This window comes from Typopeltis vanoorti, chromosome 15 (genome assembly GCF_054136105.1).
Source record: "Typopeltis vanoorti isolate ZY-2024b chromosome 15, IOZ_Tvanoo_1.0, whole genome shotgun sequence".
In the NCBI taxonomy this organism is placed as follows: Eukaryota; Metazoa; Arthropoda; class Arachnida; order Uropygi; family Thelyphonidae; genus Typopeltis; species Typopeltis vanoorti.
In genome coordinates this window covers 39,647,776-39,767,237 of record NC_143563.1, presented here as the reverse complement: position 1 = coordinate 39,767,237, position 119,462 = coordinate 39,647,776, and the positions used below count along the sequence as shown (strand labels likewise).

At 35.3% G+C, this 119,462-nt stretch overlaps 1 protein-coding gene and 1 long non-coding RNA gene across 2 annotated transcripts; one reads left to right on the top strand and one right to left on the bottom strand.

The window, feature by feature from the left end:
* The first annotated feature begins 18,075 nt into the window (after positions 1–18,075).
* LOC150098669 (ectonucleotide pyrophosphatase/phosphodiesterase family member 5-like) lies at positions 18,076–49,318 on the top strand. The gene is made up of 3 exons (XM_090405836.1): positions 18,076–18,549; positions 30,917–31,641; positions 45,744–49,318. Exons 1-3 carry the CDS (start codon positions 18,303–18,305, stop codon positions 46,050–46,052), a joined length of 1,281 nt encoding a protein of 426 aa, XP_090261962.1. The 5' UTR covers positions 18,076–18,302; the 3' UTR covers positions 46,053–49,318.
* On the bottom strand, positions 46,388–74,578 carry LOC150098668 (uncharacterized). The gene is made up of 2 exons (XR_016549547.1): positions 74,180–74,578; positions 46,388–56,615 (listed from the first exon to the last, which is right to left on the bottom strand). It is a non-coding gene; the product is annotated as an uncharacterized LOC150098668 (long non-coding RNA).
* Between the last annotated feature and the right edge of the window lie 44,884 nt (positions 74,579–119,462).

The window sequence follows — 119,462 nt, the reverse complement described above, 5'->3', positions numbered from 1 at the left end:
TTTAATGTAGCTTATATATATATATATGTTGTAACGTAAATTTTATTATTGTTATTTGTAAACGAAATGAAAGAGTTGATTAAGTAACTCTAATATTTTATTTATTGTTTTTCATTAACTCAATGTAGTGGTATAGTATTATGTAACGTTAATGCAAATGTTTATAGGACAGTAGTGAAGCCAGCTATGACATATGCTATAGAAACTGTGGCCCTGAGGAAAAATAACATTAGCAGGATGGAAGTAGCAGAGATGAGAATGCTTAGGTGGATGTGCGGTGTGACCAGAAAGGATCATCTGAGAAATGACTATGTCAGGGGAACAGTGAAAGTTACGAACTTAGGAGCGAAAATACAGGAGGCAAGGTTGAGATGGTTTGGTCATGTGATGAGGAGGGAGGACGAATATGTGGGAAGAAGGGTCATGCAGATGGATGTGCAAGGAAGGCGGAAGCGTGGGCGGCCAAAGAAGAGGTGGAGGGAGCTGGTAGAAGAGGACTTGAAGATGAAGAACTTGGATGTGGTGACAGCCCAAGACAGGAAAGTGTGGAGGAGACTCATAATAAACAGTGACCCCACTTAAGTGGGAGAAGCTGCAGAAGAAGAAGAAGAACAAGAATAAGAATGCAAATGTTTACGTTTATTGGTTGTCATGGAAACGCATGAAGTAAGCGAGTGCGAGTGGAACAGAGCGTGAGCTTCGATAACTGAGGGAGAAAGAAAAACGATATAAAATAAAAAAAAGAGAGAGTTTTTTTTTTTTTTTTTGATTTTGAAGCGGGAAGAAGGAAGGGTACAAGCAAGAGAGGTGAAGGTAAATAAAAGTTCTCAAGGGCAGAAATTCAAGGGAATAGTATTTAGAAGTGAGCAAAGATGAAGTGAATCTTATAGTTAGCGGAAAGCAAAGTCAGCAGTGGTAATAAAAGGAAATTAATGCCGTAATCAGATAATTAAAGAACTGGACGTTCAATGAAGAATTCTGAATAAATCCAGTTAGTCTAGAATTACGACTTATTTCTAAGTTGCCATAAAAGGAATTGTACGGAGTTTAACTAGTTGAAGAGTGATAAACAAGAATAATTATTGTACCCTATAGTTGTGGTCTAAAGTTATGAAGCGCAATTAATAATGTTTTAGTTATAACCTTGGAGAATTCTTATAAATGTGTTTCGCAAGTGTAATAAATATAATTTGAAAGTGTGCTCACAATATGTTGGATGTACTGAAGATTATTTCTGGTAAGGACAGTCATATTAGTTTATTTCAGTGTATGAAATTTTGAGTATTAGTTCCGTTGCGCTATTTCTAACATTAACTGTAGCATATCATCGAGGCTGAAAGTTGAAAATATAGTTACCTTGAAATGATATCTACCATGATTAGTGTCTGTTACGAGTTAAGCATAGAGCATAGCTGAGAGATACGTTGAAACTGATTAAATAAGAAATACTGTTGCAGTAAAAGTTGAGTAAAGAAACTTTGTGATTCTGAAACTGTGGATTTGTATGTGAAGGTTTGAAAGATTGAATTAATATGAATGACTTGACTTGATGTATTAACTTGATTGTATTATCATATTTAGAAGTGGAATTCATGTATTTGTTATATAACCATATATTAAATGTTTTGTTTTGTTAATCTAAATATTGTGTTTGCCTGAGTTCCTTTTTATTGCACCGTTCATAAATATTCGAATCTTGCGGGAGCCCCATGTGAAAATTAAATAATTCGGCCTAAATAAATGAGGAGACTGCTAACTTAATTAAGAATTGATCCTACTATTTTATATAGACTAATCTAAAAATAGGGTAGCGCAGTATAAATATCAATTTCCCTACTTTTGGATCGGTGATCAATTGGCAATTAGTTGTTTTATTGATAAGAGTGATTTATAACAAGATGGCGGATTATAAGAGAAGAAGAACGCCACAACAATTCTCAGCTATCATGGTGTAACATGAAGAATAAATATCATAAATTAAAACCCCTGCATAAAAAAATGAATTATTTAAGAGAAAGATTCTTGCATCCAATAAAATGTAAGGGTTGTTGTTAAAGTAGCTGACAAAGAAAGGAATGTATTAATATTGTAATATGACTTAAAATAAGGAATTTAACTAAATATGTAGCTAACAAAGGAAAGTATAGATTAATATTGTAATGCGATTAAGAATGAGAGAGTTAAGTAAATAAGTAAAAAGGGGGATGAGTCATAAAATTCGCTATGTGAGAGGCTACAGATTAAGTATTAAGTAGAATTCATAGAAAAGGTTTGAAAGGGGATTAAGTTAGAGGCTAACAAGAAAAACAACAGAAAATCGCTTAGGGCCGATCCCCGGATTGAGACATCGCATGGGCTTGCCGATCAAATGAGATTTGGCAGAAAAAACGCCACCCTAATTGGTCGATGACGAAAAACAAGTAGGAGGGGGCGAAAAGAAGTAAGAAAGGGTGTCGTTAGGGAAGCAGCTATAAAAGGGTTGGTAACCCCTCCCCCACGGGACTTTTTTTGGATAGTCACAACTTTTTGATAGTCGCTTTGGTTGGAGTTTGGTTTTGGTTCCGGCGGAGTTCACGGGGATTTTCCTGAGGGGTGAGATAGAGGTTATGCCTTCTCGCCACAATAAGGAAACGAAAGTGAGCGGGACTTCGATTCCCGTTTTTCCCAAGTAGGAAGCAAAAAAAAATGCCATAGAGTCTTAGAAAAGGAGGGATCTTCTTCGTCTCGACGTTAGTGATAACCACGTAAGGCAGAAAGCTGTAAAGAGATCGATGTCCTCGTTGTTAATAGTAGAGCAAAGATATGTGTGTTAAAGTATTCCAGAGTTATGAGAAGTTTTACCAGAGGTTCGTTAAGAAAAGGATAAAGGCCCATACGAAGAGCTCAAGAAAGGTACTGTAGATCATAATCTATGTTAGCTGGAAATTTGTTTGTGAAAGGTATCGTGATTCCAATACGGAACTGTTGAAGTTATACTAGGACTTTAGCTTATGATAGAATGTATTATGAGTAGATTGACTAGTGTTAAAGATTTGTGAATGATTAAGTGTCCTAAGGTATTTTTGCATGTCTATTATATTGCTCAAGATATTTGAAATGGCAAGTTGTGTCTTGAGTGCAATTAACGGTATAACGAAATAGTGTGAATTAAGTAATTAATTGTCCTAAGAATCTTGAATGCCTACTATATTGTATAAGAAAGCTTAAATGACATAGCTGTGTGTGTTAGTGCAGAAAACGGTACAGTTAAACTACTTGAGTTTGATTAGTGTGAATTAAGTAATTACGTATCCTGAGAAATTTGAATGCCTAATGTAATGTGTAGGAAAGTGGAAATGTCATAAGTATCTGTTAGAGCAGTAAATGATTTGTTAATCTACTTAAGTTGAATAATCAAATAGTGAGCATTAATCTAATTTGTCCATGTCAAGTGATTTTGTGTTTTGAATTGTTATGGCGGCATGATCGTAGTAACCATTATAGGATCATAGCCTAACTACTTGTATTAAGCCAAAGTTAATCTGTAAGTTTTTAGTTTAGTATTTGAAATGTACCATGTTTAGAAATTTAATAAACCTTTTGTTCAATGATAAAACAGTTGTCTGAAATTGCTGTCCAATGCACCACTTAAAAAAAATTACGAATCTAATATCACGCGGGAAATTAATGTTAAGAAAAGAGATAAAGTGTCACGACTGCAATAATATTTGTATATAAGAGATATATTCGAGATTGACTTTCTCCCTATTTATGACAACATAAATGGCGCAGTTGATAACCTCTTGAAAATATTGTACTTAGTCACGCGGAAAAGTTAAGTTGAGAATCGAGTTAAGTGTCACGACTGCAATAGTTACACTTTCAGATATATTTGAGTTCTTTCTCCTTGTTTATGTATGTAATACCCTAAACTAAATATCCCAAAAGTCGCAGTATAAATACAAATATTAGGGATATTACGGGGAGCAATAACTTAGATATTGGTATAAGTTTTGGCGAAACCTTGTGCATAGAAGTTAGAAGAACATAGATAAAAGGAATTTGTAAGATTAGAGTAGAAATCGTAGAATGGGACACAACAATATTATCTTTTAATTATACAGAAGAAAAAGACTAAGACATTCACATTTATGCAAAATTTCTCAGTTCTCTACAAAAACTCAAGAATGTTGATTTTATTGAATATTTCAAATGCATGAAAGAAAATATCAAGAGGATTAATTCACCTCTTGAAAATTATTTAAAAAGTCAACCTTCCCATCACAAATGCAGTTTAAAGAATTTATTTATACCTGGACGGAGTAGAAAGCACTTTTTAAATAGCTCATTTGCAGGTGGATGGAAACCCACTCCGCAATCCAGCTGTCAGGGTTGTCTTTCCCCATCACTCTCAATAATGTCCTAAAGATTAAAAGTCAAACATGATGCTGTCTCTAAACTCCACTAAACATCTAAACCTAAAGTGAGAAGAACAGTAAAAATAAATAAGACAATATCAAAAGGAACCCAGCTTCTGGGTGAAACTACAGTCTTCGCTGCCTGTTAAAAAAAAGCTACTGCAATTGCATTATACATTTGAAAAGTTTTCTACTTCCACTAATGCTTAATCATTGGCAAGTATCTATAGCAATAGCTATATTAAAATCTAACAAATGAAACTAATAATCCAAGTAGTTAGAGGCAATTATCTCTCTATGAAAACTCAAGTATACATAGAGGAGAGATATTTCAATTCGCAAATTTATATATAATGTAATCCACTAACAGCAGTAATCCGTTATCATCTGAATGTCAATCTCTTCCATAAAGTCGAATATTATTAACGTCTGGGGGTGAACTTGAATTCTTCCCACAGAATGATCACTTCATCATATCCTTTCGCATAATATAAATGCAAACTTGCTTCAAGAATATCAACAATATCCAATTACTTCTGCTGTATATATTACGATCAGTATATACAAACTTGCTTCAAGAATATCAACAATATCCAATTACTTCTGCTGTATATATTACGATCAGTATATACAAACTTGCTTCAAGAATATCAACAATATCCAATTACTTCTGCTGTATATATTACGATCAGTATAAATATGCTAGAAGATATAATACTACATACTAGTATGGCTAACATAGGTGTATATACTGGCTACCAGAGTGTGTTGTCTATCTGGAATTACCAGAAAGCTTTAGTTTAGAATCTTCTAGGACAGGAATCTTAAGGATTTCAACTGAAGTTGAGTTAGGCATCTCATATGAAGACAGCGTCCACCCCTTTTGGAAACTTGGGTGTTTAATCCAGCAAAATGGATAGACATACCGGCCAGAAGAATACACGCATCAACGGATATAGTTTACGGGCCTCATAGCTCTAACTACTGCAAACAGTCCAACACAATTCCGTTTCTTTTGAATGATTAAAAATCCGATCTTTTCCAGAACGCAAAAACTTGCTATCTTCATATGAGAGACCCAGAAACAAAGCTTGAGTTGAATATACAAACTTCACTTGTGATTATAATAAAAAAAAAGACATGATTTTTTTCTGAATTCAGAGGTGGTGTCTCATGGATAGATTCTCCTGGCTGGAAATTCTGATAATTGTTCTACGAAAATAACGCTTGCATCCACAGCTCTAGAAGAAACGTTCTGAATTCAATTGTAGTCGCCGACTAGAACTTTTTCTACAACCAGTTTCCAAAAGTTAGATAAGGCTAATACAATATCGCCTACTCCAAATACAAGGCCATTGAAATGTGTTATTTATGATTTATTTATGATATAGTAGGTAAATAAATAATAAATGATTTATTTACCTACTTAAAACGCTGGAAATGATGGGAAGTTATTATTTCATCGATATGTAATGTGTGTGTGTGTGTGTAAAACCAAGCACAAACAATGTCTCATATCATTTATAAATAATCTTTTCCTCCCCTGGTAATATTCAAAAATTAAATGAATAATCTGAATGCTCACTTGTATTGCTGAAGACATATTTTTCTCCTTTGATCTTAAATATTCGGTATTTTCTTAAACTACTTAATACAGTCAGATATGAATATATTAAGATATACTTAGTTTTTATTTTATGAAAATTTAATAATAAATTTGTAATTTCATAAATAGTAAGTAAAAACTAAATTAGTTTTTATTTACTATTTCTGTACTTGTTCTATGCAACAAGTGAAATAGACACGAAACAACCTTTTCGAATGGATTAAATAACTTGTGAAAGCCTTGTGCAAATTGTATTTATTCGTATTTTACTCAAATAGAGCAATAAGTGTGGAACATTTGTTGATAATTAACAATACAAAATGTTTCAAAAATGTTGATAAAGAATTTAAACTAACACAAAAACAAGAATTCAAAACTATCAATAGTGGTATATTTTATAGTGCTTCAAATGTATAGAAACATTATTTTAGAGAGATTCATAAAATGCTTCATCTTGGCGGTTAAACTGTACACTTGAATTAACTATAAGCGATGCAAACAATTACACCATTGAACAATGCTGTAATTTTTAGTGTTTGAGGTCCATGAACACCCGCTGATTAAGGAAGATGTGTGTTTTCCATCAATGATTCTACATCAAGTAGACATTGCTGAAATGAAACAGGCAATATAAAAAGGTAAGCAGAGAACTGAAAAGCCATCACACACACAGAGAAAGAGGGAGAGAGACCTGTAGTGCGAATTTGTCAGTGAATCGGTTGGCATATCATTTGGAAGATAACTCGCAAATGATTCATCAATACAAAAACATCTCCCCATAAGAGCTCAATATTCAGAGCGAGAGAGTTGAAACCCTAATAAACAGCATCTATAAAAAGGGAAGACTTTTAACATTTTATGTAATAGGATTACAGCATTTTTGTTGTAATCTTATTGCACATTTAATATTAATTAGGATGAAAAGTAGATAATCTGGGACTCCTATTTTATATCTCCAATTTGATTTTCAGTTGTCTAATATAGGACATATTAGACCAGTGGCGGCTTGTACATAAGCACTGCGACACTGCAGCATCCCCAAGGAAAAAATGAAAAAAATTAATTTTGTTTGTGTTTATAAATAATAACAATGCATACAACATTATATATAAATGCAATACATCATGTTTAAGGTTACAGCTCATGTTTTGATATTTATTGAATAGTTAATAATTGGAATTGTTCGATTAACGCTTTAGATTACGAAACAAATCCACTGCGATCTAACGCGAAATTATTACGTGCGGTCAGTTCCGGCTAGACTCGCCGATATTCGTTTGCAGTTATCACTGCACGTAACAAGTGAATCTGACATTGTTACGTGCAGTGTAATTGTATGCTTGCGCGCGTTATTTCTGTGAGATATGAAACTTTTATTATTGGTGTGTGTGTGTGTGTGTGTGTGTGTATTCGTGGTGAGGGTGAAATATTTTTGGAATATCTTATTTTATTCTGATAAAATAACATATAATTATTTATTATAAATACAAGGATGAATTATGGTGAGTGTCACTATTTAAAATATAAAAAGAATTATATTTTCTCAATTACCGTTACACGAAACAAATGCACTGCGATCTAACGCGGTGTCGGAATGTGGAAACCGACACTGCTCGTTGAACAGTGTCGCTACAAATATACATCGTATGCTTGTGCGCGTTATTTCTGTGTACGAAACTTTTATTATTGGTGTGTGTTCATAATGAGGGTGAAATATTTTTAATAAAGCAATTTTTGTAATATGTAAATTTACTTATTAATAAATTGGTTACTGATTAGGAAAAAATGAATTATTTTTCTTATTTTCTGTATGCAGCACCCCAAAATGATAAATTTTCACCGGCCGCCGGTGAAAAGTTGTCTTTGGGTGAAAATAATCACCTAAAGGAAGTCTTTAGGTGAAAATTATCGCCTAAAGACTTCAAAAGACATCTGTGTCACACTATGAAAGCAAATCAAGACTGCAGAGCAATAATAGTTTTATGTTATTTGATTGGTGACACTTTTCGAAATCTGCGATGATTATTAAATTCAGTGAACGTGAAGGTGGCGAATCTGATAATAGTCTATATCAGGGGTTCTCAACCTTTTCCAGTGGCGTACCACTATATTTAATTCAAGATATTAGATGTACCAGTAAGGCAGTGGCTCACGTACCACCAGTGGTACGCGTACCATAGGTTGAGAATCCGTGGTCTATATCATTTGTGAGCATCGGCAGCACGTCTACTGAGGGCTCTAGTCTCTCCTACAGTGAGCTGTATTGTCATTGTATTTGGTTTATCTATGTCTTTAAAAAGAAAATAACCTCATATACTATAGGTTTAAACCTTTCGTGGGATAAGTATTATGGTAATAAAAAATAAAAAAATAATAATAAAAAAACTATTCAAGTCGATAGCAACGCAGATAATTATGTTCCAGACGCCAGCTTTCAGAAGCGAAAAAACATGCCGAACACCTGGTTTTGTTTGTCTTTTTATTTTCTCTCTCCAACGGAGTATTTTTACTTTATCGCATGTGAGATCAATTTTGATTAGTTATTACGTAAGGAAGAAAATTAATCAAATGTGGTTTTATTCAACAAAATAAGCTGGTGTGTGTGTGTGTGTGTGTGTGTGTGTGTGTGTGTGTGTGTGTGTGTGTGTGTGTGTGTGTGTGTGTGTGTGTGTGTGTGTGTGTGTGTGTGTGTGTGTGTGTGTGTGTGTGTGTGTGTGTCCTACAAAAATAATCAGGTCTAATAGTTTACACACGACGAAATAATATCTATTGATTATGCACATCTGACTATTTACTCATATTTCCAATTTATAAAATAAAAATATAAATATAAATAATTAACAATTACGAAGTAGGATAAATTCATCTCCTGGGAAATCACACCTCTGTATCTGAATATATTTTTGCTAGTGTCACAAAAATATTTGTGAGATGAAAACTTCAAATTAAATAATAGCAATCGGCGACCTTTATAGATATGGACTTAACTGGAAACCAGGAAAAAAAAAAAAAATCGTGGTGTGCGAGAAGGCTGTTCCTTGTCACCACCAATCTTCAATATGTATATCAGTTCCATTGTTAGACATTGGACACTGGCACTTCATGGAAATATCTTATTATTACGTGATGGTTACCTTGACACTCTACAACATGCAGATGATATAAGTTATTCCCTGGCCAATAATGAAGATGAGTTACAATACTCTGTACACCATCTAAGCTTCGTTGAAAAAGAAACAAAAAAAAAAAAAAAAATTCGTGGTGCGAGAAGGCTGTCTCTTGTCACCACCAATCTTCAATATGTATATCAGTTCAAAAAAAAAAAAAAAAAAAAGAAATATTAACTGTGGAAATCAAACCTATGATCTTTCAAAGAAAAAATTTCACTGTAAATAATGTCGTATTAGACTGGCAATTAATTTCTGAGAATATAAAGGTAAAAGTGCTTGTAATTTTTGATTCTCGCTCTTTTCTTCATCTCACAATCAGAATATCATCTTTCCTAAATCCTGACAACTTAACGTATTTCATTATGCAGCTGCATTGATATCATCTACGCCGTGTTCAATAAGCATCAGACTTACGTGATGTCCAGAGTTGAAATAAACATATTTCAGAAAACGTTGAAATGAAATCTCAACGTCTAAATATTTTGATATAACATAGTACTTAATAATGAAGAGTTCATTTTATTAAAAAATTAAAAAACAAAAATGAAAATGAGAAATTTAGAATAAAATTCGAAACTACAATTTCCTTCTTTTCTTTTTTTTAATATAGCATATGACGATATAACGACCGCGAGGCCCCTTTTACGGGGAAGTATGGCACCATCTCAATCTCCCCCAAATTTTATCTCGGCTCGGGACCGGCATAGATGACGAATCAGATCAGGCCTATGACTGGGACTCAAGTATTCCTGACTGTAATCAGTGTGTTCACGGGGCCGGTTTGCCTGCTTGCGGGAGGAAAAACCCCAGATAGACTGGGGAGAAAAACCCTGCTGTCCACGTCCAAGACCGACAAACTTGGCTATGCCTGAGAAAGATCCTTAAGTTCCTCACGTCGGCGACGGGAATCGAACCCAGGACACTCCTTTTCCAGGCATATGGTTGCGAAGCGCATAGCCACTCGGCTACCCGCGTGGACACAATTTCCATTAAGGAAGACTGAAAATTTTTCTCTCGCCATTTTGTCCTTGTCACGTAATAATAAAATAAATTTGTCCTTTTGAACCTGCTTACCCTATTCATTCACTACAGGATGAGTTAGTCTATTAGCTAGTTGCAAGCATCACCAGAACAAGTCATTGTAACAATATGTTAATTATGATTATGAACTTACTATATAAAAAAGGAAAATGCTCTCCTTTTGATGGAGTGCAGAAACTCTACTTATTAATATTATTACTTGACACCTTCAAGGACTCATCTTCAGTGGGCACCCTACACAACTCACCATCTCCCAATGCTTAATCTTTCAACTACACAACGAAACCATTACCCTCAATATACACAACGTCATGTACTGCTTACCACCACGATAGTATTATAGTATTACTCTCGTGTCTTCCGCTCATATTTTCTGACCATAAATTGGATGTGTTCTTATAGCCGATTTGCATGTATGCGGGATGAAAAATCCCAATTTCCTAGAGAAAAAGTCCTGGTACCGACAGGGCCGGCCATCTCGGGAGTACAGGGGATGCAAGGCACCCGGGCCCCACGATCGAGTGGGCACAGTCGGTACACATTTGCGGAAACGTATTTTATTTCGAATATGTTTTTTTTTCCCTGTGCCAAAATCATTTGCAGGTAAGAGGTTTTACAATATGTTTATTTCGAATCCTTTAATTTTTACCTTTGAAAAATATTTTAGGGCCCTAAAAGGTTTCTTGCACCCGGGCCCCTTTATAGAGAAGGCCAGTCCTGGATACCGATTGAGATCAACTAACTCACCTTGTATTGAAGAAGCAAAAAGTGCATATAAAGATGCCTTTCATCAAGACAAAAATCGAACCCAATGTCTTTTCTAAGTGAATGGCGCATCCCCTCGTTCTTCCAATTGCGCTACGGAGGTACCTTTTGAAGGATAAACATATCGAATGGATGGAACCTTCTTCATTAATAACATGAATATCCTGTAGCACAAATACTGTATAAGGTGAGAATATCTGAAGAAACTGTTGAAAAACAGTGGGTAGCATATTTTTCTTTCTCTCTCTCTCTCTCTTCCCCCCTCTTTTCCCCCTCCCAATATCTTTCTTAAAATGAGGTGTTCAGAACTTCAAAAAAATTGTTGGGTGAAATTAAAGAGCTTGTGTAGCTCAGTGGATGTGGCGTTTGCATACCACGGCGCTTGGCCACACGAAGGAAGACTTAATTTCGAGTCTAGTCGGCGACTAGAGGAAATTTTTCTAAGCCTTTTTTCGACCGGTTCCTGAGTTAATCGATCTCTGACACGGGCAAGCGTGTTTTTTCTCCCGGAAACTCGGGTTTTTCGTCCCATAAATTCAAGAAAATCGACCGTAGAACCCACATTATTTCAGACATTAAATACGAATGTTAGGGTTAGGGTCCACGAGATGGCGGCACTTGTTGAGTCGTCACTCTTCACTGCCTACCGCTTAATTAGTGATAGCCTTGGGCCAGCTATCTCTGATTGGGTACCAGTGGAGATTGAACTTCCCACTCAGTCTCCAAAAAGTTAGATAGGGCTAAAAACGGCCTCACCTACTCCCTTTATATACGGGAATAAAAAGGCGTTAGCTGATTCTGATTTTTTTAAAAATTATTTGCATAGTAGAAATCATTCCCTGTATAATTCAGTAAATAGACATGCCAGTCTTATAAAAGTGAGTGCAGTCGTTGATGCGGATTTACTTTATGTATGGCCGTTGATTATGGGAAAAGGAGATATTAGGAGAGAGATCGAGAAACAAAAAATATAAGTTATTTCAACATTCCTTGTTTTATTCAATAATTGTCTCAGTTCTTCACTTCAAAACATTTATTTTGAAGTGAAAACTACTTCTATAATTCAACACTTCTATAATTCAAAAATATTCATAAAAGGCTATTATTATGAATAATATTATCATTATTAAAGTATTCATGTTATTATTATTATTATAAGGGCGCTGTGTAGGCATATGAACGGTTGCATGGTGGTATCGCTGCTCCCGTGTTTTATAGTTTCAAAGTGGTTTTAACTCCTGTTTTAATTTAAAAGTTCCATGAAGTAATTCTACTTGTCACGCTGAAGACAGAGATATATAATTTACCGAGATCGGTCAAGTGGAATCTAAATTTTGAGTGTGCTGAAAATTGAACAGAGTTCACCAAGGTCACTAACGAACATAGAACAAAGGACGTCGCCATCTTTACAGTTGGTCAAGGGAAGAAAGGTGAGTCATGAAGTGCAACAAGTGTCTGAAGGATTTATCGTCCGACGGAAGTCATACAACCTGCAGGAAATTCCTTAGGAATCTTCACTTTACATGTTCCAGAAATTCAGAAACAACATGGCAACGCAAATCCAAGGCAGAGAGAACAAAGAAACGCCGCCACCCACGGCCCAACCGATTACACCGGAGGCAGAATCGGACGATGAACTGAACAGACAAAAAAATACAGGTGAGTCTTATAATTTGAATTCTGTAAATTTATTACTAGAAAAAGGTTTAGAGGATATAAAAGCCAGCTTAGTAGATCTTGTCCAAGAACTCTTTGATAAACAGAATAAACAAATAACAACAAAAAAATTAGCTAATATGAAGAGTTTGTTAAATATAATAATTCAACAGTCGAAGAAGTCTTACAAACGGTAAAAGACATTAAAATCAGCACTAACGTACTAACTGACAGACAACACAAATTGATGAAAGCTCATCCGAACTTCGTCAAAAACTTAATTCCCTAAAACTGCAATACGAACTTTTAAATTAACAACAACATAAAGAAGATCTTGTCATGAACGGTCTTCCAGAAACTGCATCCACAGAAAATCTCAGAGACGTAGTTTTAAACTTAGGCCATGAAATTGACATCCCCCTATAGCATAATGATATTCAGACCATCAATCGGATTCCCAGGAAGAACAAAAAACAAGGCTTGCCACGACCTGCACCAGTTATAGTTCGTCTGACAAGCAAGTTCACAAGAGACATAAAATCTCATAGAAGCCAGAAGACTGAAAAAACCAGTTACCAAGGACTTAAACGCATCGCAAGCCAATACACCAATCTTTCTATCTGAGTATTTAACACCATTCAATCAGAATCTGTTGTACTAAGCAAGAAAAGCCAAAACAGAAACAAATTATCAATTTTTGTAGATCAAAGACGGCAAGATATTCTTGAGAAAGTCACAAACTTCAAAGTCGAAATAAAAGACTTTAAATTAGTTCAAAAAGAAGACCTTAACACACCAAAAATGAATGTGAACCATCAGGTGGATGTAATTACACCAGAATACATCAGTAATTGTACTTTTGACTCGCTTGATACATGAAAACAATACACAGTATAAGTGAAAGGACTTCTCCATCTTGCATATTAACATCAGAAGCATCCGAAAACATTGGCTATGGTTACAGGCTTATCTGAGAAATTACACTGGTGTTATTGATATATATTGGTCCTGATAGAAGCATCCATAACGACGAAGCGACTGCTTTCCAAATTCCAGGCTTCCTAAAATATGTCGCAAACAAAAAGAGTGGATGGAATATTAATATTTATCGAACATAAATTAATAGCAAAAGAAACTGTCTATCAGTTTGAGCATGCTGAAACCCTTTGCATCGAAATCACTAATACCACCAATACACAGCATCCCATGATACTAAATGCTATTTAGGCCACCAAACTTAAACATGATAAAATTCTTGCACGAACTCAAATGCTGACTTTCACGCCAAGAAATATGCACAACCGAATGCCTAATGATAATCGGCGACATAAGCATAAATATTGCAAACGAAAACCAGAACAACACTATACAATACCTAAACACGCTATCTATGTATAATCTAATACCAACAATAACATCATGTACTAGAGAAAAAATATTCGGAAATACTATCACTGCTTCCTGCCTAGATCATATAAACATCCGAGCATCACCAAAAGTTACACTGCATCAGTCATAAAGTGCAAAGTAACAGATCATTACTTCACTGCTCTAAACTAGCAAACTAAGAAAATAACCATGCAATGCCCCACAGATGAAAAGCAACACAAAACAATAATAGACGAAGAAATAGTCAACCACGAAATAAGGAAAATCGACTGGGAACACATGGCATCAGATTCAACAGATATCGTATACAACAACATTAAACTCACATTGGAGGAAATATATAAGAAAGCTTCAAAGAAAGTCAGAATTTGTTCAAGAACCACCCAAAATCCATGGATAACACAAAACTTAATCCTAGAAATACACAGAAAGGACGCTCTATGCAAGGAATTAAAGCGATATCCAAATAACGCAGCTTTAAAAACTGAATATAAGATAACAAGGAAAATCGCCTTACAACACAAATAAGAAATGCAAAAAGAAACTACTACAGAGACAAACTAACCTCTGCACAAAACAACATGAAACAAACCTGGCATCTGATCAATGAGATGCTAGATTGTGTTCCCAACACCACTGCCTCCGAAACCATAAAACACAACTTCATGAAAGAAACGAAACCATAAAACCTATCCAACAAACTAGCAAATGACTTTAACCAATACTTTGCAGACTAGATCCAAGAACTGTACAGAAATATTCCCCCAATCAGAAAACGTGACCCTCCACTTGGACCACAATCAAAACAGACATTATGGTTCCCAACCATAAAAGAAGCAGAACTTCTCTCTTCAATACATCAAATCAAACCAAACAAAGGCCAAGGAATTGATGGTATAAGACCTAAGGATATCAAGCAACACGAAACTAGCTTAAGTCCTATCCTACTAAAATTAATAAATAAAATATTTAAAACAGGACAGATACCAAGTATGCTAAAGACCGCCATAATCACACCCATATACAAACATGGAAAAAGAAATTTAATCAACAATTACAGACCATAGCAACATTACCAATTATCAATCAAATTATGGAGCGGATCGTACTAAAGAAACTCATCACAGCATATACAGAGAACTTTCATATTATACCCAAAACACAATATGGTTTTCAGAAAAATAAGGGAACAACATCTCTCTTGGAAGACTTTACAGATGTTATTAATACCGCCTTAGACAAAACAAAATTGCCATGGTAGTCTTTATTGATCTAACTAAAGCATTCGATACACTTACACATCAATCCTTGTTAGAAAAGCTGAGGCATATTGGAATAGACGGGATTCTTCACAGGTGGTTTACAAATTACCTTCAAAATAGAAAGCATATCACACGTAAGGTTCAAATCGAAGTAGAGAGCTACCAGTAACCTGTGGGGTGCCACAGGGAGCTGTACTCTCCAGTGGCGAATTCTCTATGCTTGCTACGCAAGCATATTAATTGAGAAAGAAGGTAATATTTATTTGTTAATGAATGGATGCATTTATAAGCATTCCATTTAGGCTTTTTTTTTTTTTTTTTTTTGTAGACAGAAGACGTCTTAAGCTTGCGCAGCAATAATTGAGCTTTGTGTTGTGTATTGAAGGCCGATGCTTGCTCGTCTATTCAAAGCTACCTTGGCTTGCTCAGTTGTAGGCGCTTCCAGTTCCTCGCTGCAGCACTGTGATTTCATGCGCTCACATAACCATTTCCGCTCCCTTCACGTCGTCTTAAACACAAGGCCATACACAGTCAAAGTAGCTCTAACCAGTGAGCTTCTGCCAGCTTTTACAGGTAGGTGTGCGTGTTGCATATGAAAATTACTACCAATTTTTTATGACGATGTTATTGACCAGTTTATAAAGAAGAATCGTAGGGTCGAATTTGTATTCAAGTAGCTAAATTGAAAAAGATAGAATATCATTTGTAAAATAAATGTTGTATTTGTATAATTAAATGTACATAAATTATCGTGTGTGAATGTGCGTGTGCAAATTTCTCAATCAATGGCTGCAGTAGAAATCAAACCTTTTAAACATCAGTCAACTTCTCAACACAGCAAACAAACCAATAAATAATAACTAACTGGTATAATCCTCACATAAGCTTAACATTAACAAATGAGCTTCGAGGATGAAAGTTGAGAAATTACATCTCATCCAAGATCAATAAAAAAAAAGAGAAAAAAAATCCAAATCCATATCTCACATTTAAGTGCTGTAGTTACAGTGCTTATACATACTAAAAAATCAAAATTGTAAATATATATAACTCATTGTTAAATGAATAAATGTTGTATTATTATTCTTAATACATTATACAGGAAAAATTTCCTATGTCACGAATTTCATTGTTACAAAAAAAAAAAATAAATAAATAAATAAAACCTGTTGTAAATATGTAATCATAATTTAAACAATAAAAAAAGGATTGAATTTTTTTTAAAGAAAAATATATAATCAAGTATGTATCATATATAATCAAATGCATGTAATGTATGTATCATATGTAATAATAATAAAATAGTATTATTATTTTATTATTATTATTTTTTTTTATTATATGTATGTGTAATTTATCTGAGAGATAATAAAATGTTTAAAAAAATTGCGTTTTTGTTTTTGATTTCTTGAAGTTAGTGGCGATCTCTAGATCTACTACTGGTTCGATGGTGTGTGTGTGTGCGTGTGTGTGCGTGCGTGTGTGCGTGTGTGGGTGGGTGCGTGCGTGCGTGCGTGAGTGCGTGCGCGAGCACGCTCATGCAGGATGATAATGATCAAGACAGCAATTGGCGTTAATGTAATGGATCGAGTATCCATCAAAGTATCCACTGGAAACTGTTCATTTAGAGTACTAAAACAATGAGAAAGACCTACCTAACGATATTCCTGTACCAGAGGCAGTTTGCTGGTGCTAGATGTCTGGGGGGGGGGGGGGGAATATTGTAGTGGGACAGGTGTGTGATGATCAGTCAAATGACAGCAAAAGACTGCTCTTCAAAGTATCCATCAAGAATGGTGGTATATAAGTTTTATATAAAACACATATATACAATATATAAATATATTTAAACAGAGGGGCTCATGCATAAGGACTGCGGAACCGCAGCACTCCCAAATTTTCTCGATATATAAATATATTTATGAATTTATTTATATTTGCTTGTAATATTTAATTTTATCATCAACAATCCTATACAATTCTCTTATTTTGTATAAAAAAATAATAAAAATCCATCTCGTAGAGCTTGGGAGGGCGAAGGACGCTAGCAGCACTGCGTTTACCACAGTGTCATATTGCTTGTATTTGCTTCTCGCGCAAGCATATGCACGTCATAGTGAGATGCGAGCTATTAGCGTAATGCGACACTGTCCGTCGCGCAGTTCCACTGTTGTTTATATGCAGTTTGCGCCAGTAGTAGAGTGTTCGTAGTGCTTATCGTGTTTATTCCATCTCTTTAAATATTTGGACATTACAATTAAAGACATAACATTTGTTATCGTTTTTATTTTAGAACATTATTGGGGTATGATAATGGATTTTATTTTTAAGTAATTTTTAATTATACTCAACTGTTATAATTTTATCGATAATAAACAATATTTTTTCATGTGTAATTTTTTTTTTTAATTTTTACCATAATTTTGATATTTTATCCAAACACGTATACACTGTACTTACAGTGTGTATGTATATTTCGAAAGTTGCAGCACCCCCACGATTTCAAGCCACGAGCCGCCACTGTATATAAGTAAATAATTATCAAAATCCAAGCCTAAAAATTATTGCTTTAAAATATTAGCGAAGGAGCGTTGTAAGCGGAACAGGGAAAGAAAACACAACTAGTTTCAAATATATAAGCGAGTCTTATTTCGAAATATTCCTGGCAGGAAAACTGATACCTGACGAATGGCCATGCTTCAGTGATATTACATCAGCATTTTTTCTAGTGCTGATGCAATATCAGTTTGTTTTCATATCAAAACACAAAACAAGTACAGTATCTAACCGTCAACAGTTATTGTTGTTCGTGTGCAATTAAAAGTGTAACGAAACACTTTGTGATCGTTTGGCTACCTGCGCGTGTAGTGACGTCCTTGGAGTTTTGGTGGTATATAATTTATTTCTCATACTAGTACCTTGCTTTTGAAAGTTGTTTGCTAAAAATAGTTATTCATCCCACGCCGCCTCCTACAGAACTCAGTTCTTTAGTCGACAAACATAACCTCTGATTGAAATGCAGCGTTCGTGTCTCCCGTTCATATTCGCAATCCTTTTAGTCGGGCCTTTGCTTCCGTATTCTGTAACGGAAGGTCGTCGGCAAGTTCTTGTACTTTCGTTTGACGGATTTCGATGGGATTACATAGAAAAATTCCCGACTCCGAATTTCGATCTTTTGTCGTCGACAGGTGTACATGCACCAAAAGGAGTGAAACCGGCTTTCGTTACGAAAACACATCCTGATCACTATACTATAGCCACAGGTAATGCTATTCCTCATTACTAGGTACTATTTTACTTCCCTTTGCTTTATTTATTAACAACTTTTGGTGTCTTCTTTTAAACGTGCTAATGTAACATAAAATGGGAAAATGAATAAATATATTATTACGATTATTATTACGTGACACCTCGATGGAGTTTAAAGACCAATCGAGGAAGGGCACCTACTCTACAACTCTCCGTGTCCACCACTCTAGAATAGAAAAATAATAGAAAAGGTGTCTCAGAAAACGAAGGTGACTAGTGGCGTACCTCACGGCTCTGTTCTTGGGGACCCTGCTGTTTAACTTGCTTGTTAATGATATTTCATGTGGAGGGACAGGGATCTTCAAATGTTTGCAGATGATGCAAAGTTAAGTAGAATTATCAGGAATATTGCTGATGTTAATTCTCTACAGGAAGATTGGAATAGTCTTTTAGCTTGGATGGATGAGTAGGATTGCGGTTTTATTGTTAATAAATGCACGGTTTTACACTTTGGGTTACAGAGATATAAGGCTACGTATTGTATTGGTGGAGCTGTACTTATGATGTGCCCTCGGAACTTCAATCCATTATCCACCATCACTCCAAAATCATTAATCTCATTTACTTCCTGAAGTTCCAAGGGTACGTCGCACATGCCACAAAGACTGCACATCGTATAGCTACTAAAAGTGCATTGACATGTAAGGGTAAGGAAGTGGTGGTGATGCCTCTATATAAGGCCCAGACCACACATGGACGATGCTCAGATGTAATCACCTAGTTTTCATTGTGATGTGAAAACACTAGAGAGGGTCCAAAGACAAATAACCCAAGTGATATCAGGACTCTGGAGCAGGGCTGGCTCGTGCATAGGCGCTGCAAAACTGCAGCACCCCAAATTTTTCTCGATATACTACTACTACTATCTTCACTGGCCATCTATAGATGCCGTATGGTCACTCCGATGCTCGGTGATGTGCTTTACCTTCTATTACTGTTCTGAGAAGTCCCCCTTCCATCCTTTCTATGTGTCCAAAATATTTTAACTTTCTTCTGTCAATATCCTTAAGAAGCCTTAAAGTTCTGCTGATCTTTTCTAACACCCATTCATTTGTACGCCTTTCGGTATATGATATCCTCAACAGCCTTCTGTAACACCACATCTCAAAAGCATATATCCGTTTCTTATCTGACTTCTTCAGGTTCCAAGTCTCACGTCCATAAGTCGCTGTTTGAAAAACAACTGCATCCAAAATTCTTAATTTTGTTTCCATTGAGATAGATTCATCCTTCCAGATTTTAGACAGGTCTCTGACTGTTGTTTTAGCCATTCCTAACCCTTTTATGATGTCTTCTGAACAGCAATTCTTCACATTAATAATGAATCCCAGGTTCTCAAACTTACTGACTTCCTCAATTCTTTCTCCATTAAGTTACACTTGTTTCTCAAGAGCTTCTCTGTTTGTATTTCCTTTGAGAACCATAATCTTTGTCTTGCTAGGATTGAGTTGAAGTACTCTGTTATTACTGATCTTGTTAACTTTGTCAAGAATTAGTCATAGTTCTTCCATGTCATTGTCAAAGGAGTACTGTATCATCAGCATACCTCATATTACTGATCAATCTACCTCCTATCCTAATTCCTGTCCTGAGCTCATCCAATGCTTCATGCATGATGTCCTCCGCATATATACTAAACAAGTGAGGGGAAAGCAAACATCCTTGCCTAACTCCTTTTCCAACTTGAAGCCAGTCAGTCAATCTAACACCTAACTTGTGCTTTAAGTCACGAACTAAATGAATCATCCTCTTATAATTGTGCCTTATCATCTGGAACTCTATTTCTTCACATTTGTTAGTATAGAACTTTTCCTTGTCCTGCTTGATAGCTCTTCTGACTTCTCTGTGTATTCTTCAGTCCCTGTGTCTCTTTGTTTTTCCAATCGCCTTCTTTTGATTAGTTCCCATGTTGAATCTGATATCCATGGGTCTCTTGGTCTTCTTATTGGGCTGAGATACTTCTTTGCTGTATCCTGTATTATTACCTTGACTCCTTCCCAAAGCATTTCTGGTGAGTTCTCCTCATTGGTCTCCAAAAAATCATCCAACTGAGTTGATGTTTCTTCTGTGAATCCACTAGGAATTACTCTAACATCCAATCTAGTGGGATGGGCCTGACCTAAAAGTTTTCAGAGTCTCGGTCTTACTTTGGCTTTTACTAGCTGATGGTCTGTACCACAATCTGCTCCCGGACAAGTATGCACATCATAGATGCTAGTCTTCGACCGCTGGAGAGCCAGGATGTAATCAATCTGGTGCCTTGACCTATCGATGTTAGATGTCCAAATATAGGTCTGTCGTGGATGTTTCTGGAAGAGGTATTGGTAATTAATCTGTTAGCACGGGCAAATTCCAACAGTCTTTCGCCACGGGTGTTACATACACCCAGACCAAACATGCCAAACTCCGCCCTGACGCTCATACTCTTTCCCACTTTTGCATTTAAGTCCCCTAAGATGTACAGTATGTCTCTCCTTGGTAGGCGGTCCAAAACAGTTCGTAAGTTTTCATAGAATTCCTCACTCACTTCTTCAGGCCTATCCGTGTGGGGCGCATAAACTACCACAATTGATACATTGGTAGGCTGAGCTTTAAGTCTAATAGAGAGTATCCTATCATTAACGGGGTTATAACCAAGAAGGCTTCTTGCCTGAGCTGTCTTCAGTATCACAGCTATCTCATGATGTTTTGAGTCACCACCTGAGTAAATAACTAGCTTACCGTCCTGTCTTTTGAAGTGACCTTCTCCATTCTATCTGGTCTCTGTAATTCCCAGGATGTCAATTTTATACCTATCCATCTCTTTACAGACAATCTCAAGAGTACCCATCTGTAGACCCCGGACATTCCATGTGCCTATATAAAATTCCTTTCTAAGATTAATCTTATACCTTCTGTGTTGCTCATTCACAGTATATAAATATATTTATTTATTTATTTATATTTGCTTGTAATATTTACTTTTAGCACGAACAATCCTACAATTCTCTTATTTTGTAAAAAAATAATAAAAAAAAAATCCATCTTGTAGCACTTAGGAGGGGGAACGACACTAGCAACACTGTGTTTACCACAGTGCCACATTGCTACGTGCGCAAGCATGTCATCGTGAGATGCGAGCTATTAGCGTAATGCGGCACTGTCCGTCGCGCAGTTCCACTGTTGTTTATATACAGTTTGCGCCAGTAGTAGAGTGTTCGTAATGTTTACTCCGGCTCTTTAAATATTTGGACATTACAATTAAAGACATAACATTTGTTATCGTTTTTATTTTAGAACATTATTGGGATTATTGACAATTATGACCTCAGAAAGGGTAAATTTGTAAATTTTTTTCTTAAAAATGTTTATTTTTAAGAAAAAAAAAAAATTCTGTGGAGTACTATGAATCGGGATAGGTTAAATGCACTTGCGATGATTTCAACAGAGAAAAAAATTCTTCAGCAGTCACACAAACATCAAAGAAAAAGTTATTGACCTTTTCGCTCGAAACAAAACAAGAATGGATTTTATTTTTAAGTAATTTTGAATTATACTAAACTGTATAATTTTATCGATAATAAACAATATTTTCTCATGTTTATTTTTTTTTTAATTTTTACCATAATTTTGATATTTTATCCAAACACATATACCCTGTACTTATATTTCGAAAGTTGCAGCACCCCCCCCCCCCCCACGATTTCAAGCCACGAGCCGCAACTGTTCTGGAGAGCACAAAACACTTGCTTCATGCGCCAAGTGTTAGAGCGTTGTGTCGCAATTTTTTGTCAGTTTACAATTGATATACGTCCACTACGGAGTTGTGCTTTGTTCGTCCTTTGTGAACATTTGTAGCTTCGTACTTTTTCGAAAATTAAGCCTTGTTTTTATATTCAGTTACCCATCACAGTGCAAAAGAAAAACATAAAGTGATAGTAAGCATGCATTCCATGAACAGTGGGAAAATGAATTCTTATTTATAGCGAATCCGTTAGGACAACCATCGTGTATTGTTTGTGAAAACACTTACATAATAAAATACATGATCTAGACACTATAAAAACACAACATCAGAGTGAAATAGAAGGAAAACTGAAACTAGTGCTTGGGTTTGAGTTACGGAGAAAGAATCTTGTTTTTATATTAAATCAATATATCATGTCCATGTTAAATGTCTATATTAACATATTTTTACTGGGAGATTTTAAGGGTACAAGAGTTGCACGGCATATGGACTCATGCGTGAAAAAAATGGCGCTTGGAACTTAAAAGGTTCGCCATCCCTGAGATATATTCTTTCTTGTGGTTTTATCAGTTTCATTAATATCATTTTTGTTCTAGGTGTTTATCAGAACTTTCTAGCCCCCCCCCCCCATTTCACGTCGTATGTCTTTTGCAAAAGGAACATGCTTTTGCAGAAATGAATCGCTTTTAATTTATACAATGTCTTTTCGAAAAACAAAGATACTAATTTTTATTTGTTTTGCGCGTGCATAGAAATTTAGTTTAATGAAAATTTGAAACAGGCAAATAAAAATTCACCTTTCTAATGAAATATTTATAAAAAAAACTTGCTAAAAATATGAAACAAAAAATTCTGAGACTTACAAATAAAATTTAACCTTAACAACTCGTTCAACTCGTTCTTCGAAAAAGAATATTCCACCCATGATCGCTGCTAGTAAATACGATAGCCTAGTTCTCAAGTTTATGGAGAACTAGGATATTATTATTATTATTATTATTATTATTATTATTATTATTATTATTATTATTATTATTATTATATTGCTTTTTTTTTGTTGTTGCCGGCATACTCGGCAGAATGTTTTTAATACTTTTAACATTATTAATTTAAAAGTATTGCCGCGGCCAAAGCTGTGTTCGGAATCCAAATTCATGCCATAGTAGGGCAGATCATCTTATTTGACAGTATCTGTGTCTTCTCAGGCAAGTTTGCCTGTATGGACTAAAAATAAAAAAATTAAAAAAATTAAAATAAAAAAGTTGTTTCTAGAGTTCGATAAAAGACAAAAAAAAGTAGAGGAGCGAGCCCTGTAGCTAGTTTAATACATAACTGATGTAAGGAACTGAGGTGGGGATGTCCAATTGTCTTCTGATCATGCAAAACTAAGGAAAGTGACCGTCTACTGATGATGCAAATATAGTTAATAAAGATGATGTAGAGTTCCTGCCTCCCTAATCATAATTTCATTGAATATCAATAGATACAGGTCACTCCGCATTTCGGTGATGTGCCACACAAATTCTCTCCAGGTGCTCCTGTTGTGGGCTCTTTATCAGGCTTCAACTCTCTGAACATCATTCGTTTCAGACACTACAATCCATCTTACTGAAGATCTGCTACGTTCCCTTTTTGCATGAACCTTACCATCTATTAGATAGTAATAGCTAATAAATATGATAAGGATATCTGAAGAATGACTTAAAGGGAGACTGGCCACTCACACACAATGTATATTATTATTTTTCACATATTACAGAAACCCTACTTTAGAGACCAAACACAGGATTTTCAAGCCACTTTAAACTTCCAGTAAGCAGTGTAGTTGTCTCACAATGGCGATGCAATTTCTTTCCCATCTAAAAGCAAATAATCATTCATTCCCGCGGTGGGATTCGAACCCAAACTCTATTGGTTAGAGAGCGGACACGCTAACCACTGGGCCAATCTTTTTTTTTTTTTTTTTTTTTTTTTTTTTTTTTTTTTTTTTAAAAACAACTTTATTATAAACTTTTGCAATTATTTACATCATAATGAATTCTATATACAATATATACATTTGTTATACCATTACTTCAATAGAAGTTTCATTTTATATTATATCATCATGTTATAATGTAGTTGTTACATTACTGTTCTCTTAAAATGCCTTAACTTCATTTACTTATAAACAGGGAATCTCATCTTTTAGTTACAGACACATTATTTTCTCTATTACATCAATTGAGGTATAATTCAGCTTTTTTTTTTTTTTTTTTTTTAAATATACAGTTAATTCTATTTACATACCATATATAATTATATGTCACACTTATTATATATTTACCAATCTATATATTCTACAAGATAAATCATATATACATCTGTACAGCGAAATAACATTTGCATGCAATGAAGTAGGAGAGCACTTTTTTTTCCCTGCGGTAGGAGATCTGTTCCAAGTGTCTGTTCCAAGTGACTCAGGTGCTGTTTCCTCTGGTGGAAGTGGAGAGTTAGTATCCTTCCGAATTTACTTCCAATTTGCCCCATTTCCACTAGGAGTGATGAAGGTGTCGTTCTGTTGTTGGTTGGAGGGTTCATCTGATGTAAGGTTGGAGGTTAAGTGTGTCCATTCTTCTGTAGTCATTCTTCTGGACTGGACCGAATTGGTGATCTCCTCCTGGATGTAGTGATGTAATTTCGATATTGTTCCGGGACTGTCTTCCCTTCCATACGCTTGGTCGCATCTGTGAGCCCAAATTGCGTACATCGTTAGGATTAGAACAATTGTTTGCACCCTGTTTATATGTTTTCCTTTTAGCCAGAATAACATTTCTTCATTGATTACTTTGATTTCTGGAAGCCATCTTTTAACGGCTTTCCAAGTTACTTCTGCTTCCTTGCAATATAACATTAGGTGGTATAGTGTCTCCGGTTCCTGGCAAAACTGACATGTTGCATGCCCTTCAAGGGGTATACCTTTAGCCACTATCCACATCTTGGTTGGTAGGCAGGCATGGTGTACTTTAAAGAAGGAAGGTTTTATACTTTGGATGTATTGGGAGCTTGAAGATATTGTTTAATACCGGACTGAGTGTGATTTGTCCTCTTCTTAATTCTCTATGTTGTGGTATGGGAATGGTTGTTCTGCTTAGTTTGTAGTATGTTGCTTTTGTTTTTTGACTTATTAAGGTTTCAGTGTTGATGCGATCTGTTACAAATACGTATCCCTCCGCCATCTCTGTAAACATTCTGGGAACTCTTCCGTGAATCTCTGGCATTGTGCTGATTATTCTGTGTGGAAGGCATTTCTGTAGAAATGCTATTGCATATCCGTGGTATGATTTGGTGTTTGCTGTTTCTGCCGTCTTCGCTCTGTTGATAACTGTTTTTAAGTGGATATTAATTAGACCTAGACCTCCTGCTTCTAATTCGTGAAAGAGCGTTGTTCTCCTCATCGGTTCGTACCGAGAGCCCCAGATGTAGGTGGCGCACAGCCTGTGGATCTTGTCTGCCCATTGCCCATGGTACGGGATGTTGTTCACTTTGTACCAGATGCGAGAGGATAAATATATATTACATATTCGCGCTTTTCCTCTTACAGATAGTTGTCTTGGGCGCATAGTATTTATTTTCCACGCAACAGCTGCGTGGAGTTCTTTCCACTGTTTTTCATACGTTTCTGGGCCGCCTATTTTAACTCCCAGAACCGGTAAGTATTCCTGAGTTCTTATGCCTTGAGGAATCTCAGGGTTCTTTTCCCATTTTCCTATTAGCATGCAATGAGATTTATTCAGGTTTACTTTCAGGGCAGAAGCTCTTGCAAAGGCGTCTAGTAATTTCATTGACTCTTCAATGGATGTTTCCGTCTCTAGGGTTAATGTGATGTCGTCAGCATATGCCAATATTTTTGCTTGGCTCTCCCCGTGAATGTTTGTTCCCTTGATTTCTTTGTTGGAGTTGATCGCTCTGATGACTGGTTCTAGTGCAAGGACAAAGAGGGCCATAGATAGGGGGTCTCCCTGTCTCACTGAGCATTTCATTTTAAAAGATGCGGATAGCTTCCTGTTCACGATTACTTGACTTTCTGCATTCTCGTAGAAAGTTTGCAGCCAGTTCCTAAATTTTGGGCCAAATCCCATTTCCTCTACAACTTTGAATATATATACATGGCTTATGGTGTCAAACGCCTTTTCTATATCCAAGCCTAGTAGGACACAGGGTTTGTCAGTCAGACTGTAGTACTCGTATACTGATCTTAAATGAGTAATTGTGTCTGCTATATTTCTGCCCTTAATTGCACAAGTCTGTGCGGGAGATATTAATTTCTGTAGGTACTTCTGGATTCTATTGGATAGGATTTTTGAGATGATCTTGTAATCGGTGTTTAAAAGTGTTATCCCTCTCCATTGCTTTATGTCTTTTAATTTTTCTGTGTCTGAAGTTTTCGGGATAAGTGTGATGTACCCTGTGCTGAATCTGTCTGGTTTTATTTGTGTTTGGTATATTTCTTGGGTCATTCTCATAAATAAATGCTCGAATTTTTGGAAGTAGTGCTTGTAAAATTCGTTTGTAAGACCGTCTTCTCCTGGGGATTTCTTGTCTGGTAAATGCCTTACTGTTTGCCTGAATTCTGCTGCTGTTATCGGGATGTCAAATTCTTCCGCCTCTTTCTGGGATATCTTAGGTATGAATGGGAGGAATTTGTTTCTGTCCCGTTCCTCGCTTTGTTTTTCCGAAAACAGTGTTTCGAAGTATTCGTGAATAGCATGCAGTAGTTCTGCATCTTCTTGAATGATTTTCCCATCGTAGTGTAAACATTCTATTCTCTTTCTTTCATAATTCCTTTTTTCGAAAATCCAAGCTGTGGATGTTTTGCCCTCATCATTTTCTATGGTTCTTAACCGGGAGCGGAGCCATGCTCCTTCTATTTCCTGAAGTTGTTGCGCCTTAATTTTTTCTCTAATTAGATTTATTTCTTGTTTAACTTCTGGTTTGGTCCGATCCATGTAGTACAGGCTGGATAGTTTCTTTAGATCTGTCTCTCTTTCTTGGTTTTGCTGGTGTTTTCTTTTAGTGCTAATTTTTATGGCTGCGTTTTTAATTTTTCTTTTGAAAGTTTCCCAGGCTATTATTGGATTGACTATTTTTTCTACGTCTGATATTATATTTTGTACTTCTTTGTTGAATTCTTCATCTTTCGTTAAGTTCTGATTAAATTTATACAGTGGGAAATTTCTGTTGACGAATTTTGTTCTTTTTTCCTTGTGAGGGGGTTGAAATTCTGCTATTACCATGTAGTGGTCGCTGAAAGTTACAGGGATATGTTCAACACTGCTCGCAGTGAAGCCTCTGTATTGGGACACGTAAACCCTGTCGATTCTTGAGGCGTTCCCAGGAGCGAAATGTGTGAACTCCTTTTTTCTTGGATGCAAGAATCTGAAGGCATCTGTTAGCCCGCAATCTGACAAGGATGTACATTATCCCCTCTGTTATTCATTATCTATATGGATCACATTATGAAGGACAGTGGTGTTAAACATGATATCAGATTTGGAGATGTTAATGTCAACTCTTTGCTTTATGCGGACGATGCTATACTTCTAAATACATATTTGATTGCCTTGGAAGTGTTGCAGAAGGTCTTGAGGTAGATGACCGAAATGGTGATCAAAATATTAAATTCTTGGGAGTGCTTCCTATGAGAATAGACTGTAAACTTACGTCACTACAAGGTTTTACAGAGTAGATGTTGAAAAATCGTGCCAGTACAAATGACAAGACAGGGTAACAACAAAGGGTTGATCCCTGAAGGACAAGAGAACTAAAATTTTTTTGTTATGGTAGTGTGTGTGTGTGGACATGATGTCCCGCGTAATCTGAGGTAGTCATGAATGTTTGGTCAGTGAAGGATAGAGGTGATGAGTTTCAGGCGGTACTTAGTAAGGAATGTTTATTTTACGCCTTCTGCGATGACTCATCGGCTGCATGGAGGCTCCTGCTTAACAACAACAACAACAACAATAATAATAATAACAGTTATTCATACTTTTGTGATTCCCTTGAGTCTCATGCAAAGGAGAGTACGTGAAAATCAGACTTACGTTATAATAGAGTATAATAAATTAAGTAAAAAACTTAAGAAAATTTTGGAGAAAGCAAAAGTAAGCAGAGAATTAAAAAAATAAATCAGAAAATTAGAAAAATTGATATAAAGTATGAAGTGGTTTATTGTTTTATTAATTGCTAATTTATTTTATTTAATTTATTAATTTATTTATTTTATATAAAATTTTATTAAATTCATTATTTATTGGAATATTTATTTATAATTTAATTCATTATTTGTATTTATATTCTCTCTTTTATTTTCCGGGTAATAAACCTTGCACTGCATCAGGGTTTCCCAAACTTTTCCTACGACGGAACACTTCACAAATCCTGAAATTTCAATGGAACACCTTGGTTAGAATCGAGTATCATCAGTCTCGTATTCAATGTAAAGCTAAGCGCATACTATCGTATCGCGGAACCGGGCTGTATCGAATCGCAAAAAGCCGACAGCACACATTACAGGCATACCAGGCCACATCTCATCGCATTGACCGCACGTTTCCTAGAATAGATACGTCCGTACTTTGCTAACTCTCGGAGGTGCCGACAACCGCGGGAGGCTGAGTCAAGGCCAGTGTGCACTGGCCTTAATAGCACAATCCATACACAAAGTGAAGAGCGTCTGATTTTCAAACATGTTTGAACTTGTCACAGCATTTAAAACTATTCCAGGCTCATATTAATTTTGATAATTTTTCACGGAACGCTTATTCACTTCCCGCGGAACACCAGTGTTCCTCGGAACATAGTTTTGGAAACCCTACTCTACACTGTACTGAATGCCTTCAACTGAACACAGTTAATTTGATGATGCAAAATTGGAAAGAGTGATAGTCAATGAAGATGGTGTAGATATCTTGCAGGATGACTTAAGAATGTTAGCGATATGGACAAAGATAAGTGGCTGTCAGCTTAACTTGGCTAAGTGTAAGGTAATGCACTTTAGGACGATGAGATCACACGGTGTGTGTACTATATTAATGGAATTGAACTGCAAGAAGTTGGCGAGGCGAGGTACTTGGAGGTGATTGTGGACAGAGAACTGAAGTTTAGAGGGCATATCACAAAGGTGGCCAAAACAGCACATTAAATTACATGGTTGTTGAAGAACATATTGACAAGCAGGGAATTGCGCACATATCTGGTCACCTGGAATCTTTGGCGATGAAGAAGTGGTGGAGAGGATCCAGATATTGGAATGTTTCCTATAAGGAAGGACCTGTGGGCTCAAAAAAACTAGCTGATAGGCGTAGAGAGGAGATATGGTGGAAGCATTTAAGTTATTGAAGGTGATTTATAGAATTGGTACTGATGACTTTTTTCTGTACATGCAGGAAAGGAGAGAACGAGAGGGCATCCCTGGAAATTATGTAAGCGTGTGGTTAACAAAGGTGTTAGAACTACATTGTTTGCTTGGAGGATGGTGAATGTGTGGAATGCGTTACTAGAGGTGGTTGAGAGTGCTTCATCTGTGAATGAGTTTAAGGAGAAGTATGACAGATATTGTGCAAATAATGTTTAGTATGTCAATATAGAGTCTTCCGCGATGAGTCTTCTGACTTCATAGAGACACCGTTACAATAATAATAATAATAATAATAATTATTATTATTATTATTATTATTATTATTATTATTATTATTATTTAAATTATTATTATTTAAATGAAGGGGATATTCGGCATGAAACTCTTTGATTTATTTATATCTTAGAGTTTTCTTATTCGGCTTTGAAATAATGTGGGATTAAATATCCCCTTAATTTAAATAATTTTTACATCGCCGAAGTGAAGCCTTTTGACTCTTTATTTCATTAATAATAATAATTATTATTTTCTCTGGCAGCTGGTCAGATGAAAATTTGTGCTCATTACAAAAAAAGTCCACAGAAATTAAATTCAGTTACAAACGATGAAAAAATTTAGAGGCCAATCCCATTAATTATAAAACATGAATTGGAAAACCATGGGCGAATGATGAGGCTATGTTGCGCGTGATTTACCTTGTAATTTGGCTGTCTATGTTCATCTTACACAATACACGACAGAATGCAGCGGTGATAACGCTATGATTATGGTTTGTGGAAAAAAAAAAAAAAAAAAAACTATCTGAAACATTTCTATTATGTGCCTGTTTCAAGCCAGAAAACATACACACCACAGCTTGCTGACAAAAAATATATCTGAAATGTAGAATAATGTGCAGTGGCTTTATGAAGTGGATTGCTTATTGTGGAGTGTTCCTCCCAGCATGAATGAAGTTCAGTGACGATACTGCACCATCGTCACTAAACTCCGTATCGGTGCAGTATCGTTATTAATTATTAAATAATAATAATATTAATGATAAATATTAAAAAAGTTCATCATTTTAATCTACAATTTTTTAAAATTTCAACATTGATATAAAAATATGTTGATATTTATTCAGCATGATTTTTAATTATGTTTAAAAATTTTAATAAATCATAAATGTGACCACTAACACGTTTTATTTTTGCAGGATTGTACGCTGAATCCCATGGCATTGTTGCAAATGACATCTATGATCCGGTATTCAAAGAAAGGTTTTCGCAATCATTAAACCCTAAGTGGTGGACAGATGGGGAGCCCATTTGGATCACTGCTACACTGCAAGGACTCAGGTCTGGGGTCTGTTTATGGGTTGGAGGTACAGTTCAAATTAAAAACGTGACTGCCGATTATACGGTTCCCTTCAACTCGAGTACTCCATATGAAACACGAGTCACAGCTATAGTTACTTGGCTTGAGAATCAGGTAGATCTAGTTATGGGATACTTCGATGAACCAGACCACAGTGGTCACCAATATGGAACTGCAAGTGAGGAAGTCGGCAAAGCAGTGCAGAGAGTTGATGGAGTTCTTGGAGACATAATAACATACCTTAAAGAAAAAGATCTTTTTGATGATATTGATATTATAGTAACTAGTGACCACGGTATGACTAACATTACTAAAGATGATGATCACATCATTTACTTGGAGAACTTCATCAAGGGCGACGATTTAGAAGTCATAACAGAAGGAGGGCCTACAATAGGCATCTTTCCCAAAGATGTGACATATGTATTCAATGCACTACGTAATGCACATCCTAATATGGCTGTGTACAAGAAAGCGGATATCCCTGAAAGGTTTCACTATAGCAGTCACAGAAGAATACCTCCCATTATCGCTATTCCAGATGAAGGATACACAGTATACTTTGTGAGTGATCTATTTTAGTGATATATTTTAGCTTTACAATTGCCTGGAGTAAAAGAGTAATTAGAAATGTTGTACGAAAAATTCATTTTGCTGAGAATTTTATATTCTTATTGATATCTTTATGATCGATTCACTGTTTTCCTAGAATGTTGGTAGATTGATAAGGATTATCTCCTCTTCTAAGTGGAAGGGTTGAATTGCATGAGGATTGATAGCATATTTAATGCCTATATAAATTGTCTGTTTTCTCTCTGGCCGACTTGAAATTATGTAGGAATGAAAAGCATCCACCTCCATCTGAAACCGGATAATGCCCGTTTCTTCCACTCAAATTTGTCCCTTGTCCTGTAGTTATGGAGGTTTTTGCATAATTTCTTCTGTAATTTTTCAACAGAATTCTTAAAGCTTTTTTTATATTTAAAAAAATACTTGTTTGAATGTCTTTTAATCAATGATCGCAATTTAGAAACAACACAAAAGTGCATAGCGATGTTACAAGCAATGCAAATGCTGCTACTGTTATTCGTTTTGCTAAAAATAGTTGGACAGAAAATTGCTTTCTGAATTACTAACACGTAAATGGAGTGTGTTAGGTCTTCTACATGTATTTCTGATTCTTGGATTCCTCCTGTTTGTCACAAGGTATTCCAGATAACCAATTCCACTTAAAAATTTATAATAAATAACAATAATCCTCTAATTTAAAGAATACCATAACAATAGGATTCCTAAACTAGCACTTGAATATAAACCCACAAAAAGAAGAGACCGTGGACGTCCAAGATTAAGATGGAAAGATCAACCTCATCTACAGAGCAGGAACAGGATGTAAAAAACCTATACTTAAATTTGTTCAGATGACGACGATCATAAACATTATGGGCGATAGATGGCATTGATGGTTGTAGTGTCGTAGTAGGAAGTTGGCCGCCATCTTGTCCCCAGAGTCGCATCGTTTGAGCTCTTGATTCTTTCTTTTTTCTTTAACAGTTTATTTTATAACGTTCATAAGCATTCATTCCACGCTTTTCAAACCTTTATTTTATAACGTGCGCTATAAAACTACCTCTACGCTAAGAGATAAACTTTTAAAGAAAAAAGAAAGAATGAAGAGCTCAAATGAATGCGACTCTGGGGACAACATGGCAGCCAGTTGGCGTACCTTCTATTTAGATCCTTAGTGAGATGTATTTAGCGAAGTAGACTAGAGTGCCCTCCCGCGATGAGTCCTTGGACTCCCTGGAGGTGACACTTAATAATAACAACAATAACATCGAATAATATTATTTTTATAACACTTTAATGCTCATAATAATTTATTCTTTTATTTTCTTACAAATTTATGCACATTGAACCAGAGGCTGTTATACATGCTCTAAACTATGAACAATCCAAAATATCTACTTTATTTTAAATAATCACTCAGCTTTTCCTCCGATTACGCCCAATGGCATGTTATTACAGCCAAATAGTTTGGCTTCGTGTAAACCTATTTAATGTTGTTTTAAAGCAGTTGATCCCATCGGCATATTGCGTCAGTCAATTACATGTATGTAATCTCAGGTTTATTTTTACTGCGGGATGAAAACCCAAGTTTCCAGGAGGGAAAAACCCAGCTACATCAGTACGAGACTAGCTTACTCACTTCCAGTTAAAAACATCTTGTGAAAGTTCTTCGACTTCTAGACGTTATTTAAACTCACGTTATAGGTGGGTTTCTTAAATATTGTGCGGTTTATAAAGTTTCTTACAATATAATACTATTAAACGCTTTCAAGTTAATAAGAATTTTAAATTATAAATTAATAATAAACACTAAAGCAATAAATTTAATTGATTCTGCAAAATACAGTAATAGTGCCTATATATAGGTGCCAGGACACTTGAAATATTATTATAATTAATTTTTAATTATGTAATATATTTTTATATATTTTAATATAATATATAATTATATAATTTTTGAAACCGTGGTTTTTAAGCAGTAGAAGTGAAGCAAAATCTGTCATCCCGTGCTAATTAAATTGGCTTGAAAACTTCCATGTTTTGATCTCTAAAGCAAGATTTCTTGATTATCTATCCCTCCATGGTATAACGGAACATTTCACCTCAAGGTATCAAGGTTTGTTTCTCCTGGGAACTCTGTTTTTTTCATCCTTCGTAACAGGCAAATCGGCCATGAGAACACATGCAATTTTCAGACAAAAAAAAAAAAAAAAAAAATACTGTTATTGATGATGATGGGCGGTAGATGGCGTTGTATGTAGTTGGAGAATTAAGTGGGAAGAAAGAGGCATCATTAGTTAATTAATTAATTTATTTATTTATTTAACTCGGACTTATTGACGAATAAAAGTTTTAAGTTCAACACTATAAAACACATAAAATGAACCAGGCTTAATCCTAGTTACAAAATTCTTACTCATCATGTAATAATAGCAAAGTAAATACTTTTTTTTTTTTTCTGCATATATGTGTGTGTGGGGGGGGTAATATTTCTATGTCACTCAAAAGCATTTGGAACCCAGGAGGTTTGAAGAAACTAATTTCTGTGTGGTTTCTCATGAAAACCAATAGGTCGAAACAGTCGTGCCAGAACCTAGCAGTAATAAAATGCAAATAGACCTGCTCCTGGGAATAGACATATCTTTTGAGTAGTGACAACTAAGTCAACTTCGATGCCGAATATTATATTGTTATAAGATCTCTGGGGAATTTTGCAATTTACGTTTCGCTTTTATCTGACTATGATATAAATGGATTAATAATATTCTTCACATCTTTAATGTTTCCTTTTCTTTGTTTGTTTACTACATGAAGGGAACTAATATTAGGAAACTATTAGTAACTGGACAATGATATTCTCATATCATTGTTCCAGTTATTAATATTAGACAACCATATTCTAATAAGGGGAAGTTTTATGAACTGTTCTATTTGATATTAGAACACCATTGTTCGATTCTCTGCATCGTACAACTATTGCAATGATACAAACATGACACGCAGTTTCACCAAGGAAACAATAGAAACTGTTTGCATCGAAATCTATGTCCTGTTAACTGTCTGAGCTGTTGAGAATTTATAATCCAGTCCGTAATTTTTGTAGTTCGTCATTCATTTCAAAATCCATTCGCTTTGTTTATTTATTCATTCATGCATTATCATTTCTTACTGATAACAGAACTAAATTCAGTTATTTATACATTCAGCTTGGTAGGGAAAACATTTATACTTTCATCATATATGCAATGTTGAAATAAGTATTACGACATTTCCTATTTTAGAATGACACAGCGATGTGTATTCCTGTAATCAAATGTGGCCTATGCTACTATATAAAACACAGATGTGTCCTATATATCTGTATATTGTAAATGCTTGTTCCTCCCTCTTGTTATTCCCACCCAACAAGTGTTGTAAACTTTGATGTCATAGGTGATCTAAAGAATAGATATTATAAAGAAGCATGGCGCTTTTTTAAGCTGCTTCAACTTTTAATAAGCAGGATAGTCGTCTCACATCAGACAAAGAAAATCATCTACTACCTTAAGACATTCACATTGCATGGAGAGCCGAGGCGATATCTACTCGACCAATCAACTCAGAAAAATGACTACAGACAAAAAATATCCGAAAGATAGAAAATATATAAACACAGAAGACAAAGGAAGTGCATGCACTACTGAAATACCACATTCTAAAATGTGGTATTTGAGTAATGCGATGTGTAAACGACGACCCATGTGTTCAAAGATTCAATGGAGAGTCAAGTTAATAATCAGACTCTGCTGAGTTCAAAGATTCATTGGAGATTCAAGTTAATAATCAGACCCTGTTGAAAGAGTTGCACACTGTTTGTATTGAAGGCAACTATACATAAGCGAAATCAGCGAGAACGAGAACAATCATTAGTTCAAACTCTACTAATGTTAAAAAGTTCCAAATTATAGAGCTGGAAGATCACTCTACTACATCCTTCCTCAGTATGATAGATATGTGTGACTATAAAGTCTTTTGGTGAAGGGTTGGAGTTTTTTGTTTTTTTCTAAGTTGGAACATCTGTCATAAGCATCCATGTGAAATTGCAAGTCATTATATCAAGTACTTTGTTTTATACAGCTGTCTGAACCAAAAGTGTTGTCTGTATCCCTTCAAATAGATAAAATTGAGTATCGTGCAGTTGTAAAATTCTTTGTAAAAGAAGGTTTAACGCCAAAAGAAATTCATTCGAAGTCATTAAAAGTTCATGAGCACTCTTGTCCCATGAACTTTTGGGATGTCCAAAAAATGTAAACACCAGAAATCAATGATTTCTGATGTTGTTACACTTTTTCGTACTTTCAGAGAGAGAGAGAGAAAGAAAAGAAGAAGAAGAGAGGGGGGAAAAGAAAGAGAGAGAGATTGAAAACAAATTCCTGAACTAATACACCAATGTTACACTGGAAAGCCTGTTCTTTTTAAGTCACAGCCTTCCTATTCTTCCCTTTACTTTTAACTTACAAATTTAACTAAGGACTAGAACTGCTGTTATCTGGACAGCAAGAGGAAATAAGGAAATGGTGGAACAAGTGTGAAGCATCTGAGATTCCAAAAATCTGGAAAAGTGTTTTACATAAAATCATTTCAAAAGTTATTGAAGGGGAATGAAAAATTTTCATTTATAAATAAATTGATGAGAACCTGCATAGTCCTATGGAAGTGCCATTTGCATTCATAATGTTAGGCAGCCTGAAGAAAGCCGTTCTCAGTTCGAATCTAGTCACCGACTGGAGGAACTTTTCCAACAGTTTCTCCGACCAGTTCCCGATTTAGTCGATTTTTGGCATGAACAAGTATTTTTTTTCTCTTGGAAACTGTTGTTTTTAATCCCATAGATTCAGGAAAACTGACAGTAGAATCCACAATTTTTCAGACAATCATATACTGCGCTTGGGTCAGGGAACATGCTGTTTATAAGTAGTGATAGTCTTGTTCAAGTTATCTCTGACTGAATACCCATGGAGATTGAATTGTGACCCCCTTAGCCTTGAAAAATTTAGATACGGCTAAATGCCCTTGCCCTTGCTCTTATAGGGAATAAGAGGCATTAGCAAATTCCCTTTTATTTTTTCAAATGAACCGATGCTATTGAATAAGTAGCAGGGATGAAATTTCTTCCTTTGAGTCTGTTAAATTTGTAGCCATCTGCTAATAAGGCTTAACATAAAATAACTGTTTAATAAATAGAAAGAAACGCGTTTATACTATTATACATAAACAAATAAAAATTAATTCTCCTGTGCCATTTCATTCCCCAAAGGGAGTACTCGACAATCTGCAAGTCCATAATTTTTCGAAATCAGTAAACTCCAGCTCTCATCGTTGATGAGGTTGAACGCATTCCTGTGGAGTGCTAGACAACAAAGTGGCGATATTTCTTAATTCTGATTAGTACTGACTTTCCTGTGTGTGTGTGTGTGTGTGTGTGTGTGTGTGTGTGTGTGTGTGTGTGTGTGTGTGTGTGTGTGTGTGTGTGTGTGTGTGTGTGTGTGTGTGTGTGTGTGTGTGTGTGTGTGTGTGTGTGTGTGTGTGTGTGTGTGTGTGTGTGTGTGTGTGTGTGTGTGTGTGTGTGTGTGTGTGTGTGTGTGTGTGTGTGTGTGTGTGTGTGAATTTTTTAAATATTGCTTAATGCGAAAGTAACATTCGGAAGAGAAAGACAGCCATTAATATTTAAGATAGGACTGAGTAATGCTTGTAATTTTCTATTATGTTATGTTAAAGTTTTGTAATCCCATTAGATCCGGTGGCTAGTGTTTTCAATATACCATATTGAGTCAAAGGAGAATTATGAAGTTTAATTACATGGATGTGGGTCTAGTGTTCTGAAATACGTAGTTTTTGTATGTTTTTTTAAACTGCTTTTCGCATTTAATCAAAATAAGACATAAGATAATGGCTTGGTAAACCCCAGGTAGCAATAATGGAGATAATTTGTCTTTTTGAAGAAAGTAAATGGTTACAGAGTTTGCGAATGCGTTTGAAAGTGGCAATATATTGAGTTTTTTCAAAATTTTTGTTTGATAAGTAAAGGCTTTAATATAAAGAACAGGAGTTCTACAGACTTTTTCTTCTTCCGCTGTAGGAAGTGAGGAAATTTGTTAATGACTTTACATTTAATTCTTAGGTCATAACTGTTTAATAGAATCGATTTGCTAGATTAAGGAGGATTTTTGTGTCCTAAATACCGCGTATTTATTATTATTATTTCAAGTAAAACAAAATATTTGTGTTTAATATATATATATATATATATATATATATATATATATATATATATATATATATATATATATATATATATATATATATATATATATATATATATATAATTATTTATTTATTATTATTATTATTATTATTATTTTTTTTTTTTTTTTACTGTGGCATACGTGATTTGGATTTAAAACATTCCTCTGCCTAGTTATAGTAGATATCTCCATGCAAGGAATCTGAATAAACATTAATCATATCCGTTACTACTATGTGTATGTGTTAGAAGAGAAAATAAACTTGCCTTTTAACTGTCAAGTGAAGAAGATTTTCACTTTTTCTAAAATTACCCATGTGTCATGACCAAAGTATGTCAGTAGAGCGAATGACTGTAAATACACGTGGCTGTGAAAACGTCTCTGAATGATACATAAAATATACCATACTGTACAACCACCAGTTATTTTTGGACGGTTATTTTTGTTATTCTACTTTGTCAGATATGTTGCTATTGATGATTCTTGTCATGACATCTTGTGGTAGCCTCTGCAGCTATTGTAAAAAATGTTTTTAAGCCTCTACTATAAAAAAATACGGATATTTCCCGTCCTAAATTATAATATTTCAATGACCTTTTTTATACATAATGAGGTTAAAAAAACCTCATTATATATCAAAATAGTATTTATAAATCGAATTACTACCAGGAAAGGCTGTTTTGCTTACCTTTAAAAAATTATAATCTAATAGATAAAATGAATTTATTAATGACAAAAAAATTGATTTATTTCAGGATATTTATTATATACTCAAAAAGATGCATGTTTATTTTAAATAATAGGAATGTCTTTTTTTATGTTTTAAGTGATAGGTTATGGGTGTCAGATCATTGAGATTCAAGAAGGCAATATAAAAACAAAGACATAATCATAATATGGGATTTTAAAAAATAGAAAAAAAAAAGAGGAAAAAGAAAGAAAAGGACATTAAATTGAGATAGTCGATTTGTATGTAATTGTCATGAAATGGATTTTTACATAACATTTAATTTACAAATCATTAAAAAAATAAATAAATCCTCTAAAGAATTTTTATTCTTCAAAGGGAGTAGACTGACCTTGTTTAATCTGTTTTTTTTTTTTTTGGAAATTTGTGGGCAGATAGGCATAATCCTTAACGCCATTGATAATTAAATCCCAAGTACTGTTCATTCAAAGTTGGAGATAGAAATGGATAAGGGACATAAGACAGCCTTTGAAATGAGTATGGTTGTCAAGAACAGTTAAATGGTGGTAATATCCAGAACTCCGTGGTATTTAAGGTGTTCCAAGAGTGGAAGGTAACTATGCAGAAAAGCAGTTGCCAGGCAGTCGGTTGGCTCCTGCCAACGTTGATGCTCCTATTTGATAGAAGTTGTCTCACCCAATGTATAGTTATCGACTAAGAAACACTGTGGATTGACTGACTACGAAATTTAAAATAAGGAGAAGGCCTGCATTTCCCAGAACACAATCCATCGAACCATATCTTCCATATGGATCTCCGAAGAACGATCCCAGTTAATGAAATAATGCTTATGCCTAATCACCGACTACATATAGAGTTTGCATCGGAGAGATGTTACTAGATCAATGAACAAAGAACGAAATCAAGTTGCTTTTTCTGGTGAATTTCCTACCAGCTATGCTTGTATGGATGGTAGGTGATGGACAGACACACTGGGGGGAGGAGAGGGGAATCACACAAATGTCATAGTCCAGCAGAAGCAAGAAGGGGGAAGCCCATGCTAGCTGATCTTCCCAAATGGCACAAGCATGCAACAGACAGTGACGTGACATGGTGCATGTTTTGGTTGAGACTCGTTCACTGAACATCGAAGTGTTACCATGAGTGATGAATATGCAGCATTTGAATCAAATAGAACATCTCCACCATGAACACTTGTGGATCTATTATAAAATAGTCCTGACAACATGGTACAAGCATACCTCCTGAAATGGTCAAAAGTCTTATGGAGTCCATAAGACCTTTGAATATCGCAGAAAGGGCACAAGCAATTAACAGATATAATCCACTAATCCAAAAGGCCTATGTAGCTCAGTGGAAGTGTGCTGCCTAAAGATAAATTCAAGTCTAGTCGCTGAACAGAGGAACTTTATTTAAACATTTCTATGACCGGTTTCCGACTCAGTCAATCTATGGTATGAGGAAGCAGATTTCTTTCTCCTGGAAACCCAGATTTTTTGTCCTGTACACTCAAGAAAATCGACTATGGTATAAATACTATTTAAGACAATAACATATTCTGTTAGGGACCACGAGATGACAGCATATCGATTGGCGCTTATAATCAGAGATAGTCTTGGACCAGCTATCTCTCTGATTGATTACTGGTGGAGATTGAACTGCCCACTAGTCTACAAAAGTTAAATAGAGCTGAAACGGCCCTAATTACTCGCTATATAAAAAGTGTTGGCGATTTGTTTTTCATACAATAGCCTATTACATCAATTTCAGTAATAATTCATCAACAGCCATACCTGAATTCACACCCTGATCGTTTTGAAGAGCTTATCCACTTTGCTTGTAGTGTTAACTGTCCAAATAATTCTAAATTTCTGTTTGGCACTACCACTGTGGAGAGGTAACTACCTCTTATTTGATATCCTATCACGTATTAATAATCAGAATAAACAATCAAGTGAACAGTATTATTCTATCCTCTCCACATTTGCTAATGTATCAAATCTGACATGCTGCATCATTAGCTTTCCTTTCTGTTGGTCTATGCTACCTTTCTGGTAGAATAATGCTAGATTGACTGGACAAAAAAAAAGTGTTATTATTTCGACTCTACTATCCAAGAAAATGAAATTTTGCTTTTTTTTTTCTCCCAGCTGGTACCTCCCCATGTAAATACAGGGTAGCCATAAATTAACTTTCCCTCTTTGGAGGTATCTGTAATTAAAACTAATACCCGGAAAGAGACCACATTTTTGAAGGCATGAGGAGGCGAATTCCGCAAAAAAAATTTTAGTACCAAAAGTCGCCTATAGGGGAAGTTTGGGCGCTGGCAGAGCCAAAAGCAATCAAATATTTGCAGTAAACGCAGGTAAAAAGGATTATGCAAATTTTACAGAGCGTACGTGAGAGCAGCGCCACCAATTCCACTTAAAAAGGGATTGGGAATCTTCAGGCAGTTATCCGAATGACTGACAAATTGTGCTCAATATGCGTCCTACCTTGCCTCAGTATGCTTTACTTGTTAAGTTATTTTACCTTAAACAGTGCAATGCCGTAGCGACCCTTCGGGAATTTGGATGGCTTCATAACCTGCATACAGGTCCTGTCAGCTGTAGCACTGAGAGCTATGATTAAGAAGTTTGAAGAAACTGGATCACTAGGAGTTAGACCTGGCAGAGGACGGAAAGCAGTGCAAGAGGAGACAGTAATAGACGTTGCTACTGCGGTGTTCGTCGATACAGGGACCAGTACTAGTCTAAGTGCTTGTGCCATAGCTCACAAACTTGATATGGCTTATGGTAGTCTGGAAAATCTTAATGGCGTATGGTAGTCGGAAAATGCTTCAGTTCTATCTGTATAAGTTGTCATGTGCAAGCACTAACTACCACAGATTATGATAAGCGCATGACCTTTTCACACGTTTCTTACCCGAATGGAGGTCGACAATGACAGGCCTTGGAGAATTTTGTGGGGTGATGAGGCTCATTTTTATCTGAATGGGTTGGTCAACACTCACAACTGCGGAATTTGGGCATCTGAACATCCCCAAGCAATCCAGCAAGTACTGCTGCATTCTCCAAAAGTAACCGTGTGGTGTGGCTTCACAGCCGATTTCATAATAGGACCATACTTTTTTGAGCATATTACCCTTACAGGTCCTGTAACCTGCTCCATTACTGGAGAGATTTATTAAATACTGGAAAATTTTGTCGTTCCTGCATTGCAACAAAGACAATGTTTGGACTCCATAATTTTTATGCAGGATGGAGCACGGCCACACATTGAACCTTCAATGCAGTGCCTTTTAAGCCAGCACATTTCAGTAATGAGAGGGTTACCAGTCAGTTCTTTCTGATGGCATGGCCGCCTCGATCCCTGGACATCACTCCATGTGCTTTTGGCTGTGGGATTATTTGAAATCTGTTGTGTATGTTGCTGGCGTTCCCAACTTGCATGTCTTGAAAGAGAACATAAAACGGGATGTTATGAACGTTCAACCCGACTCCTTACACTCAGCTGTAGAACATGTCGCACACCGGATGCAATTGGTTGTACACAAGAAAGGTCAGCACATTGAAAATCGTGTGTGGTCCAAGGGACCCTGATTCTGATGAATAAATAAAACATTATTTCCTGTAAATTCAATCACTACATAATTTCTGTCTCTCTCGTAAGTTGTTTTAGTTCAATTATTATTATTATTATTATCATTGTAAAGCGCCACATATCCAACAGGAACGAGTGATGCGGGGCTGTCGCTTACACCGTTGAAATGTTATTATTCCATTTTATCTGCCTTTAATGTAATTATCTGCTTGTTTTCGGCTCACCCAGCTCCAAAATTTCCCCTGTCGGCGACTTTTGGTGCTAAATATTTTTTTCCCGCGGAAATCATCTCCCCGTCCCTTCAAAAGTCACAATATAAAATTTAGTCTCATTCCGTCTATTGGTTTTAGCTACAAATGCCTCCAAAGAGGGGAAAGTTATTATGGCCACCCTGTAGATCATTAGCAATTTTTTTTCTGGAAAATGGAGTTTTAACTCTCCAACTAAGAAAAATCTTCCTTAAATCTTCATCCTAATCTCTGACAGATTAGGGTTTCGAACCATGAGATGGCGGCAGCTGCTGCTGTATTGTTGCCCTCGATGCTTCGTATATCATTAGTAGACATGCTCTCGGCTATCGTTGATGACTAAAGGCCAAGACCAAGTGCTACTGATATCCAAAGGAGCACTTCTACTCCCTTTGGAGAATAAAAAAGGCGTTAAGACATTTTCATAGTTTCTCTTTCCAATTGTTGATCATTATCTAAAATGATTGTTTTTGCTTAATGAACTACTGCTTCCAAAATGCAGTCAGAATGATGGCATGTATAGTTTGAATGGAAAGATCTGGAATTCTGTGTGGAAAACGAGGAATGAATATATATATATAAGTGTTAGCAAGTAAATGCTAAGGCTGGCTTCATTTGAAACTAATTTCTCCCTGGAAACTAGTGATATATACTACTCTCATGGTTTTAGCAGCTTTGCTGTCTTTATAAACTTAATTTCCTTAAGTTGTCAGTAGTTGCGATAGCTTAAGTAACTAATTTATGCTTTTTTATTTTCCAAAAGAACACCAATCCTACAACCAACTCCCAGTTATGTTTTGTTTCTTTCACCATAATTCAGGCATGAACAGCTCTTCATAAAACTACATCAATAAAGAATATAATTACTGTAAAACCATAGCCATCCCATACATCAAAGGATTATCAGAAATCAGAAAAAAATCAAAAGAATCCTACACCATTATAATCTCAATGCCACTTTTAAACCACCTATAAAATTAAAAAACATATTCAACTCCTCTAAGGATCCTCTCCTCCCATTGACATCCTAAAGTTTATTGCATCTACTACACCTGTAACTTACTTTATATAGGTGAAAGAAACAAAACATAACTGGGAGTTGGTTGTAGGATTGGTATTCTTTTGGAAAATTTATTATATATTTATATATTACAGATACCAATTTTATAAGCTAGGTTTTAATCCTTTTTTCCCAAGTAAGCAAACAGACAAGTAAGTCAAGTTTGCACCTGCACATAGTGCAAGTCTGAGGCAATTCGTGGTAAAGGTGGAGTAAGCTCCGATCACTTTCCTTAGTATTTTCCCCTAATGCAAAGCACATCCACTTGCGGAGATGTATGATGTTATGCATTAAAGGCATTATCCGAGACCAGTTTCAACCTTTATTGAGGTCTCATCAGTGGGACCAGACCATAAAAATGCTAAAGGTGAAGTAATGCAGAGCTTATAAATTTTACCTAAACAAGTTGCTTTGACCTTATTAAATAAAATAAATAAATCCACCTTTACCACGAGTTGCCTCAGACTTGCACTACATGCAGGCACAAACTTGACTTACTTGTCTGTTTGCTTACTTGGTTAGCTAAAATTTATAAGCTCTGCATTACTTCCCTTGGCATTTTTGTTTTTATGGTCTGGCTCCCACTGATGAGACCTCAATAAAGGTCAAAACCAGTTTGGGTAGTGGCTCTTGCCTTTAATGCATAGCATCATACATCTCTGCAAGGGGATGTACTTTGCATTAGGGGAAAATACCAAGGAAAGTGATCAGAGCTTACTCCATCTTTACCACGAGTTACCTCAGACTTGCACTATGTGCAGGCACAAACTTGACTTACTTGTCTGTTTGCTTACGTGGGAAAAAAAGGATTAAAACCTAGCTTATAAAATTGCTTGGTATCTTTAAAATTATACCCAAGTTAAAAAACTTTCTACGTGTGTATATATATATATATATATATAAACATGTTGCTCTACAGCCAATTTAACTTTGTAACCTAATAAATAATAATATAATAGGACTCTAGCTTTGATGTAGTAAAGGTTTTTTTTTCCCACCAGAGGTCAGGCCAATAATTGTTGTAACATTTGGTCAGTAACTTTCTCTGTGTATGTATATGCTCCAGATGACCTTGATATGAAGATCAAAACGTCGAGTGTTTATTTTGGTTTATATTAAACTAAAGTTTTGCTCGAACACGGTAGTTGTCTACATAATGTATTCGTTTGGTATTTCAAAATTTGAGGTGGAGCATTCAAAATTAAGGCGTGTTATCAGTACATGACCATTGACATATTCTAATATCTATTCCTGTAGTCAGTCTGGAAATAGGGATTACACCAGTCACTTGCCTATTGAATTCTGGTGGTGCTGATTTGGATCTAAGTCCTGTAACTCACTCCAAACACTACCTGGACCTTCCCTTAACGTATTGTGCTGGAAACTTGTATGAGAACAGATTCATTCATACCAGGATGGGGATACAAAAAACAGAAAAAGGAAAACCTTATAAAAAAACAGCTTTTTATTTTTAGTAATTAGCTTTGTCAGATGGCAAGAAGAAACAAGGAATTCAGGCAACATCTTGAAGAATAACATCAGAGAAACCGAACTCACTATCTTAAATATAGCAAAAACCATGTGTGTTGCAACAACTAATAGGGAATGTAACCAGTTTGGTTAGACAAGTTTTACATATTAGCAGGCTTGCTGGGACAATATCCGTGGGCATGAACAAAGTTCAACTAAAAGACTGAAAACACAAAAATGTACTGTCACAAAACATACAAACAGTACATTTCTGTGTTTTCCTCCACCAGTACTCAAAGATAATATTAATGGTGTCTGTTTGATGTATGCTTCTGCCTTAAAGAAAAAAAAAAAGTGGTATGCAATTAAGAATGATATGTATATATATGTGTGCGTATATACATATGATATATGTATATATACGTATATATATGTATGTGTATATACATATACACACATATATACTGACTGTGAGTGAGAATGATTCCAGACTGAATAAAGAATGGAAAACCTAAATTGAGATTTTAAAGAAACTGGGTATACCCTTGAGTGAGTTGCAGACAGCACAAAGTGAGGTACAAAAACTAAATATTAATATTTACTTGTTAAATTTATTACAGCAATATTTTATATATTACTAAAACTAGCATATGAAATCTTTAATTTAGCCACAGGTACTTTGTATTAAAGAATTTGATTTCTGGTGTTATTTATCTTTGCAGAACAAATCAGATGTTTCACCTGTAGTAGGGAATCATGGCTATGACAATGAGCTTATGTCAATGAAGCCTATATTTTTTGCACGTGGCCCTGATTTTAAGGAGAATTTCCAAACAGAGGAATTCGAAACTGTAAATATCTATCCCCTGTTATGTCACTTGCTTGAAATTCAACCTGCACCAAATAATGGAAGCTTAGAGAATGTGCGGCACATGTTAAGTTCCAGCAGTATCTTGAAGGCATCTGTACTCATGGGATCCATGCAAATTATTATTATGAATTATATACATTTTTCACAATATATTATTTGATTAACTAATATTAGCCAACAGCTTACTGAAATAACATTATACTAACTGCATTTACTTATTAAATGAAATTCACACACTGTATGATATATATTACAATTTCACCATGTCATAATAAGTTACACTTTACAAAGGGTTTGATGCCAGTTATTCTGATAAAACTGCTCCCAGTGAACTACTTTATTAAAAGTTTTTAAAAATTACTGCTTACAAATTTTTAAGCAGAACTGACTAATCACTGTAAGTGCATACAATTATGCACGTACAATTACCTAGAATTACTGCATCCTTTCATACGTCTAGGAATTTTGATGAAAGTGGTATTTAGAATCATCATCAAAACTGGTCAAGAAATTTTTATTTTCTTCTGAAACTGGATAAGTTTTATACCTACATTATTGACATAATATGAAATTATGTATTATAGTATCACTTATAATCATTTAACACATAAGGTAAGCCAATGTTATAATAAGAAATGATATTACTACAAGAATACTGTTACATTTCATAGTGTTATATATATACATATAAAACTTGCATTGAAACTCAGATTTTTATATATCAAGCCCAGTGGCGGCCGGTGAAATTTTAAGTAGGGGTGCTGCCTATACAACATAAAAAAATTCATTTTTTCCTAATTAGTAACCAATTTATTAATATACAGATTTATTTATTAATAAATTGATTACTAATTAGGAAAAAATGAATTTTTTTTATTTTGTATAGGCAGCACCCCCACTTAAAATTTCACTGGCTGCCACTGATCAGGCCTGAAATGACTGAGTGTACTTATTTTGCAATTAACAATATGTGAGTAATCCCTCTGTGGGCTTGGATGTATCAAATTAAATGGTAGATGAACTGCAATGTATGGTGTCCGATTAGCACCTTGTTCACTTAAGGCCTGAAAAAGTGAATGTTTGGTGGTAAAGAGCAGGTTTCCCCATAGCACAACCCAGTACTAATATTAAGTATATGTTTACAACCTTTCCTTATGACTGGGATTCTGAAAACACACACACACACACAATGCACATAAATAAAATCCCCAGCACACAATAAGTTACATTATTGTTGTGCTACAGATAATGTATGTAGACATTCAGTTTGAAAGTTTCTTGCATCTGTAATCCTGGATGGAACAAAAGGGACTGTGAACTATAGCACATTACTGCTGTGTGTGGGCAAGAGGAATCTGTTCACATTTTGCTTGGGGAAGACTTCCAGAACGAACCAAGAGAGGAACCGACAACCACAGTATACCTGGAAGGGGTGCTTGCTAGGAAGAGGTCAAGTGTGTTAATAATTTGAAGGGTGTTGTCAGGTGTTCCGGGCAGAAGATTGATCTGAGATAGGTTACTCTGATGGCAAGCACCTCAGCATCCCTACCTGCTTGAGCACTGAAACTGGAGAAGGGTAGTCAATGTGAGTTGTAGACACTGAAATCCCCAAGAAGAATTACCTCAATATTGGAGTATTTCAACTGCAAAAAAGTTGAGCTTTAGAGAGGGAGAGAGAGTTAAAGAAGTCAGAGAGGTTGGTGGCATTTGGAGAGTGGTAGAGGGAGCATATGAAAAGGGCAGATTGGTTTTGTAGAGACGTTTTGAACCAAAGTAGATCAAACGGTGGGGATGAAAGGGTTTGCAACCATATTACTAATCCAGCAACAAGGGTGGCACTTGTGCTTTCATCAGAACTCATAATTTGTAGTTTGTGCAGTTGAGGTGGGCAGTGGGGATGCAAGGGTTTGCAGTCCCTGGCATGGTATGTCAGTTCTGATGAAAGCAAGTGCCACCCTTGTGGGTTAGTAATATGCATTTGGCCATGGGACTCAGTATTGCCAATGTTCATGGTTTATCACACAGAAAATAAAGGAATTGTTTTTTATTAAATTATTATCTGGTGGTTTTAAATTTTTTGTAAACTGATGTCTTTTACACACACTTGTTTCGTAAATTGATATTTTTTTATAATAACATTCTTTTAAATCAATACCTTGTTTTAATTTGTCAACAGGGCAAGTTTTCCACTTACTTCAAACATCTGAAATGGAAATCTACTACTACAAAAAGAGTTATATCATACAGTTTCAGAAGTTTGAAAAAAATTCTATGAAGCAAATCATAATTAATTCTCATAGGAATAAACATCCATATAACAGGATCGACCAGTATTGCAGATAAGTTGGAATGCTGTTTATTCAATCAATGATTTCTGAATAGGAAAACAGTCAACTTAAGTTATATGGCATTGGTTAAATTTTTTTCAGGTCCTGACTTTCTCTTAGTCTTGGTTATAATGGATTTCTACATCTAGCAGTAAATGTACTTTATTTTTTATATTTATTTTATAACTATAATTTTCTATAATTTTATAACAATATATAAAATCATATATTGTGTTTCACTGAAAAAGAAAGCACAAAATTCACAATACTATTTTCTACATAACTAACATAAAAAAAAACATTTTTTTCCCTACTATTGTGTTAAGTACATATGTAATAAAATTGAAAATTAATATCTTAGTACTTGCACCGCAATATGGTTTTGGCCATTAACATTTATAACTGAAAACGTTTGAATTTTTGGATCTGCATATGAAATACTGCTACTCTATGTGTAGAAACGTATGATAGGAAGCAGATCTTGGAGATATGGCGGATTAAAATTTTGAATTTAAGGGGACATGTGGCAGAAAGACAACTCAGATGACTGCTGCAATATTAAGAAACTTAATTAGCAGAAATAAAATGGTAGCAATCCATTGTAAGACCCTGATCATGCTATATCAACAACTGTGCTCAAATGTGGTCACTGAAGTTTTTTAGAGGATGAAGATGCTGTGCAGTGGTGTATGAAGATAAATTTAAGTCATGTAATCTACAAAGTTTAGCAGATAGAAGGCAAAGGGGTGATATGATTGACACATTTAAGCTGATAGAAGTATTTATTGGATGGATACAAGAGAGAGATTTCAGAGGATTTTTTTTTTTACACATGCAGATTGGTGGTGAAGTTGAACATTACTTGAATATAATGTGAATGAGTTTAAGCTTCAGTGAAAGATATGTTGCAGACAAGATTTTCTGTGATAAGCTATGGACTTTTGTGATATATGTATGTTTCCTATATAATGTATATTATTTTTGCTAATGGTATAAACCCCTCTTTTGCTCTCTTGAGAAGTCTGATTCCAGGAGTGCTAATGTAATAACTAATAATTTGGATAATAATAAAGTTTACTTATAACAGATTGCTTATGAAGCATTCCCATTGTCTTATTACTATTATTTTAAGCATATTATGGAGTTGGCTATTTTATACTGTTTAACCAAATGATTGATGGTTCTAATAATTTTGTTTTCAGGGAAAGGCTGTTGAGAATCTTTTTTTAAATACTGTAACTTATAAAATTAATCTTAAATAAACAGTTTTTCATTAATAATAAGATTTATTTCAAAGGTTGCAGTTTAATCTTATTGTAATTCATGGAAGCACATTTTTATTTCTTTAAAACTTACCTGAAAATTAATATTATTTTTTCTTTTTTTGGAGGGGGGTGAACAACATCTGCTATTTCTTGATGCGCTATCAAACCAAAATAAACCCTTGAGTCTACACTCTTCAACAGATAGATTTCGAATACTGTAGGAAAAATAACTTAACTATATGAGGGGTGGTTATTAAATAACCAGACTGGTTGCAAAAATGTGGTTTATTATTAGAATTGTACAACTTAATTGTTATCTCCTTCGACATACTCCCTCCTCTATCTATACACTGCTGCATATGAATTTTCCATTGCTGGAAGCAGTGCTGCAAGTCATCAAGTGTTATCTGCTACAGTGGTGCTGCCATTTTCTCCTTTACCTCATCCGCTGACTGAAAGTGAGTGCCTTCAACGTGAATTTCAACTTTGGAAAAAGGTAAAAGTTGCATGGAGCTATGTCCGGCGAGTAAGGCGGATGGTCCAGCACTGGGATCTTCTTATCAGCCAGATACTGCTTTACAGACAGTGCACTGTGGGCTGGAGAATTGTCCTGATGGAGAATCCAAGCATTGTTCTTCCACAGAACGGGTCTCTTCTTCCTCACTTATTCTCTCAAGCTTGCGCAGAACCTCAAGGTAATAATGTTGGTTAACTGTCTGACCCCTTGGTACCCATTGAACCATTACCATGCTATTGATATTAAAAAAAAAAAAAAAAAATGGTCAGCATTGCCTTCAGTTTTGACTTGCTCATTCTTGCTTTTTTCATTCTCGGTGACAATGGAAGTTTTTCAGTGCATCAATTGTCTCTCTCTTTGTTTCATACTAGAAAATCCATATCTATCACATGTGATATCTTCTCCTGCAAGTCCAGCTCTGCTGTCAACTGTTCCATGATGTCAGTGCAAATTTGTTTCTGGACGTCTTTATGCTCCTGACACAAGTTTTTTGGGAACCATTTTGGCGCAGACTTTGTTCATGTTCAATTGCTCATGCAAAATTTGTCGTACAGTCTCCTTATCAATGCGCACCATGTCTGCTATCATCCGAATGCTTAATCGGTGATCATTGCAGACAATTTCATTAATTTTCGCAATGTTTTGTTTGGTTCTTGTCATGACAGGGCAACCTGGTTGTTTGTTATCTTCGATGTTCCTTTCTCGACCTTCAGCAAAGCGTTTGTGCCATTCAAACATTCGTGCACATGACATGACATTACATTATCACCGTAGCAACAGTTTCAAACACTCAGTCGGCGATTTCTTCAATTTCACAAGTTATTTGAGATTAATGTGCTGCTCGAGTTTAACATTAGACATTAATCCGGTAAAGCGACTTCACACGCGTTTCTTTTATAACTGCCTACAGACCAACTACGAGTGACAGCGAACAATGCTTGTCTGAACTGCTTTTTTTCCAGGGCTTCTCTGAAAGCTTTCCCAAACTTCTTCCTCAACTGCACTGGCAGCATGCAGCCTTCCTATTGACCATGGATGATGCACAGAACAGCCTGTTTCCACAAAATTCTTGTGCTACTTGTAGATCAATCACCTACTAGGAGGTTCTTTGCCATATTGTATATGGAAATTCCTCTGAACTTGTATTGCATACTTTGTTTTCATATAAGGGGAATCCTTATATGGGTTTTTTCAGTTGAAGTTGAGTTAGCCAATCTCATACAGTGGTAGCAGGGTTTTTTTCTCCCAGAAACTCAGGTTTTTCGTGCCGTGTACAGACAAATCGGCCTTCAGAATACATTTAGTCTTATTCATAATTGTTTTGAATAACACTAAATTCTTATTCTAAACTTCTTCCTCAAGTCACTGAGTCATAGTGATGAAGCCATGTTTCATCAACAGTCGCAATACAAGCCATAAAATTTGCAACTGATTTCTCAAAATGACCCAAAATCTGACAGCAGGCATTCATTCTCTCTTTTGGTAGGCTTTCAAACAATTGGGGACCCACTTTGCTGAGAGCTTGTCTATGTTCAGATGTTGGTGGATAATGACTCCGTCATTATCCACCAACGTTGCAAAGACTCTGGAGATATCCAGGTAGTGAGTTGGACTCATTCCCTGGATATCTGCAGAGTATTTGCAATGTTTTCAGCTGTTATTTGTCTATCATCAAGGATCATGGCATGAACTGTATTGATATTTTTAGGTGCGATCACTGTGGAAGGTCTTCCTGACATTGCGATATCTGTTGTCTCAGGATGCCCAGTTTTAAACTTGGCCATCCATCTGGCAACTGTTAGATATGCTGGGGGGGGGGGGGGTTACAGTTTCCTAGTCTCACACATAGTTTGGTGAATCTCAGTTATGGACTTTTCTTGCATCCTGAAAAACTTGATGATGCACGACCTCAGCGTCTCGGAATTTCTTCAAAATCTCTGACATATCTTCTTATACATCCTAAAAGAAAAAGAACAAAGTATTACAAATCTGATGAAACATGGAATGGATTAAAGGATTTTAAGATATATTCTTTCTTGTGGTTATATCAGTTGCTTTGATATCATTTTTGTTCCAAGTGTTCATCAAAACTTTTCAGACACTCTGCCCCATACACTAGGTTGTTAGAATCTTTTATTTTATTCATTTCATTCTTTATTCCAAATATTCAAGAAATGGCTGCAAATAACTTTATATCTAAATTATATATATTATGGATACATTTTGCATTTAAATATACAGTTCTATTGATAACAACATTAAGACTTGAGTTACTCTCAATATTTCTTTTCCCAATGGACCTGGCTAGGTTGGCATGCATACTGCAAAAGCAATGAGGTGAAACATATGTTTCTCCAAATGTTTTTGCAGAAAGGAAAAACCCAGTCACTTCTGCCTGAGTTCAGACACTACCTTCAGTTGAAAAGAACTTACAAAAGTTCTTTACATTTTGGATGTCACACAAAGAACCTTTATAAGTTCTCTGTTGATGAAAATTAGTGATCCCTGGAGGAGTCCGCATAATAACAATCAACCAGATTCACATCCACACCTTTTGCAATAAGTACAGTTTGGATAGTTAACAATAACTGTTCCCAGCAAATGGATTTTGTAGAAATTGTTAAATTTTGAATGCTTTGCATTCCATATTAAATTCACAATTTCTTCAAAAGTCAGCATCAATCATCAGGCTCTCTGTGGCTTATCATGCATTCTTACAGGTTTTTTAATTTTTGAGTTATTGTCCTTTATCATTTTCTTTTATTTGAGATTTTTTCTCGGCATTCCATTTTGTTCATTGGTTCAATATTTTTAATAAAATTTCATTCTATTTCATTTGAATGAAATTTTATGAAATGCAATACTGTTTTTAGGCACCATTATTAAATTATATACAGAATATAATATTATCGTCTACTTCTCCAAAAATCCATATCCTAAAAGCTTCATATCCCTAACATATTACAAAGAGTTCATGATTGACTTATTTTTAGCCAATCATATTTATTTACCTTTTTAAACATAGCCTACCATTTTGATATACAGTCTAATAGGAGCTCCTTCCCACTTATATCAGCTTTGCTCTGAACACTTCATTATCTCATCGGAGAGCAAGAAAGTTATTTTTTTCCATTATTCTGTATCATAAAAATAAAACAAATATTTGTATCCTTTTGCAAATGGTTTAGTTGATGGAGAAAATGACTCCCAATCAGTTACAGTGAGCAGAAAACATGCAGTAATATAATTTCAATCACAAACTGCTGAATTAAACTTTTAAAAACTAAACAGAATAAAGTATCTTCAACATTTCTTGGAGAAATACGAAAGAAAAAAAAAAAATGCACAGCTAAAGGGCCAGAATCTCTGGTCCAATTGGAAACCGTAGTAAAAAAAAAAAAAAAAAGTTAGAAAAACAGAGAAAGATGAAATGATTCTGCAAGAGAACTAGAAAAGAGTATATCCAAGCCACAACTGAAAAGATATATTTTATTTATTTATTCATATGGAGTTTACTCCTCTTTCTTCCCCATCCCTTTACGAGCTGAGTCCCTTCATGGAGGGTATTTATAAGTATTTATAACTGTAGATCAATGTGCGTTCATGTGGTCTATTTGCCTGTTCTGAGGGTTTTTTTCACCCGAGTTTTCAGGTGGAAAAAACCCTCTACCTCCATATGAGACTGGCTAACTCATCTTTAGCCAAAAGAGACCAGATAAAGGTTCCTCATATCATCGACAAGAATCAAACCCAGGTCTTTCCAACCAAAGAGCTTCGTCTATACAGAATGAGCTACGGAGGATCTTTATTATTATTCAGGCCTCCATGGGGTCAAAAGACTCATCGTGGGAGGTCCTTCCTGAGAAACACAAAGTCTATCATACCACTCCTTAAACTCATTCACCGTTCTCGCTCTCACCACTCCATCAGGCAATGCATTCCATGGTTCAACCACTCTCCATGCAAAGAAACCACTCCTCATCCTCTTGATCATGGTTTCCTTTCGTAACTTCCAGGGATAGCTTCTTGTCATCACTCCTCCCCGCTGTTCAACTAAGCGAAAGAACTCCCTAGTGTCAACTCTGTAACCACCTCTCAACAGTTTAAAAGTCTCAATCATATCACTCTCCTTCTTCTATTCACCAAACTCTGCAGTCCACATTCCCTCAGCCGATCCTCATAACTATCATTGTACAGTCCTGAAGCCATCTTTGTTATCCGCCTTTGTACCCTTTCCATAATTAATTTATCCCCTTCAAATCCTGGGGACCAAATCTAAGAACAATAGTCCAAGTGTAGTCTGATCAGGATCTTATACAACAGAATGATAACTGTTTTATCTTTGCAGGTCAGCATCCTCATTATTGCAGCAATCCTCTGTGTTACCTTCATCTCCTTTGCAATATGTCCCCAAAATTTCAGGTTTCTATCAATCATCAACCCCAGATCTCTTGTCTCCCCTACTTCCTCCAGTATACCTCCTCCCATAGAGTATGCAGTGTCCCATCGATGTTTCCCAAACCTCAAGACCTTACATTTTGCTGCATTAAACCAACACCCCCATTCATTTATAAAGTAACAAAATGCACGGATAATCTGTTTTCATTCCAGAGATTCTGATGATAATAAAGTAAAAATATATGAAGCAAAAAATTAAATAACATAAAATACAGTAGAATTTGCTTATTGTGATCATGGATAATATTATCAATCGGCTATCGTTATCAAAATCAGTCGGTCCCAAAATACGCTTTTCGAAACGAATTAAAAATAATCCGTCTATTATAATCAAAGTTCTGGTTATTGTTATCAGAATCCTTGAATATTTAGCCTTTTTGCATCACAGAATTCTAAGAAATAAGAGTTAATCAGGAGAAAATTTGACAAAGAACATTTGTCAAAATCTGACTTTTTTTTTTTTTTGTTTATTCTTCCTTTAATCTTATATCTTCCAGGGAAATACAGTCTAATTGTGATTTTTCGAGTTTATTTTTGTGCTCTCTATCAGTAAGTGAATTTGACTTTAAGTGCTCATTAAAACAGCCCTTAGCATTATGGCAGAAGCAAGTAAAAAAACGTAAAGATTTATCTTTTCAAGAAAAGCAAAGAATTTTTTTTGGAGTGCTATGATAAGATGCCCAAAATGAGTCAGTGTTGTGCGACTGTACATTTTAAAATTTCACAACCACTATTTTGTAAGATCTTAAAAAACAAATCAAACATTGAAACTTTAGCTCTTACTAATGAGAATATAGATCGGAAGAAATCCCAATCTGGTAAGGATAAGCAAGTTGAATCATCATTAAAAATTTGGTTTAGTAATGTTCATGAAAAGAAAGATGAAAATTAATGGGCACTTGAAGCAGAAGAACATGCAAAAACAATAGGCAAAGAAAATTTCACTGCAGCTGATGGATGGTTTAACAGGTGGAAAAAGCTAAAGAATATTGTGTATAAGGGTATTCATGGTGAAGAAAAAGTGCTAATTTTTTTTTTATCAGCTCATGCATGGATAGTGGTCAAAAATTATTGCTGAATATTCTTCTGAGGATATTTACAATGCAGACGAAACAGGACTATTTTTATGCAGTGCCGAGCATACTTATTTGTTTAAAAATTAAAGTACTAAAGGATTTAAATCTTCAAAATAGCAAGTGACAGTTCTATGTTGTGCTAATATGAAAGGTGAGAAACGAGGGCAATACAAGAAGAACAAATTTTAGAAGCTCCTCCAATCAATGCAAGAAGGTTTAGGAATACTTCATCGCGGTGTGCAACATAGAACAACAAACTTCAAAAGGCATTATGAGTATGAGCAATTTTTCATGAACTACTATATTCAAAGACATGACAGACAACACTAGATTAGTTTTTAAAATAAATTTTATGTTTGCTTATTAAAAAAGTTATTTATAACAATAATTGAAATAAATTATGCAATTTTTTATACCCTTTGCTTAATGTTATCAGCTGGTTATTGTCATCGAAAAGCGAATGTCCCAAAGTGATCACAATAAGCGGTGTGTACTGTATTACAATCATTAAATGAAAAACTAGAAGAAATATAAATATATAACCATAAAAAATGTAGGTTAAAAAAGACTACTGACATTATTCAATAAGGTACTCTTATAAAATGTTAATGAAATTAAACAGAAACTTTAAAATTTGATAATAATATCATCATCACACTTTCCATGGATTTAGGCCTACGATGTCCTGTTCTGACCTCAGAAGTCATTGTTGAATCTCTTTAGAGGACATCCTGGTTTTCTTTTTCCTAATGGTTTGTAATTTAATACTTGTTTTGGCAATCTTTATGTTTTCATTCTTTTTCACATGTTTCATCAATTTATGTTTATAATTCTTTATTTTTTCTATTACTGATTCCTGGTTTAGATCTTTCATAATTTCTTCATTTCTTTTGTGATTGAATATAGTATACTTTGCAGTTTTTTGCATAAACTTCATTTCAGCTGTCATTAATATTTGTTTGTCTTTGAACAATGGCTTAGAAAAAGTTCTTCCATCTGGAGACTAGACTCGAATCTAAGTCTATCTTCATGCAGCTAGCACAGAGGATACAAGTGCCACTTCCACTGAGCTACACAGGCCTTTAAGAAATTAATTTAGATTTAGATAAATTTGACTAATGAAAATAAAGAGGTAACGTTTTACATAACAAAAAATGATTTAACAGAAAATATTAAAATCTCAGAACTAAAAAAATACAATAAATAAGAAGAAAATAGGAAAAATACCAGGAAAAGAGACAACATAAACATAGAGCTGTACAAAAATGCAGGCGAAAAATTTAATGAGACTTCTGAAATTCTTTAAGATAGTCTGGATTTCTAGAAAAACCTCCAAACTGTTGGAAAAAAAGGATTCGTTTTCTCAACTTCTAAAAAAAAAGAAAAAAGATGACTACAGTAATTATTGGGAATTAGTCCGCTAAATGCAGGAATATTAAAAGAGAAACTAAACAGTATTGCAGAGAACAAACTATTAGAACAAAATGGATTTTCCAAAAAGGCTGATCTTACACTCAATTCACACTAAAATTATTAATCAAAAAGAGAAGAGAATTTCAAAAAAGAAACATGGTTTTCATTGTGAAACAGCTTTTTAATAAAATTAATATATAAAAATTATTTAAAATATATAGCAAAGCAGCTTTTACAGTCTATTCAAGATATATATACAGGAAATAAAATAGTTAAATCAGAACAAATATCAAAATGTAAAGACATATCAAGTGGAGTAATGCAAAGATGTACCTATCACCTCTAATTTTTAATATTATATATATATATATATGTTAAAGATACCAAGCAGTTTTAAACCTGGTTTTACTCCATTTTTTCCCAAGTGAGCAAACAGACAAAATGTCAAGTTTGCACCTGCAATTGATGCAAGACTAGATTGTTCTATATATATATATATATATAATATAATCAAATCACTCAAATGAAATCAAATCTCATCAAATCACTTGGTTGCTGAAAAATACTTTAACGAGCAGAGACAAACAGGTTATTGTTCCTCTGTATCGAGCCTTGATAAGACCCCACTAGACTACTGTGCCCAGATATATGGCCACCAGGGTTTCTTATGGATGAGGAGGAGAGGATCCAGAGACAAGTGACCAAGATGACAGCATGTCTATGGAATGAACCTTATGAGAACAGGTTGAAGATTTGTGGGTTGCTATGCATTTTGCAACCATATGCCTGGGAAAGGAGAGTCCTGGGTCATATCCGATGTGAGGAGCTTAAGGGTCTTTCTATGATATAGCAAATGTTAGCCAGTCTTGGGTGTGGACAGCAAGGTTTTCTCCCCAGTTTATCTGAGGGTTTTCCTTCTCAGGCAAAGCGGCCCCATGAACACACGAGCTACAGCCACAGGATATACGAGGAGGCATAGGGCTATTCACCTTATCCTCAGTAAGGTGAATAGCCCTATGCCCTATGATGGGTAAGACTTAGAAGGGCCTAAGTTAGCTCTGTAACAGGCCAGTAGGCCTAATACATAGATGAGAGAATAATAATAATAATAATTACTGTGTTCAGGTCTGGTTGCATGTTTTCCTCTGGAGATGAAATTCATCTCCAGAGCTAAATGAAGAGACACTTGAAAGCTCTTCTAAATCAGAATCTGAAAGTAGACCAACCGTATTTGCCAGTGTATAAGATGCACCCCCTTTTGTGTACATATTTTTTAGGAAAAAACTTTAGCACTGAATATTATAATGAATTTACAGTATTTCAAATATAAAGTAATAAGTAGGTCTACTTTCAGATTCTGATTTAGAAGAGCTTTCAAGTGTCTCTTCATTTAGATCTGGAGATAAATTTCTGAGCTAAATGAAGAGACACTTGAAACCTCTTCTAAATGAGAATCTGAGTCCTCATACAACAAACTGTCCTCTGTACCATCCAGTGCATTACTAATGCCACACTTCTTAAATGATTTAATCACTGTCTCACTTTTCACAGCATCCTATGAAGCTTTGACCCACTTACAAACTTGCAAAATGCTAGGCCTCTTCCTTCTTCCTGATGGCGTAACCTAAAAATCTGAAGACTGCATCCACTTCTCCTTCATAAATCCCTTAAATGGTTTATTAATACAGACATCTAAAGGTTGAAGCTGACTAGTTAGACCTCCTAGAATTACAGCTAACCGAGTTTTCAATTCCTTGAGTTTATTTTTTTAACATCTTCTGTACTGTGAGAACAAAACTGATCCCATACCAGCAGAGCAGGCCACAGAAAAGCGTTTTTCTGTGGTCTGAAATCCAAGTATTTAGTTCTGCCCATTTTGAAGTTCCACTTCATAGGTTATATTTACTGTGAGTTGCTTTTTTTTAGATCCTCTTCCTGATTCCACCACGTTCTTATCATTTTATCAGTTGGAATGGCTCGAAATGTCTTGCAGCCCTGTTTCCATGTTCTTTAGCATACGCAATCACATGTAGCTTGTATGCAATATTGTAGCAATGCCGATGTTTTTCAGTCATAATTTGCCAAAAAATTTAGAGAACATTTAATGGCAGATCTGTGATTTAACAGCTATGACGATGACAGCGCATGCACATCCACTGAACTCTACGTAGCTGGAATGCTCTCACACAGCGCAAGGAAGCAAGAAAGAAATTGCATAACTTGGAATAGAGAAAATTTCCAGAAATGAAAGTAATAAAAAACTGAGTATCAGCTTATAAGATGCACCTGTTTTTCAGACCTATTTTCAAAGAAAAAAAGTGCGTCTTATATGCCACCAAATACGGTACTTATTACTACTGCCCTTAGAGGGCGCTCCACCTAGATAGGACTTTAGTGTCATCCACATGGTTGGGCTTAGTATTGTAAGTTTTTGTGTGCATGTTACATTAATTGTTTTTGTAATCCCCGTAGATGTCCTAGTGACTAGGACGAAATATAGGAAGTATTAAATTCTATTTTAATTCTTTTTGAGTGTTGTAAAAAATCCATTAAACCTCCAACATAATGTCCTCACAGCACTTAAGTCTCTATACAAGAATTGGAATCCACATTCCCTCATACGCTCTTCATAACCAACACTGCATCCTGATATCACTTTGGTCATTTGTCTTTGGACCCTCCCTAGTGTTTCCACATCACAATGAAAACCAGATGACCAAATCTGAGCACAATAATCCACACAGTCCACATGTTGCCTTATGTAGAGGCATCACCACCTCCTTATCCTTACATGTCAATGTACTTTTTATCCCAGGAGCAATACAATCTGCAGTCTTTGCTACACTTGTGATGCGTACTTGGAACTTAAGTCCACTGGCTACCATTACTCCAAGATCCAAATCTCATCCACTCGTAGAAGTACAGCTTCACCAATACAGTAAATAGTCTTATATCTCTGTATCTCAAAGTGTAACACCTTGCATTTATTATTATTAAAACTGCAATTCCATTCATTTGTCTAAGGCTAACAGTCTTTTCAAATCTTCCTGTAGAGAAATCATATCAGCACTATTCCTAATACTTCTACCTAATTTTGTGTGATTGGCTAACATTGAAGATCCCAAGTCAATCCACATGAAATATCATTAACAAATAATTTAAACAGTAGAGGCTCAAGAACAGAACCCAAAGGCACGCTCCTGGTTACCATTCTTTTCTGAGACACTGCTCCATCATACACAACTTCCTGGTATCATTGAGAGAGAGCCAGTCTCCAATCTATTTAACCAATATACTATCTCTTCCTATCTTCTGCAGCTTGTACACCAACTTGTCATGTGGTAGTCAATCAAATGCTTTTGCAAAGTACAAGAATGTCACTGTATATGATTCTCCCTTAGCGAACACATTCGTCATCTAATCATAAACATAAGCACATTGCTAAAACAAGACCTGCCTTTCACAAACCCACACTGACATTATGGAGAATATTATGTCTCTCAACTAAATCTTGTATTCTATTTCTAACCAATTTTTTCAACAAATATTGCTTCCATTCTCAAATCATGCTTGTGGAGAGGTATTATTTTATTTCTTTCCACACCTAACAAAACTTCTCTACTGCAAGACTTTCATTAAATAACCAAGTGAAGGGAATGCTAAGTCCTTTGCACATTCTTTAAAAATACATGTGATATGTCATCCATTTCAACAGCCTTATTAATATCTCACCAAGCAACATTTCATACCCTCTGATTCTTTCATCTTTAATACACCTAATTCTTGCCTTCCTTCCACATGTTGCACAGCACATCACACCACTATGATATCCACTGATGAAGTGTTCAGTGGCGGCCCGTGAAGTTTTAAGTGGGAGTGCTGATTATACAAAATAAGTTTTAAAAAAAATATTTTTTTCCTAATTAGTAACCAATTGATTAATAAATATAAAAAAAATTAATAAATAGTAAACAAATTGATTAATAAATAAATCTGTAGATTTATTTATTAATCAATTGGTTACTAATTAGGAAAAAAAGAATTTTTTTAAAATTATTTTGTATAGGCAGCACCACTTAAAACTTCACGGGCTGCCACTGGAAGTGTTTGTTAAATAATTCCACACTATATTGCTATGGTTACCCTGCTATCATAACTATCCACCAGTATCAACCATTTGTTAACAGTTAAAGAAACAATGTACACACACAGTATAAATTTATTTCTGAAATTCTGGACTTAAAAATGATCACGATTTCAATTTCAATGTACTCTTTTATTATAATTATTTATACATAAATGAATGTAAGCAGAGAACTTGAGACATTACTGTGCTGATACATGGGTTATATAAATGTGAGGATTATATATAGCCACTCAAGAAAAATGAAAATACATTCATGAGCGAGTGTAAGTACTGCTTGTTAAATTTCTATCGTGGCAGATTCTTGAAAGGAAGCTACATTTATAACATCTTGAAGAACTGCACTTACTGTTTTCAGAATCTCTCATCCAACAAATCTGGCGATTTTATATGTAATTAACAAATTCAGAACTTTTTCAGTTACTGAATACATCACTTGAAAAATGCACATTGGTGACCCTAATTCAATGGTGATATCCTCTACAATACTCATGTTATCAATTAACCAAGAGAATCCAAACTCACTCGTTGTTACATGAAAATATAAATGAATGTAATTCCAGCAACAGTTCCTTATATATAAGAGGATGTGTTGAAAAGTTATGATACTCACCATGAAGGAATTGAGGTAGAATCACAACTTACACATTTTATATATTCTCCACAAAGTGTTATACTTGTCACAATGCTGCTGCATCGTTTACAATCCTCTGAGAAAAATTCTTTCCTTATTGCACAAAGCAATCCTCAGCTGCAGATATAACTTCATCATCTGTGTTAAATTTTGGTCCTTTCAAGCAATTCTTTAAATTTGGGAATATGAAATAGATAGGGCCAGGTCTGGAAAATAGGGTGGGTGAGGCAGATAGTGAAAGCCCAAGTTGTGTATTGTCTGTTGGGTTTCATGAGCAGTGTAAGCAGATGTGTTGTCCTGCAAATGCATGTCTCTGCTCAGTTTCCCCACAGCATTTTTCCTTCAGTATCTAATTAATTTCTTTCAGAGCTGTTGAATAAATTGCTGCTGTAACAGTTTCACCTTTTTTTGAGATATTTGGTAAAGATTAGATCATTCATATACCAAAAGACAATAGCAAGAAATTTCCCTGCTGACCTTTTTGTTCGGAACTTCTTTGGCCATGGAGAACTTAGTGCCTCCATTCCACTGACTGTTGTTTGGTCTCTGGGTCATAGTGAAGAAGCCATGTCTGATGAACAGTCACAATTCAAGTCAAAAAATTTGCAATTGATTTCTCAAAATGACTCAAATCCCCTTGAGATGACAACATACATTCTTGCTTTTGGTAGGCTTTCAAACAATTGGGGACCCACTTTGCTGAGAGTTTCCATATCTCCAAATGCTGATGGATAATGATCCTGACTGGTTCCCTTGATATCCCCAGACAGTAGGGCAATCAGGATTTAATCTTGGTGGTGGCCCTAGTTGAGTAGACGATTTGAGAATACACACTAAACATTGCATACGACTGAGTATCTGTAATAATCGCTAATTCATAAGTAGTACAGAAATAGAAGACACGACACAACATAAATAAAGGAATGAATTTTAATTCGGAAAAGATTTTTTCAAAATTTTCTAGTTTTTTTCTTTTTTCCTTTAGAGAACCTGAGTGTGCCACTGTCCCCAGAGTCTTTGCAATGTTTTCAGCTGGTAATCATCTATCATCAAGGATCATGGCTGAATTGCATTGATATTTTCAGGTGTAATCAGTGTTGAAGGTCTTCCTGACCTTGGGATATCTGTTGTCTCAGGACGCCCAATTTTAAACTTTGCCACCCATCTGGCAATTGTTGGATATGCTAGGGGTATAGTCTCCTAAAGTCCCACACAAAGTTTGGTGAATCTCAGTTATGAACTTTTCTTGCAGCATGAAAAATATGATGATGGCCACACCTCAGTGTCTTCGAATTTCTTCAAAACCTCTGACATATTCTCAAAGTCCCTACATATTGTCTGTGAAGGCCGATGCCAAAACAGCCATCCAGTCCTGGCAATTATTAAAACTACAGGAATTAACGAGAAAATGAGTCATGGTAAGGTGGCGCTTTGTGAAGATAACAGTTATTGTTTAATTAGCCTTGTACCTGTACTGATGATGCCTGTGATACTCAGGTGAAAATTCTACAAATAAAGAATAATTTACGTGAGTTAATTCCGTTATTATAATAGTTAGTAATATGTCTACTCACGCCATTTCCTTACTGAAATGGTAAGTAAGAGTTGAAAGAAATTAAATTATTTAATATTGCTTATATTCAATATTGCTTATATGGCAATATAAACCTTATTGAATGTCAGTAGTCTTGTCTTAACCTGCATGTTTGTGGTTATTTATAACCATGAAAAATGGTTATAAAGAAAATTGGAGGCTTGGAAAAAAAAGTAAAGAAATTCTTAAAGAAACAGCAACAAAACACCTGAGCTACCAGACAAGAGTAAATAAAGATTGGCTTACACCAGAGATTTCGAGAGAAATCTCTGGTGTAAGAGAGAACTTATGAGAGAAAAAAATGACTATCCAAAACTCACCTCTCAAAAGAAAATATGAAGAAAATAGAATATTATACAAAACTTTGAAATAAAGAAATACACAAAAAATGCAGATCAGCAAAAATCACATACTGTATTTAGAAGAAAAAGCAGGAATATGTGAAGGAGCCTACAAAAAAACATTACTCCAAGACCATTTATGAAATACTTAAAGAGATAACTACAACATACTCACCTAGCCCAGTTTCAATATCGTAAAAAGATGGAACCACAACAAGTAGCTATGAAACAATAAAAGAAATATGGACTAATAATTTTAAAGAAACATCTGCAACTGAAGAAAACATAGATCAAGATGCCTTCAACCCATAAGAAACTTCTGACACAAAATACATACTATATGAAGAAATACATACAGCAATGAAACAAATGAAAATTATTTTTCAATAATAAAGCACCAGGCATAGACAACATTCAAAAAGAACTTCTAGAAAAAGGGGGAGAAGGCATAATAAATTACCTGAGAGAACTGTTCAACAAAATACTAAAGAAAGGAAATCTACCAACAGAATGGAGAACAGGCCAGATCACACCCATCCACAAAAAAGATGTCAGATCCTGCACTAACTATAGACTTATCATTCTTCTAAGCCATTGCTATAAAATATTCATCAGGATTCTTCAAAACAGAATTAAACATTCCTATGAAGAACAGATGGAAGAAGAAGAGCAAATGAGATTTAGAAATAGCAGAAGCACAATAGATGCAACTTTTGCATTAAACACATTAGCAGATCTTATGAGAGACAAAAATAAAATACTCTACTACCTGTTTTATTCACTTCACACAAGCTTTTGACTCAATAAACAGAAGCAAACTCATTAAAATTTTAGCAAATAGAGGGTCGACTAATACCTATTAAATTGCATCAAGGTTTACTATTCAGAAACACAAGCAATAGTGAATTACAAAAACATAGAAACAGATCAAATAGAAATTAAAAAAAGAGTTATGCAAGGCTGTCCATTGTCACCATATTTATTCAAACTGTATCTAAAAAATGTAGTAGATGAAGGACTACATATGTGTGAAGACATAACTAAAATAAAACTCATTTAAAGTATGCTGATGACATAGTTATCACTACATACAGCCAAGAAAAATTAGAAAATATCCTGACCAATCTGCATCAAACAAGTAACAAATATGATATGAAAATCAATCTTAGTAAAACAAAACTAATGGTAATAGGAAGAAAAAGGGAAGCAATCCAAATGAAAATAGGAAACAATAATATACAACAAGTAAAGCAGTTCAATTACCTAGGATCACTGAAGATGTAGAATTTTGAAACCATGAAACACACAATCAATAATGGATAACAATGGGCCGACTGCAAAAAATATGGAACAATACAAGATTAAGCAAAGAACTCAAATTAAAGATATATAAAACAATGATAATTCCCACAGTACTCTATGGCTCAGAATGCTGGATCTTAAGAAAAAAAAAACCAGATAAACTCAATGCTTTTGAAATGAAATGCCTAAGAAAAATCAATAGATCAAACTGGACACAAAGAAAAACAAATGAAAAAGTCACAAAAGAACTTAACTTTAAAGAAACAATATTTACAGCACTAAAAAAAAGAGCAAACTAAGCTGGTTTGGGCATATTTCAAGAATGAATCCAGAAAGACTACTAAACATATTAAATGGTAGAATTGAAGGATAGCCCAGCAGAGGAAGACTAAGAAAGAAATGGATTGACAACACTAAAGAAAGCACTCACTTAAACTTCATAAAAAGACAGCAGACAGAAAGAAATGGCAAAAATTCATCTTTAAGGAACTCAACCTGCTATGAGCAGAAGAGAAGAGATATATTTATATTTCTTGTAGTGTTTTTCATTTAATTATTGTATGTATTTAGTTCTGATTGTAATATTTTCTGTTATTTAATTTTTTGTTTCATATGATGATGATGATGATATTATCTTTCTAGAGATTCTGAAAACAGGTTATCTTTCATTTTATTATTTATAAATAGTCTCTGTAGCTCATTCGGTATAGATGAAGCACTTTGGTTGGAAAGTCCTGGATTCTATTCCTGTCCATGATGCAAGGAATCTTTATCTGGTTTCTTTTGACTAAAGGTGAGTTAGCTGGTCTCATACAAAGATAAAGGGTTTTTTTATCCGAAAACTCAGGTTTTTCATCCCTCTGAACAGATAGACTGATGCCATAAACACACATGGATGTACACTCTTTATAAGTTTTTGGTTGTAGAGTCATTTCATCTTTCTCTGTTTTTCTAACTTTTTTTGCTAAAGCTGCCAATTGGAACAGAGATTCTGCCTCTTAAGCTGTGCAATTTTTTTATTTTGCACGTTTTCAAGAAATTTTGGATATACTTTATTCTGTCTAGTCTTTAGAAGTTTAATTTGGAAGTTTGTGATTGAATATTGTATTACTGCATGTTTTCAGCTCACTCACTGGAATTGATTTGGAGTCATTGTGTCCATCAATTAAACCATTTGTGAAGGGATACAAATACAAGGTAACCCAGAATTAGCTATTTCAGTGAAATGGGATGAATTTTTTAAAAACTCATGTTTATTATGTGTTATAAATGTAAAATTTCTAAATTATTTTTAAATTTATTTTCATCTCCTTTCAGAACCCTAACCCTTATAATGAATACACAAGAATGCATCTTTGTTTGTAACATCCCACAGAAAGAAGTACGATGTAATGAAATCAGAGAAAGATTTACAAGGAAATTTCACAGAATTGTCCTACAGATAAAGCAATTCATGAACTTTGTGAACAAATTTAAAAGAACTGGATCCATATACAATGAGGTTGGAAGAGGATGCTCAAGAACAGCATCAAAGGAGTACAACAGTTGTTTGAGGATTAACCAACAACAATATGAGTGCTGATCACCGTGTAACCTTAAAAGAAAGAAAAAACATCAGCTACAGAATCCAGTCGAAGACTCAAGATATCCAAGACAACAGTTCATAGAATCTTTCGTTAGATACTAATGAAACAGGCTTATCACATTCAGGTACTGCATGCCCTAAATGAAGAGAAATATCCAAATCGAACAGCAAGGTGTACAGAATTTATGGATCAGATCGAAAATGGAGGTTTATTGGATAATATCTTATTCAGTGATGAGGCAACTTTCCACATGTGTGGTAAAGTCAATCAACACAATTGTCATGTCTGGTCCAATTATAAACTATCTGAAATCATAGAATGGCAAAGAGATCTCCAAAAATTAATGTGTGTCATGGAATGATTAAATTCAAAATTTATGGCACGTTCTTCTTTCAGGAAGCATCAGTAACAGATACTGTCTACCTTGATATGCTTCAGCTATTTCTCGAACTACAGCTTCTTGATGATGGCATTCTGATAATGTTGTGTTTCAACAAGATGGAGCACCATGTAATTTTGCATTAAATGTCTGAGAATATGTCAACAGACACTTTCTGAATCAGTAGATTGCACATGGAGGACCTCGAACTTAGCCTCCATGTTCTCCAACACCCCTGGATTTCTTTGCATGGGATTTCAGAAAATAAAAGGTTTATTGCCAAAAGATCAATAGTTTAGCAAAACTTACAAAGGCATTCAGTTGGCAGTGACATAGCTGGGGGGGGGGGGAGAGTCTGCCCTGGGCAGTACTTTAACCTTATTGAACTTTTGCAGTTAATTCTAAAATACAGTCTCGAGAACTCAGTTCCAAATATTGTAATACTACTGTGAATTTTCTTCACAATTGCTGTAAGTGTTGCTAGTTGTGAGAGGAGTTTTTTAAATAAAATTTGATTAAGAATTACCTACATTACTATGAATTAGACTTTGTCTATACCATCAATGATTTTGCTAACAGAGAAGCAAGAAATATAACATTTTGGAATGTTGAAATTAAAATTTTATTTCAAAAATAAACAGAGTGTTTTAATTTATTTCCTTATACATTATTTTGACTTTTTGTAGTATTTTTAGTGTGTATTGAGAGGGGCGGCAAACTCAGGGACTGGCCCAGGCGGCAACTGTTCTAACTACGCCACTGAGTGTAGGACATAACTCCTGAAATGCTCGAAAATGTGTTTCGCAATGCTAAGGATACATATGAAATTTGCAATACAGAGCACATGTTGAGTTCTCAATAAAGATTTGACTTATGATTTATAAATCTATCTGTTTTTGTATCATAAGTAGGTAATAAACATTAAATTATGTCAATTTTTAATGATTTCTCCAATTTCATAGAAATAGATAGCTAATTCTGGGACACCCTGTATTTGTTTTATTTTTACGATACAGAATGATGGAGAAAATAACTTTCTCACTCCCAGATTAGCATTTGAACTGTTTAGAGTAAAGTTGATATAAGTGGGAAGGAGCTCCCCTTAGACTGTACATCAAAATGGTAGGCTACCTTTAAAAAGGTAAATAAATATGAATGCTAAAAACAAGGCAGTCATGAACTGTTATGTAATATGGTAGGGATATGAAACTTTAGATACATTTGGATCTTTGGAGAAGTAGACAATGATATTATTTTCTGTATACAATTTAATAATTGTGCCTAAAAACCGTATTGCATTTCATTAAAATGAAATAGAATGAAAATTTAATCTTTCAAGGTACCTGTGGCATGACTATAAACAATAACTTACACGATAACCACAGTAACTAACCTTAATGAAATGAATGTACACATATTTTGTACAGAAAATAACAGTATATTTTAATCGATACAAACAAGCAAATCAAAGAAACGGGAACACAAGGAGCAGTTGATGATGGGGAGGAGATATTTGGAACTGAGTTCTCGAGACTGTGTTTTAGAATTAACTGCAAAAGTTCAAAAAGGTTCAAAGTACCACCCAGGGCAGACCCCCCCCCCAGCTATGTCACTGCCAACTGAATGCCTTCTTAAGTTTCGCTAAACTATTGATCTTTTGGCAATAAACCTTTTATTTTCTGAAATCCCATGCAAAGAAATCCAGGGGTGTTGGAGAACATGGAGGCCAAGTTCAAGGTCCTCCATGTGCAATCCACTGATTTTCGGAAAGTGTCTGTTGACATATTCTCAGACATTTAATGCCAAATGACATGGTGCTCCATCTTGTTGAAACACAACATTATCAGAATGCCATCATCAAGAAGCTGTGGTTTGAGAAACAGCTGAAGCATATAAAGGTAGACAGTACCTGTTACTGATGCTTCCTGAAAGAAGAACGGGCCATAAATTTTGAATTTAATCATTCCAAGACACACATTAATTTTTGGAGATTCTCTTTGCCATTCTATGATTTCAGATAGTTTATAATTGGACCAGACATGACAATTGTGTTGATTGACTTTACCACACATTTGGAAAGTTGCCTCATCACTGAATAAGATATATCCAATAAACCTCCATTTTCGACCTGATCCATAAATTCTGTACACCTTGCTGCTCGATTTGGATAATTCTCTTCATTTTGGGCATGCAGTACCTGAATGTGATAGCCTGTTTCATTAGAGTCGAACGCAAAATTCTATGAACTGTTGTCTTGGATATGTTGAGTCTTCGACTGGCTTCTGTAGCTGATGCTGTTGGTTAATCCTCAAACAACTGTTTTACTCCTTTGATGCTTTCGTGTGCTGTTCTTGAGCATCCTCTTCCCACCTCGTTGTGTATGGATCCAGTTCTTTTAAATTTGTTCATAAGTTCATCAATTGCTTCATCTGTTGGACTGGTTCTGTGAAATTTTCTTGTAAATCTTTCTATGATTTCATTACATCGTACTTCTTTCTGTGGGATGTTACAAATAAAGATGCATTCTTGTGTATTCATTATAAGGGTTAGGGTTCTGAAAGGAGATGAAAATAAAATTATGAAATAATTTAGAAACATTTACATTTATAACACATATTAAACATGAGTTTTTAAAAAATTCATCCCATTTCACTGAAAAAGATAGCTAATTCTGGGTTACCTTGTATTTGTATCCCTTCACAAATGGATTAGTTAATGGAGAGAAACTCTCCCAATCAGTTCCAGTGAGTGAGCAGAAAACATGCAGTTATACAATATTCAATCACAAACTTCCAAATTAAACTTTTAAAGACTAGACAGAATAAAGTATATCCAAAATTACTTGAAAACATGCAAAATAAAAAAATTGCACAGCTTAAGAGCTAGAATCTCTGGTCCAATTGGCAAAACTAGCAAAAAAAGTTAGAAAAACAGAGAAAGATGAAACGACTGTACAAGAGAACTAGAAAAGAGTATATCCAAGCCACAACCAAAAACTTATAAAGACTGTACATCCATGTGTGTTTATGGCATCAGTCTATCTGTTCAGAGGGATGAAAAACCTGAGTTTTCAGGTAAAAAATCCTCTACTTCCATATGAGACCAGCTAATTCACTTTTAGTCAAAAGAAACCAGATAAAGGTTGCTTGCATCATGGACATGAACAGAACCCAGGACTTTCCAAACAAAGGGCTTTGTCTATACCGAATGAGCTACAGAGACTATGTATAAAGTAATAAAATGAAAGATAACCTGTTTTCAGAATCTCTAGAAAGATGATAATAAAGTAAAAATATATGAAACAAAAAATGAAATAACAGAAAATATTACAATCAGAATTAAATAAATACAATCATTAAATGAAAAACACTACAAGAAATATAAATATATCTCTTCTGCTCATAGCGGGTTGAGTTCCTTAAAGATGAATTTTTGCCATTTCTTTCTGTCTACTGTCTTTTTATGAAGTTTAAGTGAGTGCTTTCTTTAGTGTTGTCAATCCATTTCTTTCTTAGTCTTCCTCTGCTGGGCTATTCTTCAATTCTACCATTTAATATGTTTAGTAGTCTTTCTGGATTCATTCTTGAAATATGCCCAAACCAGCTTAGTTGGCTCTTTTTTTAGTGTTGTAAATATTGTTTCTTTAAAGTTAAGTTCTTCTGTGACTTTTTCATTTGTTTTTCTTTGTGTCCAGTTTGATCTATTGATTTTTCTTAGGCATTTCATTTCAAAAGCATTGAGTTTATCTGGTTTTTTTTTTTTCTTCTTAAGATCCTGCATTCTGAGCCATAGAGTACTGTCGGAATTATCATTGTTTTATATATCTTTAATTTGAGTTCTTTGCTTAATCTTTTATTGTTCTATACTGCTTTACTTTCAGTAACTGCTTTACTTGTTGTATATTATTGTTTCCTATTTTCATTTGAATTGATTCCCTTTTTCTTCCTATTACCATTAGTTTTGTTACTAAGATTGATTTTGATATCATATTTGTTACTTGTTTGATGCAGCTTGCACAGGATATTTTCTAATTTTTCTTGGCTGTATGTAGTGATAACTATGTCATCAGCATACTTTAAATGTGTTATATTTTAGTTATGTCTTCACACATATGTAGTCCTTCATCTACTACATTTTTTAGATACAGGTTGAATAAATATGGTGACAATGGACAGCCTTGCATAACTCTTTTTTTAATTTCTATTTGATCTGTTTCTATGTTTTTGTAATTCACTATTGCTTGTGTTTCTGAATAGTAAACCTTGATACAATTTAATAGATATTGGTCGACCCTCTGTTTGCTAAAATTTTAATGAGTTTGCTCTTGTTTATTGAGTCAAAAGCTTGTTTGAAGTCAATAAAATAGTAGTAGAGTATTTTATTTTTGTCACTCATAAGATCTGCTAATCTGTTTAATGCAAAAATTACATCTATTGTGCTTCTGCTATTTCTAAATCCCATTTGCTCTTCTTCCATCTGTTCTTCATAGGAATGTTTAACTCTGTTTTGAAGAATCCTGATGAATATTTTATAGCAATGGCTTAGAAGAATGATAAGTCTATAGTTAGTGCAGGATCTGACATCTTTTTTGTGGATGGGTGTGATCTGGCCTGTTCTCCATTCTGTTGGTAGATTTCCTTTCTTTAGTATTTTGTTGAACAGTTCTCTCAGGTAATTTATTATGCCTTCTCCCCCTTTTTCTAGAAGTTCTTTTTGAATGTTGTCTATGCCTGGTGCTTTATTATTGAAAAATAATTTTCATTTGTTTCATTGCTGTATGTATTTCTTCATATAGTATGTATTTTGTGTCAGAAGTTTCTTATGGGTTGAAGGCATCTTGATCTATGTTTTCTTCAGTTGCAGATGATTCTTTAAAATTATTAGTCCATATTTCTTTTATTGTTTCATAGTAGCTACTTGTTGTGGTTCCATCTTTTTACGATATTGAAACTGGGCTAGGTGAGTATGTTGTAGTTATCTCTTTAAGTATTTCATAAATGGTCTTGGAGTAATGTTTTTTTGTAGGCTCCTTCACATATTCCTGCTTTTTCTTCTAAATACAGTATGTGATTTTTGCTGATCTGCATTTTTTGTGTATTTCTTTTTTTCAAAGTTTTGTATAATATTCTATTTTCTTCATATTTTCTTTTGAGAGGTGAGTTTTGGATAGTCATTTTTTTCTCTCATAAGTTCGAAATCTCTGGTGTAAGCCAATCTTTATTTACTCTTGTCTGGTAGCTCAGGTGTTTTGTTGCTGTTTCTTTAAGAATTTCTTTACTTTTTTTTCCAAGCCTCCAATTTTCTTTATAACCATTTTTCATGGTTATAAATAACCACAAACATGCAGGTTAAGACAAGACTACTGACATTCAATAAGGTTTATATTGCCATATAAGCAATATTGAATATAAGCAATATTAAATAATTTAATTTCTTTCAACTCTTACTTACCATTTCAGTAAGGAAATGGCGTGAGTAGACATATTACTAACTATTATAATAACGGAATTAACTCACGTAAATTATTCTTTATTTGTAGAATTTTCACCTGAGTATCACAGGCATCATCAGTACAGGTACAAGGCTAATTAAACAATAACTGTTATCTTCACAAAGCGCCACCTTACCATGACTCATTTTCTCGTTAATTCCTGTAGTTTTAATAATTGCCAAGACTGGATGGCTGTTTTGGCATCGGCCTTCACAGACAATATGTAGGGACTTTGTAAAGTTACGTAGGTAATATTAACATAATAATAATATTTTCGTACTTAGAAGTCTTAAGTGGGTATGCTGATCTGTTCATCCCCATCTTTTCTAGAAAAAAAAAATTAAAAGAATGATATTAGAAATAAATTACCGATATAGCATTAGTACTTTATCCACAGTAGATTAAACGAACAATTTCAGCGCTTTCTCAATCAGAAATGAAGTTTATATAAGAATCTTTCATTGTTTGCTATTTCTGCACATTCTTGCATTTTCTCTGTTACCTAAATAATATAATAAATTTATTGTAGATATCATCAGTCAATGAGATTGCAGCTAACATCAACAAATTATAGCTTGTTTCTCAATGGCTCCTCATACTCCCGAAAACTCATAAAATAATATTGACTTTTATGCTATTTTTGTGTTATGAAGATTAACGAAGATTTTCTATAAATAATTTGCGGCAGAAGTTGACAGTGTACGAAACAATTTCTCTTCGTCCTCGGAATGTCTGCATGGCATATGATAATTGATTAACTGTAACCCGTATATTGGTTTCAGAGAAAAATAATTAAATAGATGGCAGAATTTCAACCATCGATAATTCGTTTAAGAACAATCGAAACTAAACTTCATAAATACACAAAATGAAATGATATATATATATATATATATATATATATATATATATAGCTGAGGTAATTTCTTTCTCTATATGGCTTCGTAGAATTAATATAAATGTTAATGATCAATAGTAGGCCTACTACTTTTATCTTATTCAGAGGTATTTCGGGATTTTAAAAAAAAATCATTCACTGATATTTTTATTATATAAATTGGGATGTAATGGTTGTATGATTTAGGAAACCTTGCAGAATTATATACACATTTTTATTTTAAAGGTTTGAATATATTGTATACACCATACTATACTATATTAGATTTCCTAGTTATCGCCTCTCGAAATTTAGTTATTTTTTTCGCAGCTGGTTTCACGATTCTTAAATTCAGTCTTGTGCATGCAATGTAAACTATTCTTATTGGGCTAAGTGGCTTGTTCCAGTTTCCATTTTTCTGCCATTTTGATTTCGTTTATCAATTTTTTTAAATGTAATTTTATATTGTATCAGAAAGTAGTTCTCTATTTCGAAGTTGTATCTATTTTTATCATAACCGTGTAATAAATCATTCGTTATATACTCAAAAAATTGAAAAATTTCTTAATTTATGAAACCCTACATGGCATATCCGTCTTTTTCTGAGGAATTTTATTTCTGAAAATTAAATTCGCTTTAAAAATAATATTTGGTTTTCAGATCAAGTGTTGATCAATTTTATTAAATCAATTTAATAAAATTGATCAACACTTGATCTGAAAACCAAATATTATTATTATACTAATTTATGATCAAGAAAATACCTTCATGATTAAATTCGTTTTCTTCTTTTTTTATGGTCAATAATAATAAAATTTCGAAAATACATTCATGTGTATATATAATCAAAATAATAAATTGGTAACAAATTTTTATTACTTACTTCTTTTTTAATACGCCTGCATATATTTTGCAATCTGCATTAAGTAGGCTAATACTCCAATGGTATTCGCAGCCATCTTTATTTCTCTTTTATAATAGTGAAAATAATAAATTCGTACAACCAATGGTTTTCGTAAGAATGAGGAATTGTGCTATTTAAACCTTATTGATTAATTTCAGTATCATATTTTTTAAACCAGCAGTTTTTTACGGTTTCGTATTTATATTATATCTAGTGGGTTTTTTATTTTATTGCCTGTGCGTTTAATCTACTCTGCAAAATAGATTAAACGATTATTTGTCAGCTACATTTTCCACCAGCAATGGAAGTTTATATAATAATCTCTCATTGGCTGCTATTTCCGCACATTCTTGCGTTTTTCACAGTTACCGAAATAATATAATAATTTTATTATAGATATCGTCAGCCAATGAGGTTGCACCTAGCATCAGCAACTGAGAGGTTGTTTCTCATTGGTTCCCCATCTTCCCAAAACTGATAAAATATTATTAATTTTTATGGCAATTTTTTGTGTAAGCACGATTAACGAGAATATTCTAGAAACCTTGCGGGCGAAGTAGCGTTTGACGTGTGTAGCGAAATGATTTCTCGTCACTAGAAATTTCATCGAAGCCTAACATGGCTCTAATTTCACCTGAATGCCACAGGATGATTAACTGCGACCGGTATATTGTTTTGAGAGAAAAATTATTGCACAGATGACAGAATTTCGACCATGGATAATTATTTTAAGAACAATCCAAAGGAAAGTTCAGAAATACACAAAAATGAAATAATATCTGTAGCTGAGGTAATTTCTTTTTCTATATGGCTTCGTAGAATTAACATATAAATCACAGCGAAAGAAGACAATAATGGTCAATAGTAGGCCTAACTCTTTCATCTTATTCAGAAGTATTCCAGGATAAAAAAAAATCACTGACATTTTTATTATATAAATTGAGATGTATTTACTGTATGATTTTGGAAATTTTGCAGAATTATATAGACTTTTATTTCAAAAGTTTGCATATATTATACACATCATACTATACTATATTTTTTAGTTATCGCCACCCGAAATTTAGTTATTTTTTTTCGTTTTCTAGTTTCCATTTTTCTGCCTTTTTGATTTCGTCTTTCAAATTTTTTTAAATGTGATTTATATTGTATCAAAAAAGTATTCTCTATTTCGATGTTTTATCTATTTTTGTCATAACTGTGTAATAAATTATTCGTTTTATATTCAAAAATTGAAAATTTTCTTAATTTATGAACCCACACTCTGAGGAATTTAGGTATCCATTTACAAAAGATTATAGTGATAGCAAAAATAATACCATTAAAAATAACAACCAAATTGCCATGTCATTGCTGTCTTGGTCTTATTATGTAGGAGTAGCCCTCTCGGGATCATGCACCAGTTCTTGTTCTGTGCATTGCAGCAGTTGAGACACAGATGACTGATTATTTTCTTATTCTTTTACAGGATTCGTGTGTTGTGGACATGCCAGCCTGAAATGAAAACTCCCCCACTACTCCAAATAATGGTACAGCTGATAATGGCTTTTATACAATTAATCTACGAAGTGCCTAATTAATAGCTAAAGTTGCATTTGAAATTGTGAATTCGTTCTCCAAAGCCATATATATAGCAGCAAAGACAGTCTCACGGAGCACACAACCATGCCGCGTGTGCTCAGCCGCATATGCACACAAGCGACCGATCGTGACCACAGCCACATAGGGAGACCACGGCCGCTATGCTAGCTGCCGACGGAGACTAGTGTCGGCCACATATGCACGCAAACCACCGATCGTAACCAGAGGCACATAGGGAGACCACGGCCGCTATGCTATCCGCCGACGAAGAGAGAGACTAGAGTCGGCCGCATATGCACGCAAACGACCTATCGTAACCAGAAGCACATAGGGAGACCACGCCGCTCTGCTAGTCTCAGAAAGGTAACAAATTGCATGACATGCTAATATCGGAATTTAGTTTCGAGACAATCTTTATCATGCTTTTCTTTGTCTATATTTTTAAATAGCATTAGTACTTGATGCACAGTAGATTAAACGATTATTTGTCAGCTACTTTCTCCACCAGCAATGAAGGTTATATAATAATCGCTCATTGGCTGCTATTTCCGCACATTCTTGCGTTTTTCACAGTTACCGAAATAATATAATAATTTTATTATAGATATCGTCAGCCAATGAGATTGCAGCTAGCATCAGCAACTGAGAGGTTGTTTCTCATTGGTTCCCCATCTTCCCAAAACTCATAAAATATTATTAATTTTTATGGCAATTTTTTGTGTGAGCACGATTAACGAGAATATTCTAGAAACCTTGCGGGCGAAGTAGCGTTTGACGTGTGTAGCGAAATGATTTCTCGTCACTAGAAATTTCATCGAAGCCTAACATGGCTCTAATTTCACCTGAATGCCATAGGATGATTAACTGCGACCGGTATATTGTTTTGAGAGAAAAATAATTGCACAGATGACAGAATTTCGACCATGGATAATTATTTTAAGAACAATCCAAAGGAAAGTTCAGAAATACACAAAAATGAAATAATATCTGTAGCTGAGGTAATTTCTTTTTCTATATGGCTTCGTAGAATTAACATATAAATCACAGCGAAAGAAGACAATAATAGCTAAAGTTAATAATTATATAATTAATAGCTAAAATTGCATTTGAAATTGTGAATTCGTTCTCCAAAGCCATATATATAGCAGCAAAGACAGTCTCACAGAGCACACTACCATGCCGCGTGTGCTCGGCCGCATATGCACGCAAGCGAACGATCGTGACCACAGCCACATAGGGAGACCACGGTCGCTATGCTATCCGCCGACGGTGAGAGAGACTAGCGTCGGCCGCATATGCACGCAAACGCCCGATCGTAACCAGAGGCACATAGGGAGACCACGGCCGCTATGCTAGCCGCCGACGAAGAGAGAGACTAGCGTCTGCCGCATATGCACGCAAAAGACTGATCGTAACCAGAGGCACATAGGGAGACCACGGCCGCTCTGCTAGCCGCCGACGGAGACTAGTGTCGGCCGCATATGCACGCAAGCGACCAATCGTAACCAGAGGCACATAGGGAGACCACGCCGCTCTGCTAGTCTCCGAAAGGTAACAAATTGCATGACATGCTAATATCGGAATTTAGCTTCGAGACAATCTTTATCATGCTTTTCATTGTCTATATTTTTAAATAGCATTAGTACTTGATGCACAGTAGATTAAACGATTATTTGTCAGCTACTTTCTGATAACCTGATATGGCTTGATGGATTACAGTCCCTTGGACTTCTATCCCTTAATCGGTATGGAATAGTCTTGTATTAAGTGTTAGCGAGCACCTGGCTCACCCTATTTAGGGTTGTACGGAGGTACCAGAATCGATAAGCAAAGCAGCTTTCGGGCGCTTATGTTTCCACCTATCGTGTTCGTCATAATTAGATGACTCTTGAATGAGTTGATTTGGATGAACAGCTGCTTTGGCAAAATAAGCAGCAGCACTGTTATGGAGGAAAGTGGAAATATCTGGAATATCGGCATCTCGATGTAAGAGAGTATTTCTTACAAACCACGGAGCGTTGAAGATCATACGGAGGCACTTGTTTTGTATAACTTGTAGCTTTTGGATGTTAGTGGCGGAAGTGTGACTCCAGGCCGGCGATCCGTAAGTTAACGATGGTCTGATAATTGTTTTGTAGATCCGTAGTTTGTTATCAGTACTGACTTGGCTTCTTCTATTGAGCAGAGAATAGAGTTGTACTATTGCAGAGTTTGCTTTTTTGCATGCGTAAACTATGTGGGAGTTAAAGTTTAAACGGTTATCAAGTTGAATGCCTAGATATTTGGTGCTAGATCTCCATGGGATGGCTGTGTTAAAAAGTTTAACTTCTCCAACATGAGATGCTTGTCTTCTTGTGAAAAGAATGGCAGTGCTTTTATCGGCATTTACAGATATTCTCCATTTTTTGAACCAGTCTTCTAAATTTGTTGCTGCAGTTTGTAATCGCTGAGTAGCTATATTAGGCCTGAGAGATCTGCTGAGAATAGCCATATCATCTGCATAACTAGCTATAGTGGTTAGTGATGTGCTAGGAACATCAGAAACAAAGATGTTAAAAAGAAGCGGTGAGAGCAGCGAACCTTGAGGGACACCAGCAGTGATTTTTTTCAGTGATGATCTAATTCCACGCAACTTAACCTGAATTTTACGGTCCTGTAGAAAGGAGTTAATAATTTTGGTAAGATAAAGAGGGATGTTGGCTGCAATTAATTTGTAGATGAGACCTTTGTGCCATACAGTATCGAAAGCTTTTGCAACATCAAGAAAGATAGCTCCTGTGTGCTGTTTCCAGTTAAAGCCTGTAGTGATGAACTCAGTCAGTCTGTGAATTTGCTGTGTAGTGCTATGTCCAGTACGGAAGCCAAATTGTTCTTTCGGAATTATGTGATTTTTATTCACCTCCTCATTAAGTCGGTTGAGAATGACTCTTTCTGCTATTTTTCCTAGGCATGATAGAAGACTGATGGGTCTATAGCTTTGTGGCATCTGAGGCGCTTTACCAGGCTTGAGAATAAGGAAAATATCGGCTTGTTTCCATCTTGAGGGGAAATAATGAATTCTCAGAATTGCATTGATAATCGCTACTAAATGCATGACAGCTTTGTGTGGGAGGGCTTTAATTGTTTTGTTGGTAATTTCGTCCGGGCCAGGGGCTTTTTTGTTTTTAAGCTTCCTAATAATTGAATAGACCTCTTTAGGTGAGGTGGGGCAGATATTTTCACAGCTACAAGATCGCCGAAGTACAGAACGTACCCTACGATGTATCTTTTCTATGAAGACTAGATCCGCTTGTGCATAATTAGGACGGCACTGAAGTTGCAGGGCTTGAACGAGCGCTTCCGCTTTTTCGTTATCTCTGTAAACAAGGCCTCTTTCTCCGTGAATGGGCTGGATGTTAGAGCGATCTGTACGGAGAGCTTTAGTCAACTTCCACAGAGAATTATCTTCAGTTTTGAGAGAACAGAGTTTTCTTTCCCATTGCTGGTTTCTGTGATCTTTTAAAGCGTAACGGACTAGGTTGGACGCTCTGTTTAGTTCTCGACGGTCTTGCGGAGATAGCGTGTTGTGATAGCGGCGTCTGAGCCTGTTTTTGTTCCTTATCAGAGCAAGGATTTCTGCAGGAAGTAGGTTGACTTGAGCTGGGGTAGAAGTAGAGCAAGCTGCGGATAAGCCAGCCTGTATTTTAGATTCAAGATTGTTGACTGCCGCGTCAATTTCTTCACGGGTGGAAATAGTCGGTACTGAGTCTATGATAGTGTTCATTTTAGTCTTGAATTTTGCAAAGTTTGTGTGGGAATGGCTGGGAATGAGCTCAGGCTCCTCCCCTAAACTTAAGAGTACTGGATTGTGATCTGAGCTTAGCTCGTCAATCACTTGAAGTCGGAAATGATGAGAAATATTGTTAAAAATAGCAATATCTAAAACATCAGGTCTGCCGATCGCTCCGTAGTGTGTTGGCTCAATCGGGCCTGCAATAACGATATTTCTCTTCAAGGAAAAGTTATAGAGGATCATTCCGTTGTTATTAAAGCTTTTGCTGTTCCATAAAGGATGCTTGGAATTGAGGTCTCCAGCTACAATTACTGCTTCATTTGTATCTAGTAGCTGAGAGAGATCAGAGGGGAGTAGAGGTTTGCCAGGGGGGTTGTATACAGAAAAAATCTTTAAGCTGCCTGCATTGTTGGTAAGAATTTCTATGCCCGTCTCCTCGAGGTTAGATGTAGTAATCTTCTTAGTCTCATTATAGCGAATGTTTTTTCTGACAAAGATGGCAGTGCCTCCACCTCTGGCATTAAGTCTGTCATTTCTAAGTAACGAGTAGTTTCTGAGTTTGGGATTATCGCAGGGACGTAGGTGTGTTTCGTTAATGAGGAGAATATCAATTTGTAAATGATCTGTAAGCTCCTGTAATTCCAAAATTTTGCTGTTGAGACCGTTTGCGTTCCAGAATATTATCTGCATAGAATTTGATGTTAAAGCCGGATTAGTCATTAATCATGGAGAAGATGACTTGAGTATTCCGAAGGAATTTGTTGGTATCGGCCTGGCTTGGATTTGTTTTGCTGAAGGCCATTAGCATCTCCCCAAGTGAGGCAGCGAGTATTGCTGAAGAATGTGGACTGCTAGTTGTAGGGAGTACCTTAGTGTTACTCGAGGAAACCACAGAAGCATAGGATTTGTCTGGTGTAACTTTCCGCCCTTGGAATTCAGGCACGGATCTCACAGTATTTTTCTGAGTGGGCTGAGTTAATTCCTGTCTAGGCTTTTGAAGGTTGGATGGGTGGAGAGTGCAACCCCTGTAGTTTGCAGGGTGTGGGCCACTGCAGTTCGCACATTTAGCAGGTGTGGTCTTTGGCTTGACGCAAGTGTGCGAGGGATGGTTGCCACCGCACTTCACACATTTGTAGTCTGCTCTGCATAGCATTTGCGCATGCCCAAATTTTTGGCAGCGATGGCATTGACCAGCCGATGCCTTTCTTCGTAGTGGTTCGGTCTTGATGACCAAGTTGCAGACTATTTTAAGATCGTAAATTTCCCTCTGGTCTTTACTGATCTCTACTAAGACCAGAGGCATGGGACGCTTGTCTGCGCGATACATTCGCGAAATCTTGACTGGCTCCAAGCCTTGTAATCTGAGGTCAGTAGCTATTTCGTCGGTTGTTATGTCTTCTACCAAACCTCTGATCACTACCTTGAGGTTCTTTTCACTCTTAAGTTGGTAAGTATGGTATGGAATTTTATGATCGTCCATAAGTCTGGTTAACTGGCGGTAGTCCGTTGTTCCTTCAGGCTGTATACGTACTCCGTCATCTGTGTTTTTGGCTGACGAGAACTTGATGTTGCTTTTCTTCATCGTCTCTGCAAGCAACGACCACTTTTCTTTAGATCGCAGTACTACTGGTGGGATCCTCTCTTTGGGCTGTATTGGTATAGTTGTCTCAGTGCTTGCACTAGATTGTGCTGATGTGTCCATTTGAGAGACAATTTCTTGGTCTGCAGCAAGAGACTCTTTCTTCCTCTTCTTTCTGCTGACTTCTTGGTAATCATTATCGTCTGTGTCAGCTGTAGCGGAGGAATTGACGCTGTCATGTGTAGGGCGAGCAGAAAGTTCGGAGGTTCGAGGGTCTTCATTCTCGACCTCCATAATCTGGTGAATTTCTACCTTTCCTGGCCATTTTGTGTGCAAGATGTTGCCTATTTGCCGAAAGATAGCGAGAAGTTCCTTGAAGGAGAGATCTTCATATGGTGAATCCATAATGTAGACTTGAAGTGGGGGAAAGGACCTGCCTTGTCCCTTCAAACACCGAGTGTTGTACTGGGCGGGAAACAGGAGAGAACCTGGAAAATATTTTTGAAGTTGAAAGGAAAAAGTCTTACCTGCTCTGATGTTCGAGCACGCTGGTGGCGCATCAAATAATCACTATTTAATTTCAGTGTTGAAATAACTCTGAATTAAACATTTAAAACAATTAAAAACAAAACTTAACTTCACGCTGTACTACTACAAGGAGCGCTGATAAACACGTCTGAACTCACTGAAAAACAACAACAACTCATCGCCTCCTCCTCCATTTTTTCTTTCTTTCCTACTTTCTAGCTACTTTCTCCACCAGCAATGAAGTTTATATAATAATCTCTCATTGGCTGCTATTTCCCCACATTCTTGTGTTTTTCACAGTTACTGAAATAATATAATAATTTTATTATAGATATCGTCAGCCAATGAGATTGCAGCTAGCATTAGCAACTGAGAGGTTGTTTCTCATTGGTTCCCCATCTTCCCAAAACTCAAAATATTATTAATTTTTATGGCAATTTTTTGTGTGAGCACGATTAACGAGAATATTCTAGAAACCTTGCGGGCTAAGTAGCGTTTGACGTGTGTAGCGAAATGATTTCTCGTCACTAGAAATTTCATCGAAGCCTAACATGGCTCTAATTTCAATTATATCTACCTGAATGCCATAGGATGATTAACTGCGACCGGTATATTGTTTTGAGAGAAAAATAATTGCATAGATAAAATAATTATCCATGGTAGAAATTCTGTCAAGAACAATCCAAAGGAAAGTTCAGAAATACACAAAAATGAAATAATATCTGTAGCTGAGGTAATTTCTTTTTCTGTATGGCTTCGTAGAATTAACATATAAATCACAGCGAAAGAAGACAATAATAGCTAAAGTTAATAATTATATAATTAATAGCTAAAGTTGCATTTGAAATTGTGAATTCCTTCTCCAAAGCCGTATATATAGCAGCAAAGACAGTCTCACAGAGCACACTACCATGCCGCGTGTGCTCGGCCGCAAATGCACGCAAGCGAACGATCGTGACCACAGCCACATAGGGAGACCACGGCAGCTATGCTATCCGCCGACGGTGAGAGAGACTAGCGTCGGCCGCATATGCACGCAAACGCCCGATCCTAACCAGAGGCACATAGGGAGACCACGGCCGCTATGCTAGCTGCCGACGGAGACTAGTGTCGGCCACATATGCACGCAAACCACCGATCGTAACCAGAGGCACATAGGGAGACCACGGCCGCTATGCTATCCGCCGACGAAGAGAGAGACTAGAGTCGGCCGCATATGCACGCAAACGACCTATCGTAACCAGAAGCACATAGGGAGACCACGCCGCTCTGCTAGTCTCAGAAAGGTAACAAATTGCATGACATGCTAATATCGGAATTTAGTTTCGAGACAATCTTTATCATGCTTTTCTTTGTCTATATTTTTAAATAGCATTAGTACTTGATGCACAGTAGATTAAACGATTATTTGTCAGCTACTTTCTCCACCAGCAATGAAGGTTATATAATAATCGCTCATTGGCTGCTATTTCCGCACATTCTTGCGTTTTTCACAGTTACCGAAATAATATAATAATTTTATTATAGATATCGTCAGCCAATGAGATTGCAGCTAGCATCAGCAACTGAGAGGTTGTTTCTCATTGGTTCCCCATCTTCCCAAAACTCATAAAATATTATTAATTTTTATGGCAATTTTTTGTGTGAGCACGATTAACGAGAATATTCTAGAAACCTTGCGGGCGAAGTAGCGTTTGACGTGTGTAGCGAAATGATTTCTCGTCACTAGAAATTTCATCGAAGCCTAACATGGCTCTAATTTCACCTGAATGCCATAGGATGATTAACTGCGACCGGTATATTGTTTTGAGAGAAAAATAATTGCACAGATGACAGAATTTCGACCATGGATAATTATTTTAAGAACAATCCAAAGGAAAGTTCAGAAATACACAAAAATGAAATAATATCTGTAGCTGAGGTAATTTCTTTTTCTATATGGCTTCGTAGAATTAACATATAAATCACAGCGAAAGAAGACAATAATAGCTAAAGTTAATAATTATATAATTAATAGCTAAAATTGCATTTGAAATTGTGAATTCGTTCTCCAAAGCCATATATATAGCAGCAAAGACAGTCTCACAGAGCACACTACCATGCCGCGTGTGCTCGGCCGCATATGCACGCAAGCGAACGATCGTGACCACAGCCACATAGGGAGACCACGGTCGCTATGCTATCCGCCGACGGTGAGAGAGACTAGCGTCGGCCGCATATGCACGCAAACGCCCGATCGTAACCAGAGGCACATAGGGAGACCACGGCCGCTATGCTAGCCGCCGACGAAGAGAGAGACTAGCGTCGGCCGCATATGCACGCAAAAGACCGATCGTAACCAGAGGCACATAGGGAGACCACGGCCGCTCTGCTAGCCGCCGACGGAGACTAGTGTCGGCCGCATATGCACGCAAGCGACCGATCGTAACCAGAGGCACATAGGGAGACCACGCCGCTCTGCTAGTCTCCGAAAGATAACAAATTGCATGACATGCTAATATCGGAATTTAGCTTCGAGACAATCTTTATCATGCTTTTCATTGTCTATATTTTTAAATAGCATTAGTACTTGATGCACAGTAGATTAAACGATTATTTGTCAGCTACTTTCTCCACCAGCAATGAAGTTTATATAATAATCTCTCATTGGCTGCTATTTCCCCACATTCTTGTGTTTTTCACAGTTACTGAAATAATATAATAATTTTATTATAGATATCGTCAGCCAATGAGATTGCAGCTAGCATTAGCAACTGAGAGGTTGTTTCTCATTGGTTCCCCATCTTCCCAAAACTCATAAAATATTATTAATTTTTATGGCAATTTTTTGTGTGAGCACGATTAACGAGAATATTCTAGAAACCTTGCGGGCTAAGTAGCGTTTGACGTGTGTAGCGAAATGATTTCTCGTCACTAGAAATTTCATCGAAGCCTAACATGGCTCTAATTTCAATTATATCTACCTGAATGCCATAGGATGATTAACTGCGACCGGTATATTGTTTTGAGAGAAAAATAATTGCATAGATAAAATAATTATCCATGGTAGAAATTCTGTCAAGAACAATCCAAAGGAAAGTTCAGAAATACACAAAAATGAAATAATATCTGTAGCTGAGGTAATTTCTTTTTCTGTATGGCTTCGTAGAATTAACATATAAATCACAGCGAAAGAAGACAATAATAGCTAAAGTTAATAATTATATAATTAATAGCTAAAGTTGCATTTGAAATTGTGAATTCCTTCTCCAAAGCCGTATATATAGCAGCAAAGACAGTCTCACAGAGCACACTACCATGCCGCGTGTGCTCGGCCGCAAATGCACGCAAGCGAACGATCGTGACCACAGCCACATAGGGAGACCACGGCAGCTATGCTATCCGCCGACGGTGAGAGAGACTAGCGTCGGCCGCATATGCACGCAAACGCCCGATCCTAACCAGAGGCACATAGGGAGACCATGGCCGCTATGCTAGCCGCCGACGAAGAGAGAGACTAGCGTCGGCCGCATATGCACGCAAAAGACCGATCGTAACCAGAGGCACATAGGGAGACCACGCCGCTCTGCTAGTCTCCGAAAGGTAACAAATTGCATGACATGCTAATATCGGAATTTAGCTTCGAGACAATCTTTATCATGCTTTTCATTGTCGGTTACTATTGACAATAAATGTATCATTTTTCAAAATTCCGAAATGCTTTCTTTCTCTATATGGTTTCGTATAATTAATATATAAATCACAGCGAAAGAAGACAAGTGGCCTCTCGAAATGTAATTATTGCGAACGAAAACGAGGTACTCGCTCACGCATTTGTGCGTTCGCTGCGGTTTCCCATAGGCTACCATATTAAACAACCAGCCGTTGGAAGGGAAGGAGTCCGATTTTCGAAATGGATTAATTCCCAAACCTGAAACGAGCGGGAATTTTAATAAGTTGCGCTATTTTATCTATTTTTGTAATAACTATGTAATAAACCAAATCGTTTTATATTCAAAAATTGAAAATTATATAATTGGATTATTTATATATACAATTGACATTTATTCTTTAAGGGTGAAGCAAAATGCTTTTCATATTCCCCGCTATCTGTTGTGGTTACAGTGAGGGTAAAATTTACGAGCAGTTTGCTCGCCCTGAATGGGCACGGAGATTATGCATCGTTATAGGAGGCTAATATAGTTTTTGGTCTTCTATAATTGAATATGTTCGTTGGCTCGTATGCTGCAGCTTGTTGAACCAAATCGTTGGTGTGTGTGGACGTCTTTAGAAAAAACTTGGAAGTTAAGGATTGTAGATAAGAGAGAATATAGGGAATATTTGTGTCTCTGTGGAGTTGGCTGTTTCTAACATACCACGGGGCGTTCAGAATCATTCTCAAGCACTTGTTCTGCACTCGCTGTATTTTGATAATGTTAGTATTAGAGGTGTGGCTCCTATAATAACCTATGCCGAAGAGGCATAGGTTATTATAGGTCGAATCATCATCAGGTATAGTTGCAATTTGATTCTGTTGCTGAGTTTGCTATTTCTATTAATTAACGGGTAGATCTTGGCTATGGCTTTAGATGCTTTCGCGCATGCAGACGTGATATGTTGGTTGAAAGATAGCTTTTTGTCTTTTAATATATCCATTAAGTAGGCTAATTTCTCTAAGGTAATCGTAGCCATCTTTATTTCTTTTTTATAATAGTGAAAATAATAGTTATTACTTCTGGGAAAATAATAAATTGGTACAGCCAATGCTTTTCCTACGAGGGAGCTATTTTGCTAGTAAAACCTTATTGATTTATAAAAAATGTCAGATATTGAATAATGTCAGTAACATATTTTTTAACCTGCAGTCTTTACGGTTCCATATTTATATTACATTGGGTTTTCATTTCATTGACTATTATTTAGTTGTGATTATCCTCATTGAATTTTATATATATATATATATATATATATACATAATATTGAATACTATTCAATTTTAAAAATTGCTTATTATTTTTAAAACTAAGCCTATTTGTATTTTTACTTTTTATTTTGTTTCTTTTTCATGTATTTTATTACGTTATGAGCTATAGGTTGTTTCTTGGTCATAATCTTTTCTAGTTCTGGTTGAAAATCGTTTAATTTATTTATTTCTAGTTTTTTTTTTTTTTTAGTTTGCCGGATACTTTGGTACATTTTCAAAGAGTTTGTTGGGGGGAGGGGGTAAAGTTTCTGTATTGCAGTTTTTCAAGAAATATATATATCTAGTATTTGTTTTTTCAGTGTTTAAATCAGTTTGTCTTTCTGTTTGAATGGAATATTCATTAGTAATATATAATTTGGTTATAAAATTATTTACAACAGTTTCTTGAATATTTCGAATAAAGAATGAAATAAAATAATTATAACCAAAATTAAAATAAAGATGTTAACATTCCTAGTGTATATAAGGAAGTATTGCTGGAATTGCATTCATTTATATTTTCATCTAACAATGAGTGAGTTTGGATTCTCTAAGTTAATTGATAACATGAGTATTGTTGAGATCACAGTTGAATTTGGATCGCTAATATGTATTTGTCAAGTGATGTATTCAGTAATTGAAAAAGTTCTGAATTTGTTAATTCCGCATATAAAACCTACTGCTAGATTTGTTGGAAGAGAGATTCTGAAAACAGTAAGTGCAGTTGTTCAAGATGTTATAAGTGGAGCTTCCTTTCAAGAATCTGCCAGGATAGAAATTCAACGAGCAGTACTTACACTCACTCATAAATGTATTTTGCTTTTTCTTGAGTGGCTATAATCCTGAAATTTATATAACCCATGTATCAGCCCAGTAATGTCTTGAGTTCTCTGCTTGCATTCATTTATGTATAAATAATTATAATAAAATATATGTAACAGTTGAAGTCTTGATCTTTTTAGTTGTAAGTCCTGAATTTAAAAAAATATGCTTGTAATGCATAAGCTGGTTTCTTTATCTATTTGCACTCTTTAAATCTCAATAAATGAAATATGCCAACAAATTATATTCTTTGTCTAATCCTTTATCCAAGTGTGAACAAACAAAGTTGTGTGTGAAGTAACTTCAGTACTGGGCAACTTGTATATGGAGTCTAATGACTTTACATCACTTGCATTAGTATTCCATAATGCAAAGCACATATCCCTACAGACATATATAATGCTATGTGTTATGGGAAGAGACACTACCCAGAACGGTTTCACTACATAAGTGAAGAAAAGTCTCCAAAAACTCAGGCGATCCCCCAGAGTATTCTAAACTCAGCAAAATGCAAGCAACTCGAAGGATAATTTTACTTAGTAGTGGTGGTCCCACTAAGCAACAGGCCCACCCTGCCACAGATACGAACCCTCAGTGGTGGCTCTGCCCAATGGCAGGCTCACCCCACCACCGAGCAGAGCCATCAAAACAGAGATGACTCCACTCAGAGACAGGCAAAATCCACTTCACTGCTAATTGGAAAATTAAACCACTTCAGTGGGAGCCAGATTCAGAAGTGATACCAAGGTTGAATAATGCAGAAATCATATTTACATATACAAGTAGCCAAAAGATGTCACACCTTATTACTAAAAACTCTGCATTAGAAATTGATGTTGAAAGTTTTTCCACTTGGTTATATTCTAAATTAAAGATGCCAAGAAATTATATTTTTGGATTAATTATTTTTCAAAATGTGAGCATTTATTATTCTCTTTCTTTTTAAGTTGAAAAAAAGTTTGGGCATGAAGTAACTTCACAAACTGGGCAACTTCTGTATAGAGGCTAATGAATTTGCATCACTTGCCTTAATAGCATCCAATAATGCAAAGCACATATCCTTACAGATGTATAATGTTATGTGTTATGGGAAAGGTCACTACCCAGACTGGTTTCAAACTTTATTCAGGTCTAATTAGTGGGAGTCAGACCCAAAAGTGATACCAAGGTTGAAATAATGCAAAAGTGATAATCATTAATGACTCAATATTTATCATATATCTTGACTTCTTTTCCTTTATTATTTATTATAATTATTATTCTTGTGTTATTTTAATATTTATATTTTAAATATTTTATTCTTCTATCAGTATATATTATAATATTACAAACTAATATTATATTGTTTATCCTTTATTATGCTTCTTTATTGAAGATAAATGTAATGGCTATTTAAGAAAGCATTGCATATTATAATTATTATCCTTATTACTTTTCATAATATTTATTAATTGATAATATAAAACATGAATATTATATTATGTCATATTTTAAAATATTTTCTTATTATATCATTAGTATAGGTTTCCAACTTTTGTAAATTGGATTAAAAAAACTGGTGTACGGTTTTGCTCTGCTTATATTATAACAGTTATTCATATAAAATCAGAATCGATGTGTGAGTCTGAAATTATAGGCATACATTATATGCCTGCATGTATTATTCTCTTTCTTTTTAAGTTGAAAGAAAATCTTCTGTTTTAATTAATACTTTCATATTAGCCATTATAATCAGTGCTGGCTCAAGGGTATGTGGTTCTCCTAGGCCAGTTTTTATCAGCGCATTGTAAGACAAGACAGAGATCATAAATTTCTTTATCGTTAAAAGCAGTTTATAGTTATTGCCAAAACATTGGTAACTTTTTGTGCTGTACACTGTACAGTACAAAGAGTTTAATTGTAACTTTGAATAATACAATTTTTTTTTTCCCGAAGTTGGTGCCCCTCCGCCATTGCCTAAGCCTAGAGCTAGCCTTGATTATAATTATCTTCAATAAAGGAGAAGTATAATAAAGGAATAAAGATATGATTATAGTATAATATATACTAATAGTATAACAATAAAATGTTTAAAATATAATTTTCATTATATTTTTATAAGACATAATTACAATAACTATATTAAAGGAATAAAAATATTATAATTAAGAAGTATAATTATTGTGTGATGTCCTTTAAAGTCTTGAGTTCTCTGCTTGCATTCAGTTATGTATCAGTAATTATAATAAAAAAATATATATTCTTCAATAAACACCACTTTTTGATATACTAACAAAAAGTGTTAACAATAAGTTAACACCTTCCTATATTATACATATATGCTCACTTTGTATATTCCCACCAATAGATTCTATCCCTCTACTGTGCCCCATATAATTTCTCACATATTTTTCATATTATTTTGTATATATGCTGAAACCCAATCGATTAGATCTTCCCAGTAGTTATACTGGGAAGTTCTCCAATGCTTCTACTACCTTTTATTGTCAGATGAGTGTTCCTGCTGTCCAAATTCAGAATTCTTGTAATGATCATGTTTCATAAATTATTAATTTTGGAATGAGGAATCTGATTCCCCACTGTACTCTTAATTCATGCTCAGTATCCCAGCCAATCAAGCAAGTCCAACAAGAGAGAGAAAAATGCCAAGAAGTCAAAGAAGAAGAAGATGAGCATATTAGTGGGTGCTGAAGTTTTCATTTCATTTTATTTATTTATTTTTATTTTTTTTGAATAGAGCAATATATAGGAAATTGCCTTATTGGTTAAAATAATTACATGCATTTTTTATAAGTTAAATGTTTACTAACAGCTTGTTTAAACATATTCTCAGTAACCGTAGTCACAATAATCTATTATTACATTTTTAATGGTCCAAATGTTATATGTAATTTGAAACCCAAATAACATTGCAATCAGACTAATTCTGGTGTGTCATTAAACAAGATTTTATTTAAAATTTTTTCATATAGATTTCTTTTACTTGAAATACTTAAATCAACAGGGACAGAAAAGCATTTCAAATCGAGATCAACAATGAAGTTTAAGAATGACTGAAATACTGGATTCAAAGAATTATCTCTCTGTTCGTTTGTATACGTATACAGGTAACCCTCACATAACGCGGTGTACAAATTGTGGTATCCCTTGTGCAACGTGGTTTTGATATAATGCGGTCTACAATTTCTAGTAACCCTTTATTTTTTCACCGCAGGACTTAAAAATCAAATTTTATCTTCATTAAATTTGTGTTTGCCCGTATTGCGCAAGTTGTTATAAGTATCGAATTTAGTTTTATTGTATCACTGAATAAGGTACTGTACAGAGGGTTTTGCAGTCTGTGTCATTCTCAACAAATAGTGCAATTAGAGACAGATGGAATAAAAATGGTGCTAACTAATAAATCACATGTCCCCTCAGAGAAACACTACGCTGTATAGACTTAATCAAAACCATATGTTGCACCGAAACACAGTATCTAACTAAAAACTATTGTCCAATTTTTCCATTATGAAATAAGTGTTTTTTTATTGCATTTGAAATTCCCGATGTCATTATGACAGATCACAAAGGATAACTTAAAATAACAGACTACCAAGAATTGAAACATGCCATATAATGAATGTGTGAGTTCGCCTTCCACCTCAAACGCAAACAAGAAGCCATAAAAATTCAGCCGAGGGTCGAAACGTTTGTGTGAGTTCCGTGGAATAATAAATGACACCCTGTTGTGAATGTGTTAAAACTAATAGTGAATGTTGTTATGACAGTTTCAGATGTTATGGAATTTGATTGAAGAGAATTAGCATTTCAATTCAACACTTGTTGGTTGCTTTTGTCTTTCGGTTGCACGATCTTTTGTTAATACCACACCAAATATATGCACGTCTTTATAGCTGCTGTCTTGTGTAAAACAAAATTCAGCTTGTATGTATTGTAACAATTAAAAAAAAAACTTGAATAATTTATAAATGTTTAAAAAGGATATCACCTGTAAATCGTTGATGTGCCATAGGTTTGCCATCTAGGGTTTACTGTATAAAGTGTTTATTGTTGAAAATTGTCTTCGTTTTCTGCCAGGAAAGCGCATTGAAAATTCATAAGTGTTATTCTCAAGCAGAGCAGTTTATTTTCTGGTGAATTATTTTTTAATGTAAAAGTTTATTTTTATGGTAATATCCACTAAAACTGCAAGAAAAGGGAAAAAAGCAACATTTAAAAGGAAATTCATTTCTCTCAAAGAAAAAATTAAAATCTTGGATCGGTTGAAAATTGGAGAAAAACCAGGAGTTGTTGCAAGGACTCTGAATTTAAATGAATCAACAATTCAAACAAAACAAGCATAAAATCTGAGAAATTGTTATTGCTGGATCAATGGTAAGTGCAAAGCACGTTGCTCGTGTTTGCGATATTCTAATAGAAAAAATGGTGAAATCTCTAATGATTTCGATAGAAGATTGCATTCAAAAGAAAATTCCTTTGGATGACACCTTATTAAGCAAAAAGCTCTGAAAGTTTATAAACATTTAAAAGAACTTGATCAAGATTCTTCGGAAGAAATCTCTTAGCCTGGATTTTCTGCCAGTAAGGGTTGGTTCGAAAACTTTAAAAAGCGGTTTTCTTTGTATAATCTTAAAATCCAGGGAGAATCAGCATCAGCAGATGTTGAAGCTGCCCAGAAATACGCAGCAGAACTTTTAAACATCATTAAAGAAGGTGGTTACAGTGCAGACGAGGTGTTCAATGCAGATGAATCTGGGTTATATTGGAAAAAAATGCCAAAAACGCACCTATATTTCGAAAAATGAAAGATCAGCTCCTGGATTCAAAATTTTCAAAGATAGAATTGCTCTACTGTTTTGTAGTAATGCATCAGGTGATTACATGACAAAACCAATGTTTATTAAGCGATCCGCAAATCCTCGTGCGATGAAAGGGCTCGACAAGTCCACCCTACCTGTTTATTGGCAGGCCAACAAAAAGGCATAGGTTACAGCTAGCATGTTTGAAAATTGGTTTTTTATTATTCCTGATACCTCCAAGGAGTCCGAAGACTCATCGCGGGAGGACACCTACAACTGTCTCTACACCTAACCTCTACTACGAATCATCTCCATCTACCGCCCACCTCCAACACCACCACAACTAGTAATTTTTGTCTGTAAATTGCGTGTGTTCTTTTTAAAGTGTTTTGTACCCAACGTAGACAGTTACACAAAGAAAAAGAATATGGACTTCAAAATTCTACTAATTTTAGATAATGCACCAGGCCACCCAACAAATCTAAGCCATTTGAATATTAAAATAACTTTTTTGCCGCCTAATACTGCTTCGTTTATTTAACCACTCGACCAAGGAATAATAACATTTAAGTCATATTATATTCGTCGAACATTCAAATTAATTTTGGAAAAAATGGAATCTAATCCAAACATGACACTGCCTCAAGCATGGAAAGGGTTTTCAATACTGAATTGTGTGAAAATTATTTTTCTGTCCATTAAGGAATTACAACCCCTGGAAAAAAATATGGCCCAAAGCTGATTGGAATAAAATTTCGTACCTCCAGTGGATGCCGAGCTATGTTGTATAATAAACGTTGCACACATTTTTGGTGGAGAGGGCTTTTGCGATATGGTTGAAAATGAAATTAGTGAATTAATTGATGGAAAAACATTTAAATGAGGAGGAACTAGTACAACAGTTAATAGATGGCATCGAACCAAATGGCGTGGAAAGTTCTGCCGAAGATTCTGATCGTGATGAATCCATTAAAGAATTCAGTTTAAAGAAATTATCAGAAGGATTGGACTTAGTAAGAAAGTTAGGAAGTTATTTTACGGATAATTATCCCTCCATGGAGCGCTAAAATTCACGAGATAATTGGATATTTTTTTAGCGCCATATTATGAACTTAATAAAAAATTGCAACATAGTGGAAAGGAAAGTCTTATTACTGACTTCTTGATGACTAAACCAGCCAAAGTATGCAACGAGAATTATACAAATGATGTACAAGAGATTTCAAGTGGTGATGACCTCCGGTTATTTCTAAAGACAGTGATGACGATTAAAATATGCCCTTTATTTTATTGTGTCTAAAACATTTATGCATTATGTGCAATGAAATTTATGTACAATTTGTAATTTTTATAATTTTATACTATGTATTTCTCATAGTTTATGTTTTCTTAACTTACATGAATTATCTGAATTAAATAAAAATATTGTGTTTGTTGGATATGTCATTGTTGTTTATATAATTTAAACAAAAAACGATTTCGGAACCTAACCCTACTTTTTCTATGTGATCTATGTCTCGTATAACGCAATTTATATATAATGCAGCATTTTATGGACCCTAACATCCGCGTTATACGAGGTTTACCTGTACACCTAAACCTCTTTTTACGCGATAGATACGTTCCTAAAAATTACGCGTAAATAGAATTCACGTAAAAAGAACTACTGACTCCATAGAAAAAGTGAAGATTGGTTCCAAACCTGAAATATATATAAGCAAAATAATGAAAAAAACAAACATTAAACTCGTTAGGATCATAAGATTTTTATTTACATTTCATGGAGAACACACATACATATAATGAATTTTAATAACTATAAAAATTCATTTCAGTTGTTTGCTAAGGATTCTATAAAAAAAATTATGTTTTTCGCTATCAGTTTGACAATAAACGCAAGAGCTTTTGTTTTTGTGAGACTGGAATATCACTAGAAATACTAGATATGTAATATCACCATTGACTTCCACCTCAACTTGTGGAATTCTTCTTGTCATGTCTTGAACAAAAGTACCACTGGTTGTTTCAGTAGTTTTAGGCATGAAATCAGTTATTAATCGCTGTTGTTGCTTTAGATAAGTCACGATATAATTCTCTGTATGAAGACATTAACAACTTAAGCTCACGTGAAAACTTCCCAGCACATTCTTCATTTGGATCATGTCGGGCAAAATAATTGCCTAAATTACTGGCCAGTTTAAGACCTTTAATTATATCAGCAGTAAAAGTAGGATTATCTTGATCATTATCATTAACATCTTCGCTTTCAGGAGTCTCAGAAACAATCTCCACTATTTCGTTTTCACTAAGAGATTTATCAATTAACAATTCTTCGATATCTGCCGACGTAAGATCATCGAATCCTCCGCCAATTTCACATTCCAAACTTATTATATTGGGGAATTCTGCAGTATGATTGAAGGGAACAGGAGCATTCTCTTTAACACATATGGGCCAAATAGCTTTCCAGCAAGCATTCATAGGTTCTGGTCTCAATTCAGATAATGATAATCGAACCTGATCAATACAATCCATAATTGAAAATTTTTTTCCACACATCCATAACTGAGAGTGTTTCATTATCATTTAGCTTGTTTGAAACGTATTGAAATGTTCGTCTCACATAATATGTTTAAAAAGTCACAATTACAATTATACCCTGATCTAGTAGCAACGATGTAGTATTGGGCAGCAGAAAAAAAAATTGCACATTTGGGTGTTCTGTGGCAGGATGACCGGGTGCATTATCAAGAATCAAAAGCACTTTAAGTTCGAGACCCTTGTCATTCAAATAGCATCTAACTTCTGGTACAAAATGTTTGTAGAACCACTCAGTGAAAATATTAATGGTCACCCAACCCTTTTTGTTGGCCATCCAATGAACTGGCAATTTTTGACAATCTATGCCTTTCATTGGCCGTGGTCTTAATGATCAATTTATGAGCAGAGGTTTTAACATCCGATCTCCTAAAGCGTTCGAACAAAATAGAAGTGTTATGCGATCCTTTGCTGCTTTGAACCCACCAACAGTTTTTTGCATTTTTGATATAATACATAAGTTCTGTTTGGCATTTTTTTTCCATAAAAGGCCGGTTTCATCCATATTCCAAACTTGTTCGTGAGTGTAACCTCCATCTTCAATTATTTTAGCAAGTTTTTGTGGAAATGCTTTAGCAGCTGTTTCATCAGCAGAAGCCATTTCACCCTTTAATTTTTATATTATGAAGAGCATGTCTTTTAATAAACTTAGCCAACCAACCATTGCTTGCATGAAATTCATATTTTTTCCTCGATTGAGATGAAGTATCTGGCTGCAGTTTTTTAATCTGTTCATAAAATCTCAATGCTGATTGCTTAATGGAATTTCCATCAACTGGCATTCGTTTTTGTACATTATCTTCTATCCACATCAACTAAAGTTTTTTCAGCCTTTTCTAGAACAACATCTCTTGTGTATGATGATAATTTTGCACTCGAATTTGTACCAGAACATACCGCTTTTCTAATTGCCACTTTATTTTTTTTATAGATCTGACAGTTGATTCACGGACTCCAAAATGCTTAACCCCAGCCGTCGCACCTTCCGCAGTTTGAAAACGATCTAAAATTAAAATTTTTATATCTAAGGAAATGGCTTTCCTTTTTTTTTTTTTGTTATCGGCAACATGTTGTCGATAACCAGCTGGATTAAAATCTTCGGTTAATGAAATGAAAGTTTGGAAATTATATATAGCTTACCATTTATTATTTCTTGACAAAATTATTAATTTTATAGCACGATTTTTATTTTGATTTCACTTAAAAAATGCGGTAACTGTGTTGTCTACTCAAACACCAAATTCAAACTGCTAAGAACTGCTTTTTTATACACGGTCAGTTATGTAATTCGGGGAATTCCCAATAAATGAAAAATAATTTATAATTTTCTTAATTGAAACGAGAATGCAATCCTACAAAATTCTCAGAATTTGCTTGAATTACGAATTTTTTCCTAACATAGACTTTAGGTTGGTCGTGTAAAAGTGAATAAAAATCGCATAAAAATTAATTTTGATATCCCAATTTGCGTAAAAAAAATTCGCATAAAAAGAGATTTAGGTGTAGTTCTATTTTTTTAATCCTGAAGTATTTAACATTCATCTGTTCAAAGTGCAGCCTGAAGACACTTTATTCTAGTTTGGTATCAGGTCCAGAAGTGAAAGTTGTCCCTACCATAAAAATAAAATAATAATAATTATTATTATTATTATTATTATTATTCAGGCCTCCATGTAGTCAAGAGACTCATCATGGGAGGACATTCCTAGGAAACAAAGTCTATCATACCACTCATTGACCATTGTTGCTCTCATGACTCGATCAGGCAATGCATTCCACGGTTTGATCACACTCCGCACAAAGAAACCACTCCTCACTCTCTTGCTCACAGCTTCTTTTGTAACTTTCAGGGATGGCCCCTTGTCATTGCTCCTTCCTGCTGTTCCACCAAGTGAAATAACTCCCCCCCAGTGTCAACTCTGTAACTGCCTCTCAACAGTTTAAAAGTCTAGATCTTTTCATATCTGCTTCTTCTATCCACCAAATTCTGCAGTCCACATTCCCTCAGCAGATCCTCATAACTAATGTTGTACAGTCCTGAAGCCATCAATGCTTTCCACAGATAATTTATCCCTTTCAAATCCTGGGAACCAAATTTGAGAACAGTAGTCATGGTCTTATACAATGGAATGATAACTCTTTTATCTCTGCAAGTCAGCATCCTTCTCAGTATTGCAGCAATCTTCTGGGTTAGCTTCACCACCTTTGCAATATGCTCCCTGAATTTCAGTTTTCTATCAGTCATCACCCCCGAGATCTCGTTTCCAACTGGTTATGCAGCCTCCCGTCAATGTTCAGGACTTTACATTTTGATGCATTAAATCGACATCCTCATTCATTTGCCTATCTGTCCAGTTTATTCAAATCCTCTTGCAGGGCTGCCACATCTGCATTATTACTAATAACAATGCCAAGCTTCACATCATCTGCAAACAACTTAATATCCTCTTGAAATCCATTAAAAAAATAATGAGAATAATAATTTTCAGCTACATTAAAGAAATAAATCTGTGCTTTTGCAAATTACAGTATAAATCAAACTTAAACTTTTGGAATAAATGTTATTACTTCAAACTGCTTATTTTAGATACATTTTATGAAGTTACAGTATTTAAAAAAAAAAAAACATTAACTGCCTCTCCCCTACCAAAACAAAATTATTTGTGACATCAGTGGTCTGGTTCTACAAATGATTAAACAATATGCAGGATACATTGCTTCATTCTGTGTTCAGCCCAGGTGATTAGTTTTGCAAGCCCTTAGGCAGAAATAGCACTATAATATGCTTCTGTGCTAAAAAAGAAAAGAAAGAAAAAAAAAAAAGACAGAATTCTCCATAAGCGATTATCCAAATTAACACTCCTGGGATCAAAGACTCATCAAAGAAGAAAGGTTTATGCCATTAACAGTTATATACATTATATATAAGTGACACATACATTACAAAAGGCCACAGTTTATCACAGAAAATATTTCTTGTCTATAACATATTTATTGTACTGAAGCTTAAACTAATTCACATGTTCAATCAGTATAATAAATTTAGTTTAATCCTTTATCCAAGTGTGAGCAAACAAAGTTTGCACCTGAAAATATCTTCAGGACAGTCCTGAAGATATTTTCAGGCACAAACTTTGCTCACACTTGGATAAAAGATTAAACTACATTTATTATAGTCTAACCAAGTGAAAAATAAACTTTAAACGTGTTCAACTTTCCAAATGGGGTGCTTAAGGGTCAAAGCTGTATAACTGAGAGGAGACCTCCACATAGCCTTTAAAGGAATGCGGAGAACCGACCAGGGCTTCTGACCTAATGTCCAATCCTCACCTTCTCGTGGTGCACCCTGTTGGGTATCTACTTTGATACTGAACGAACGAGGATGGGCTGGCAATTTGGGATTTAGCCGACCAAATTGTATTCTTATTGGTTAAACCAAAATAAAAAATGATGGTACAACATGACAAAATTTCATGCCGGCTGGGGCGTCGCCCGGTTAAACAAGGCCCCCGTTGTTTTCGCCAGGGAACCAGGGCGAACAGCGAAAAGTCAGCTACTGGAACAAATCTGAAAACAAACCCCAACTCAACATCACCAGAGTTAAAGATCGGTACTATCAACGTAAGAAGCCTGAATGGCAAAGAAATGGAGCTAGCTGAGGAATTAGATAAGTACCAGATCGACATAATAGGGGTGACTGAAACAAAAAAGACCAAAACTGGTGAGATCTTTCTGAGCAATAAATACAAAATGTTATATTCAGGCAATGACAATCAAGGAAAAGAAGGAGTAGCCATAGTATTCAACACAAAATACGAGGCTAATCTTCTTGAATGGCAGTCAGTCTCAAGTAGAGTAATGTGGGCAAATATGAGAATGGGGAACTGGACAATGAGACTTATTTGTGCCTATGGTCCCACAGAAGGTTCTACTAAGGTAGAAGTGGAGGAATTTTTTGAGGCTTTAGAAAAAGCAACTGACACAATGAAAAAGGAAAAGTTGGTCCTTGTTGGGGATCTAAATAGTAGAGTAGGAAATGATTGTGAGACATACAAAAATATTTTGGGAAAATTTGGAGAAAAGAGCAAAGCTAATAATAATGGCAAATATCTGTTGGATTTCTGCTCAGGACATGGACTGGTTATTACTAACACCATGTTCCAACATAAAAATGTGCACAAATTCACATGGAGAGAAGAGGCTAGGAATAAGAAAAGTCTCATTGACTATGTTATTGTTGATAGTGATGTTTTCTCCCTGGTGCAGGACACCAGAGTGTACAGAGGATTTGAAATTGGAAGTGATCACTATTTAGTCTTGAGCAGGATAAAATTAAATATCATATTGAAAAGAATAACATGTAAGAAAGTTTTAAAGCGAATAAAAGTTGAGCAGCTCTCAGATATGAACTGTAGACTAAAATACAGAAATATTATTGAAAAGAAAATGAAAGAGTTTGAGAACAGGAATCAAACCTTGGAGATTCAGTGGCAAACTCTGAAGGAAACATTGATTGATTCTGCCAGAGAGGCATGTGGTGAGGTTGTGTGCAAGGATAAAAAAATCAGAACTCCCTGGTGGACACAGGAAGTTAAAGAGGCAGTGAAGGAAAAGAAGAAAGCATATCAAAAGTTCCTGGCAAATAAGTCAGCTTTTACTCTTACAGAATACAGAGACAAATGTAAGAAAGCTAAACAGTGTGTAAAACTAGCTAAACAAAAGTCATGGGAGGACTTTGGCAAGAATATAGAAAATAAATATCAAGAAGGTGGCAAAATATTCTGGAGGTTGTTGAAGAAGCTTAGGAATGGAGGAAAGAGTGCTGTAAAAGGAATTAGAGATGATAAAGGTGAAATGAAAACAGGAGAAAAAGATATCCTTGAAGTATGGAGTAATTACTTTGAAAAACTGCTAAATGAAACAAGCCGTGATGACAGCACAGTGATAAAAAACACTGACCAGGCATGCAGTCAGGAATACATATCCATACTTGAAGTAGAAAAAGCCATCAAAGGCTTGAAATGTGGAAAGGCAGCAGGAGTAGATGATATTCGACCAGAAATGCTGAAGTATGGTGGTATAAGAGTCTTACAGTGGCTGCACTGCATAGTTCAGAAAGCCTGGACAGAGGGACGAATTCCCGATGATTGGAGTAAAGCTCTCATAGTACCCATATATAAAAAGGGAAATAAAACTGAATGTGAGAATTACAGAGGTATTTCCCTACTGAGTGTTCCTGGCAAGATATATGCAAGTATACTTGAGAAACGGTCGAGAAGAATTGTGGAAGAAAAGCTTGGTGAAGAACAAGCTGGATTCAGGCCAAATAGAGGCTGTCAGGATCAGATCTTCACTTTACGACAAATAGTCGAGAAAGCATGGGAATATAACAAAGATCTGTATTTAAGTTTTGTTGATTTGGAAAAGGCATATGACAAGGTGCCAAGAGAGAAGCTATTCAATACGCTGCAGTTATATGGTGTCAATGGAGCACTATATCAAGCAATACTTAGTCTTTATTTGAGTTGTGAGTCAGCAGTTAGAATTGAAGGAAGTACAGGAAGATGGTTTAATGTTAAATCTGGTGTGAGACAAGGATGTACATTATCCCCTCTGTTATTCATTATCTATATGGATCACATTATGAAGGAATGTGGTATTAAACCTGATATCAAAATTGGAGATGTTAATGTCAGCTCTTTGCTTTATGCGGATGATGTTATACTTCTAAATAAATCCGCTACAAGTCTGCAAGATTCTCTGACTAAATTGAATAACTGTTGTAATAGATATGGTATGAAGGTCAGCAATAAAAAGACAAAGACAATGAAAATAGGCAGAATCATTGAAAATGTCAATTGTGTTGTGAATGGAGAACCTGTGGAACAAGTAAAACATTTCAGCTACTTAGGCACAATTTTTACTGAAGATGGTAAACTAAATATAGAAATAGACAACAGAATCAGCAAAGCTGGTATCATGGGAAGTCAATTGAATAAATTCATATGGAATAAGAAAGAAATTAGTCGGAACACTAAATTAGCTGTATACAAGACTGTGTTCAAACCAATTTTAACTTATGGATCTGAGAGCTGGGTCAGAAGTAAAACACTTGACCAAAGACTAGAGACCACAGATATGAGAGTCCTGAGAAAGATTAGAGGCGTGAACAGATGGCATCAATGGCAATATCATATTAAAAATGAGGATATTAGGAAAGAACTTGACATTGTCAGCATCCAGGAATGTGTTAGCAGAGCTAATCTCAGATGGTATGGTCACTTAAATAGAATGGGAGAGGAAAGATTAGCAAAACAAGTGTTCTCTGCCAGGTTGGCAGGAAAACGACCCAGAGGAAGACCAAGATATAGGTGGATTGATACGGTACAAAGTGCCTTAGACGATAGAAATATAAGATCTGATAATGTTGGAGTCTTGACAAGTAACAGACTGATTTGGAGGAAAATTGTAGATAGGAAGTTAGTAATGATGTAATTTTTTCATGTAGTACTGTCATATCCTGTACACCCCTTGAGGGTACATGGCAGGAATTTGATGATGATGATGATGATGAACTTTCCAAATCTCCATGGTAAAAAAAAAACATATTCCTCACCTTCTTATTGCACGCTCCTTGTTGAAATTTCCAAGGATGACTCTAATTTATGTTCCTTTTATTCCAGCATCTGAAATCTCTCTCTTGTATCCTCCAGATAAATGCTTCCTATGTGCTAAACTACAGATTACATGACTTCAATCTATCCTCATAACTAACATTCCAATCATGAATCCAATGCATCCTTTCCACAGTATCTGTGGAAAGGATGCATTGGATTCATGTTTGGGGTTGATACTTTCCACAGTATCAACCCCAAACCACATTTGGACACAGTAGTTAATAGCAGCATACACGATCATGGTCTTATACAATGGAATCTCCAAAATTTTAAATCTTCTAAAACATTCATCTGAATATTGCAGTAATCCTCTGTGTTGTCTTACAACCTTTGCAGCATGCCCCTTAAATTTCCAATTTTGATCCACCCTGACCAAGATTTCATCCTTCCTCCTGTATACATGAAATAAACCATAAGGTGTAAGCACTTTTAAAATAAACTATTAAAAGAACATTATATGTTAACTTTAAATTTTACACACATGCTCTTAACACAATAGTTGAAAAATTAAATATGTATTGGTCAGTTCTCTTAGTTGAAAATTAGTTAAAGTGAATTTTGTCCTTTTCAATGAAACACAATACATAAATTTATAACAATGACTTATAAAATAAGTATTTAAAATAAAATAAATTTACTGTTAGGTTCAGCAATCTGACTTCCAAACTAAGGTAACAAAGTTAAAAAGTCAGGGATCAGGTCAAAAAACAGTTATAACCAATGCCACTATTATTAACTCAAGTTGACAATATTTTCCTATTCAGAAATCATTGCTTGAATAAATAGCATTCAAATTCATCTGCAATACTGTTTGATGCAGTTATATGGATGTGTAATCCTATGAGAATTGGTTATGATTAATTGCTGCATATTCAAACTTTTGGAAATGTGTGACATAATTCTTTTTGTGGTACTATAATCCCATCAAGATGTTGGAAATGAGTAAGTAAAAAGTAAAAAACAAATGTGTGTGTGTCTTTTCAGATTCCCAATCATAGTTAAAGGATGAACTGCATTACTTGTATTAGTAATGTCGCAGTACTTGCGGCATGTATGCGTCTCGTGAATTACATATGTGGCTTGTTAAAGAGAGTGGAGAGCGTATGTGCGCAAAATGCAGGCAGTTGGAGGAAATAAGTACATTAGATATATCGATATCCGACTTTGTTGCTCCAGGAACGGGGAATGAATGTAGGAAGACAAGTAGTATGATAGCAGAGAATGAGAAAATAATAGTTGATAGTGTGGAAGGTGTGAGTGACTGTGGAAGTTTAGGAGATGGTTTTGTTTGGGAGAGTGAATTTAGATTAAGAGTGACTGACCTGCAGAGGGAGATAGATGAGTTGAAAGAGGAGGTGGAATGTCTTGTGAATGAGAGCAGAAGTATGAAAGATAAGATTAGGAGAATGGAAGAGATAAATGCAAGGCGAATCAGAGTAGGAGAGAGAGAGAATTTAGGGAGTATGAGTGAGAGGTATGGGGGTGCTAGAAGAGGAGAGAATGGAAATAGTAGAAGAGACGGAATGAGAGAGAGATATGGAAGTGCTAGACGAGGAGAGAATGGAAACGGTAGGAGAGATGGAATGAGAGAGAGGTATGGGAATGCTAGAAGACGAGAGGATGGAAACAGTAGTAGGAGAGACAGAATGAGAGAGGGATATGGAAGTGCTAGAAGTGGAGAAAATGGAAACAGTAGGAGAGAGGGAATGAGAGAGATGTATGGGAGTGCTAGAAGAGGAGAGAATGGAAACAGTAGAAGAGAGAGGTATGGGAATGAAAGAAGAGGAGAGAATGGAAACAGTAGGAGCGAGGGAATGGTAAGAGGTATAATGTATGGCGACTCAATGATCCGTGGTGTTCAAGATAGGATGCGTGAGGAGTGTTTGCCAGGAGGAACAATAGAAAGGGTGGCTATGGCAATTAAGAGAGGTGAAAGGGTGGATGAGATGATTGTGATGGTAGGAACGAATGACTTGAGTGGTAATGTAAGTCGGGCAGCGAGAGATATGAGATTTTTGCTTGAGACTGTACGGAAGAAGACAGAGAGAGGAAAGATAGTGTGCATGTTGCCTAGGTATGATAATGATGAGCTGAGCAGAAGAGCAGTGATATTGAATGGCATAATAGCGAGAATGTGTGACAAGAGAGGACTGGTATATGTGGATGCCTGGAGTGTGTTTGAGGAAAGAGAGGAGTTGTATGCGAGAGACCGTTTACATTTGAATGAGGAAGGACGTAGGCATCTGGAGAGATTGCTGTTCTGAACGAGTCAGTGTGTCCCAGGGAGGATGATAGCAGGGGTGGCCTCTTGTGGGAATGGATACTTGGGAGAAGGGAGACAATGTCAGGTAACACTGAGCCCAGTGGAGTCCAGAAGAGATAATGCTGGGTATAGAAACAATGGCATTTATATGCTGTATACTAATGCCAGGAGTATCCGGAATAAGGGAGAGGAATTGGTGGCGCAGATAGCATCAGCCTGGCCAAAAATTATTGCGATCACTGAGACGTGGTTGACAGAAGGGGATATAACAACAGGAATAGAAGTCGCTGGGTATAGCATTTTTCGTCAGGATAGGAGGGGAAAGCGTGGTGGTGGGGTACTGCTTATGATAAGTGATGACCTATGTCCTCTAAGAGTGAAGAATTTGGAAGGAAGTGAGACAAATGATTTTGAGAGCGTATGGTGTGAGGTAGAGGTAGGTAAGACAGGATATTTAGTGGGGTGTTGCTACAGACCCAGGAGCACAGAGGATGGGGACCAGGAGATGTTTAGACAGCTAAGTTTGGCAAGTGCAAGAAGAATGATTGTTATGGGAGATTTTAACTTCAGTAGTATAAATTGGAGAGAGGAAGATGCATGTAGCAATAGGGGAATGGAATTTCTAGAATTCTTGAGGGACAAATGTCTTAGGCAACATGTAACAGAGGGAACAAGAGGTTCAAAAATTTTGGATTTGGTTATAGCATCAGAAGAGTTGATAATAACTGAGTTGACGTCTCTCCCACCAGTTGGAGAGAGTGACCATATGGTGTTGACTTGGAAAATGAATAGACATGCAGGAGTATCAAAGAGATGGGAACTTATGTGGAATTATAAGTCAGGTGATTATAATAGTCTTAGACGTCAACTTCGGGAAGTTTCATGGAGGGAGGAATTGGAAGGCCGGGATATCACCAGTGCATGGGAAATTGTGAAAGAATATTTGTTATCAGCAATGGTAAGTTGTATACCACAAGTGAAGAAGAGGACGCAATTTGGAGTAAAGTGGATGACAAACAATATTAAACAGGAATTGCATGCGAAAAAGAGGCTATGGAAGAGATATAAGGAGATAGGTGAAGAGATGCATGAGGAATATAAGACACAGGCCAGAAGAGTGACTAGTGTGGTAAGGAAAGCGAAACTGGAATATGAGAGGAGATTGGCCCTAAGATCCAAAGAAAATCCTAGGGAATTTTTTAGCTATGTGGCCAGTAGGAGGAGAAATGACTGTGGAAGAATGATATTGTGGGATAAAAATGGGAATAGAGTGACTGATGCAGAGGACATAGTGGAATTGTTCAATGAACACTTTATTGGAGTATTTCATCCTAGAGGAGTCAGTTTTAATGCTAGAGGGATAGGACTGGTACGAGGTCTGGAGGTACAGGAGGAGAGTGTGTTTCAGATACTGAGTACTCTGGATGTCAGTAAAGCTGTGGGACTGGATGGTATTTCGCCACGAGTTTTGAGAGAATGTGCTAGGGAATTGACAGTACCTTTAACGTGGCTTTTCAATGAAAGTCTGGCTTTGGTAAAGGTGCCCAGGGAATGGAAGGAAGGTAAGATAGTGCCATTGCATAAGGGTGGTAACAGACTGGAAGTGTCTAATTATAGGCCAGTCTGTGTGTCATCAGTAGTTGTTAAGATCTTGGAGAAAGTAGTGAGGGACCGTGTACAGCATTGGGCAGATGAGGGTAATGTTATCTGTGAGAATCAACATGGATTTGTGAAAGGATGCTCTTGTTTTAGCAATATGCTAGCCTTTTATAATAAAGTTACAAGAACATTAGATGAGGGAAAGGCATATACTGCAATTTTCTTAGACTTGGCGAAGGCATTTGACAGGGTGCCACATGATAAGCTGATATTTAAGTTGCAGCACATGGGTCTGGATGTCAGATTGGTCAACTGGATTCAGGATTGGCTGTCTGATAGGTATCAGAGAGTTGTGTATGGTGGAGCAGTTTCCAGGAGGCAGAGGGTTACAATTGGGGTCCCACAGGGCTCAGTACTAGGACCTATATTGTTTAACCTTTATATCAATGACATAGCCAGTGGATTGCAGGGGGATATTCAGTTGTTTGCAGATGATGCGAAGCTGGGAAGGATTATTAGTAATAGTGCAGATGTGGTAGCCCTGCAAGAGGATTTAAATAAGCTAGATAGATGGGCAAATGAATGGGGGTGTCAGTTTAATGCAGCAAAATGTAAGGTCTTGAGGTTTGGGAAACATCGATGGGATGCTGCATACTCTATGGGAGGAGTTATACTGGAGGAAGTAGGGGAGACGAGATCTGGGGTTGATGATTGATAGAAACCTGAAGTTTAGGGGACATATTGCAAAGGTGGTGAAGGTAACACAGAGGATTGCTGCTATTATGAGAAGGACACTGACCTGCAGAGATAAGAGGGTTATCATTCCGTTGTATAAGTCTCTGATCAGACCACACTTGGACTATTGTTCTCAGATTTGGTCCCCAGGATTTGAAGGGGATAAATTAACTGTGGAAAGGATACAAAGACGGATGACAAAGATGGTTTCAGGACTGTACAAGGATAGTTATGAGGATCGGCTGAGAGAATGTGGACTGCAGAGTTTGGTGGATAGAAGAAGGAGAGGTGATATGATTGAGACTTTTAAACTGTTGAGAGGTGGTTACAGGGTTGACACTGGGGAGTTCTTTCACTTGGTTGATCAGCGGGAAGGAGTGATGACAAGAGGCCATCCCTGGAAGTTACGAAAGGAAACTGTGAGCAAGAGGGTAAGGAGTGGTTTCTTTGTGTGGAGGGTGGTCGAGCTGTGGAATGCATTGCCTGATGGAGTGGTGGGAGCGAGAACGGTCAGTGAGTTTAAAGAGTGGTATGATAGACTTTGTGTTTCTCAGGGGGGGCCTCCCCTCAGTGAGTCTTGACAGACTTTATGTCTTAGGAAGGACCTCCCTCGATGAGTCTTTTGACTCCTTGGAGGCCTGAATAATAATAATAATAATAATTAGTATGTCCAATATTATTTATTATAATTATTTTTACATAAATTAATACAGGCAAAGAACTCAGGGTTAATGGAAATTACAGAATTATTAATATTAGTATGTATTATATATTATAATAATTATTTGTTTTTTCCTTTATTATACTCATAATTATTTTTCTTGTAAAATATAATAAAAATTATAATATTTTAATATTCATTGTTTTACCATTAGTATAGATTATACTCTAATTGTCTTTATTCCTTTATTATACTTCTCTTTTATTAAAGATAACTGTAAGGGCTAATATGACAGCATAGTTAAAAAAGAGGATTTTCTTTAAACTAAAAATAATCATGTGTGACTCACACATGCATATGTCTGGTATTATATGCATAACTGTTGTAATATAAGCAGAGTAAAATAATACACTTGTTTTTCAATCCAATTTAGAAAAGGTTGGAAACTTGAACTGATAATATCATAAGGAAATATTATAAATATGATATAATACTATAAGAATGAATAATAATAATTTAATAAAGACAGTAATTATAATATGTAATGCTTTCATACTGTAAATGGCCATTACATTTATATTCAATAAAGAAGTATAATAAAGCATTAAAGATATAACAATAACCGTATAATATATACTGGTATAACAATAATGTATTAATAATATAATAATTTTTACATGTTCTCAGTTTTGGAGTTATTGTCCTTTCTTATTTTCTTTTATTTGTGTTTACTTCTTATATATATATATATATATATATATATATATATATGTATGTATGTATGTATCGGGGAACCCAGTAACCCCTAGAGAGTGCGTCCCCTGGGTGGTGGATAAGGGAGCCCACCATGTGTGCGTGCATGTGTATATGGTGGGATGGTCTGAATATTAAATAAGGACTCGTGGCCATAAGGGGGCAATCATCTTGATTGTAAGGGAAGCAGCACTCCCATGGACCCCCTAGCTGGATCTATATCTTCTCCTTCTACTACTTTGAGGAAGATCCACTTACTTTAATCTTTCCTATAAGGCTTTATTAGCCAACTCTTCTTATTTTATGACCCCTATGCTATTAGAGTACTCGAGGGCCATGGGGTCTTTTCATTTCTGGCCTTACAACTATGCCCTCTCTATAAACCTTACTGTAATTCTTCTATATCTACTCTTTCCCACTTCAATATACCCTATTCTTCCTATGGGTTTAAATTCAGAAGAAGGCTAGTTCAGAAGCCTTAAGGTAGCAGCCCTACCACTGAATTATTCTATCGTCAGGCTAGTCCCCTGACATGGAGAACATAATTCTACTAGTAAGCTGACAGAAAAAGATAATCGGATTGAATCTATAGGAAACAACCCTGGAATGGAAAAGGTAAAACAAAAATGGAAACGACAAAATATAATACACATAACAAACTGGAATGTAAGAGGAATAGCATATAAAGAAATAGAATTAGACCAATTATTAAATGAAAGAAATTTTAAAATAGCTGATAATTGAAACAAAAAAGAAATTAAAAGGAACCATGAGAACTGAAAATTTTAATGTGATATACAGTGGAGTTGACAGAGACCAAAGAGCACAAGCAGGAGTCATGATTTGGATTCATAACTCCCTTTCAAAACAGTTAAAACATTATAAATTATGGAATGAAAGAATAATAGAAGCTAGAATAAAAATAGATAGAGGTGATTTAACAATAATTAGTTTATATGCCCCAGAAGAGGGAAGAGAACAAGATAATATTGATTTTTATAATCAGCTACAAAACATATATAATAAAATAAATAAAAATGATTACGTAATTTTAGCAGGAGACTTAAATGCAAGAATTGGAAATATGAAAATTAATAATAATATAGGAATACATGGAGAACATACTCTAAACAGGAATGGTAAAAAATTGATTGACTTTGCAGTTTATAATAACCTAAAAATAATGAATTCCTTCTATAAACATAAAGACATACATAAATATACTTGGGCATCAAGAGGATGGAAATCAATATTAGATTACCTTATACTAAATGAAAAGACATCAAAATTTTCACTAGATGTTAGAGTTCACAGAGGATATGAAATAAGCAGTGACCACTTCCTTGTTAAAATAAAATTAAGATTATCACATAAATGGCTACAAATAACAAGAACAGAAAGAAAATTTGAAACATTTGTTTATAAAACTAGACTACTGAATGACACAAATATACAATGGCTATATGAACAAAGAATTAATCAATATCTAGACAAAATAAAACAAAAAGAAGAAATAGAAATAGAATGGCTTAATATAAAAAATACTAAATGCAGCAGCAAATGAAAGCTTAGGAAAGACCAAAAAATTCAATAAAAGGAAAAAACTGAAGATCTGGGATGATACAATGAAAGAAATAATCAAAAAGAAAAAAGAAGCCTATCACAAATGGTTAAGCAGTAAAAGATTAAAAGATGAAATAGAATATAAAAGAATAAGAGCCATAGCTAAAAGACAAGTCAGAAAAAGACATACAGAATCATGGAACAAATTTGTTTCTAATTTAGAACATGATTTATATAAAATAAGACCCAATGTATATAAAATTTTGAAACACTTAAATGCAGATACCAAAGAAAACATAAAATTAATCACTGAATTGAAATTAGAAGAATTTCTAAATTACTACACAGAATTGTTGACAGACAAATATTTTAAAAAAGACAACTGGCAAACAATTAATGAAAATGAAAAGGAAATAACTAAAGAAGAATTAGAAATCAGCCTGAAAGAAACGAAACGGAAAATCACCTGGAGAAGATAAACTAGGTTCAGAACTATATGAATATGCAGGAACTAGATTCAAAGAAAGACTTGTTATTTTTAAATAAAATTTATTCAACTGGTATCCCCCAATAGAACGGAAAAAAGCAATTGTGATTCCTATCTTTAAAAAAGGTAATAGAGATGACCCTAAAAACTATAGAGGTATCAGTATACTAAATTCCTGTTACAAAATATATAGCAGAATCTTAAATAGCAAACTAATGAAATATTCCGAAAACTTTATTTTAGAAGTACAGAATGGATTTAGAAAAGGATGATCATGTATAGATCCCGCCTTTTGCATAAAATTAATAATAGAGAAAAGAAGAGAATACAATTTAGAAACACATATTGCATTTATTGACTTTGAAAAAGCATTTGACAAAGTTAAAAGAAACATATTAATTAACATATTAAAAGAAAGACAAATATCAAATAATATCCTAAAAGCTATCATATACGAGAGAGATAAACCAAGGGGTCCGACAGGGATGTCCCCTCTCAGCAACTCTTTTTTAATATCTACTTAAACGAAATAATAAAATGGAATAAAAATTTACATCAAGAAATTAAACTTTCTCCTACAGTAAACTTAAACATTCTCCTCTTTACCGACGACCAAATAATAATTACAAATTCTGAAGATAAACTACAGAAAGCTATTTTAGATCTAAATGAGATATCCAAAGATTATGGTATGATAATATCAACAGAAAAATCAAAAACTATGTCCTTTAAAGGACAAGATCCAGCAAGAACTAAAATAGTAATAGATAACAAGATCTTAGAACAGGTGAATTCATTTAACTACCTAGGATGTACGATCACATGAAAATGAAAAGGATATAAACGTAAAAATTGCAAAATATTTAAAAATAACAGGTGTAATTAACTCTATATTTAAACCAAACCTAGTTCAAAAACAAACCTGACTAAAAGTATACAATATATTAGCCCTACCAGTCTTAATGTATGGAAGTGAAATCTGGACAATAAAACAAAAAGACAAACCAAGATTAACAACAGCAGAAATGAAGTTTATGAGAAAAACTGCAAAGCATACCCTATTTGATCACAAAAGAAATGAAGAAATTATGAAAGAATTAAACCAAGAACCAGTAATAGAAAAAATTAAAAAATATAAACATAAATGGATGGAACACGTTCAAAGAATGAAAACAGAAAGATTACCAAAACAAGTCTTAAAATACAAGCCATTAGGAAAAAGAAAACCAGGACGTCCTCTTAAACGATTCAACAATGACTTCTAAGGCCATGCTAGGCCTAAATCCTTGATATGCATGATGATGATGACTTCTTATATATTAATAATAATATAACAAAGACAGTAATTATAATATGTAATGCTTTCATACCATAAATGGCCATTACAGTTACCTTCAATAAAGCAGAAGTATAATAATGCATTAAGGATATAACAGTACAATATATACTGGTATAACAATAAAATATTAAAAATATAATTTTTCCAGGTTTTTAATTTTGGAGTTATTGTCCTTTATTATTTTCTTTTATTTGTGTTTACTGCTTGCCATTTCATCTTATCCATTGGTTCAATATTTTTAAGTTATTTCAAATGTAATACTTGTTTTTGGTATCATTATCAAATTCCATACTGAATATGACATCACTGTCTTAATCTCCACAAAAAAAAGAAAAAGAAAAAATTCACAATATGTTTAAAAATACACCTAATGTATTACATAAAAATTCATGAATATCATTTTGGTCATTTATATTTACTAACCTTTTCAAGTATCCTGCCATTTTGTTGTACATTAGTGGAGCTCCATGTCAGTTAAATCAGCACTGCTCCAAAAACTTTTCATTATCTAAAATTAGATAATGAAAAATTTTAATAATTTTTATAAAATTTTAATAAAATAATTTTAGATTTTTATTCCAGAGTTCCATATCATAAAAAAATTATGACGAATATCTATGCTATATTTAACATAAATCAAATGTTTATATCCTTTAACAAACAGTTGTGTGGATAAAGTTTCAATCCATAGTTGCCAATTTAAATGATTAAAACATTATATATATATATATAAATTAGCTGTATACAAGACAGTGTTCAAACCAGTTTTAACTTATGGATCTGAGAGCTGGATCAGAAGTAAAATACTTGACCAAAGACTAGAGACCGCAGATATGAGAATTCTGAGAAAGATTAGAGGTGTGAACAGATGGCATCAATGGCAATATCATATTAAAAATGAGGATATTAGAAAAGAACTTGACATTGTCAGCATCCAGGAATGCATTAGCAGAGCTAATCTCAGGTGGTATGGTCACTTGAATAGAATGGGCGAGGAAAGATTAGCAAAACAAGTGTTCTCTGCCAGGAAAACGACCCAGAGGAAGACCAAGATATAGGTGGATGGATACGGTACAAAGTGCCTTAGATGATAGAAATATAAGATCTGATAATGTTGGAGTCTTGACATGTAACAGACTGATTTGGAGGAAAATTGTAGATAGGAAGTTAGTAATGATGTAAATTTTTCATGTAGTACTATCATATCCTGTACACCTCCCCTTGATGGTACATGTCAGGAATTTGATGATGTTGATGATATATATATATATATACACACACACGCACACACATATAAACTACACCCAACATTTGCAAAACTACAATACAACAACAAAAAAAAAATTGTAGAACCCAAAACACTGTTTCGTAGCAAGTGTCTGGTACAGTTGGCAAAGCTAGAGGGAAAAAAATAAATGAAATGATTTTGCACCAGAACTAATACACACGAAAAAGAAATAAAATAAAATAAAAAGTGATAGCCTTAATTGTAATAATCAATTCCACAAGAATTTACAAAGAACAGGAAAGGAGGGTGACACAGTTGGCAAGAGTATGAGTGGCAGTTAACTAGTGAAGTCCCCCCCCCCAAAAAAAAAAAATTCTAGGGAGTTATTTCGATATGTAGTATCGAAATAACAAAAAAAAAAAAGGAATGATTATAAGGATGATGCTGATTGGAGAAAATGGTAAAAGAACAACTGCTGCAGAGGATATAATTGAGAGATTTAATGAGCAGCTCATAAAGGTCTTTCATTGTGAATGTGTCATCATGGAGAGTTTGAGATTAATGGATGATAAAGAGGAGAGACTGACTGTAAATCAGCAATAGGTATGTGGTTAATTGAGAAAACTTGATGTTAATAAGGTTGTGGGACTTGCCATGCAATTTGTAAGAATGTGCCAGAAGTTGACATCTGCCTTGATCCTACCTCATATCTGCCTTGACCTCATCCTCGTATTCTTTGTCTGTAAATTGGGTGTGGTCTCTAGTTTCTATGACAAAAAGACCTACTACCTCCGTATGAGATTGGCTAACTCAGTTTCGATTGAAAAAATCCATATAAAGATTCCTCTCATCACGACAAGAATTGAACTTAAGCCTTTCCAATCAAAGGGCTCAAAGTACTGTCGTTCTTCCACTTGCACTATGGAGGCCCTTTAATATGCTGCTTCATAAGGTAGGTGACAGAACTCAACCATCAAATTATAGATCTATCTGTGTGTCAGTTGTGGTTGAAGTGTTGGAGAGGCTCGTGTGAACCAGGACCTAAAACTGGGTTGACAACAGTAGTATCATCATTGATGGACAGCATGAATTTGGTAAACAGAAGTGTCATGTTTTTGTAATCTACTTACTTACTTATTACAATAAAGTGACATTGGACAAAGGAACTGGATGCTAAGTAGTATACTTAGATTTTATAAAGGCATTTGATAGATTACCACATGCTAAGCTGATAGTCTAATATCCAACTCCATCTGCTCTAGTTTGACTATCAGCTTAGCATGATAGTCAAATCTAGTGCACTGGATAGGAGATTGGTTATCTGATAAGTATCAGTAAGTTGTGTATGGGGGAGCAATATCCTGTAAGAGAAAAGTCACTGATGGTGTGCCTTGAGGGTCTGTTTTAGAATTATTTAATGTGTATGTGAATGTTATTCGGAAAGTTTTGGATGGGGATATTCAGTTTGCAGATGATACAAAGTTGGGACAACTACCCGTATGAGGAGTAAAGCAGATGTTCTTGCCTTACAAGAAGACTTGAATAGATTGAGTGAATGGGCATGGGAGTGGGGATGCCAGTTCGATGTTGCAAAATGTTATTATTATTAACATTTGAACTCCGTGGAGTCAGAGACTCATCGTGGGAGGTCACACTCATTCAACACGCTATTGAACACAATGCTCATTCAACCATGCCTTAAACTGATTCAGTGTGTCTACACCCACAACACACTCAAGCAATGTTCCACTCACCAACCACCCTCCATGCAAAGAACCTACTCCTCACTCCTCTATTCACACCCTCCTTATACAGTTTTGTGATGCCCCCCCCCTTCTTCTACTCCCCTCTCCCATTCTATGAAAAATTTCTTCCATGTTGACCCGATAACAACCCCCTAACTAGCTTATATGTCTCAATCATATCCCCCCCCCTTCCTCCTATTCACAAGGCTCTGCAACTTACATTCTCTCAATCTGTCCTCATACTCCACATTCCAAAGACCACAGACTTACCTATTTCTGCATGTCAGGGTCCTCCGCATCATTGCCATTATCTGATGTGATGTCTTCACAACCTGTGCAATGTGGTCCCTGAATTTCAGGTCATTGTCCACCATCACTCCTAGATCGTTCATCTCCTCTACTTCCATTAAAGTTTCCCCACCAAGTGTATATGTTGCATCCCATTGTTGCTTATGAAATCTCAAAACCTCACATTTTGCAACATTAAATTGACCGTTCCACTTACCTGCCCAATCATGCAATCTATTTAAGTCCTCTTGTAAGGTAATAACATCTGCTTGACTCTGCATCGCTCTCTCCAGTTTTGCATCATCTTCAAACAGCTGGTCACTAGTTAAACCCAACCCAATATTATTAACATACAAATTGAACAACAATGGCCCCAAAACTGACTCCTGCAGCACACTGCTAGTTACATTTCTCTTTCGGGATACTGCACCCCATATACCACTATCTGATACCTGACAGCTCGTCACTGATCCAACGCAGAAGTCTGTTATCCAGTCCCATCTATTTCAGTTTATTTAAGAGCTTATCACGTAGCAATCTATGAAAAGCCTTTACAAAATCTAAGTACACCATTGTATATGCATCTCCCCTGAACAAGGAATTTGTCACTTTGTTATAGTACATAAGTAAGTTAGTGAAACATGATCTCCCCCTTAACAAACCCATGCTGATAACCACAGAAAATACTGCTGTTATCAACCCATTTCTGTATCCTACTTCCAGGACCTTCACCACAACTCCAAATATACACACTGACCTATAATTTGAAGCTACAGCCTTATCACCACCTTTATGCAGTGGAACAGTTTTACCCTCCTACTCTCTTGGAACTTGTGCTGTTGTAAGATTCTTATTAAACAGGCATGCTAATGCTACTGCCTATTCCCTGGAACATTCCCTTAAAATGCATGGTGATATGTCATCAAATTTTATTCCCTTACTGACATCAAGTTTATTTCCTCAAATACCTCTTGCTCACTCACAATTAAGCCATTCTCTCCTATGTCCTTTACACTTACGTTCTTCATGATTCCATCCTGATCAGGATGACCCTTATAAATTGATCACTGAATACCTCAATGGTGTCTTCTGCAGCAGTTACCATCTACCACTTTCATCCTTTAACTCTCATTCTTAAAGTTGACCAAGTGGTTAGCGTATCCGCTCTCCAGCCAAAAGGCTGCGGGTTCGAATCCTGCCGTGGACATGGATGTTTGGGATTGTCTGTGAAAATACTAATGGTGGTGGTTGGCGGGATGGAGTTGGTGTAGACGATGAAAGTAGTTGTAGTTGGTGGATTGAGTGGCAGAGACGGAGAGTTGCAGAGTAGGTACCCTCCCTTGATGAGCTTGGTCTCCCTGGAGGTATCATGTAATAATAATAATAATAAAAACTTCATCTTACTGTGATCATTCTTCCTTTTACTTGCCACATATCTAAACATTCTCTAGAGTTTTTCTTAGCCTGATTTGCCAATTTCTGCTCATACTCTACTTTTGTTTTCCTTACTAACTGAGTCGCTTTCCTAACTTGTTCTTTATATCCTTCATGTGACTGATTACCATTATTCATCTAGTACTTCCTCCAAAATACTTTCTTTTTCCAGATTTCATGCTTAAGCTCCACATTCATCTATTTTACACCTATCTTATTCAGCCTTTTGGCCTTTGGAATACATTCATACATTGATGCTGTTATGTATTTCTTTGTAAATTCCCATGCAACATTTATTTCCTTACCGCTCAACTCCTCGTTCCATGTTATAGCTCGAAGTTGTCTCCTAAGCTTGTCATACTCACCAGCCTTATAATTCCACATATATCCTTTCATCGCAGAAGCCTGCATACGACTAGCCACAACACAGGTGATTACTTCATGATCACTTTCACTAACTGGAGGAAAATGTGAAGCCCCTCTAACAATTACATCCTCTGATGAAATCTGCCAGCCTGGCTGGCCGAGTGGTCAGCATGTCCGCTCTCCAGTCAAGAGGCTGCAGGTTCGAATCCCGCCATGAGCATCAATGTTTGTGATTGTCTGTGTAAATACTAGTGGTGGTGGTCAGCTGTAGATGGCATTGGTGTAATTGCAGGAGTCCAAAGACTCGATGAGTCTTTGGCTTCCCTGGAGGTGACAAATAATAATAAAATGATCAGATCTAAAGCTCTTGATCCTCATGTGCTGCCTGAGATAGTTATCTCTCAAGAACTCGAGAAATTTACTTTCCTTATACCCAAATGCTATCTCTTCATGCTGCCATAATTAAAATCTTGCATAATAATTACTCTTCCTTTGTTCACTAATCCAAGTTGTTCATACATTTCTTCATCACCACATTTGCAGGCCTATAGCAACATCCAACTAAATATATCTTCCTCTCATCCTCCACGTTACACCACAGTGCCTCATGTTTCACTTATTCCAATGAGTTGGGGACGGATAAACTCAATCACTGAAACCATTCCATCCCCTTTATTTATATTTATATTCTCAAAAATGTTTATCAAGAGCAGTGGCGGCTCGTGGCTTGAAATCGTGGGGATGCTGCAACTTTCGAAATATACATACAGACTATAAGTACAGTGTTATAAGTGTTTGAATACAATATCAGAATTATGGTAAAAATTAAAAAAAAAATTAAACATCAAAAAATACTGTTTATTATCGATAAAATTATACAGTTTGGTATAATTCAAAATTACTTAAAAATAAAATATATTCTTCTTGTTTTGTTTCATGAAAAAATATTGTTTATTATTGATGAAATTATACAGTTTAGTATAATTCAAAATTACTTATCCATTCCTTTAACGTAATTAAAGGAATGGATTTACAATTTTTGGACATTACAATTAAATCCTTTAATTGTAATGTCCAAATATTTAGAGATGCAGTAAACGTGATAAGCACTATGAAAACTCTACTACTGGTGCAAACTGCATATAAACAACAGTGGAAATGCACGACGTACAGTGCTTCGTTACTAATAGCTTGCATCTCACTATGACGTACTTATGCTTGCTCGCCTAGCAATATGACACTGTGGTAAATACAGTGCTGCTAGCTTCCTTTGACCTCCTAAGTGCTACAAGATGGATTTTTATTATTTTTTATACAAAACGAGAGATTTGTATAGGATTGTTGATGATAAAATTAAATATTACAACAAATATAAATAAATTAATAAATATATTTATATATTGAGAAAAATTGGGGGCGCTGCAGTTCTGCAGTGCCTATGCACTACCCGCCCCTGGTCAAGAGGAAAAGTGAACAGCATATATTTTTTATTCTTCAGAACTTTCTTCAAGCTTCAATAGTCCCATTCTATGATAAACACCATTTTAAAGGATACACAAGAAGTTTGTTATATTTTAGAGTTTCTCACGGAATCTCCATGGAATGTGACGCCAATTCACAATGACACTGTCTGTGTGAAATTGTGATGCAATTTACAATAGCTTACTCAACATTAGTTTCTCAGGAGCCAATTTATATTATAAAAGCAAGGGTCTATTGTAGTTCTTTCCATTTGAGTCTGTTGAGGATTTGTGACTTATCCATGGCATACACACACGCATGGATTTCTTATGTTGTTTAAGATGGATGCTGGCCAATCTTTTACAGTTTGTTCATAATATGACAAGTTTGAAGAACAAGGAACTTGGAATCACTTGGAACCGAGAGGGGAGAGTTTGTCCTTAAAAGAGCAAATTTGTAGGCAAAGTTGGATAATGGCTGCTATGATAAACTTGGTTATAAGCAAATGCTCTAGTGCCACACCAGTTTTTTTTTTTTTTATGTCTAATTGTATCTTGGTACCGAAAATGGAGATAAAAAAATACTTCTTATACGTTTACTCACCACTCCCTTGTGCAAACTATAGGTAGTATGGTTCGTACTCTCTCTGTTTTGAAAAATCAATTTTGAAAGATATTTACCAGTACTTAGCTTAGTACTGGTAAATATCTTTCAAGCTACGTTTCAGTCATCTCATCTTTCTTTCTCTTATTTACCAAATTTCAGATTACATATTAAATACCCTCAGTCTATCCTCATAGATGATATTCTACGATCCTGATGACATTTTTGTTACTTGCAATAGTATCTTTCTCTCTCTAAAGTTTCTTTGTACCTTGAAATCCAGTCAACCATATTAATGCACATTATGTCAGATGTGGACTCATCAGTTTTAATACATCCTGTTTGATGTTCTTCTCAACATTCAGTGATCTGTTGGTCTCACCACTCCTGCTGCATTATCTCCTGGACCAATATTCCTTCCATCCTTAAAATGGACATTTTATCTATGCTCAAATTGCCTGTTATTTGAGATGCATGACATATTTTTCTAATATAAATTATTTATAGGTGTCTACAGGAAACATTTTCATGTAAGATACACATCATTAAGGATGTAGAAAGAAAATAGAACTTTTTTTTTTTTTAATATTAAAAAGCTTAATACATAAGGGATAGAGTAGGTGTGCCATTTCTGTTCCTTACACAGTCTTGCCATAAATAATTTTACTTCTGCACACTCCTGTGCTGCCCACAGAATTGCGCGAGTTTGTTTCCATTAGTGGTGCAGCTTACATTTGTGTGTTTATCAGTAGTGAGAGAGTTGTCTAGCTGTATAGGTTAACTTGCACTCTGGAGACTGAGAACTGTATAGCTGTAATAGCACTTCACAAATTTGGAATGCAGCCATCTGTTATTATCAACTGGCTAAAAACACATGGAATCAGTAGGATGTTTATGTATCTGACTATTAACCATTATAACAATACAGAAGACATCTGATTGCCAAAGAAGAGGTTGACCATCTTGCGTTAGGATGCAATAGTGTGTGAGAGCTGTGAAGACATGCTTCCAGTATCTCACAGGATAATCCTGTGAGAATGCAGAAAGGGATGTTATGAGAGATGAATAGGTCACAGAGAATGATGTCACATGTACTAACTGATGACCTGGGGGGGGGGGGGGAGGCCTATCATCATTCTACTGGATACTTCCCAACATCACAACTTATGCTTCTGAGAGTGATAAAATCAAAGCACTTCTCAAGCAGTACATGAACAATAGACACAGAGATCCTCTTCACAAATGAGAAGATTTTCACCATTTAAGAGCCATTTAATTAACCACCAAAGCAATCAGGTATATGCCCTGGATGGTTGCACAGCCACTGCGCTATAGTACCCAGAATTCAGAGAGGTCATTACCTGGCATCAGTGATGGTGTGGTGGGAGATGACATATCAGGGAGGTATTATTCAAGTTACATTTCTGTGAGAAAGG

Coding starts and splice junctions, on each gene's coding strand:
- LOC150098669 (XM_090405836.1), top strand. CDS start 18,303: ATGCAGCGTTCGTGTCTCCCGTTCATATTCGCAATCCTTTTAGTCGGG. Junction 18,550..30,916: donor TCACTATACTATAGCCACAG/GTAATGCTATTC, acceptor TTATTTTTGCAG/GATTGTACGCTGAATCCCAT. Junction 31,642..45,743: donor AAGGATACACAGTATACTTT/GTGAGTGATCTA, acceptor TTATCTTTGCAG/AACAAATCAGATGTTTCACC.